We start from the raw sequence: 121,896 nt of genomic DNA, 5'->3' as shown, positions 1-121,896 counted from the left end.
ACCGTGAGTGTACATATTACACTGTATCCGAAACCCGGGAGGAAGGAGGGGCATGCTGTCGAAGAGCCCTTGCTGCCGAGGGGCATCACGGTGCAGAGGAGTTCGGGCAGCGCGGATGAGGGACGTCCGCCGGCGGCTGCCCGAGGCGGTGGTGCTGGATCGAGACGAATCTACTGGGACGGAGAGCCCACTGCCGTGATCCTGGGCCGAGGTGGGATGGCGGCCATTTCGGAGGGAGCGGAAGGGTCGTTGACGTTGGCCGGAATCCTGGGTCCAATAGCCATAAAGGTCAGGACCAGGAAACGGGGGACTCGCTGCCGGCTATCCTCCTCAAGCCAAGGCCATCGCCAACCGGCAGGAGGCAGAGGAGGATCGGGCCGTCTCCCCGACGTCTATTTGTTTTTTCCTCTCTCGCCTATCTCATTCCGGTCGCTCGGAGTGCTCCCGTCTCCGTTCTCTCATCTCGTCGGTGCATACCCCCAGGGGATAGTTCCGCCAAGGCTGCGCGACACCCCTGGCCCCGAGGAAGGGGGGGAGCAAGTGAAGTCTCGGGGTACCCCGGCCTGTGAGGGGCGATGGGGGTATGTAGCGAGTTAGGGGAGACGAGAGCTGGGATTCGAGGCCGGTGCGTGATTGATAACGAGCGTAAGCTGTACGCGCACTGGTCTCGTATCACGGAGGAGATTGTAGAGCATAAAAGGACGAGCGATCTGTCAGTGAGAAAGGACAGGGCCGCAAATTAGTGTGTATGTCTACGAACTTTATTACAGGCACATAATTCTGTTCTGGCCTGGGGCTCTTCATGTCATGTGTCTTGTCTGGGTCCTGCTCCCTCCCTTGTTTCTAAATCTCCTGTATTGAAAAGTTGCAGCTGCTGATGTGACCTGGGTCTGGGAGAAGTACCATGACCTTGGGACAATTTTCTGCAAGTCACAAGCCACCTCCGTGCTTCCGCATCACCCCTACGACTGCGCCATCGATCTCCTCCCAAGAACTTTAAAATATTATCATAAATATTCTAATAGCAGCTGTAATTTTGTAGTGAAGACGTGTCAAGTCACTGCGTCCTTCTTTATTCTATCATCAGGATTTGTCAGGTCTGGGCATGAACTGTGTCCTGCCCGCTTTTAATAACCTTGGAACAATAAGACAAGTCTGGCTGAGAGTAGAGTACTGTTCTGTATTCTTTGATGCAACAAATACATCAGTTGTAATTGAAAGTGTTACTTGTTCCGGTTGATCTAACTTGTGCAGCCAAAACCTTCGGAGTATTTATATTATGGTAGTGTAGTGTATGCAAGAATAAAAAGATTGGAGTTTTTGTAATAAGCCTGCAGGGCAAGCACCTAATAGTGCATTACAGTAATCTAGTCTTGATGTCATGAATGCATTAATTGACTTCTCTGCATCTGATGGTTACAGCATATGACGTAGCTTAGATATATTTTTAAGATGGAAAAAAGCAATTTTACAGGTGTTGGCGACATGGTTCTCAAATGACAGAGACAATGACAATTAAATAAAATGTCAAGATTCATTGCTGTCGATGAGGGTTTTATAGAACATTCGTCAATAGTTAAGCAGTATTCTTGGTTGTTACGTATAGCGGTTTTCAATCCAATAAGTAACACTTCTGTTTTACTGAGTTCTGTATTAATTTTTTTTACTCATCCAGTTTTTTTATATTGACTGCATTGACTGCATTCCCTTATTCTATGCAATTGCTACGTTTCATGAGGCTTCGAGGAAAAATTAAGTTGCGTATCATCAGCATAGCAGTGAAAGCTAACTCTGTGTCACTTTATTATATCTCCTAGAGGTAGCATGTATAATGCGAAGAGCATAGGCCCTAAGACTGAGCCCTGTGGTACACTGACTTGTGATTTGCGTGACACCTCATTGTTTATTGCTACATATCGGGTCAGCGCAACCTTTCTTGGTCTGGACGGACCATAAGAACCTGGAATAGTTCCATTCAGCCAAGAGGCTGAGCTCACTCCAAGCCCGTTATGCACTCTTTTCGGCCGGTTTAACTGCACCATCTTGTACCGGCCTGGGTCCAACAATATCAAGCCCAATGTGCTTTCTCATCTGTTCGTGGCACCTGGGGATGTGTCTTCAGCCGGAGCGATTTTCTCCACGGAGGTGGTGGTCATGGCTATTATTAGGACCTTGAGCAAAGAGTGGCGGAGGCTGTTCGAGAGGTGCAAGTGCCAATGAATTGTCCGACAGGCACGTTATTCGTGCCGGCTGCAATGTCTTAACGTCCTTCAGTGGGGTAATTTTTACAGATTGGTCGGCCATCCAAAGAGTTCTGCAGACAGATCGGGCCTCAGCAAGTTTGTTTTCAGGTTTCCAGACCAACAGGCAATGTGAGCGAGCCAACCAGGAACTCTGAGGGAGACTCCGCTGTCTGACATCCCACAATTCCAGCACCTGGAGCCAACAGAACTCATGGGTTTAGTACACCTACAATTCCCTCCCCGTCTCCCTTTCAATCTCCCCAATTCCATGTTTCCAGGGTTAAGCTATTGTCACATCCCATCTCAATCCTGCCAGCAGTCATAATTATATGATTTGGACAGGTATTTTGTAAAATTGCTAGGAGGTCATAAAGATGCAAATTAGCTGTTGAATGGATGAAGAATCTCTTCCCTGTTCAACTATGATTGGTTGATTCAAACTCAGGTGGACATGCCCTCTCATGAAGTTAAATATCGAGCTTTCTCTGAAAACGGAGCTTGGCCTTTATCTCTATACCTGCCCTGGTTTGTGTCGTCTCTTCGGAGACTGGCATTTCCCCCACTGGTGGGAAAGAAGTAGAGCCCTGCACGGGATGCTCAGACAGGCTTTTCTAATAAAGAAAAGACTCAACATTTTAAGCATATCACCATGTTAGTTTAAACGTTTATTATCACCACAACAGTAAAAGGGCATTTTTGTTATAAATGGAGGTGCTCTGCTGCTTGCCACGGTGAACAACGTGCTGAAAACAAACGAAAACGTGTAAAATCTAAACAATTTAAAATAGTAATAATAATAACAACGAAAAAAGTCTAATCCCAAACAGAAAGTGAGACAGCCTCCGAACACTGGTACAGCCACAAGAACAATCTCTTAAAGAACATTGTGTTGAAAAAGTATAGCATCCACAGTGGAAGGATTTAGTCCAGTTCACCTTTCTTCTACAACTGGTCCTGCTTCGCTGAATGAATGCTCGCTGCGTTACTTTTTAGATAACGTTGAAGTGTATAATATCATTAGTGCTAACAAAACTTGCAGCAAATGCATTATACGACTAATCAAGACTGTAAAATATTTATATTTAATGACGAATATTATAAAAATTTTCCTTTGAGCTAAACTAATTCCCTGCCTTTAATAATACATTTCATGGATGTGATCTTGATAGATCTGGTGGAGAATCATATTTGGTAAAGCTAAGCGCCTCACTATTTTAACAACAGCTAAAACCGCTACAATGGGTACCATGTCGGAGCTGTTTGGGGGAGCAGAAAGTAGCTGGCAAAACCGTTAATAGAATAAAATGTTAGAGAAGAAAATACAGATTTATTAATTAATGGAATATAGCTAAATATATAAATCACCATTAATCCTTTAAAAATCCCTCTACATGTAAACGGCAATGATGGTTCTTCAATTACATAATACAATCTTTCTCTTCCATTTCCTCTTGGTATAATAGGGGATGAGGGCTACTTCCATATTTGCAGCTAAAACATGACAATGCATCACAGCCATTGCCCAGGATGTACTTCATCATTTTTAAAGTTCCTCACACAGAAAACCAACTCCACCGGGAAGGTGGTGGGATGAGTTTGGAGTAATGCATTGACATTAGCAACATGCGCAACTAACGACATCACAATTTCAATGCATCCTTTCCTCACTGCCACTACAAAGGACTTGAAAATATCCAAGTTTGGGTCAGCGCCTGCCTCCAATAACATGCTAGCAGCCTCTAAGTTTCTGTTTACCACAGCAGAGTACAAAGCATTGTTACGCCGATCTTCATGCATCTTTGACCAATCATCTGACAGTGTTGCATTGACATCATATCCAGCCTCGATTAAAGTTTCTAGAACATCATCTCTATTCCGTTCTGCCTCAAACTGGAGGGGACTGATGCCGGAACATCTTACTTTGGTTCAGCTGGTTTAGGAGTTTAGCAGGGCAACAATGCTGAAGAAGAATTGTGGAAGATGCAAATCAATGTCTGGAAATTGTACTGTAGGTGAAAGATACAAAAAAGGAATAAACTATTATAGTTACAACCTTTCATGATCGTTCTTTGCTGCAATATGAAAAGGAAGTAATCCAGTCTTGTTGGCTCTGTTAACATCTACTCCATTTGACAGAAGGATCTTTTCAACTTCAACATGACTATTCGTAGAAGCCTCAAAAAATATCGTAGCACCATCATTTGCCTGGGTATTGATATTTCCTCCTATAGCATAGAACGGTTAACTACTGTGACATAATACAGTAAATGGATTTGTTACAGTTTTACCATAATAGCGATACTTACCTTCAGAAAGTAGGAAATAAAGCACCTTGACAGCACCACACTGAGCAGCCATAAAAAAAGGATCAATGCCATATATAATTTTTGCCCTTAGATTTGCCTCTCCTTGTGGCAACATCTTACAAATCTGTACATTTTGTACGTCATGTAATGGAGCTAAACCTTGAACAGAGGCTTTGTTTGGTAAAGCTGCAAATGTCAAAAGAACCCCCACCATTGCTTCATGTGCGTTATCACACTCTATAAAAAGCAGTCATATAGTTATTGAGAGGTACTGTATTAAGATTGCCACTAAATTCGCATTTACGTGACCACAATGTACAAAAAAACAGAAAAGTTTTTGTACAATTCTGCGCACAGACGACAACATTTTCCAAAATTATTTAAAAAGGCTAATAGAATGGTACTGTGAGTACCAGCCAGTAGGTGGTGATGTTACTCTGTAAAGAAACAATACACGCACAAACACATCTTTGTACAGAGTGAATACAAACTGGAAAACTTCAAGTATTGCTTAGCTTTTGTAAATAGTAAATGCACGGTCTGACTTTAAATAAAAGCACCTGTTAAATGAATAAATACAAATGTTAGATGGGAAAAACATTTTGGTCTGGATAGACGAACTCTGTATCTAAGTATTTTGGTTCCACAGACATGTCTGTAGACTGAAAATGCAATACGCATGTGTATAACGTCAGTTTTCACAAATTCTTACTTTGTAGTTAACATGGAATTGTTGTAGAACTTACACTTTTAAATCTGTTTGCAAAAGTAAGAATTTGAATGCTTCCATAACACTTTTGTGGTATAACTAATTAGCCAAAACCTATAAAAAGTTCCTTTTTTGTAGAAAGTGATGTTGTGTAAATAATTACCTTTGTTCAGTGGTGTCTCCCATTGGTTATTTGCAAGGTGTATAACGATTATTGATTGCATCTGGCCTGGCTGTGGAAGAAATGTCATACAGATCAAGATGTTTTTTGGGATTGATTCTCAAGCATTGAATGGATTTGCATTATAAAAAAAATTCACCTTTGAATAAAATCTTAAGACATTCAACATGGCCATAATTTGCACATTCACGAAGTGGAATCCAGCCTTTCTTATTGGGTTCATCAAGAATGTTAAGGTTTAAGTTGATGTCTCTTAAAGCCTTTTCATCACCTCTCATAATTGCTGAGAGAAAAGGGTCTTAATCACTGAAAGAACAAAACAGAATGATATTCTATCACTCAATTTACCCAAATATGACATATTTGGCCATTAGATGTTGTTGTTGCTCAATTTAACAAGGTATTTTCCAATTATAATAGATGTTAACAAGATGCGCCACTGCCATTACTATGCATGGGGAGGTAATGCAATGTTCAATATGGCCTTTCTAGCTAAGAAGGTCCTGCCTTCCACTAAAAAATGCCATTCATCAATCGATGACAAGACTTATGATTTTCTGGGGCGGGGCTCTACACAGAGCCTTGAGGAGCAAGGCACAATTATATTATTTAAATGTGATTTTTGCCAGCGATTTTAGACATTTCAGTGTCCACCATTGGAGTACACTCTTAAACATAAAGGTGCTTCAAAAGGTGCTTCAAAGGTTCTTCACTGTGGTGCTGTCACAAACTCCATGAAGACAGACGGATGAGGATCCAAATGCAGTTTATTAAAAAGGGGTAATCCAAAGACAAAATCAGGTGGTCAGTCCAAACACAGCAAACAAACCCAGGGAGCTCAGAGGTGGCCATCTTGCACGAGGCAGAGAGTTCGGAGGCAACCATCATTTTGTGAATGTGCTCTCAGTGTAGGAACTACAGGCTTACTACGCCCCAAGAATGGTTTAGGGGCAACCTCATCTTCAATCGGCCCAACAGTCTAAGGAGAACCACATGAAAAAAGAACATGGTCCAAACATTGAGCCAGGGACCATTACGGTTGAGTGTGCATTGGTATTGATCAGTAAGACTATAACAATAAAAAAGGGGGTTCTTTTAGTACATAGTCCTGTCTATATATATATATAGTCTATATAGAGAAATGGGCAATGTCGAAGAATTTCTGCACATGGTCCTCAAGGGAACTATTACCTTGATGGAGTTGGGCCAAACGTACTGCTGTTTCCATGGTGTGACGAAGTCTTCTGTCATGAAAAGGGGTAATCCAAAGACAAAACCAGGTAGTCTGTCCAAACTCAGCAAACAAATCCAAAAGACAAAGGCTAACAGAATAATCTAAAAAGACATCAAAGGCAAGACAACAGACAACAGACAACAGACAACAGACACTCTGGGAATTGCCGAATTGACACGATACCAGACTTTGCAATGACTGACTGAGACAACCGGGTATAAATAGGCAGACAAACAACAGTAAACAGGACACAGGTAATGGCAATATGGGATAATGAGTCTCAATGGTTATGGGTAATGTAGTGTGATATGGCAGTCCATGTGATGAGGGGAGTCCCCTCTTGTGGATTTGAGAGGGCAAAGCAGCTGGTGACTGTGACAGATGCCATAGAACCATTTTTTGTTCAACAAAGAACGATTCAGTCAAAGGTTCTTTAAAGAACCATATCTTCTTTAGCTTTTCATAATCTGAATAACCGAAACAGAAAGGTTCTTCAGATGTTAAAGGTTCTGTATGGAACCATTTAGACAAAAAGGTTCTTCTATGGCATCGTGAAGCACCATTATTTTTAAGAGTGGAGATATGACTATGGTCTTGCTGTGTTGCAAATATGGCCGCTGAGTGGCAAGACTTCTGTAATCAGACTTTGGTCTTTTCTGCCACTCACTTTACAGTCTCCACCGTGACCCGCAGGTGTCCATTGTGCCTTGTCCAGGCAATCAACTTGTCCTCATTTTTATTGAAGATATGATGTGAAATATCTCTATTGATGTTTAGACAAGGACTCTCACTGAAAGGAAAGCATTTAACAAAGTTTCCTGTAGTGTTCGAATGAGACCTAAAGGGGTCACATGACATGGTTAAAACAAATATTTTCCTTTGTTTTAGACGTAACGTAATGTGTATGCACGATTTAAGGTTCAAAAACACTGTTTTTCCTCTTACCTTGAAGGTTTGTATCTACTCATTGCCCCGCTTCTCTGAAACCCGCAGATATTTTACAAAGTTCATCGCTGTTAAAAGCAAGGTGTGCTATGATTGGCCAGTTAACCAATGCGTAGTGATTGGTTGAATACTGCAAGCATGTGACTGAAAAGTACGTAATCGCGCCGTAAGACCCCTTTAACAATTGTTATTTGAAGGATGTGGCAGTGACACCCGAGAAAAATCACCTGGGAGGTTTTGCGGCTGTCGCAGGGGGACTGTCTGGGTTGGATGGTGATCGTTGCGTAGCGAAAGGGGCAGTTGATTTTGTGTTGCCGTGTATTTATAGAATCTGCCATGGGGTTAAATATGGTCAGCTAGACTTCGTTCGATAGCTAACTGGAATAGCTGTTCATCAGACATGTCTGCATAGGCCCTGTAGTCATCCTTGCTTTCATCTCTCATCCTTGAAGTGGGTATTGGCATTTTGGCGTCTGCCATTTTGGACCTGCAGGGGTAAAATGTTCAAGAAATCCACAGACAAATAAAGATTCTATAATGACATACAGTATATGACATATATCTTTCTGGTAAATATGAAATAAGTGTACATATAGTATAAATGTAAGTAAAAGTTGAAGAGTTAAAGAAAAACTACAACAAAGTCATGTTAATTGAAATTGTTAATCAATTCATTGCATAATACATGTTTTAATTGCACTTCAAAATAGATTTGATTACATATGATATTATTATAAGATGTTTTGTAAGTCCTCATATAATTTTTAAGACTTTACTGCTATCATCTTTATTATAATCCATTTCGGGAAGGCGGCTTACATACCTTTCCAAAGATTATCAGTAGCAATTACGTCACAATGTGCATGAGTATGGATCTGTTCTTTTGGGAATCTCTCTCCATTCTGCATTTGACTGCTGTGGAGTGTCCTTATCAAGAGGCTGGTAGAGGTCTTGAATTCAGGTCATGGTGTAAACAAACCGATTATATTATTAATATCTTTGCTTGGCTTGCATCTACATTAGATCGTGTCTGGTTTAAAGATGGCTTGGTTCTTCTTGCATGTACTTACTTTACAGTGTTATATGTGCTTGGTTTACATAATGTTTGAGTGACCTTATTTTCAGGGGCAACTGAACTTGTGCCAGTTCTGGAAACTTCTCTGACTCTGTAAACATCTAACATGGAAGCCATATCTACTGACTCAAGTGTTTTTATCTCTAGCCCTGCAGCTGTCAAGGTTATAAAACAGTGCGGTTTAAATGTAAAGATTAGACTGTAGACATATTAACCAACAACATTTTGGATAATTTGGTCCAAATTTGTCCATGTGAATGGTGACATTCATGTTGTGAATAAAATGCTAACCATTTAACATCAAAATCACATTTGGGTCTATTCGCTTTTGTTTTTATGCTGGATAAAAGTGTACAGTCTACATAACTGATGCGATGAGAATGGTTGGGTTGCTATGGCCAACAAATAAGACTTACAAATGCAGGTCAAAGATGTTTATCTGTGATGGAAATCAGGAAAAAACATAATAATATCAATAATTGATTACAAATACATAGTATTTTTGTTTGAACTCCTATCAGGCCTGAACTGATGGTAAAATGTGACCGTTTAGACTTTCACAATTTACACATGACATGAATCACATATGGGTCTCAAATGCAAGAAAATACTATCAGTACATTGGCGCCCTCGTCTGGTTTAACTATTTTAAACGTCTTGTTTTTAAAGGCAAAGTTATAGAAACATTCTTAGTACAATGATACAGTAGGCCTACTCCACAATCATAAACAGGAATGAACTGTACAGCAGTAAATATCATGTAGCATATCATCCATTGTATAACAGTTAATGCATTATAGAATAATACTAAAATTACCACGCACCACAGTAAAAATGCATCAAGTTTAGGAACTACAGCTACACAGTAGTTCAGCGTAATATAAAATAAAAGGAATACATTATTACTGAAGTTCAACAAAAGATTTGTAAAGTACACCTGCAGTTTAACACCAAAATAAACTAGGCAGCAGTTACTATGAAACAACTGCAGCTGTTGGCAAGGTAACTGGCAGTTGTTATTGCACTGCAGCCTTAAGAGTAAGCTATACATTTGTGACTGTTTGTTTCAATATTTTTTTTAAATCAGGATGCAGTTATTGCCATTCATTAAGAATTTACTGAGCATTAAAAGCACAAATATACTGAATATGAACATACTGTATGCACAATGTACAGTGCATTTAGTAGGAAACACAAATCACGGATACATTGATCTTTGGATACAATATTGCCAGCACATCAGTGTATTAGCCTTCAAGACTGTTGCACAACGGGTTTTAATGCATTTAACTATATTCGAACAAACTTCTGGTCTTTGAAAACATTAGTTTCATGATTTACCTCGTTTAATGATATACCCTGGTTTCTGTGTTTCTAAAACACATTACAAACTACAATGAAGCTGACCGACTGGATGTTTCTTTTAATGACTCATGAAAACCATCCATACAACATTGCAAAAAGGCATTCACTATCAACACGATACGATTCATAATTAACCAACCGAACACCTTTCCAAAACTCCAAATACGCCTATTTTCTTCATTCTCAGTTGCGTATTAAAATGCCGTAACCGTACGCCCCGAAGTTTACACAATGAGCATAAAACAGAGTTTATTTTGAGCAGAAGGTTTCCCGGATTTAGCCATATTGAGAATGTCGTGCTCAAAGTAAACGTAATCGATTACAACACCACAGCCGAAAGCGATCGGTCGCTCGTGTTCTAGTTCTGTGCCGATCGCGATGACGAACTTCAACTCAACGCTCTGACGTCGCCGCCGCTCTGAACTGCTGTGGCATGCTGTCTCCATGGAAACCAGTTTAGTTGGTGCAGTGCGTTTGCGTGGTTTGTATATTCCTGCTTGCTAGCACAGACACACGGGGCTTTCAAATATAACAGACGTAGGCATGTGGAACGATCCGTTCGCCATTTGGCTTACATTTACGGGTGTTTGATTGAGATAAGCATTCACTTGGCAAAATGCACGGCTTTGTCGAGAGGTGTCTTTTCTACAGTCCATTTTTTTCAACTTTGTTGTCGCGTTATTAGCGAGCTAACGTCAACCAAGGCAGGTGAACAGGTATGTGCGGCCAGGTTAAATGGCAATGTAGCTCTTGATGCAAGCGAAATTGTACATAATGACCATCGGGAATATCTTGAAAGGGGATCTCTGCTTTATGTGAAAACATCCATATCTGGGTGGTTTGCCCCTCAACGTGAAAGCAAGGAAAGGATATTTTTGCACTCCACCATGCGCTGACCAAAAGCGCTCGACATCTACAGCTGCTCCAGGTGGAAACATACATCCAATCCGTATTTTCTTGGAAAGTTAACAGCACTTTCATCGCAGGATTCCCTCACTACGTGCTGCGTGGTTTGCAGCCGCCAGCACGCGCATCTTTCCCGAAGGCGCGTGTGTAAACCTCACGAACGATTGAATGTCCTACAATGCGAGGAAACTAGCGATACTTTTGCAACCGGTGGGACGCGTTTGTCGTGGGAGGACCGTCCTCTCTTCATCACATAAAGCATCAGTCATTCGCTGTCAAGGAACCGCAATAATGAAAGGACTTTGACTCTCGCGACGGAATTAAGAAAAAACTTAGTACAGATGTTTGTCAGGAAAATGACGCCGAGTCAGTCCAGTTTGTATGGAGAGATAGATGACCTGCAAGATCTTACTTTTATCGAAAGACCCATACGAAGGAGTCTGAAGGTATGTATTACAAATCGTATATTTGATCATTTAGTTGTTTTGTTTGTGAGACATATATGGCACAATATTTATAAGACGTATTATTTCGCATAATGTTTGCGCGGATGAATTGTGTGGGAAAACGCTATGAGAAGTCAAACAGCCTAAAACAGAAAATTATTTATGTGCTTTAATATTTTGTCTTGTGTTGCTCACACCACAACCACCGTTTATTCTATAATATAATTAAAGGATTTGTTATTTTTATGTTGAGAACTCTAATAGATTCCTTCGGGAAGAACTGGGATTACCCACTTCTGTCTGCTGTGCTGAGTGACGCAGTTTTTGTCAGCTGTCCGCATCACCGCCTCGCCTCCTCATTTTCGCGCCACACCACTGCGGAATAGAGGATTTCCACATACAACTATAACGTTTTTCACATTACTTACGATCAAATCTTCTCTTAGACTGGCAGCCGCATACATTCGCGTGTTTCGTTTTGTGCGTCTTAGCCCTGCGTGCGCAACCGTGCGCACCTGCCAACGGCGAAGTTAAGCAAAGATACTCTCTTCTCTTATGAGTCTTATCACGTATGCGGGGAATAAAGCAACGCCTTCAGAGGGGGCGGGTGTTTTCTATCCCTCATCTTATTTAATAGGGAGCTTCCAAAGAAAACCATCGCGGGTCTGAAAGCCTTAAAGTAATAGACTAGGCACCCACATGGCTCCCGTCCCCCACACTATCTCTTCCCACGCAGTCCCCGTTGCCTCGCATCCTGCCTCCCTTGCAGCCTCCTCACACGTTTGGCTGAGTCATCTGTAATGGAATCTCGCCCAATTTACTGACCATTCTTTATTTAAGACCCACTAATTTTGTAAAGTTAGTCTCCGTTTTCTATGGGCATGCTAAACATTGTATGCCAATGGATTTTATTCTGTTGAAGCACTATGTGCACTTGCAGTGTGCAGATGGTGATGCCGGTTTGTACCATCATCCCTCAAAGTCTCATTGTTTTCATCATTTGCAGACTGCAGAAGAGATTGATAAACTCACAGTGGATGAAGATCTGAATGACATTGAGCGAGCAGTCTACCTTCTCAGGTAAAATAACAGCTGATTTGTATTGAAAACAATGCCAGTACATACTACATGCACGAATCATAGAATACATTGTCCAGTTATTTGAATAGGAATTACCATTGTCTACATGTAAGTATGTGTTAGTTTAAATGGCAGTATGTTGTGAGCTCTGTCATGTTTTGCAACATGAATAAAGCTGTTTACCTGAATGTGTTTCCGGGGTAAGCTGACCGCACAACAACTTCTCAACGTCTACTAACTGGCACAGAACATCCAGCTCAGTGGGTCAGGGCAGGCTGTGTCGTCGCCGCTGTACTAGCCTAATGAATTATGTATTTTTAATGGCTTCTCATTGATATCTAGGCAGAGCTAACCAAGTCTTGAAGGACTTCAGGGAGTCACCATTCTCAGGTTTCCATGTAACTGTCATTCAGATGAAGGATTAACAGTGATACAGTCTTATCCGATCATTAAAGTTGAATGGATCTGGTTCTGATTACTGAGGAAACAGAGTTAAAATTTCATCAGATTCCCCCAGAATCTACATATGTTTGTCTAATCTTACAGTATCGTTAGTTTGTAGTTAGCTTGTAGTTTGTAGTTAGCTAGTTACTTTGTCTTAGAAACACTAAAAACCTGTGTGTTAAAACAGAATAATGCAAGATTAAAGGCAATTATTCCAATGGCTATAGGGTTTAACTTTATATGCACCTATTTGTGTTAAATGTATACTTAAAAGCTTGCTCCTGTTACTTTTATACATAAAAGCTTGCTCTTGTTCTACAGTCCAGTGGGAGCACCATTGTTTTTGACACATTTACGAAGTGAGCATTTGCCGTATAACATGCTATATGCTTTCGTGGTATGCTGAAACGAACGCACACATGGAAATCCATTGTTGTGATGCTTTTTTGACTCAAAACTTTGTAATATCTGATTTGTCCCTCTTTAACCTATAAAACTGTAAACCGCTCCTCGCATGTGCTAATTAAGTGTCAGAGTCAGTCTGTAGCCCGGCTCCCTCGGGTGCCAAACTAGTTCTGAGAACAATTTAATTGCCCCTTTTCACTGTCATTTGGCACATAACAGCAGGCTACCAGAGCATCTGTAAGATGATAGAAGAGAGTGTTTGTTTTGAAATAGATGACTGGTTAGTGGTGGGTCCTCCTGATGTGCAGACCGGGTCAGATTGTGATTATGCAAATATGATGTCATTCTCAGCATTTGCATATTGTGTTGTGTAAACCAAGAATAGGATGTTGAACTTATATTACAGTCACTGTCCACTGTGTCATTAAAGCAACTGTAGCTTGTTTTTGCATTTGAAGAGAACGTTGAATACACAAATTAGTGTCCAGTTGTGTGTTTTGTGAGAATTTAGAATATTTTGAAATGTTTATTGGTAGCGGTAGCTATGTTAGCCAAGATATTAGTATTGGTCTTATATGCTAGTTTATTATTTTTTAAAACATATTTTTAAGGGGAATTTGTAAACTGGGAAGTTTGGGAACTGTCGTCTTCAAAAAAACTAAACAAAAAAGACAGTCTCTTCAACTCCACTACTAATAATCACTCAGACATGAATAAGAAATCACGTTTATGGATGATGTAAAGTAGTGAAGATTTTTTTTTTTAGAAAATTGTATTTCATTATAAGGAATTATGTAATTCATAAAATTAATATAACTATTTAGTCAGATGATCTGAAAACGATATTTAAATATTCAGTAAGATTAAAATAATAAACAAAAACTAAAGTAAAACTAAAATAAAAATTAATATATCTTATATAGCAACGTTTAAAATAAAACAATAAATTATAGAATGACAAAAGCATATACCAAAATTGCTAAAACTTTAAATAAAATGAACACAAAAATTAAACATCTAAAAATAAAAGCTAATTTAAAATATGAATAAAACTAAAATCAAAACTATAATAACTTTGTTGAACAAAAAAATATTATGAGGAATTTAGGAAAGCTGGCGCACCTTTGACTACCATTTAAATTTTTCCTACTAGGGTGGAAAATGCTGCCCAAGAAATGTCAGTTGCTAACATTCTTCAAAATATCATTCTTTGTTTTCATCCGAACAAAGAATGTATTCAGGTTTGGAACAACTAGACGGTTATTCATGACAGAATGTTTGTTTTGGGGTGGAGTATCCCCTTAAGTTAGAAAATTAATTTGAACTTTTAGGTTATATAGACATTAGAGGTTGACCTGTTCAATGACAGAGATTTGTTCTATGCTGCTGTGCTGATGTTAGGCGCAACATTGAATGCGTCACTGCTCTGGCTGAGAATCATGCTAATGACGTTGCAGGGTTTAGAGAGATGTTTTTTGGACTTGTTTGTTAGAATGGGCTTTTTTGGGCATTGTGCACTCAGCTAACTGTAAACTGCAAACTGAGTTTGTTTACATTCTAAAGATTACCATTATCAGCCCTGCGGTGGAAAATGAAACCATTCACTGTACGTACCGGCTGGCCAAGATCGGCACGGAGTGGAACGATTAAGTAACGAGAATGATTCGGTGCCATGATGGAACGGCTCTCAATGATAAGATCCATCATTAAACTATCAACGATTTTCCATCAGCAGCATTGTGGTGTGAAGCTTGTGCACAAATTAAGAAATTGTGACACTTTGTAAAGATAGAGAGTGGGCTGTCTAGTCACAGACAGTTTGTAACAGCCTGTGCTCTTCACTTCCTCCTCAACATCAGTGGTCCGTTGGGGCTGGAATGATCAGAGAAGCTGCCAAATGAAAACTAATTGCTAAGTGGGCTTTGTTTAGCTTTCATTACAGTCCTGCTGGCTCAACTATCAACTGTCGACCCACTTCTTTTGGAGGGGGAGAAATCAAACAGTGTGTCACTATTTCTTGACTTGTGAGTTGCTTTTGTCTTTTCTTCGCTGTTTCAGTTTTGTGTTGGTACACTAGACTTGAGTGAGAACAGCGAAGCTCAGGGAGAGGAGATTGCTTGATAGGTTTGATGAAATTTGTCTCAGTCTTTTCCCTCTCTTATAGATTTGTAACAAAACTCTAATAAAAGTGTATCCAAAATGGGTCTTATATTTTAAACATTTTGTGCTGTGTAGCCTTGTGGAAGAGAAATTATAAATGAAATCTCTTTGATGAGATACAATGGGAAGAAGGGTTAGACCCGATGAAATCTTTTACGAAGTGCTTTTCAGATTTTTCATCTTAGAACTCGACCCAAGGTCTTTCACATGTGTCTCCTCTAGATGTTATAAAAGAGATTGTAATAAATTGTGCTTAAAAAATCAATGTACGCTATCAAACTTTAGAAATTGTATTTACAGTTAAAGGGTAGTTCATCCAAAACTGAAATTGTTTCATCGTTTACTCACCCTCATGTCATGCCAAACCTGATTTTCATTTTTCTGCAGAAAACTAAAAAATTATATTTTGAAGAAAGCTGGTTTCCAAACATTTGGCCCTCATTGACATACAGAATATCCACTGCGACATTTCTCAAAATATCTTCCTTTTTGTTTCACAGAAGAAAGAGTCATGGGGATAAATAAATGCTGAGAAAATGTTAATATTTGGTGATCTGTCCCTTTAAATTCAAACATTCGTCAGGTTCTTACAAAACCAAATGATCGAATTCAATCTTGTAGGTCCATTGTGTGTTAAAACGCATCTGTCTCTGTGTTTATTTGCCATAAAGATCCAAGACAAATTACATAAAACATTTCTGAGCACAGAGCGTCTCTTGAGCTATGAAAATGCAACCACTGAGCAATGACATGTTTCTCTGGGCTAAGCTCATAGCGTATCCCTCCCTCACCAGGGAAATCTCATTACAAATGCAAGTGTAGCTCTTTTTACTTTCTGACCACATTCCAGCTAAGACCTGGCTGCAGCGAACAGATGCTCGAGTCTGATGGGAGTTGGGTTGTGTTACCAAACCCTTCAGCACCTGGTCTTTAGCTGATTATGTATTTTCTCTCTGTAGATGCCAGCTGCTCTTCTCCCTGTCATTAAGTGCATAAACACAGGCATCACTAAGGTGCTGCATGTTATTAACCATATTCAAGAAGTGCACAAAGCATGACCACATTACTTTCTTCTAGACAAACTTGGCAGCAGGTGAGGCTGTTTCTTGGTTATTAAATAACCCTCTGCCAACAAAGGACACAGGAGGACAACTTATCGCTGAAAAAGTAATGAATACCTGTTTATAGTTCATTATTTAGTACAACAGCACATGACTGACAGACATGAGAGAGAAATAAGAAAGACTGAGACGTAAAAGGGATACTCCACCCAAAAATGTGATGAATTACTCCCCCCACAAGTTGCTCCAAAAAACTGTTTGCTTTCCTAAATTCTTAAAAATATATAATTTTGTGTTCAACAGAACAAAAAAATAATACAATGATTTTTCCCACTTTCTAATATTCTAATTCTAGACTATTTAAGCACCAGAAAAAGTAAAAAAATCTCCATTTGATAGCAATGACTGATACTACACGGATAAACTGTTTACCTTAAAGTCACATTAATGTATATGTCTTTGCAAAAAAGCGTCTGTTTAAATGTAAACGGCTATGACAAAAATTTGAACTATTTGGTAAGAAATTGCCTCTTTAAAGTTCTCTAAAGACTATTAGCCAACTTACAAAGAAGGCTTTTGTGATGTAAGTGTAGATAAGGACATGAGGTTGATACAGATGCTGAGGTGATGAAGGAAAACGTCAGTCTCTGAGAAACAAGATAATGCACCTGGAAGGCTAAATCATTAGTTTGATCATTCAGTGGTAAAACCATTACATTTACATTTCAATCATTTTTCTCAAACAAAGCAATGTACAAAAAGAGCTTTAGCATGTGAGACCAATGTAATCAACAGACAGCAAACATGCGATTCAGGACATCAGCTGCTTGGAAAGAAATGACCTAGTGCTGCAAATAGACGTAATACACAAACCTAGTGCACAAAACAATGCTGAGGCCAATTCAGTCTATAGTTCTTATTTGTATTCTTTAGACATAAAGTCTTATTCACTAAACATTTGCCATCCATGATATGCGGTCCCATATTTTTACCTGTATGACAGTTTACTAACTCACCCTCTTATATATATTTTCATATTATTCTTATTTTATATATTGTTCTGTCTCATTTTTAGTTCTGGTGAGGATATTCAGCGAGCCAGCGTCGTTATCAACCTGCCAATCCTGGTGCGTCAAAACCCAGCAGAGACCTTCCGCAGGGTGGTGCCAAAAGTCAGGGTATGCAGAACTATACTTCATTTATTTTGCTACTTGTTTGCCGAGATTATTTGATGACTTCCTAGTATGTGCTGTTTGTAAATTATCATACAGATAATACAGTTTCCGATTTTACCCCAACAGGAGGTTCTCCATGTAGCTGGCGGGGATATGCAGCTCGCTGCAGCAGGATCTTTCCTGACCATCCTCCAAGATGACATTGTCCTCATCCAGACACACACCCACTCAATCTTGCAGATAGTTCTTTTAAATCTCGACCACAGGGACACAGGTTGTCATTGTTTAATAAAGTCTACACATATTACAATGTGTAATTTGATTAAATATGGATTTCTAAAGTGCTTTCTGGCCTAGGGTACACTTAAAAAAATAAAGATGCTTTGTGATGCCATAGAAGAACCATTTTTGGCTGAATGGTTCCATAGAAAACTTTTAAGATCTTTTGAAAAATAGAAATGCAAAAATAACTTTAGATTGAGGCAACTTTTTTCTACGCCCGGTTACATTTGGTCTGAGTGCAGCATGAGTCCTAACAATTTGCAATGTTGTGATTGGAAGGCAGTACTGTATTTCTTGTGCCAAAGTGCAATGCACACTTCTGTCAAGGACACAATCAGCTAAAGCGCTTTGTCTCATTTTTAACAGTGGTCAGTAATGCTTGGTTGGAGACGTTGCTCTCAGCAATTGATGCTTTACCAAAGGAAACTATCAGGCAAGAGGTAGCAGCATCAGTTGCCGCATTGTACATGCCATAAAAATCTATTTTAGGTGTGAATTCAAATTCATTTTGCTGTGGTTGATCATTTGTGCAGATTCTGAGTCCTCTGTTATCAAAACATCAGCTGTCTCAGTCTGTCCCAGCACGTCTGGCCAGCTGTCGCATCCTTGGAAAGGTTGTTTGCAAGTTTGAGTCATTAATGTAAGTTTGTTGGCACATTATACACTCAGTGAAATGCGAATTTATATATCTCATCACAGATATATAAGCATTGCTTATGAAAAGATTGGTGTATTTAACAATTGATTATCCATGAAGTACTTTTCAGTGTTAAATATGATTGTCTGTAGTTTCTTTAGTTGTCCATCACGGCTTGTCTTTGCAGAGTGAAGAAAGACCTTCTGCCACTAGTCCGGTCACTGTGCCAGGACGTGGAGTACGAGGTGCGCGCCTGCATGTGTCGCCAGCTGGAGAACATCACCAGGGGAATTGGGTAAAAAGATGTGAATCAGAGAGATATTAAACATATCTGAATATCTAATACTGTTAATGCTTTTAGGGCTAAATTCCTGTATACAATGTTACATGGCACATTAAACATCTGGTACTACATCAACACCGACAGCACATAGATGCAAAGAAAAAATTTGTAGGCTGTACATCTGATATTTCAGCAGATTAACATTACATAAAATGTAATGTAATTGTTTTGTATGAGTTACACAAGTTGTTATTTTTCTTTCTTTTTAATAAAAGCTGAATATAGTGTAGTTTTATGCACTTGCACATTCCATTTGTCTTCCTTTGAAAGAAACAGTCTGCAGTTGAAGTCATATTACACTTATGTAACAGATAAAAGGAAGATTTCCCTCATGGTGACTTTAACTAGGCAGACATTTTATGCTCTTCTGCTATTGCAGAAATGTATAGCTTTTTCTATACATACAGTTCATTACTATACAAACATAATATGACAGATTGATGCTTAAATTAGAAATGTAAACACTTTGTATATTGCAAGAAGTTAAGGTTTGTACAAAACATCTCATAGACGAGGGTTAAGTGCAAGTGTTGTTTTTATCTGCTTATTTGCGATTTCTGCCCTAGGGTGGACCACACTAAGATTGAAGTTCTCCCTGAACTGGTTGAGCTGGCTCAAGATGAAGCTAGTACAGTGAGACTAGCAGCCTTCGACACCATCATCAACCTTTTAGAGATGTTTGACAGTGGTAAGAAATAAATGATTTAGTTTTATTATTAAACAAAATGTACAGAATTCATTTCATATGACTGAAGAAAACAGAGAAAGTACAGTGAAAGTCAAAGGAGTCAGAAATAGAAAGAAACACTTGCACTTCCTGTTGTTTTCTCCGTAACACCACTGTGTGCCACATCAAACACATGCTGTATACCTGTTCATATCAACAAAAAATGGTCTTATTCTCATATGTAACGCGTTTTTAATGTATGCTGGAATATCAGATTTAGATATTGGCAAGTTGCTATTTGTGAAAGGATGCATGCTTTGTTTTTAAAACTCACACTTTCTCTGTCAACTTCTCACCCTGCCTCCCTTTCTGTCACCATATTTGCATAGATGACAGGAGCTGTGTGATATTTCCCTTGGTAAAGGCATTCTGTGAAAAGTGTTTTAAAGGTGATGAAGCAGTGCTGGCTTCGTTGTCCTTTCAGTATGGAAAGCTTTGTCACGGCCTCTCGGGTCAGTGTGTGTTTTCTTTTTACACCTAAGACACATATTTCGATTTCAAAGAGTTTAATGCATTAATTTTGTGTTCTAAATGAAATTGTACAGCAGTGACACACTTTTAAATCAGTGAAATGCATGAACATACAGTATATGTTTTATATACAGTACACGTATAAGGTTTCTGTATAGGATTCTTATGTTTTGTTTGAACAGAGTCATTTACGGATGAGCAGCACCTCTGGTTTCTTGAGTTTTATAAAAAGCTGTGCTGTCTGGGTCTCCAGCATGAAAACGGTCATTGCGAGAGCCAGCCTTACCCACTGGAGCTCGAGAACAAATACGCCCTGGTGCGCAGGAACTGCGCATACAACTTTCCCGTGAGTTTAGCATTATGTTCAAAACACTTTATCTTTAAAGGTGAAATGTTTTTCGCCTGCTGCTGTTGGTAACAAACGATCTCTGACATATTACAATAATCTGGCAAAATTAGCCATAACATACTGTATGCTGCATTGTTAACAATTTGAACATTACATGATTATTTTGATTTTTTTTGGGGAAAGCTGTCTGTTTACTGTGAATAAGGGTACAGACACTATACACTTGACCTTTCCTTAAATTCCTTACTTAGAGCAATTGGAGCATGAGCGTCTAGAGAAATAACCTACAGTTTATTCATTCTTAATGAATGTTTTTCTTCTTGTATTGTTTGTCAAAGGGTTTAAGGACACTTGCTTTTCTAAAGGTTTCAATTTCCACAAGGCTTAACAGGATGCTTCTATCACTGTAAAGGCATTTTAGCGAAACAGTATTCTAAAGAAGACTAATCTATTTTTACCATCTGTCGGTGGAGGCAGCGACTTCTCGAATAGCTCAACAGCTCATTTAAAGAAATTAGACCTCTGACTGCTCCATCAACAACCACTCAAGCGCTCCTGGTTGTTTGTCTGGTTATTTAAAATGACAGTCACTCAGAATACTTTAGGTTCGTGCAATGAGGAGTTTGAGATGAAGGTGCTTGAAAGTCATGTGTTATTCTCACTTTGACTTAGATTAGATCCATACAGTTTGCATGTTTTCTGAACAACTGGGATCAACGTAAAAGTTTCATTTTTTACCAATGCATTATCAAATGATTGTGTGACCGGATGTTTTTGAATAAAGAAATTACTGTACGTCTATTTGATCAGCAGGCTGTGTTTGTCATGGAATATCATTGTATTTAATATACAACATGTATAATCTACAATGTTCATTTGATTAATTTATCTATATGTGTATATGCAGGCCGTCGTGTTATTTGCTGACCCAAACCACTTCCTGTCGGAATTATATCGTACCTTCTCAAGTCTCTGTCACGACCCTGAGATTTCAGTACGGAGGACGGCAGCTAGCGGTTTCCATGAGGTACTATCAAAAAACAAAATTATACGTTTTAGTAAATGGCTGTAAAGAATAGGTTTATCAAAATAAACAATAGAGAAATAAATTGACACTACATTACATTAAAAAACAACCTTGGAAATGAATTTGGGAGAATATACTTTCAAATTGGTTCTGGTGTCTTCCTCACAGCGAGAATATGTATAATTATTGTAATGTATACTATTTATTTTATTTGCATTTTGTAGTTTTAAATTAATTAATCATCTGACATGGTTTTGGACATCTGCCTTTTTGGTTTCTGCCTGAAAGCAACAGTATGTATAATTATTGTAATATATGCCATTCTAAAGATTTTTTTATTTGATCATTTTTATTTAATTTAATTTACTTATTAATTTTCATTTAAATTATTTAATAATTTTTTTTTAAATTAAAATTGATTTATTAATTATTATTATTACTATTATTGATCTGACATGACCAATAAGTTTTGTTGATAACTTGTTTTTGATCTCTGCAGCATGGATCTGGATAGCTCCGCCCACTGTTTAATCTCATTGGATCCCGTTCCTCATAACTGTACATTAAAATTCTAATAAATTCTAATTGACTCCTCATGCAGAGATTTTAAATTAAGTGAGGACAGACTTAATCGCTTGCGTTTGGATTCTTCATCACGCCTAGTTGCTGTATGACCATCTGGGAGTGAAGAAGCCTGTTTAGAAAGCAAATAACAATCTTTCTCTAATCCCTATGCATTAGGTGGTCAAATTGCTGGGCCCAAATGTACATTACGTACACAAAGAGCTAATCACTTTGCTGCAGGATGATTCATTAGAGGTGAGAGCTGAATTGAGTTTGAATTGTGTCTGCGTGTTTGTTTATAGAAAGAGCTTTCAGCTGTTTGTGAAAGCTTCAATCAGCACAGTCATTTCCTTGGCACACCGTGTTGTGTGAGACATAGTAACTTTCTTCACAGGAAGTTCCCGTCATTCTAGGGACATGATCTTCATTCTGTGTTCCTTCACTAAATGCTGAGTTTGCATGAAGAAATAGCCTTCCGATCATTCGATACCTCAATATGTAACCGTAATGTTTGGTTTTACATGGTAAAAGTGACATTTTGTGTGCTCGTGTATTATCATATCAGCGAAATAAAATACTTTGCCACTGGCATCTCACAAATAAAAAAAATACACATTTCACCTTTAACTCGATACCAATACCACATTGATCGTAAGTGCCAGACATGCCATGTCCATGTTTGTGTCTGTCGGGGTGTGCGTGCAAGTATGCAAGATTTTGCGGTGGATGCATGCGGCTGCGTGGGATGAATGAATACAACGCTCATCTAGCTGAGGCTGAGAGAGTGTGCTATTGTTTATTCTCTCATGATCCTCTGAGAGGTGTTAGTCACACATTGCATTAGAATTCACTATAATGCTATGCACAACTCCATGAACAGCATCAAACCAAATATTATAAACTATCTATAGTCAGGACCTCATGACAAAAGGACGTTGTCTTATTTTAGAAGACCCAGGCTTTATTTGGATGGTAGAAAAGTGTTTTAGGTTTTGATTTGATTCTGCAGGTACTGGATGCTCTCTTAAACAATCTTCAGGAGACTTTAGAACTGGCCACTTCCAGAGGGGAGGGGGCAGGACCTGAGAGCAAGGTACCAGACAGACTTTGCTTTATTTAGCTCATGTGAGAGAAAACAATTCCGTGGTGATATTAGAAGCATAACAATGAACTGAAAAAATGGGGGACATTATAACCTTTATCAAACAGCATCCACTCTTGCAGCAGGTGAACATTCCAGACTTGGTTGCTGCTCTGGTGGCAGCAGAACAGAAAGCAGCGTCTTCACTTCACTGGAGAGTTCATGAGAAGCTCCTGCAATGCTACTCGTGTTTGCCCCGTGTCGTGTCTGGAGACCAGATCTACTTCCGCTTCCTTCAGAGGATGTTCAGCATCATCACCAACAATGTACCCTGATTACACACACACATACACAACATATGTGACCCTGGCTGGGAAATCCAGGCTGAAGTCTCAGTAGCATCAACATTTAAATTTGACTGTGATTTCAATCTTCCACACGTTACTCAGTCAGTATTAAAGATATCAAGGTTATATTTTCACAGATTGTACTTTACATTATGTAGGATGGCTTTATTTTGAAAACTGTAAATGGCTAAATGATGGCAGGGTCACATATTTAATCTGTTCTTCTCTTTCTCAATTTCTAGAATGTTCTGCCAGTCCAGCGAGAAGCCGTCAGAACGTTATGTGTGTTTTTACGTTACAACCGCAAACAGGAACAGCGGCAAGAGATCATTAGCAAAATAAAACAAGGTAAAAGGCTGTATGTCCTTAGATTTTTGTGTGCGAGATTTTAGTAAAGTTGGTCAAGACTGTCTTCTCTTCTGAATTTAAGAGCTTGCCCAGGGGAGAAGCTATTGGAACAGGCTGCGCTATCTGGACCTGTGTGACATCACAATAGACCTCTTCTCCAAATCGTATTTTTGCAAACATTTACTCATTCCGGCGCTTGAGCTGGTCAGCGACCCTGTGGCCAATGTCAGGTAATAGTTTTACATCAGTTGTATCATTGTATCCCGTTTAAAGTGCAATGGTTAAAGGGATAGTTCACTCAAAAAACAATATGTACTCATTATTTTCTCATCTTTGTCATTTTTTACCTCTGTGACTCTCTTCTGAAGAACACAAAATATATTTTGAAGAACATTGGTTACCAAACAACATTGGAGCCATTGATTTCCATTGTATGGACAAAATAAATATTCAGACAAGCAATAGCTGGGTTTGTGTGCGACCCAACATTTTCTCATGTAGCATTAGATTTTTCTCAATTTCCACACTTTCTTCTCTTTCACGTTTGAAGTTTAATTTTCATTAAGAGTGGGATTTTGGTTCAGTGAGTTTTCAATGTGGGCGGCAACCCGGTGCGACGAGACAGAAATAGAAACAAAGCAGCTGTCAAAATGAAGTGTTGCTCGTTGTCACATCATGTGGAAAAGCTTTTATTACTTGACGTGCCGTGCCTGGATTCAAACATTGTTTGTCTTTAAGCAGCTATTCTTAAATCCAACATGAATCTTATTTTAGTATATTTATATTTTGTAAAACATTATAAACAGTGAGTGATTAGTAAAATGGTGTATGCCAAATTTATTGAAATCAATTTGAATCTCATAACCTGTGTCCCTGGCAGGTACAAGCTCTGTTATATGCTACCCAAACTGAGATCCACCATCAGACCAGCAGACAAACATCTGGTTCAGCAGCTGGAGTTTTGTGTACGGAAACTGTTGTGCCGTGAGAAGGACAAGGATGTAATGGTCATTTTGCGCAAAGTGAGACTCTCCATATACGTCTTCTATCAAGATTTAAAATATACTGTACAACAAAGTATTTCATTTCTCAGAAATGATTAAATCCTCAAACTGTTTTCTCAGACAGTTCTGGAGCTGGACAAAATGGACATTACAGAGCCGGTATCTGTCATTTACACACCTACTGTAAAGCTGAATACTGTGTAAAAACGTTTTGTTACACTGTTAATATTAAAAGAATGGTTCATATTTACAGTATCATAAAAGGCATGAAAGAGAGCTCTTGGATCAGAAGAAAGAGAAGGAGGAGACTCTTTTACTTGAAATGGTGGGAGATTAACCATTTATATTATTAACATTTTGCAACTTATAGTTTACTTATAATGTTATTTAAGGAATATTGTACCAAAAATGTAGCTAATTTAGTGTAAAATCTGGGTGATCTCAGGTACTCTGCACAACGGCCTAAATTTAGCGATTTCAGAATAAAAAATTAAAAGGAAAATGACTTGACCCTTAATAACATAATGGATGCTTTTCCTCATACTGTGTTTGTGTTGTGGTAACACAGGAACTGCTGGAACGACAACAGAGCGAAGCCAAACTAGCCGGAGAGAAACAGACTGATAAGAAACGTGAGGGAGGTTCATTCTCATTTAATCATAGGGTGTTTTTCTGTCTAACAAATGTTAATGTGTACATTTTGTTTGCTTTTTAATCTCATTGAGCAGAAAGAGATAGTAAGTCAGGCATGTCTGGAAGTAAAGGAATGTCAGGGTCCACTTTGGGAGCAACGCCATCCTCTTCTACTGGTAAGCATCTATTCCTAATGGAAATTAGTATTCATGATTTATGCCAAGTAATAAGAAAAGCCCCAAATAGAACATGTAATGAAAGGAACATGGTAGAAAATTAAATTTATGAGTTATACAATACTATCCATATATTACAACATAATTAAATAGGAAACATTAGTTGTTATCTGAAGGTTCACAAGAACCAAATTTCAGCGGCTTGAATGTTTTAGGTAAGGAGATGCGGAGAGCCAAACTGGCTCGAAGTCGTTCCCTCAGCGGCCATCCCTCAACACCCAAGATGACAAACTCGGACAAAACCTTGTACGTCACAGACTCATTTTATCGGCTTCAGTTGTTATATGTGTAATTGCTGTGACCATCTCAATTTTCTCTTTAGAAAAGGAAAAGATTCGGGTAGTTGCCCTGGATCAGGAAAGAGCGCTATGCTACCAATAAATGGTAACTAAATCATTTTTTAACTATATGGAGTCCTTATTTCAAACATTTCTCATGCACTTCTATTCTTTTATTTCTAGACGATAACCTTCGATCCCACCATTTTAATGTTGCTTCTTCAATCTCCTCTACCGCATCCACCTCATCCATGCCTGTATTGATCCGCAGCAACACAAGCAGTTCGGTGGACCACAGGAGTAATGGAAATAAAGAAACACAGTCCAGGAAACTCTCTGTGTACGTCTGTAATAGAGCACAACAGTGACTGCTCGCTTTTTCAGCTTCATGGTTCCTGAAGAATTTATCCTGTTTACTTGATAAGGATTTCCCAAAATTCAAAGTGGTGAACCAAAACCAACCAGCTCCAAATGTATTGTAATAATACAAATCTTGATATTAAGGAAAAAGGTTTAATCTTTTGTGACGCAATAAGCCATGCATCCTGGGAAGTATTGTAAATTATGCTTTCAAATCAGAAACAACCATACAGTATAAAGTACATTTCTTCACAAGGAAGTTTTGTTCTTTTTAAAATAAAATAAAATAGATTTGTGACTTTACATAAGCATATATACTATGCATTTATCATAAAAATGGCCTAATACAAAAAGGCATATAGAATCTCAGGTGTAATTGTAATTACGAAGTGGAAGGTGGGTGATTGTAACTTTCTTTTTGTTTTTCTGGTTCTCTCTGACAGACAACGGAAATCCAATTCTTTTGGAATGCAGTCTGGGAGAGAGTGATTACCACCTTGCCTTTTGACTTACAGCCCCTTTCTACAGGACTTAACATTCTACAGCAGCAGTTTCACCCCATACGATGTGTCCATTCCTCTCTCGTCTATACCAGAAACGTTTAAGATGGGCTGGGGATTCAAAATGGTCTGCATCGATCCATCTCTGCCTTATACACAAATAACCCTTGCATCATTTGTCATAAAATGAAAACGAGAGTTGAGGAGTAATTGAATGTATTTAATTTACTGCCTCATTATTTTATTTCTTGTATTATAGCATGCTTTGCAAATTCTCTGTTTTATATTTTTGAAGTGGTTTAGAGAAAAAGAAGCACTATGTATTTTTATGATCGACAAATAAACTCCTTGAGGAGTTTTGAAACTGTCCGTTCCATACCACCAATGAGATTGTGCCTGGTGCCGTCTAGTACCTGACTGATTTATGCCAATGTCTTAGTATCCAATGAATAAAATTTATGTTGAATATTACGGTTTTAATGAGTTGCAGTTGGAACACCCTGTTCACGTGCTAATAGTTACAAGAAGGCATAACATGAAACATAACATGTAAAATACTGTGTAGGTAAAACTCTATCAATAAACATCCTAAATTAACCACATAAGCAAACACTATAAATGTACATGTTTTTCCTAACACACACTTGAAAACTGAATAATTTTGCAAATGCAAACTGTATTACACTACACTACTATATTACATTAATAGTTTTTTTACTTGAAATTAGTTTGCAAGTTTACAATACAGTAAGTACATTGTGTAGATTAATGTAGGTTGGATATCCAAGCAAATGGTGAGGAATGGACGTAGGTCAGTGTTTCCCAACCACTCATATTCTAAACACAGGAATGTGTTCTTAAAGGCATAGTACCCGAAAATGAAAATTCTGCTATTTACTCACACATATGTAATTTCAAACCTGTATGACTTTCTTTTCTCCCTGGAACACAAATAAGTGAGAAAATCTGAAGAATGTACAAACTTTTTTCTATACAATAAAGTGAATGGTGCCTGACTGGCAATCACTGACGCTGCCAAACATTTCATTTTGTGCGTAACTGTAACATATACTGAATTTCACTGAGCTTTATTCATTTCATTGAATTGGCCATTATAACAATATTTCTATCAAAATAAATATAAAAACTGGGTGAAAAGACTCACCAAGTAGCTTCTTTTAAAGCAGCACTACCAAACACGTGAATTTGTTTACGAAGCTGATGGAAAAGTCGAATGCAGAAACGTCATTTGGAAACCAGGGGGCAGGGCTGTTTGTACAGACCCGAACACAGAACTGTGGTCGTAGCCTCGAGGCTGCTCAGATAGTAGTGGCAGTAGAGTTCATCCAGTTTAGAGTTGTTCTACCATTGACATTATTTTAAGGTTGAAAAACTACAAAGTGTTGCTTTAATGAAACAATTAAGCTTGTTGCTGATAATGGAGAAAAGCCTAACCGTAAATTTATTAATGTATTAAATCATGATTTTAGCTTGATATATTTTTTACAAGTAGGCTAACGCTCCTGTAGTTGGGAATCACTGACAGATAATTTTATGGGATTATATACGATTGCTTTCTGAATACTGTACATAATTAGTTCTTTGTTGGATCGACGACACGTCCCATGTAGAGAATACATTTTGTAGCTTCGTGGTAGACGATGAAAAGAAATGGTCGGTTGAAAGTGAGCCTGGGAGGAAGAGTTGTGAAGAAACTGTTGGAGGCATAGCCCGATGAGCCTCCGGTCTCATCCACATCAATGGCGACTTTCTGTAATACCTGGAAGCAGAAGGACAGTGGTTAATGCATGCTAACATTGACAGAGATTAGCTAATTGTTCAGAACCCTCTTATTATTATTTAATCCATTTCAGTTATATATCAGTTTGTATTTTAATGCCTTATACTCGTGCTCATTTCAGAAAACACTGTAGCAAACTGTCTCTTAAAACGACAACAACCCTATCCCATCGTTGGCATCAATGCATGCTCTTAATGACACTAGTTGAAATCCTGTTCTGTAATTACTTGTAGACATGAAATATGCATTAAGAGTGACATTTGAAGAAAAATAAGCATTCCTTCAGTTGTTCCTTCAACACCACAGAGGTGTCATAATCTCATTCATTCTCATTCTACGCTCTCATTATTAGTTTCCATGGCTTGTCTCCCCGTTTTAAGATAGTCTTATACCTCTGACAGTTTCAGGCCTGCTGTACTGCTGATTCCAGACAGATCTGCACTGCTCTCAAAGATCTCTTTAATGCCCAGAGTGGCTAAACTCATCTTGAGCGAGTTGGACTGCTGTAGTGAAAATCTGGGCAGCTGAACCTCCAATTTCCTGAAGGAAGAGAAAATAGACATTTAAAGTTGTCCCCTTTATACACCGTTTTAAAAGAGTAGAGCACTAGCAACAAAGTGACGGGTTCGATTTCCAGGCGATGCACATGTTGATGAAATCAATACCTTGAATGCACTTTGGATAATCTTCCAATTGTGTAAATGTAAACTAAATGTATGTTATTTGATGTCATGATGTTTCTTTTTGAGAACCAATGATGTTTGATGTATTCGGAAGGTTCCATATTGGATATGAGAGCTGAAGCAGAGAAGAAGATTACGAAAATAAGAGGAAAAATAATATACACTATGGATTTGGAACAGCAAGACTGAACTATCATTCCTTTTGTTGCTTGATTTTACAGTCTACGGTATATACTGTCTCAAGCGTGATATGGTAACTTAAGATGCTCAACACGATTTATATAGATTTTTAGTTATTATCCTCTGCATACCAAAAAATTTGAAAAACAGATGACAAGACTCACGTCTTTTTCAGCCTCGCGACCCATCCGCGAAATACGTGACCAGTTATGCTTTCTTCAATGTGGGAGTAATCAACATCTTCATCTGGGAGAAGGGCGAGCATGGCCATGCCGTCTTCACAAGGCAGTTTCAGAATGCCAACCTTCAGGGTGGGGTCGTAGGCCAGGTAATTTTTGTCTGAGCGAAACATCATGGGCACTTGCACAATGGTATACTTGTTGACATAGAAACGCTCTTCTTGGGTGTTGCTAGCGTTGAAAGGTTGCTGCCACTGGCCTGTTAAAGATCAAGAGGATATATCTCTGTATATTCACTGTTTGAAGCATGTAGTTTAGTGTTTTCTCTACCACGGGATAGTTCACCCAAAAGTACACATTCTGTCATCATTTATTCACCTACATTTTGTTTAAAACCTGTATTTGTACTTCATATCTTTGGAACATTAAAGAAAATATTTTATTATTTAAACAATTTAGGATTTGTGTCCCTACCACAGAAGTAAACGAGAGGTAATGTTGTTCGGTAACGTTTTTTAAAATACCTTCTTTGTGTTCTGTACAAGAAAGAAATGACACGATATTGACTAAATAACGAATCTTGATTTTTCAGGGCACTATCTCTTTAATTGTGAAATATTAATATAAAACCCAGTAAATGATGTTTCTTACCTGTGAAGTAAGCAGCACTCAATAACATTGCCATGGTTTGTGGATCCACACTCTCCACCATATCACTGATCTTACCCCCCATTCGGCCTCTTACATAATCATTGATGCTCCCTTTGGCCTCCCTCCCATTGGCATAATTCACATTTTGAACATTTGCATTATAAAACTGCTTAACCCTGGTGCTGAAGCCGGCGTCTGCCTCTATCTGCTGGCTAGTGAAGAGGCCGGTGGCCTGGATTTGAGCAGTGGTCTCTCTAAGCTGCTGAAGTAGGATTTCGCTATCTTGCTCCACTGAGGCCACACCTATTCCCTGTAGCAGCTCCCTGCGAGAGGTCCCCACGGCCCCTGCTGCTAGTGTGGCTAGAGCCAAAGTAGCCCCAAAGGTCGAAACCAATACATTGTCATCACTTGTACTGGAAACCGTGCTGTAAAGCCGGGTAGCAAAGTCTGCGTTCTTGGTGGCAAGCTCTTCAATGTCTGTAGTTTGGCCGAGAACACACACAGCAAGGAGGGATGAACTGATCAAGAGGAAGATGGTGCCCATCTTCAGTCTCTGTGCTTTAAAGAAAAATATAATAAAACTAGATAAGCAAATGTAACTAGACTGAAAAATCATAGAGACAAATTATTCGGAATGATTATACACATTGCAACATTAGATATTGGAAGAGGTTTGGAGAATAAGGCTGGGCACAAAATGCATACCAAAACGAAAAACACGAACAGCAAATGGCTGACCTAATATCAAATAATATATGAATGCAGCCCGTTGTCATACATAGGCCTACATACATATGATCTGTCCTCCATATCACATCTAAAATAGCAGTAGAAAATACACTGCGATGTCAAAGACTTCATTCACATGCGGTATGCAGAACAATGCTTGAGGGTTACATCATAAGTCATTCGCATACAGAGTGCGAACCATAGATGCAGCGATTGTTATTAAATATATTTGAAATCATACACATGCAGAATAGTGGAAACTGCGTCACAACTGCGTGCATTACATTAATTCATCTCTAGGATATTCTATTTGATCACATTTATAAGGAGATATTACGACTTACTTTGACGTCGCAGCGCAGTTTGGATATACGGATACGGCTCTGTTCAAATCCTTCAATGTAAATGAGACTATCTTACAAGAATTAAAACGTAAAAATCACTTCACATAACGGTCAACAACAAACCAGCGCACGAATATTACGCAACATCCGCCCTTGCGCATTGTTGACCATTTGCGTACGCAGTTTGCGTAGAACAATAAAACAAATGCGTATGCTGCATAATGTCTTCCATTTTAATCAGTTTCTTCAATTTAATTGTTTTTACAGTGCTTATTTTATTGTTTTGTTTTTAACAATATGTCAAAATATCGTTGTTTTGTAAAGGATACAAAAATACTGAACTACCACCCTGTACGAATTATTACCACCCAGTATTATAAACCATATTTATAAAACTGTTAATATGGTGTTAAGGAGAAACCACAAGATCACTCGAGTTATCAAATCACAATATTGTGTATTTGACAATTTACCCAAACTACACGCGACATTTCAGCTGGGCGACTGAGACGGCGTATGTAATATTAATGTTCAAAGCAAAATGACCATGCACGTATGTGAATGAGTTTGGGAAACGTCCAAAACACCCTCTGTCCAGTCTCACAGAAGCCGTACTCAGAGGGGGCGGAGCTTTGTGCACGTCACGCTCGCAGAGGGGTCCAAAAGGAAGCTGCATACAATGCAACAGGGGTTATGCGTTTCAGAGGTTCACATTTGTGTTTCGGGGGAAAATGCGATCATCCATGAGTCTGTTACAGTGGTCTAGTGTTTTTACAGACACATGCATACAGAGAGTCTAAGTTTAAAGGCAGTTTTGTTATGAAACACAAAGTTTTGTTGTGAAACACAAAGTTTTGCTGTGAAACACAAAGTTTTGTTACACAAATATGTTATATGAATGAATATGCATTAAATAGTAATATTAAGATGGAATCAATAGGCCTTTATGTGTCTATAAATTATAGTTACGTCTATTGTCACCTGGCAATATCCCAGCATTTAGCATGTATACTTTTACCATCAGATTATATGAACATTAAGATGTGTTTTAATCCAAGATGGATATTAATCGGTTGCTTGGTCCAGTGACGGATTAAAAGATAAATGGAGAGCAATCTCTTTAGTTCAGGGGATTTGGTTTTGAATGCTGCTTGTGCACAAATTGAGCTTACTTTGGCTCGCTTTGAAGGGCTCACCAAATATAACAGTTATACAGTCTAGACACTGAGGCACTTTAGTGTAATTGTATTATTTTTTATCCTAGGCACTCTCACACGTTTTATAAAAATATAACCACTTCTGAAATGTCATGACAAAATGCCTTTAATACATGCTGATAAACACAGCAGGAACTAAATCTGATGGCAAAACTCAAGTTACTTGTAAGACATCATTTTTCTTTGCATTTACTGGTCCTACAAGGCCTCAGAGCACCAGCCCAACACCCTTTTAAAGGCCTATTTGTTTTGGTCAGAAAATTAAAAACAAGAAAATGAGATTGCAATATACATTTCACAATTGTGACTCAAAATCCTTGAAAGTTCATCTAATTGGGACAAACATGTTTCTCATAATTTGATAAAAAATATTTGGTCTGTTTGTCATGTCAAATTATATAGCAAATATAGCATTAGAGTAGCGATTGAGAGAAAAAGTTTCAATTACAAGAATGGTCAATGTTAGGTAATGCATTTCAGCGATGACTATACTGTACATCAAAGCTGCAATAATGCAATCAGAAGACAGTACTCCTTGTAAGGGGTTTTAAGGCTCAGTTAAAGCTTTGTTACTTTTTCAAACACCCGAAACACTGAAACTTAAAGTGAACCAATTGAAAATTTAGATGCAACCAGTCACTAGAACATCTTTGAGTTCTGAGAGTTGAGCTCTGTAGTAGCCTGGGGCTTATAACATTTCTTATGTCTATTCATTGTGCCAGTAGTCACAGGCGCATAATTCAAGCCATGTTTGTTTGTATCGATATCAGTTACATTTGCAATGTTTTATTTTTCCTCTCCACTCAAGGCTTTTGGATATCAGAGGGCCCTCCATCACTGTCCAAAGACACATTAAATTGCCAAAGCAAGTTGTGAATGCTTTACTAGAGGTAAAACTACAGTAAATACAGTAAAGGCATTTTGTAGTTTGTAGTATGCCTTCTCGATAATGACACAGGCCTGTTGTTTGAACCCTTTTTACATAATCTTTAAATGTGCCATTGAGATATTACGGTGCACAGAATAATCTTCATTACAGGACAGAGGCACAGAAAAGTATGTCGTCCATTACCGTTCATGCTAAGTCCTCTTACTGTCGTGTCCATCCCAATTTAGTTGTAAGTCATTGGTCACAGGAACTGTATCCCTGAATTGCAAATTATATTTTACAGGATGAGACGAACTGATTGAGGTTGGATCTCAAGCTTATACAAATCCCCTCATGTTCATGTTTCCCATGCAGCATCCTAAAATGCTCTTTCATTTCTCTTACATTTACATTTATGCATTTGGCAGACACTTTTATCCAAATCCACATTAGCATAGTTTTTATGGCACAAGGGTTACATTGCCGTGCAGTAACTTTGCGATCACCTTTTCATCATATTTTTCGTTACAAAAAATTCCAGTTTACATTTGTTTCCTCTTTGTGTTCATCTGGTAAAGAGTAATGTTAGATGCAGTACAGAGCTTGATCTCCAAGGCTGCCATTATTGAATGGCTGGGTAAATATCCATGTTTTTAGTACCACCTCACTGCTCGCTGGTATTTAGCTGGCAAGCACGTTCTCGTGTGGTCGCTGACTTGTGCTTGGCACATCAATATTGGGGTCATCGTCCACTTGGTAGCACTTGCCCAAGTTCTTAATGATTTTGAAATTATAACGGGCTGTGTCTGCAAGGCTGTTCTCCAGAATCCAGCCATCAGACTCTGAGTCAGGGTCGCCTAACCTCAACACATTTTCCATGGCCGTCTGAAGATAACGTACTCCGGTCAACACAGACACCTGGTGGAAGAAGAAGAAATGTAAAAAGTACTTGAGTTAAGCTAGCTACGATAAACCAATGCACTTGAAAAGACTATGGTAAATGATGTTTTGAAAACTAAATGATAGATCTTTATGTTCCTCAATCAAACATTTACGTAATACATTTCATTACAAAATAAAATAGTAACCTCGAAAAGCCAGATGGTGAGAACAATTAAACCGATGGACTGCATTATGTCTGTGTAGTGATCCAGAAGGGCATGTCTGCAGCCCTTTCGATTCAGGTTCAATTCTTCCGTCTGGTAGTCATAGTTATAGTGCGCCGAGTTGTTGGTGATTAGATGTTGGATGCAGGGTCGAGGAGACTGTATGTTACAGCAGCTGAAGGGCACGCCATCGATCAGATATTTACCCTCCACATTACTCTGTAGTCGACTGAAGCAAAAATTATTTTTCAGAGACAGTGGGTGTAGGAAATGGATACAAAATAATTTGAGTAAAGAAATGACAGAATATGTGTAATATGTACTGTATGATGGTAAACATCAACAATTAAGTGATATCAGAACATATCATATGTGTTCAAAAATTACAAACGTTAATACACGACAAACAGAACAATGAGGTATCTACACCCTACTGAAAGAAACAATATAACCGGCCCAAAACAAAATCAAGGTTTTATTGGATTTAATGGTAATAATGGGAATTGTAGTGGTTTTAATGAAAACTCTAATGATGTCAACTGGTATGTGATGAATTCCATTGGTGGGATGTTATCTGGCAGATGGGAACCATTAAATCCCATTGGAATAATGTCCAGAATACACCACAATAAGGAATTTTGTTTAGGTTTTTTATGAAAATCATGTTTCATAATGGTATTTTAATGTAAACCATTAGCATTTCTGTGATGGTTTCTATTGGGTTTCTTTTTAGCAGGGCATTCAAATGCGTACTTGCTTTACTCCCACTTTTAAAACAACTTTCATTTTATTCATAATTTATCAAAATTAAACACTTGAGATAAAAGTGCATTATGGGTCGAATAATTGACTTACTCCACCACTTCACTATTCGTCATATCCAGGTAACGGTTACTGATCCACTGTATGTGAAACCAGTCCCGATAGCCTCCATTGCCACAGCATTGAAACTGCATCTGCAGCATGTCCATTGTGCGCTTAATGTAACAGCGGCCTGGCATGTCTGTGTCCTTATAGTACCGCATGGCATCACACAAGCCCTGAAACAACGACTCCTCAAGCTCATTGCGCATGCTATAGCACATGAGGGCCCCCACGAGGATGCAAAACGTGAAGAAAAATGTACAAATGATGTAAGGCAGCATCAGTAGTTTCCATCGCAGGAATTTGGTGGTGTCCAGGCAGTCGTAGCAGATCTTTCCCCCTAAAAAGTTAATCGTGCAGGCAGTCAGGCCGACAGAGATAAGCATGTTTGGCACTGAGTCGATCTCCTTTGACATCAGCTCGCGGCGCTTCTCGATTTCCACTTTTAGGAACAGGCCCAGACTAAAGAGAGTAACTCCTGTTAACACGGACACCCAGTTCAACACCCATAAAACCTGGGCCAATTTGTCTCTATTTGTCTTTGTGAATGTCACTTTTAAGACGGCCATTGTAAAATGGTGGGTGTGCTTTTAACTTCTCAGCAGTAAATGTTGAAATCCTGGTGTAAATTTTATTCTAGGGGGATAAATGATGGCAAATTGGAGAGGATGGTTAAAATGTTCCACAGAATAGGTAAGTGAACTGGGATAGAAGAACAATAGGGCTTCATAAGCTGCTTACATGAGGTATTTTTACACTCCTGGATGATGACCTTAGCTGGATAACAGTACCGGTACTGAAATCAAAACAGGGAAAAAATGCAAAGATACTTTACACTGTGTGGTAATATATATATAAACGTATGCAATAAATAATGCAAGATAATAACTTAAGAATTCTGTGAATTACAATGATAACAAAGCATTTAATAACATATTATTTGAAGTAGGCCTACCTATTCCATACACACTTCAAAATTGTAAGCATTAGTGTTCATGAAATTGGCCAAGATCATTATTCTCAGTACAATCTCAAATACCTGCTAGCTTTCTACATGTTCTGTCAAAATAAACCCCCCTCAAAAACACACAACCTACCTGTTCATTTCTCATGAATTCACAGATGGTCATATAATCCATAAACAGTAGTTGTAGGCGCTTCCTTGTTTCTTTTAGGCATGTTTCAGGTAAGAGACAAGACGTGAGAAGGTTTAAAGTGACTTCCGTTCAGCCTCGCTTTGACCTTCAACTAATCCATTTATCCTTTGGATTTAATGGAACACCTCCTTGGCTTGCCATCTGGGCAAATGCACGCGAATAACAGCGTTACCCCACCCACTTAAAAACAATAGCCCAATAAAAAAGGCTAAACATTAATTTTGTAGTAAAGTAAAATCCTTCAAACACAAGACTGCCTAAAATTCTTGCGTATGAGATGAGGGAGAAATACAGACTCAACTGGAGGAGCCTTACTTTATTCATTCATATTTGGCCAATACATATATAGCAAATAAACAAATACAAATAAAACAGTTTACCTATAGTTTATTTATTATCATTTAGTTTGGTAAAAACAGTACATGTTTACAGAAATGTGAATCGGGAAATAATTCAAATCTCAAATATGATCGGTTTTATGGAACATTAGACATTTTACGCATGGAAGAAAAGCAACACATATCTCTTGTAATCTATTATATAAATCTGAGCTATGTAATATACAGGACAAGTGGTAAAATTTTTAGTCCCCGTCTAATGATGCAGAGACAGGTTAGCATTCATCGACATGCGCAGTAGCAGCAGAATGCAGTCGCCGGGACGATGGCCGTCGATAATTTTCTGTTCGGTCAGTGCATCCTTTACTTTTTAGCGTTTCTGTTCGGTTTCATCTCGGTCGTGCCACTCTCCGAGAACGGGGAAGACTTCCAGGGAAGATGCCTGCTATTTACGGAGGGAATGTGGCAGAATGAGAACATGACGATGGGGAAGCAGCGCTTTGTTGTTGAGGAATGGGGACCAGAGTCATCCTGCCGCTTTATCACTTTCGTGGGCATCGTGTCGCTCATCCTCTCCGCTGTACAGGCGTGGCGGACGCTCTTCTCTCTTTGCAAAGGGCACGACGAGTAGGTGACCCCTTGTGCATTTACAGTAATCTATATTCGAGATTAAACCCTGCTGAAAAACAAAATAATTCTGAGATACCATTATGAATCATCAACTGTTCCTTTTCACCATTACAGAATTATTGTATGTGGTGTTTTGGGCCTTAATTCCATTAGGGTTTAATATTGTTCTATGATTCCTATTCACCATATCCCATCATCATATCTCAATACATCACCAGTAGACACCCACAGAAACCATTATACTGTTGTTTCCAAAAAATTATAACCATTAAACCCATTAGAATCTTTGTGATTGTTTCTCTGGGTTTTCTCAGTAGGGACCTGCATATTTACATTTTCTTAATTTTAATAATCAAAGCAAATCATTTTATGATAAACTATTTTATTCAATGGCTGTTTTTTCATCTTTTATAGCTCTCATTTCCATGCCTTCCTGAATTTGCTGCTGTCCCTACTTGTGGTATTTATGGTGTTTGTGGCAGGCACCATTACCAGTGTTGGCTTCAACTCATGGTGTGATGCTGTCACTGAAAACGGGGCCTTGCCAAGCAGGTAAGCTGTGACAGTATACATCAGAGCAAAAATCTTAATATTAATAAAGTTTAAAGATGGTTGCATTTCTCTTTGGCAGTTGTGAGGACCTGCAAGACACTAATTTAGAGCTTGGTGTTGATAACTCATCCTTTTATGACCAGTTTGCAATCGCACAGGTAAGACATTTTAGGGTCAAGCTAATATTTCTGAAGTCTCATGCTCAAAATATCAATTGTTAAGGATATTAGTGCAATTTTTCTGTTTCTCTCTTTCACAGTTTGGATTGTGGTCATCTTGGTTATGCTGGTTGGGTCTAACAGTGCTGGCCTTCATGAAGGTTTATCATAACCATAGGCAGCAGGAGCTGCTGGACAGTCTAGTTCAGGAGAAGGAGCTTCTGCTCGGTCATCCTTTACAGAGTTCTTATGTGTATAACAGGAATGTCATGATGTAAACCAACATCCCTCTCTCTCTCAATCCCTTAACAGTATATACCAGTCACACCGCTACTAGTTCCTGAGACCTGAAATAAACCTTCAAAATGTTTAATGTATAAAACCTATGCTCATTTTTTATTATGACGATTAATATTGGGTATGTGTTCTTGCAAGAGCTAAGATAAGATGAAAACGTGGTGCATGGTTTTATTTTGTTTTATAAATTATGAATAAACATACAAGTATACATTTTTTGAAGTAAGAAATTTGTTTTCATTCAACAGATACAGGATGATACCCTTATTATTAAAATATAAAATGTACATATGATACCAGATCACTTAGTTTTGGCAAAACATCTTACAACTGTACAACTGTGCTTCTCAACGACCAGCGGTTAAACGTTTTGTTATCTTTGTCGCCTCCGAGTGGCTGAAATTATTTTTTAAAGAATCGCTAAATATTCAACTAGATTTGATGCTTGTTTCCTTATTAACAACCAAGTAATTAAAAAAATGTTGTGCGTGGAATATAAACGTAAATCATTTCAAAGCAATATGTATACATTTGCTCGTTTCCATGGCTCTGTTTAAATGGTAATAAGGCTATATTTCTTGGCAAAATGTCTTAATTGAAATTGATTGGACTGTAAGACCACAAATGATAAAGAATATTACAAACTCTTGAGATTTTGCCTCTCTTCACTTACAATTGTAAACACTTACCTTTAGACTACCTCACTACTCTGAGATAATGTAATTTAAACTGGATATCAATCAAATGAAGACTGAAATAACTATAATGTGGTTTTAAGGCACAATCCTAAATCACACTCCCCAATGTTGTCTTTTGTAAAACCTATTGTTATTTACTTAGAATGCATTTCAAACTGTAGCTGTTGTTTGTGTGCTTCAGCCCAATAATGTTCCTTACATGGCTTTGTGATCACAAGAGTTATGTCTTAGTCACAATATGTTGTTTCGCTTTAGCAAGTAGAACAAGGGACAACGTGATCAAAAGTCAATTTACAGTCAAGCAGCCTATACAGTAAGTAAACCAGCCCTTTATGTACGGACATAAAATGTGAAGCTGGTTTCTTTCAGATCTATCACAGAGGCTAAAAATGTCACATAGCCTCTCTGAGAAGAAGAATGTGGAGGAGCCATTGTTCAGTTCAGTACAAACAGCATTCCATCCATCTCCCTCCCATTTCTCAAATGGCCTAGTGATGACTCCAGAGATTGATATGTTTTATGCTATTTCTTGGAAGCCCAATAAAACAGATCGTATCACAAATTTCATATTTTGGGTTTGTTTTTAAACATCAAAATACCCTCAATGTGTTCCTCACCTGTTACACAAGCAGAACCTTTAGGAGAACCTAGAGCCAACTTCCTTGAATTCCTCTTAATTGCTTCTCCGGTAACCCTCATCATAAGAGAAAGACGTTAAATTAATTTGTATGTAAAGTTAACAAATACAGAGTAACTCCAAAGAGTTAAAGAATACATCTTTTATGTGGAGTCTGACATCTTCTAGAAACTGGTTCCAGCTGTCTCACGACATGTAAACTACGATTTAAAGTTTAGGATCACGCGACTAAAATGTTTTCTTGATGTTACAAATCCTTTGATCTAGAGGTTTTGTGGACAAAATGTAATAGCTAAAACCGTTTCTTTAATTTCAAAACTAAAATTGTTTTTAATAAAAAAAAGATTATGACATGCATTAATTTAACTGAATGAAGTTAATAGAAAAATATTTCACGTATACACAATTAACGTTATTATTTGTGTTATTGCACAGTTTCGTTGAGTTTCATAACTTGGAAATGTGGGAAAAGATTAATTAAATGGCCCTAAACTGGTTATGTGTACTTCTGTGATAGAAGCAACATTTAGTCTTTGAACAAATGGGGTATTTTCCCATTGACATGCATTTCTGGTCAGTCTGGATATACCAGTACAATGTGATAGATTTGAAAGGGGCAACATTGTATTGATTATAGGATATAAAGTGTCTCGCAATACATGTAAGTTTAATACAGACTGTTCTGCAAATGCAATTTCCCCAGTGTGATCAGAACTAGATTTTCCCCACATGCAAGTTTAACTAAACATGGACACTGTGGACACTGTGGACACACACACACACACACACACAAAATCTCACTCAAGTTTATGATTTTGTGCTAAAACTTTAATCATATCATTGCCCAGGGAATGTATTTTTTAAAGCAGAGGAATGTCAGCAGTTGGGATAGTTTCTCTGTGACCGCAAAGAACAGGTCTGCCGTGTAGACAAAAGCATCCAATAAGATTTTTCCAGTCAGAGGATGGCATCTTTACAAGTGCATCCTGTAGAATAGCATTCATGCTTCTTTTTGAATTTTAAAATATGCATTTCTTAAATATATACAGCTAGTGACATCAGCTTTAGAGGCCACGTGAACAGGGCATGAATAGATGAGTCAAATAAAGTGACACAAATACTTTTGTCATTCATACTCTATAACCTGTAAAACACTATATATTTTCAACACGTCTTTCAAATGCTAACACACTGCTTTCAAAATGGTTAAAAACACATTCAAACAGAATGATGACACATTTTATGCATTTCTCCAGTAATTCTTTTAAAACTTTACATTAGTGTTGTGTATTTTATTTTAGAGTACATAAGCAGAAAAAAAGATTTATTCCTAAAAGTTGTAGACTTTACTGTACATGAATGTGATTGTGAAGACATTTTTCCTGAAGACTGCCAGCATTAGATTAGATATTCACAGTGTATTTTTCAAGATGCATTGCCAGAGAAGACATCAGTTGTTACTAGAGTTTTGAAAATGTGGCTTCAGTATTGAACAGTGCTTGTTGGCAGGTGAAAACAAAACTGTAAACTCCTACTATTCCTTTATGATGTCATTTGTTGATACAGAAAATAACATTACTGTGTGCTTCACCATCATGTTTAATGCTATTTACTATAATTAGTGTCATATTTAATGTGTTTCAAATAGAGAACAGACTTCATAAGCATTCTGCTTGCCTACATTCAATGACGGCAACAAAATAGGTTTCAAAGAATGAGGATAAAATAACAAGGATAAAACCGTTTTCTATGAAAATAATTATACAAACAGAAATCATTAGATTGCTAGTTGATAATGACTGAATATCATAATCATATGTCACAATAGCAGGTGTATTATTTGTAAAGTAAAAATAATTATATACTTTATTCAATTTGAAACCCATTTACATTTTTATCTCTCCTTGTTTGGTCAAATGTCTTTTTTAAATGTTAGCAATGCAAAAACCTGAGACCTGTTCAACCACATCATCAACAAATCTCTCTCTCTCTCTCTCTCTCTCTCTCTCTCTCTCACTCTCTCTCTCTCTCTCTCTCTCTCTCACTCTCTTACTCTTCATTGACATTTTATTGTGAATTACAGTATCACCTTCTAAAGCAATGCAACTGTCTGACTGTATTATTGCAAATGTGTCCTTTTTGTATCGTAAAAAGTTTACAACGTTGATCTGATTTGATTCACAATACAAGAGTAAATGAATAAAAATTTATAAAATATGAGACACTGAAATTTGTAAATCAATCATGTAAGTAAACTCACAACTGTTTTAATTTAAACCGGGGTTTCTCTTAAGAAAAGGTGTGTTCGTCCTCTTATAACCGGTCTAGCAAGTAGGTCTAGGGTGAACGAACTTCTTTAAAGAGCCCACGCATGCTAGGAACCTCTCTGACAGGTCCAACCGGCATGATCATCATTCCACTACCCGTGTGACACCCCGTCTTTTTTCTCTATATATAAGCGTGTATTAGAAGAACAGCATTCAGTAGTTGGTGTGGTTGGAAAGATCTCTCTAAGAAACGATTCTTTCGGGTTTTCAAGTGTGAATATTATTTTCTTTCAAGCGTATAACAGACGGCGAAGGATCTACGGCGTTCATCGCGTTTCTTCTCTTCGGTAACCTGTGGCTTCCCATTTGGTCGAGTGGTTCTCAACAGTTCAACAGTTCCTATCAAAATTGTGAAATGTTCAGGACCACTTGATCAGACGAAGGAAAATGTCAACAGGGTGTTATGTTAAAACCAGGTTTGTTGAATTCACAGAATGATGCTTTGTTTGCTTACAGTCTGCCTGTATATTCCTCTCTCTCTCTCTCTCTCTCTCTCTCTCTCTCTCGCTCTCTCTCTCTCTCTCTCTCTCTCTCTCTCTCTCTCTGTGTCTCTGTCACTCTCTCATTTTTATTATTACCCTGCTTTTATGTTTTGAATTGAATTAATGCCTTTTGTGTGAAAATAAAAATTGTTTTGACTTATTGGATATTCTGTGTTTTGTAAATGAAGGGGAGAACAATGTTTTAACTCTGAAGAAATATTGATTTTGTTTTTCAATTTAGATGAAACACAGAGGTTATAGCAGATAATTACATTTTTTATTTGATTTATTAAAATGAAATGTTTCTTACAAAAGTAGCCTATGCAAAAGTATTTTTTGGTGCAGAAAAAATAATCATAATTTCCTAGTATACGAACTTTTGGCCTATACAAGACCAGCGCTATCACATAAACCAACAACATGTTGGGTAAAGCTATGAAACACAGACGTTCAGAGAAGACCCCGAGTGTCTTAAAATGACAGCCTGGAATTCATGAATGATATTCTTAGGCTCATCCTCCGATTAATGAGAATTTGGCCCGATTACACTGGGTAGAAAACAGCTGAGGAGTTCCCTCAGGACGCGGTCTTTAGGATTCAGGGCAGGTCTAGTGTGACTCAAGGGACCACTGGGCATGTTGCAAATCACTTCAAAATGGATTGTAAATATCGGACGCACGATATTCTGCTAAATGCGATGTATTTCCCCACCAAAGACTCGTGTAGGCCAGGCAGACGCATATTTGCTTATTTTCACAAAGCAACACGTTTTTGTACTGCAAGTTTTTCAGTAGCTCTACTTTAACGCTCTCTGGTTAAGAATTTAAGTTTTGTGCGCATAAACCTGAAATATATTAAATAGGCCTTACAACGTTAATCCATGAATACATACAAGGTAAGTGATTGTATTCTCATATGGTAAAGTGGAGTATTTAAAAAAGTTTAAAAATAAATATAAAAGGATAAAACATTGACATAAACAAGAATATAACACGGAGGGAGAGAGAGAGAGAGAGAGAGAGAGAGAGAGAGAGAGGGGCGGAGGCAGCAGCACAGCCTTGAATTGATTGGTTTACGCTCAGTTTCGATTCAACCAGGTATGCTTGCGCTTCTGGGGTGAGCACACATGAACAGATGCAGTCAGATTGACGTAATTCTGCACTGACAATATTGACATTTTAGAAGGGACATGCGCTTTAGTAACAGCTTCATTTAGACTCCTGCCACATTGTTGCATAAAGCAGCATTGTTGGATATTAACTTTGAACTCCTAGATGAAAGAACGAAAAGGAAAAGATTTCACATGGCTTTACGTGATTCACCACAAGACTCAGGACATGTACAGCAGAGGAAACACTTGTGGAACTTGGTACTTTTCTTTTGGATACTGATGTTATATTTGGATTGACAAGTTATTATCTGAAGCGAAAACAAAAGGTAGTTCTTCATTTCTAATGTGCACTGCTGTTTTGTTTACTTTTGTTACATATAGTACAATTGACATAAAAGTGTGATGCGTACTGCACCTCCTAGGAGGAAAAAGAACACGTAGGCTACAAGTCATTTCAGCACCAAGAACAGCTCCGTCTAACAGACGCAATGTGTTTGTGTGACTGCTAGTATGTCTAGAAATAAGTATTAACTAGAACTGAATTCACATTTACTCAATGTAATAGAACACATGCCCTATGTGTAATGAAATGTCGGACGCAGCAGGATCCATTTGCAGCTTTATTTAGAACAATCAAACAGGCAAGGTAAATCGGGGACAGACAGAACAACGGAGATAATCCCAGAGCCGAAGTGAGTCACAGGCAGGGGTCGAGACAGGCAGCGAGCAATCGGTGGTCGGTAGAACAATCCGGGTCGAGGCAGGTAGCAGAAGAATCAGAAGTCGGTATAACAGTCCGAGTCGGGGCAGGTAGCAGAAGAATCAGAAGTCGGTGTACACAATCCAAGGTCGATAACAGAATAGCAAACTCAATGACTAAACCGCTCAGAAATTGTACGCCGGGGCAATGCAATACTTCGCGAAGAATTGAAGGTAAACGGGGTTTATATGGATGGATGTAGATTAGCTGCAGGTGTGTATGCAATCAGTCCCAGGTGAATGGCATGATGGGATGTTGAGTTCGAATCGGTTAATATACTGGTGAGTTTGTCCTACAGTGATGGAGAGGAGGTGGAGAGGAAGCCTGCTCTGTAACACTATGTATATTTCTATACCGGTTTACACAAGTAATTATTAATACTTAAGTATTAAACGATGTAAATACATGCAAGACGTATGCAAGAGTCAAGAAGGAATGAACATCAATCCTTTTTGGAAATATAAATAGGGAATACGGCCGCACGGTGGGGCTAGAGTATTGTTAAAGTCTGATTGCAGCATTGAAATTCCATGATGAGATGGGTAGATGCTCTCTCTCTCTCTCTCTCTCTCTCTCTCTCTCTCTCTCTCTCTCTCTCTCTCTCTCTCTCTCTCTCTCTCTCTCTCTCTCTCTCTCTCTCTCTCTCTCACACACACTATGGATTTCGGTATGGGAGTATACAACGCAGTACAATATAGGCTATTATATACATACGACACGGTATGCACAGTACAAACACAAGAAGTAGTACATATTATCATATTTTCATGAATCCATTTACACTTTTTCCCTTCAAAAACTTTGCACAACTTGAACAGAACAGAACATGACGGGAGTATAATCTGTGTTCATCTGAATCAAAGTCAGAGGATGAGCTTTCCAAACGGCCATTCCGCTCCGCCCATGGTGACTCAATGTGAATACCAGACTAACCTTGAAACATAACTTCATTCATTGATGCAAAGGTGGGACTGCGAAGCCGAAAACTTGCAGCACTTTTCTGACGACCTTTCCACCATGCCTAAAATATTTATAAACTGGGAAGACTACTTTTGCGATGGTTACATGGAGTTATGGTAGGCAAATCCACGAGTGTAAATGTTTAAGAGTCGTGAAATTAGTCGGATAAATCACACTGTTTGGTGCGAGTAGCTACGCAGGGACATTTAATACAAGAAACATGCGCTCTAATTATTGGATTCAAGGTGGTGCGCGCAGACAAGATGTCAGAAGGTTCACGGTGAGATATGACGTGACAGAAACAACAACGCATATTTTTGTGAAAGAATGTTATGCTTTTGTTAACGTTGTTGTTTTACTCTTATTTGAGTCATTTTGTTTAATGTTGATTTTTTGATTTTTGATATCTCTAGTTATGATAACAGTCTACATAAACTTAGAACAACACTTTTGCGCCTATCTCTAAATTTGAATGCTTTTTTATTTCTCTTTTTCTCTCAAATAAGACTGTTGAGATATCAGATTCAGCTCACAGTCCAGCAATTAATCCGAGGAAAAGACTCCATTCAGCAGAGGAAGTGCAATGCGGCAGCCGGCCAAACCCGGAGGGTGCCGGTGGCTCAGTGTCTGTAACGGAGTTAGGTCATTTCCAGAACAAGCATGGGCGAGAAAATCCGTGTCAGCGATGTCAAGTCATCGCGAACGATCTGAACAGGCAGGCGCTGGAGCTGGCCGAGCCAGGAACGCTGAAGGTTTGTGCCTTCAACTAAACCATTAAATAAATTATTCTCAGGGCCTGTTACACAATGAAGAGACTGACAGTGGTGTACTAGAAAAGTTTTGTAGTCTGTTATTATTAGACAGTTGTGATAATGTCCATCAGAATGCAACATTTAAGAAATTTGAGAGTGTGGAAAATGTGTTAACATAATGTGTTGTAACATGTGTTGTAACATAATTTGCTTTACAATAACTATATATCAGATCACATTTATATCCAACAGAATAGCCTGTGACCATTATTAATTGTGGTGCAGTGCAAGTTCACAACACCATTTGTCATTGAGGTTTTTGGACACATTACCACAGCACTGGGGTAAAATCTTAAAGGGACAATTCACCCAAAAACGAAAATTCTGTCATCATTTCATTTTAAACCTGTATGACTGTCTTTCTTCTGCAGGACACAAAGGAAAATCTTTTGAATAATGAGGGTAACCAAACAACCCATTTATTCTATTGTATAGACACAAAAACTAAAATAAGTCAATGGGTACCACCATTTTTCATTTACCAGCATTTGTCAAAAATATCTGTTTGTTTGTGTTCTGCAGAAAAACATCATACAGGTTTGAAAATACAAGAGAGTGGGTAAACTATGACTTTTACTCATATTCGCGAGTTAACGAGAGCACTTCATCTTCATCTTCTTCTTGGACCGGAGCACTTATTATACGCATGCGTATTAGGTTTGTGCGCCGATTCAACTGAGCCACTATGCACGGATTCTGGGCCTTGACACCATGGTTTCAATGAGGAGGCCTGGAAAGCTTTCGGATTTCACCTAAATATCTTTAATTGTGCCCCGAAGATGCCGGAAGTTCTCTTAACATGTTTAAAGTCATGTCACACAAAGTGAACTATCCCAATAAGAGCATCCTGTTTTTGTGTACCAGAAACTGATGACTGCAGAATAAACTTCACCGCCTCTTCAGCACATAATGGCTAAAAAAGATGACTGTGCTGCATTTGGACTCTTACCTGCATGTCTGCTTGACATGATTCTATATAATGGCCAAAACCAATACAATGCCCCTTTCCACCATGATATTTGTGATGTTAGGTTGAATTGCAAGTAAAACATACATTCCAATAACTCACGAGTGAAAGTGTCCAACCCAGCAGGATTTTATGGTCCTATTAATCGTGAGTGATGGTACACTGGCTATACTGTATTCAAGAGAGGAAATGCTGATATGAATGTAAGCAGTTATGCCTTATGTCATTGGTGATGAGCATTCTAATGATATTAGCTGATCTGTTACTGCATTAAGAGAATGTTGCAGCACACTTGTTTTACTTTATCAGCTGAGCTGTTCCTTAATAAGAGAAGAGGACATTATCAAGGCTATTAACTAATTAATGATATAAAGAGATTAAACATTGTCTGACTTAATTGAGTTCTGACCCTGTTTCCTCTCTTGTTGCTCCTATTTATACACATTGACGTCACAGTTGGAGAGTGTGAAAATAAGCTGTTTTGTTTCCATGTTTGTCTGACCAAGATTATTTACAACACTGCTTGGGGTTATTGTTCTTAAGAACAATGTGTGTAAAGGGAGGTGCAGAGACGGTAACATCTCAATGGGAAGCCAAAGTCTCCTTCTTTTACTACTTAATGAAAGTGTGATCCTGTTGGCTTGGTAATGCATTTCCTTGAATGGCTAGAAGCTGTGCATTCCTCCATGTTGACCGAGTATATTAAAGAGTTGGACGAGTCTATAATGTACTGTTTTTAAATAGTGTTTAACAATGACCCAAAGTGACCCAGCCAACAGGATGTGCATGACCATAAGGCAGAATGGTTTTGTTCAGCCTGATTACATGTAGACAACATGATTACTTTCTACTGCAAGTAGAATTTTGGTAATTGCTCTCCCTCTATCTCTGTGTGCTATTTATGTGTTGCTTTTCTATGGTGGGATAATCTTTAGCTATCAAAGATTTTCAAGGTTTGTTTTAGAGAAAGTCAAAGATTTCGCAAGTATGTTTTGGGAAACTTCTGCTTTTGAAGCTGGCTCGCAAAATTCAGGTTATCATCTCTGCCTCACACAATGCTTTCAATGCAGAAATACATGGGAAATTTGGCCAAATGTATTTAAAGACTATATGCATATTGGTGGACATCTACAATTTGGTCAGTTATTTTGCACATGTCGAAAAGGGGTGGTTCATCAGTGTTTCGTGCATTTTCTGACCTTTTTACAATGTTAAACGTGCTGGCTTCTCATTGACGCGGTCAACGTGTCAAAGAAAGAGTCGGATGTATGACGTAGTATTTCTGTACTTGATACATTCCCCCAGCGTTTCAGTAAGTTTTCGAACATGAAATTCCATTACGTAACAACTTTTCTTAGTCCTTTATTGGACAGTTCTCCTGGAAAGGCACCCCCCCGCGTCAACCAGTAAGAGCGGGAGAAAGAGCATGCGTACCCGTCAACCAGCTAGAGCTAGTTATACAGGGATAATGCGATGATGTATTGTATGCTTGTGCTTCAGTTCCGCCCCCCCCCTCGCACGGGTTCAGGAGGTCGACTGTTTTCGGAGATAATCGTATAAAACTGTATCTGATTTTATAAATGTGATCAAACTATTACTATTAGAAGATACAAAGTATGCAATACTTTTCAATAGGTACTCAAGATTAATTTGAGATTGGCAGAAACTGTGTGTGTTAGATCCGATTTAAAAATGTTGTGTAGTGGCCACCGCCAATGGAGTTGGCCCGAGTTCGATTCCCGTCTGTTCTCCACTGCACTATCCGTTAAAAAAGGTCAAGACTATCAAATAAAATATATCTAAAAGAAAAAAGATTCTATATCGCCATTATTTATGTATTATACTGTAGATTTATATCAACATTATTTATGTATTATACTGTAGATTTTAGTATAATGAAACAAGACTATGCATGCTAATGTGGTTTTATACAGTTATATAAAGCATGCACTGCAAAAAACGAGACCTTCACTAACCTTATCCAAAGTCTCTTTCTTCACCATGAGATTGAGGAATAACACAGGATGGACACAACACAAGCTTTTTTGCTTTCCTGAAAGCACAGAGGGGATAAATTGTTGTTTTCTTAGACTCCAATTACAAGTATCAAGATAAGATGAAATTTGGTGCAAGAGTAAAGCATTTTCTTATTTGCTGTTTTAGACAGAATTAAATTGCTTGTCAGCTCAGACAATCAAGCTTGGGTCCAGACAGACAGATTAAGCTGTGCGATATCCCCTTGAAGACTGAGTGTTTGACAATAACAAGATGAAGGAATCTTATTGGTCATGCTTTCAACACTAGAGACTGTTTGTGAGACCCAACCCTTAGAAAGGGTGTAAATTAAAAGTGTTGCAGCAGCCAAAAGCCATTTTGCTTTATCAATAGAAAACTAATGAAATGGCATTATGTATCAATAAAAAATCATTAGCATCACATCACTATGAATTCAATAATTTATTATTTTTGCAAACATTTGACCTTAAAAATATTCACTGATGAACAAAATATCAAACTCACAGAATAAAAAAGCGCTAAAATACTGCAACAGTTTAAAAGTAGCCTGTGGGAAAACTGCAGACTTGGCAACCCTGATATTTCTCATATTGAGTATATATATTGAGAATAAGTGGTTGTTTTTATAACTGGAAAACATAATTTGTGTCAACTAATGAAATAGGTCCCACTCATTTTTGTCAGCATTTTGCAGTCTTCCTTGCTTAATTTCACTGTGTGGTGACTTATATTTCAACCATTACATTGAGTAGCTCTTATGTTTTTCTCAGTCTAACATCATCGTCCACTTCAGTGATTTTGATTGACCGCAATCTTGAGGCATGTCAAGCCCATTTCTGAGTGCTGTCTTTTTACATATCCCCGAAAGTTCCAGAATAGAGATCTCGAGAACTCAGTGCTTTCAGCTTATTTAGCTTTTTAAGGCAACTTAGGAAAAACTCACCCAGAAAACATTTTCCTAGCTGTGAGTTTAGATGAAACAGTAAGTATCTGACTGCCCTCTGCGTTCAACATGACTGCATACATCCATGACAATATTTACTGAAGTCGTTGCGAAAGCTACACACCACCCAGAGCATTCTTGTTAAAAAGGATGATTACTACAATCACCCAGGGCCGTATACTGAATATCACCTCACCATAAATTCAACAGCAAGTCTATCTCAGAAAAGGCCCACACTGGTCTCACTGGAGGGGGTGAAGCAATCTCAAAGAAATAAACTGGAATGGAATGATGTGCTGGTCCATGTGATGAGAATTTAAACCTGTATGTGTCCCTGCTGCCTCAGCAGTCATCCTGCCAGGCATGACCATAGTTTATAGGTGAAGCAAGTGGGGTATTTTCCCAAGGGGATTATGGCTTCTTTTTTTCTTTACAGGCTTGTACTTATACCAAGGACCTCTTATTCCCTACGTTAGATTATTCGTCCAATCACTTTGTCCTTGGCTTGCTAGCAGATGACCTTTTGGCATCGCAAGTGAAGGTTTTGCTCTTTCTTTCCCTCAATATGAAGACCAAAAGACTAAGGCATTGGTTCATGTTTTATGTTCCTGGGGATCACAGTCTCTGCTGTCTATCTTCATGCTTACTATCTAAAACAAGAGTGACAGCCTTAAATACATCTCAGATCTCATAGATGTATCATCCCCATGCTTCACTTATGTCTATCAATGAAACCTATTTCCTTCGTGTCATTTTCTTTTTCCCATTTGTTGAGAACCTGGACATGGAAAGGTTCTGATTTACTTTTGTGAACTGGTAATCCTAGAACATTTGGACCAGATGACATGTTATCAACATGCTCTTCTCCTTCGCTCTATTCCCTTTCCATCTTGCGCTGATTATGTCATGCCCTGAGGGGTCACAATTTGTCCATCACAGATCAATCCATCAGAATGATGGGGTGGTGGTTGTCACGACAACCTTGGCATTCATTTCCAAATGCACAGTATCCATACATCCAATTTACAGTAAATTTCCTTTATTTAAACATCATATCACACATACATTAATCACATTAATGAAATACTGAAACCATACCTGGCCACCCTGGAGCCTTTGTATGCTTATCTGGCCACCGTGGAGTTCTCTCTCTGGTGAGTCCAAACTAATGAGAGTGACCTTTGGTTCTCTATGGAGTCACAGAGGCAGGGTGAGCAGTTCTGCATGTAAACAACAAGAGAACTAGGCTACTGCAGCTCAGAGTTGAGATCAATGCTGAATTTGCATTAATCATCCAGAGAGCTCATTCACGGCTAATGCATGATGACTGATGAATGTGTGAGTGGGAACACGTGTGAAGAGTGTGGTATAAAGTGCCATGGCTGTGGAGCAGAGCCAGAAGCTAATCAGAGTATTGCACCGTGCTCCAAGACCCTACAAATCACCACCTGAGTGGGAGAGACACCAAATTACAGTTTAATATTAAAGATTCACCCAAAAATTCCTGCCATTATATCTCACCCTCTGGTTTTCAGAAATTTCTTGCTTCCATTTAGCACAAAAGAGAAAATTTTGAATACTGTACCGTTTGGTCCTTCTGGTCCATTATTATAATAAAAGGGGACTCGAGCTTTAAAGCTTAAAAAAATGTAAAGGACACTATAAAAGTGGTCTAAATGATTAGTGTGCTATACTGCATACTAGTTTGTAGATAAATTATTCGTAGCTTAAAGTCGCAGGGAACCAGAAGTTGCGATCGTTTTAACTTTCGTGTACTGATGCATTTTTGAGTGAAAAGGAATTACAAATAGTGGGCGTGGCTTACATTTTTCACTGCAAATTGATTGGATGTATAAAACAGCTGTTGGCCTTTGAAATGAAACTGGCGTTCAGGAGGAGTTATGCTCCGCCTTAGCTGTCTAATTTACGTCATTTGAGACGGATAGTCATTTCAGGGCGGGAGTGCATTTTCAGATTTTAACTGAAGATTATGTACGTGAATTGTAAAAAGAGAATGACTCTCATTTATAAGCTTTTTATTATAAATGTGCAATATTTAATTCAAAATGAAGAATTTTTATATTTGATTTCACAGGGACTTTTAGAACCCATGGAATATAGTGCAAAAGTAATATGAACACTTTTATGATGCGTTTGCATCTTTTTTAATTGCATTACCTTTGTGCACTTGACAAATACTTAATGCGAAGTGTTTTAAAGTGAGTTACACATTTTATCAGTTATTGTGTTCAATAGCAAACTTAGCAAACCCCTGTGTCACATACAGCTTGTTTTCACGGATAAACAAATTTTTTCTCAATCCAATCCCTCATACAACATTAAGATGGGAGAGTGGAATTGATCAGAATCTGATCTCCCAGGTATTCGTAACTATTTTACATATTTAATTTGTACAATGTGAATTTGTACAAAAATTTGAATTTATACAATGTAAATACTGAAGTCCCTCCCCTAACCCCACCCCAATACCCAACAGTACTGGCGCAAAAGCGAATAAAATTAAATTGTACGAATTCATACGAAATAGCCACCTTATAAAATAGTTTTAATTTCCTTTGAGATTTCAAATTTGTATTGGAATACCTGAGTCGAGCCAAACTTTTCAAACACTTTTCAAAGCATGTAAGCATTAGTTCCTATTATTATAAGTGTACAGGAAAGCTTTAAATATTATTATTAAATTTAGTGTGACGTAAGGATAAGTAAAAGATTAAGTCGGGCGAACTATACCTTCAAAGATCCATAGCTGTCTTCCATCCCTTCACAGGTTTAAAAGATCAACTGCCCGGCACACCGGTCAAAAAGAGACAGGATGTCATGTCTGTGAAGGCGACATGAGTGATCATGAGATACAGAGACACAGAAATAGCAAAAGAGTCTGAAAAAGAGAAGGTCTGATGGTCAAAAAGAAACTAGAAATAATTACTGTTGGAGAAAACAGGAGCAAATACAAAAGAAGGAAAGTTGAGGGAAGAGATATTAGGGTTTGTCATTGCATCCCTCAAAGCCGGTCAATATCCTGAGGCAATAGAGGTTGAACGGAGCAGTGAGGGGGATCAGCTAGAGTATATGGGACAGATAAGCTGATAGAGGCGCACTGGAACAGATTGAATAACAGGTTAAGTGAGCTGTGAAACAGATCAATGCCGTGGTTTGGTAGCTGTAATTCACTTCTGTCCCTGAGCTTGCACCTCAATCAACTTCCAGAGCCTGGCACTGAGATAAGTGCATCATACAAGTCACACTGGAAGCCCAAGTCACAAAAAACTGTATCAGGCTTCTCTCTACTGACAGATATTGTAACCGGTCCGAGCTCAGACAATTGAAATTGTTTCACAGTTTATCACGTTGCGCTGTAACTATGCGCCACAGTTTTCCAAAGAGGCCCCACACTGCTTGTTAAAGCAGGAATATTTAAGATCACAACTACTTTACGACCCTCACCACGCTTGCTTTCAGTAACCACAGGAGCTGTAAAACTGTCGGCTCTGCCTGCCAGGACTGTAGAACGAAACTGCAGAGAAGCAGACACATAGTACGCAGTGTTATTTTGACTACCTTACTTCATTATTTCTATATTATTAACTTCCTTCTGATATATTCACTTCTGTCATTGGTCCCCGCTGTCACTTGCGAGCAGGTTGTCTTACTTTCAACTCCTTATCTCCTTTCTGCCACAGCCTGCCTGGCGGTCACACTTTTAGATAAGTTGTCATTAAGTGATGGCTTTAAGATTGGAAAGTGAGATGCTGATGTTTTGGAGAATGAAACGCCAGGCAGCTGCGTTCAGGAGATAGCTGGTTTCTAGCCTACTGTATACACCGAGAATTGAAGTTTCAGAGCAGAATTTCAGAAAGTCATCAAAAGGAAACGGTCTAATTTAGTAAAACATTTTCATAGGTTGTTTTCATAAGTGGAAAAGGTATGGATCTCAGATTTATATCGTAGATTTTGTTTGCTCACACCATTTTTTATAGGTTTAAACACACACCCACACAAATCTGTAAATAACAAATAAATTACTTGACAAGAAAGTTAACACTTAAGTCAGTGGCAAAAGTCCCCAATATGCGATTCAGTGAGCTCTCCAGTCTTGTATATTATATTGTTTTGATGTGTATTTTTACGTGATGTGTATTTTTAACCTTCATGTGTGAAAGCTACAAAGGGCATTGTAAATCACAAACATTTTAAAGTTATCTTATTAAAACGACTTTGCGGTCAGAAGTTTAATTGGATAAAAAGTAAAATAATAAAATCTGAAATAAAATAAATTGCTAATAGATTCTGGGTGTTGCACGTTGCAAAGACATTCTGTCAGGCTTCACAATGGAATCTCAGCACATAAAACAACATTTCGAGTGTAATACGGATGTGACCTGGTGTTATTAACAAAAGGGTTCTCCCAACTGTCGCATCTTTAATCTTCGGTCTCAGGACGTCCTGCAAGTACTTGAACAGGTCATTCTTAGGATTGGGGCATGTAGAGGTCAATGCTACTTCCTGTGGTCAAGCATTTCGATATTGGTGTTGTCCTTTTTTGAAATGCCAATTCACATGCAACAGAGGCTTTTCGTTTTTAATGCCTGGGCTAATACTGACATTTACATTCAGTGAATAAATAATAGAATATTTAACATTTATTATCTCACTGACATTTCCAAAAAGCTCTTTGCAACGCATCGGTTTAATTTTTCTTTGTACACACACACCAACATCCTTTTTTTAACATGCAGTACTTTGTTTTAGTTAGAGTTTAATTCACTGAGATAACAAGAATTATGTTCTGTGTAGGTGAGTCGAGCCGTAGAGAGGAAACTCAGCTGGGGGCCTGTTGAAAAACACAGACAATGTGTGAGAGATGTCCTGTCAAAACAGGAAATGACAGACACACACACGGACGGGTGGAGCGGTTTATTTGATTTCTGTTGACTGGAGGTCTGACATGGTCAACTTTGACCTTGGTTGCTCGAAAACAAGTTCATAGAAGCCGAAAACCTGCAGTGAGGTACCTAAAATTGGAACTTTTGATTGCTTTGTTGACATGGAATTTGATCCCCTACTATTATGGAATACTTTTACAGTAGGTCACCTGTCATCCCGGTTTTTGACTTGACCCAAAGCAGATATGGATTTTAAAGGCTTGATGTTCCAGACCAATATAATGTATCTGTCTGCTGAGGAAAATGAATTTCCATTTTCTACTAACTAACTTGTGTAAAAGTTTGCATTGCGTTTTTAATGTTCAACTTGTGATGCATTGCATTAGTTGGAACATAAAAGTAGCATTTTAGAAATTAAGTGCTCATTGTGTCATGATCGCTGTGGGTGAGACAAGGACAGAGGACTCGGGTGCAGACAGCAGGTAAGGGGTTAACAAGACTTATGATAAATACAAAACAAAACCCGCAAGAGGGTAACGTAACAAAACACAGGAAAATAATAACATGACAGGACTAAGACTAACTACACTTAAACAAGACTAAAATGTACATGGACTGGACTGGACTGGCACAATAACCAGCACAAGACAGAAGACACAAGGGCATTAAATAAGGGACCAAATCAAGAGGGCAACAGGTGTAGGGCATGAACTAATTAACAAGCAATAACGAGGAAACAAGAGGACAGGAACAGAGACAAGAACGGAGAGAGTGTATGGCAAGCCAAATCAACAATAATCGACTCTCTCCACATTAAACATGAGTTTCTGTCATGATCCTGCCACTATACTAAGAGGAACATGACATTATGCGGCAGAATCATGACACATTGCCAAACTACTTTGAAGCGTAATCCACCAGAGAGCATAATAAGATATTAACATTGAGCATATCATTAAAGCCCTCCTCAAAATATGAACAATATCTTAATCGTCGCACCATTGGAACATATATATTCTGTAGCTCATCTTCAGTGGAAGTGTTTGACCATTGAAATCTGAGGATGACCTTGGAAAAATATCCATCGAAGAGTGATGATATACGGATTGACAGTACACTAATTGAATTTCACAATCTTTGTGGCTACAGACATACAGTAATATCATTCTACAGCATGTGACAAATTGAACTACAGAGGACTGGTATGCATTCTGAGGATTGCATAATAAATATAAAAAATCTATAAATATAAATATAGCCAAATTGCTCAAGTACTATGCTGTGATTCATCTCAATATTAAACGGTTTGTTTACAAAACATATGTAATGAAATAACAGCTCTTTACATGTAAATTGCACAAACAAGGTTGGTGAAATTGTTTTGGGAGTCGCTTAATTCACAAAAGAGACATTTCTATAGATGGTCACTTGAATGTGTAATATAGAGCCACTTTCATGTAATCAAATGTTGTCATAATTTCTGCACTTACTCGTGATATTGGGAGCTTATCGGGTGAGATGTTATCATAATGGAGCATAATTGCTCTATTAAGTGTCATCATGACAATTTCTCCCTGCATCTCATTGTCAATTATGCGTGTGCCGTCAAACGCCATTATCCTTGGAATCATTGGTGCCACATGACCAACCAGAGAATGATGATGACTGACGGGGAAGGATACATTTTTTTGCATAAACCCTTTCAAAGACAAAATGATTGTACTCTGAAGACTTGACGAAAGGGCCTTTGATGAGATCAGAATTAGATTTCACGAGCATTTCTGGAACTTTAAGCACTATATAGCATCTGTATATATAGCATTGTAAACCAATCCTTTTAAGATTGACACTTGAATTGTGTGTACCATCTAATAAATATTAAGCCGTTCAGGAGACTGTGATATGTATGTACAGGCGATCAAAGTTAATTCACGCTTCAAGCAAGTTCTTAACTTCTTTTATTTGATTAGGTTAATTTGTTGGATTACACATAGTAGCAATTATACTATAAACATTTGCAATACTAAATTTCACTTACCAATAACACAATGTGTAGGATCCCTAGTTTGCACACCTACCTGGAGAGCAGTCGATCTTTTTTTTCTTACAATAAGTAAACCAGTTTGGACACCTAACTTTTGTATAAAGCAATTTCTTCTCACTTGGTTAGGTTACTTTGCAAAAGGAATTATAGTTTCTTATCAGATAGTATTTGTGACCCATGCATCATTTATTTTTAGTAGACACTTTTATTGAAGGATGGAACACGCTAGCTTAATTTCCAGTTGCACGTGGTAGTGGGTTATATGAGGAGAGAAAGCCACCTTTTAAACTTATAAACGATTAAGTTTGTAAAATGTGTGTTTTTATTTGTTTTACTGTCAGTGTCTGTGATTTTCTCACGGCAGAGGTTAACGAAATTTTGAGTGCCATTTTGTTCATCTTCATCTGTTCTTGTATTTAGTATCAAATACATCTGAAATATATAACATAAGGGATTGATAGCATTTCGAAATTAAGGCACATTTCTGCCTGTTTTTAGCTTTCGCCATCTAATAGAACACAGACTACCCACTGACCTCCAGCAAACAAAGCAGTCCGTCTGTTGCTTTTCTTATGAGGATAAATCTCAATTGTTTGTGTGAAGTGATTTACACCACTGCTTTGCCAAAAAGTAAAAGAGTGTCTCCAAGATCAGTCAGTTGTGGTTTGACTGCTGAACAGAAGCAGTGACAGTAACTTGAAGCAAAGCCCGGTTTTATCTGACAAATTTGCCTTCATTTGAATGGACTACTGAAGAAATAGGAGGTAATGTTTATTTTTTACCTTTTTATTGTTTAATTTGAGATGATATCAAAAGTTGTATATATTTTAAATAAAGCATGTTTTTTACATTAATTCTGACAGTATATTGGTTAAAGTATGTTACCTGACAAAAACTGTTTTAATAGCGTTATACAAATCCCATCAGTTCCACACTTTCAATTTTGATGGAGATGGTTTGGTCTACTTGTACATTGAGCTGGTAATGTAAAAGTCTATAGGCGTGTAAAGTGAACTGTCAGAGATGCATATGTAGTAATAGTTTAATTATAATATAAGTGTTTATTTTGTATAGTTTGTGCATGCGCTCACAAATTTTTTTTGAACTTTGTAACTTTCTTTGTCACTCTTGAGCTCTATGTTCTGTCCTCACTTTATTCCAAAAAGCCCTCATGATATTTCCTGCATAATCCCTGTCTTTCCATCTCACTTTTCCTGCTCCTGAGCTCTGTCTGTCCACTCTTTCCTCCATCGTCTGCAATTCACTAGCAATTTTCCCCTCTGTGAAGCATGGATGAAGCTTTAGAGAGAATGGCAGGTTCACCATTTACCTTAACTGTATTGTGATCGACAGTCTCTGTTATCCTGTCTGATATGTAACTATGCGTAATTACACTTTTCTTTGTTTAAACTGCTATCTATTATTTGGTTTGAATGGGCGTTTCTGTGGTCAATCACTGGTAAAACTATCTAGTGTTTTAGATGACTGAAATCAAAGTTTCTCTAGAGCTTCTTTCTGTTGCAGGTATATATCAGGTATATATTATATATCAGGTTTTTATGTTTTTATCCCCCCTCCCCAATTTGGCAACAAAAGAAAGTCACAGGTGGTTGATGGGTACAAGTCTGTCGAGAGGATATAGCTCCGAAATGCTGTCTTTCTGCCCTAAAGAAAGTGTGCCTGGTCACTCTCACCCCTCTGTCCTGTCTATCAGAATGCAGTGGCCAATCCCAACACACGTGGGGCGGGGCTCAGAGGGCACCAGCTCATAGAAAGGCATTGACTCGTGAATAAAACACTTCTAACCTCTACGTGTTCATCTAGGAGGGCACCAGAAGCCAACAGACACAATAAAGGAGGCAGACGGCAGCCTGTCTTTAAATCTCTGTACAAAGAAAGCAGCGCTGTGGTTGTGACGAGTACTTAACAAGTAGCGCTTGCGTCTGTTGAGTGGGTGTATGGGCTGATGCGCTCTTGTGTTTGTGCTCGCATTCTGGACGTCTGGTCATTTTGCATCCTGCAGCTGTCATTTTGCATTTTTATGATGCGCAGTGTTTAAACATACACACGGAACGGCTCGCGAAGACACATGTTGACTGAGCTCCTCCAAAGCTCTTAAAAGCACCTATTGTTGTGATAACTGATGTGTTTCACATTTCTAGAACTAACTTAGAATTTTGTCTTTTACTTCCATGCGGGAAAAAAATATTCTTTAAGGGATACTGTAGTTCACTCAAGAATAAAAATTATGTTATTAATCATTCTCCCTTATGTAGTTCCTCTATGAATCACAAAAGAAGATATTTTGAGAAATGTCTCGGTGGTTTTATGTCCGTACATTGGAAATCAATTGGTCTTCAACCAATATCTTCAATATCTTGACATGCCGGTGAGTATTTGAGTTAATTTGGAGCGGAACTTCTCTAATATATAAAAACATAATTTAACAGCTTTCCAGAGTAAGATTTGATTTCAGCTTCACTGTCAGACTAAAATATATGTAATCTAGCGTCATGCATTTAGGTAACTTTTATGAGCCTTATGCCCAGTAGCAGCTCTGACAGGCTGAAGGGGACACATGCATGTCGACTGAAGCAGATTGCAGGCATCTGGCATGTCTGTGTTGTACAGATTCCCCCACAGTGTGTACACCCTCAGTAGAAGTCCTCCAGCTCCAGACAAAAGCACTCAATCATGGTGTAGAGTTGTGCTGAGGTCAGGGCTTTGTACCTTGACCTCTGTTTCACTCCCGCAAACATACATACATGGTGTTGAAAATGGCAATAAGAGAAACAAAGCATGGTGTGTATCCATGGCTGAGAAAGCAGGGGAAGTGGAGTTTATTAAAAACTTTAAATCAAGTTTCACAAAGTATTATAATGAATGACGAGGGACTGTGTTGATTTTTATTGTTTTTAAGAACAGCAATTGGTGGGAATGACTGTTTAATGCCTAAGTTTATCATAAAGGATACTGTATGAAAAAAAATAGTTAATCACATTTGCTATTTGCTTGTTCCACTAATGTTTGACTTTTGTTTTTTCAGTTGTTTCTTCATTCAATGTTCGACACTTTTGTGTCTTCATTTGGAACATAAAAGCTTTTACTACCGTCATACTGTTACATTTCACTGACATTATTGTCATTAAAATTAATCTCTCCTTTTGCTTTTTTAATATGTAAGCTTGGAAGGTGCAATCTCTGTTATTGTAAAATCGAACAAAGTGTACATAAGACCTAAGAGACCAGTTTCATAATACTTTGTAATTAACATATTGCTTTTTTTCTCACAGGACCCAAGCTTTGCAGCCTTCCTACGCGACAAGCTCCAACCTCTGGAATGGCCTCCCAGGGGCTTTGGTGCCCAGATCATATGTGAAGTGTGTGGAACGTCCCTTCACCACCTCAGGCGCCTGGCACTCCATTCTGCTTTAGGGCTGGTATTAGAAGACATGCCTGACCTGCATCCTGGTCCCCTTTCTGGCTTGCTGCCACCACGTGCGGCATCCCACAGTGCCATCTTGTCCCATACTTCTTGGCAGTGGCCCACACAGGGTTCTCTACCTTCAAGCAGTCAACACCAAGGAGAGAAGCAGCAGGAAAAAGCCTGGAATCAAGACGGAGCATCTAGAGTGGGTGGAAAACGCACCTGTTTGGCCACTGTCACTCCTCTTCCTGTCCATCCACAGCACTACCTGGAGGGAGTATGGCGTGTGACAAGAGCTTCAGAGCATGTTCTCTCATTGGTAAGTGTAGCTTTTGGATGTCTTGTTCTAATGCTGTGAGATGTGATTTATAACTTAATGGCCCGGTGTGTAAAATTTAGCGGCATCTAGCGCTGAGGTTGCAAATTGCAACCAAAAGCTCACTCCACCCCTTCCTTTCGAAACACTACAGTGGCTGACACAGGACTAAGATGTTGTCACGTTTCCACTTTCTTGCCACCAAATGAGTTAACATATTTACGAAACTCGCTCTGCAGAGCAGAGTATTTAGAGCTATAATATGTTCACAGCAAGGCTCAGTTCATTTTGTCATGGAATGATTTTATGTTCATAATTTTTTCAATTGCTTACTTTTGTATATGGACAACTTAGTCTGAGATATTGTCTATAGGAGACAATAAGAAAAATCTGCAGAAACATATGCAGAAGTCTCTATTTGCTCTGCATTCAGCCTCAGTAGTGCCTAGGAGAAAAAAACAGTTGTGTGTTTTGTCTTGCAGAGGTTGCTATCAAGATGTGGGCAATGTCAACAGTTCCTGTAAAACGTTAGAGATTGCCTCTGGTGGTCTAGCCTTACATCAAATACAGTTTTAAAGATTTTAAGAACACTCGCAATGAAAATAGCCATGGCATAGTTAATAGCTGTCTTGGCGTTAAAAACAAACAAACAAACAAACTCTGGTGGTAAATAAATATCGATATTCGATACCACAGAGGAAGAAACTGCCATACCAAAATTTATTTTGTTTTATTTAAAGTTAAATTGAACAAGACTTGACCATAATATATATTATTACATTATTTATTAATTGTTCATTTACTTCTAATTTGACTAATACCTTTTATTTCAAATCAAAGTTACATTTGTCAGCATTAATGGACCAGAGTTTACATAAATAGTTGTATTTTCTTACTTACATTAAAAAGAGATTAATAAATACTTGAACAAATATATTGCGCATTCCTTGTTGTTATTGTTAGTTAATACATTTATATGATGAACACATTTTAATTTGGCTTTTATTCACATATAATAATTGAGAGACTTTACCTGCACTGGCATTATTTCAAACATCAACTTAACCGGAGCGAATGAAACGAGTGGATGAAATCATTGAAGACTGCACATAAAAACAGAAACGCGTGCATTAAACATGAGAACTCTGCCCTGGCCATCTTTTCTAACATGAACTGCCGCAAACGAATGAAGTCTGTGAGAGGAGGCGGGGCTCTGTTGTCACTGCGTTCACATCGCCAAAGAGAGAGAGAGAGTGGAAAAGCGCTGCTGGTATCTTTACGAACTTTGACGAGAGGCTGTAGTGTAGTGTGATGTCAATTTTTTTTATTATTATGTGCCCGGCTAATCGTTTTTTGTGTTCTAAATGGGAATTTTGTCAGTGCGTAGGAGCATTTCAGTTTATTGACGTCCTTAAGGCTAACTTATTTTTAATAAAAGAAAAAAAAAACGTTCATTTTGATTTCACAGGGGCTTTAAATATCCAAGTCTTTGGGATATTGGCCTACTAGTCATTTGGTTTACATCCTTTCCTTGAACAGAGTTTGTTATTTATTAGCTTTCATAAAGATGTCACTCATCACAGGGTTTATGTGCCTATATTTATATCATTATGGAGCACAAAACCAGTTCAGGGCTGAGGATAAAATATTAAGTGGTTGTTAAGACAGGACTCTAGGACCTTTCTCAGAGAGGATAAGATGTCAGTCAGATGTTAGTGTTCTGGCGTAAAGTGACTTAATCCAACAAAACGGTTAATGATTTTTCAGAAATATGTCAAAAATGGTTATCATGGACATCTTAATTGATTTTAATGTGGTTAAAAACTACAATTAATATAGTTTTCGTTTTTAGAAACAATATTTTATACTTAGTAATCATATAAAAACATGCAAAGACCAAGGTACTCTGAGATACTGTCAATTCAAATTTTTAATGTCATGCAAACACTTCCTACTTATTAAAGCTTGTGCAAAGTCTCCAGCATTATTCTCAATAATACAGAAACACATTTGGTTTGTTGGTATGCTGAGTGACTTGAACATTAGCCAGACATCATTACCAGGTTGATTAGATCCCGCACGTCTCGTATTGGCCTTCTCTGGGATACTTGACCTTCCTGGCAGGAGATTGAGCATTAAGTCATCTTGATACGGAATGCAATTTGATGGGCATTTGGATGGTTTGCTGTGACCTCATTGTCACAGATGAGCCATTTGTCACGGCCGATGCTTACAGAGATGATTAAGATTAAGAAACTTAAGAGGTGACTCAAAAACACGCTGCTTGTTTTGTGCACTTTGTAAAGGACGGACAATTGTCTGATGCAGGTTTGATGGAAGTTCATATTCTTCTGATCACATGGAATGTCAAGGTTACCATGGAAATGTGATCCTTAAAGTAACAGTGACCTTGTCGACATAGAGTTGGACCAGTTCAAGACACAAGGTTTAATTACAAGTTAGGCAAAAATATGTTAGATATCAGTAATCATAAGTTAATATTTACACAGATGTACATTATACATACTGTAGCATCTCATGCAGCTTTATAAATCATCTAGACCAGATGATTCCTGCTATCGAAAGGGGCAGAGTGCATCGAAGATATAAAACATTGGATGACTTGTAATTTCCTTATTTTAAATTAGAATAAAACTGAAATATTTGTTATCGAACCAAAGACACGTAAACCGAATATTTCGGATTATAACCTGCAAATTGAAGGCTACATTATTACTCCAACAAATACAGTAAAAGATCTAGGCGATATATTAGACAGCAACCTGTCATTTCGAAATCATTCTTTTTCGAACTTAGAAATGTTGCCAAATTAGGAAATATTATGTGTTGCTGACGCAGAGAAGCTTATTCATGCATTTTTGACCTCAAGACTTGACTACTGTAATGCGCTACTCAGTGGTTATCCTGCATGATCAATAAACAAACTACAGTTAGTTCAGAATGCAGCTGCCAGAGTTCAAACCAGGTCCAGAAAATACGATCACATAACCCCAATGTTATCAACCCTTCACTGGATACCCATTAAGTATCGTATTGACTTTAAAGTTTTATTAATCACTCATAAAGCCTTAAACGGTTTAGCCCCTACCTACCTAACAGAGCTTCTATCACACTACAACCCATCACGCTCTCTAAGATCTCCGGACTTTTGATAACACCTAGAATAACTAAATCCACCAAAGGGTGTCGATCTTTCTCATGCGTAGCACCTAAACTCTGGAATAGCCTTCCTGACACTATTCGAGGATCAGATACACTCGCCCAATTTAAATCTAGATTAAAAACACATTCAGCCAAGCATTCACTTAATGCAAAATATGCTAAATAAACCACCGGGAGACTGCATTTATTAGATATGATTTACAAGAATAATTTAACTTGTTCTATAAACACCATGTACTGTGCTGTGTTTTACCTTTTTTTGTTATTCAATTTTACTTATTTGCTCCTGTATAGCTGTTTTGGAACAAAAGCGCTATATAAATAAAATTGAATTGAATGGTGAGTAGCATAGCTTGCAAGTGCCCATAATCCCTTGTGGCTTCGTAATTAGTATAAAACAGCATGAGCTGAACATTCTTATTTATGCAATGAATTACTACTGGTCATTACAGATAATAATGTTTAAAACTGTGTTTAGTGATGTTTAATTGGCAATAGTTTAATTTATGTAGGAACTGATGTGGTAGTCCTATGCATTTATTAATTCCCATATTTAAGTAATTGAAGCACATATGTTCTGAAGTTCTGCATGTTTTTATATTTTCTAAAAAGATAATGTTTCAAAAATGTCCTGAAATAAAAACGCACTAAGAGGTAAGTTGGGTGAAATGTTTTAACACGTGTTTAATTTCTCTGTGTTTCATGGTAATCAAACCCATGACCTTAGCACCATGTAGCATAATCTATACAATCCTAGAAGAAAATTATCCTTTCTTCTCTGATGAAGTTGTGTGTTTATAGAATTGTTTGTATATAAGAACAAACAATCTGAAAGATGCTACTCGATGTTATAGAGTATTATTGTACAGAAAAGCTGATTGGCTCTGTCTTAGAAGAACCCAAAAGATGTTCTCTTCCCCCTCATCTAACAGGGTATGAAAAGCAAACAGCACTTCCAAACCACACAGAAACAAAAGGCTGTTGGTACCCATGATAGCATTTTCAGCCTGTAAGACAGAGGCGTTGCTCTGTGATTTTTAATGGAGCCAAAGCGTTTTGTCCTCATTTATTGATGAAGATATGTGTTTGCATGTTTTGTCTTGTATATTTCAGCAGTGGATGCATGGTGAACGTAGTAAATTTGTTAGATCATTCATAAAACAAAGCAAGACAAAATCCAGCTGTAGCTCAGCTCTGCCAGGATCCAGGGATGGAATTTAAAGTAATTCATTCATGTCATTCTGCCAGAGGCACACAGACCTTGTGTTTCTGTAGCGAAGGACAGACCTAGTCAGATTGTCCCCGGGCCTAAGTGCCACCCGCAGGCCACTAATGGGCCTCCTCTGGCAGCCTGGCTCTTTTAAAGCCTGGGGAATCCAGTTCAAGCTTTATTTGAATGTGCGGAGAGAGCCAAAAGTGCAAATTGTCAACAGATGGGACCACAATCTCACCTGGGGAGAAAAAATGGCACCTGACGTCCATCTGGGATGGTTGTCTGCACACACATAGGCAACACATGCTGTCCCGCTTTAACTTGGCAGTGGTCTGGTCCTCTGAAGGACATTAACAGGTCTCCTCAGATGCTTTCGAACACAGAAGCAGCAGGATGAATTTTATTGTTTCATTTCCTTTGCAGCCCTGTTCCACATCAGAGAATCCCTATTGCTTAAAACAAGCAGCTTTTTGTTTTTATTAGTAAACCTGACCTAAACCTTGGCCTTTCAAGTTAAGATGTGAATTAAGTGAACTGTAATTTTTCTGTAATTTAAAGATTCACTACAAATTTGTCTGACATGTCTCGCAACTGTAACCTTGGATTCGATCGACCCGTACTAGGTTTTGCGATGTGGGGATTCTATGAACGTTAATCCGGCACCAAAGCCGTGGACCGTTCATACCTCAATACGCTCACCAAACGTTCCAAATGAGTTTCCCCCTCTTGGTGAACCCCTGTTAATTGAGCTGATGCTCCACACGTAGTGGCTACCCCATTGGGTCTTCTCGTCTGACGTATTCCTCACTTCCCCATGGGGTCGTGCACCATTCTCCCATGAGTTCTCCCCATTTGGCGAGACTGTGTGTATAATACCTCTCTCGAGGTACCTGCACTGTCCAGTGTCCCTCACGGTGCCAGGCGACCATCTCGTATCTAGAGTAGAGCCCTCGCCCTTATTCAAGTTCTGCCTTACGTTTTTCACTGGGAGATCAGGATTCGCAGCAGTGCTCACCCGTCACTTGCCTAGGCTGGTCAGGGTCGCGCTGCTTGAGATTGTGATTCGGTGAAGTTCAGTGGCTTTTCGTATAGGACTGTCTTGCTTACGGATGTAACCCTCAGTTCCCTGATGGAGGGAACGAGACGTTGTGTTCTTTATGCCACAACGCTTCGCCCGCTGCAGCGACCCGGGTATCCTTCCCAGGTTCCGCAGCCCAAAAGGGAAATGAATGGGTAGGGGGCGGAGACTGGCATCCCATTCGCCAATTTCATTGGGCTTTTAAAAAGTACAATCTGAGTTGATAGGTTTTCAAGATCAAACCCCATCTGTCGGTTCGACACAATGTCTCGTTCCCTCCATCAGGGAACTGAGGTAACATCCATAACCAAGACGTTTTCCTCTCAAATGTCAAATAAAAGAATAGTGTCTATCTGTGGCCTAATGGTTAGAGCGTTGGGCTTCTGATCAGAAGGTTGCCGGTTCTAATCTCAGTGCCAGCAGGTCATGACTGAAGTGCCCTTGAGCAAGGCACCTTACCCCTGATTGCTCTGCAGTAATGTGCCACTGTATAAAACTACTTGTAAGTCGCTTTGGATAAAAGTGTCTGCCAAATGAATAAATGTAAAATGTAAATCTGCAGTAATTTGCAAAAAATGTAAACTGGAGAAGCAGGAAAATAAAATCAAAGATGCTCTGCATATTTTCAGAAAAGTCATATCTACCAATACAACAGTATGCATTTAGGAAAAGTTTTAAATATATTTTTTATGTGATAACCTTGATTTCTAGCACAGTTTTGCTGTTAGATGACTTTGTCACTCCTAAAGTTTGAATTTGTTAAAATGGCCCCAATACATCTAGAAATGCTGATTATATTAACATATATATAATATTATATATATTTTCCACGTCTGTATATATAATAAGCTTCAATGTAAAAATAAACAAATAGTTAACTTCATGTTAACTACACAAATAACGTACAATTTGGTCATATTTGATTTGGGATTTTTTGTTTGAGTGACCAGCAGATTGCTGTTGTCTGTAACACTTAATATATCCAGATAATTAATAGCATTTCAAATGGGCTGTTCTCTGCTGTCACCACTTGTGCTTGTGAATGCTCTATAAATGTCAAAGTTAAAGTCCAATGTGACCTCTTAGCTGTCAGTGAGCTCCATCTGCTGCTGGGTTTTATTGGAACACAGCTGTGCCCATCTAACACACTCCTGTGAGTTTGTTTGTGTGTGTGTGAGACAGAGAGCATGGGTGCACGTATGGTTGCCTGAAAAAACTAAATACTCGGTATTGTGATGTTGAAGGTCGCTATTTAATTTCTCTTAAATTTGATTTAATCTGAAATGGGTTTTTATGGCCATTGTAAAGCATCCAGCAATTTGTGTGATGGATGAACCTTTTCCCTACATACATGCTGTTTGCTTTACTCATAGAAAAGAAATCTTAATGATTTCTCAAGTGTTTCTCCAAATCTAGCTGCATTAAATCTGATTAGATAACAAACGTTTCTTGTTGTTGAGATTTTTTCACCCAGTAATTTAATAAATGGTCAGAAGACATATATAATTCATATCTCTCTGCCACAAAATGCTTGGTAGAATTTGTGTGTTTTTATTCTTCTAATGGATAATCTGGGATACCTTTTGCCTGAGCTATAAAAGAGCAACCTCTTGAGCCTCACATCCTCTGTCCAGGCCTGCGTAGATGCATGTTTTAATAATGCTGAAAACAGCCCGTCCATTCTGAGCTGAAAATTTGTTGTACAAATCTCTCCTCATTCTTCTGGGCTCTAATTGTGGACCCTGGCATGGGAGTATAATTATCACTGGAGTGAAGGGAAGTAGATTAGCAGCACACGCCGTGGTTGGTGTTAGAGCTGATCCTCCGCGGAGCAGAAGACCCTGCACGTGTGTGAATGAGATTCTTCACTGCTCGTTATTTCTACATCAGGCTGGCAGGAGATCACAGCTACTCCAATTTCACCAGATTCTGTTGTACCTACTCATGTCTTCACCTTTCCTTTATTTCTTCCTTCTGTCCTTCTGTGCCTAAGTGTGTGGGGAACATATGTGTGTGTGCCATTAGGGCTTGTAAAATTAAATTATATTTAAAACTTATATTAATGTAGAACTGTCATGAAACTGACAGGAAGAACCCAGGTGCAGACAGTCAATGTAGTAAAAATACTTTAATCAACAAAAAACCCACAATGGGAGCAAACACTAAATGAAAACACTCAAAACAAACACTTCCCACGAGGGTGCAAAACCAAAACAAAACAGCAAGAATGAACAGTCCAATAAACTCGAAGAAAGGAACAGAGAAATTTGAGACTGGGACATGACTATACACAACAAATCGGCACAGGACAGTGAACACAAAAGCCTTAAATGGAGAACACAAATGAGGGAAAATTACAAAGGGCAGGTAAGGGGCATGAAACACTGAGGGGAAGATAAGGGGAGATTACACTGGGTAGATGAGGGGAATGAAACACTAAGGGCGAGATTACGGGAAACAAGTGATCGGGACCAAGGCTCGATAGAACACGTGGCACAAAGTCACAACAAAGGCCATGTGTTTCCACACAGAACTCAACAAGCACAAAATACATGATACTGTCACGACCCTGTCCACAAAACTGTAAAACACCTGACAAAATGGAAGTTCCCATCATGCTTAGCATGCAACAGAATAAGGAGAGTAATTTCATTTTAAAGTGCTATTTTAAGTGTGTTACAATAAAATGAAAGACTTGATAGAAATGTATGTTAATTTGAACAGTAATGGCACTAATAAATAAGCTTGTTCAACTTATTTAAGTTTAGAATGTGACATGTGCTTGAATAATTTAGGTAATTGTACTTGATTTATTCATGGAATATTGCATAAAAAGACTTTGAAAGTACTTGTAAAAATATGTTGTGTTATATTGTTAAAAAAGTTTTCAAAGTAAATATTGCGTGCAAATTTTTAGCCTGTGGCTGATATGTTGACCCAGGCGCATCTTGTGCCTCTTTTTCAAAGGGTGCAGTATTGGCATTCCTGCCTGTCTTGGTAAATTTTTTCACAAATTAAAAAGAAGTGTTGTCTAGTTGTACAGTCTAGGGAATAGAATCCCGACCTATTATTATACTAGGCAGTAATCACTATGTATTTTCACTGTATGGAAAAAAGCAACTTTGACATTTTGATAATAACTGCTTTTTTAAGTCATGAGTTTCGAGTGAAATGAGCGTGGGTAGATGATGACAGCATTTTCACTTTAAAGTAAATTGCCTGCGAAAGGTGCGACTCAGTTGGAGTGGCCAAATTTAGACATGTGAATGCCCAAAATACTGTGACAACTACAATAATTGTGGAACTTATTTCTTTATTTTTTGAAGTTTCATTAAAAATCCAATAAATTTAATGGGGTTTGAATGTGGCAGGAAGCATATGGAAGATTTTTGTGTCACATTGTGTATGTACAGCTGAGATGTATTTATCTCACTCACTGCTCTCAAATGAGAGGGAGCAGATGTGTTTTATTGAAGCAACCTATTAAACCCTAAATATGAGGAGACTCACATGACAAAATCAGAACTATATAGAAAATGTGCTTTATTTGAGTATTGACCCTTGGCTGTACATAAAAAAAATTTCACAAACATTTTCTATCCCATCATTGAGTTAATTTGACATATTTTATTTTTAACTGTTGATATTGAACCTTTTTATTTATTACAGTAAATGAATTGTATACATTTGAGATATATAACTCTGCAGGACTGCAGGTTTTATTTATCAGCGCCCTTGAAAAATGGCCTTATGTTTGATAAACAGGCTGCTTTCCTGCTGCATGTGTCTTACTTACATAAGTAAACATTTGCTTAGTATCGCACTAGATTTTATTGGCTAACATCAGGCTATGCTTGTGGGATTGTGGAGCGTGTTTGTAATCCTGTTAGCCCAAGACTGAGTGCAATGAAAAAGCTGTATGACACACTCCTGGGCCACCTCTGTCACGGAGCGGGATGGACAGAACCCAAGCGCAGGCAGGAAACTGTTAACAAAAATATTTATTATTATACAAACACAAACAAAAACCCACAATGAGGAAAAAAAGGAAATACTATGACTACAAATAACAAATAAATACAATGTAGTTCTGATATACAAATAAATAAACTAAAGCAATAAATAAACTAGAGGAAACAGTAAACTTCAGGACCATGCAAACAGTTCAACATGAACTGGATGACGGTCCAGGGAGCTAGAAAACTCGTGACAGGAAGGTCCTGACATTACCCCCACCTCAAGGGCCACATGGCGTGCCAAGGGAGAAACCTCAGCGGGCCAAAACAAAAAGGCACAAAGACAAACACCATTAACAAAGCACAGAAACAAATTAGGTGAACATGAAGGAGGCAATTATGGGGTGCGGGTGGGTCAGTAAAAACAACAAACATGGGAGGGTGGTGGTGGAATGGGAGCCCAAACCTTGGGGACACTAGGTATGGGTGGGACAGGAGGAGGGGACTTGACGAGACCGACGGGGACTTGAAAAGACCAGAAAGGACAGGTGGGGACTTGGAAGAGCTAGGGAGAGGGGAGTGTCCTAGCGAAATAGGCTAAAAAACAGTTCTAAAACCCGGACTGGACCGAAACGGGTGCCGGATGGAAGGGACTGGACGTCAGCGGCTGGACTGGACTGGATGCCTGCTGCACCGGAATGGACATCTGTGGCTGGACCGCAGCAGTGGCCAGTGCCAGCGGATGAGGCAGTGACCCCCTCCTTCACCTCTTCTTCCAGGGCCGGGCCAATGGGCGCGTGGCCAGCTGCACAGATGCGGTAGGGTGCGTAGCAAGCTCTGGGTAGGCACCCCTCCTCGCCTCCAGATTTCTGGCGTAGTCCTGCAGGGGACGATGGCCCTGAACCGGAACTGGACTACCCCCACTCCGGGTTTGAGGCGCACGTCCACTGCATCATGTTGTCCTTCTGGCTGCTGGGTTCCTTACTGGTCGGTTTGTTCTGTCAAGTAGCGGGATGGACAGAACCCAAGCGCAGGCAGGAAACAGTTAACAAAAATATTTATTAAAATACAAATACAAACACAAACAAAAACCCACGATGGGGATTAACACTAAATACTATGACTAAATAAAACAAAAACACTTACCACAAGGGGGAACAAACTGAGCAAACAAATATACTTAAGCAAATAATAGAGGAAACAATAAAATTCAGGACCATGCAAACAATTTGACATGAACGGGATGACAGAAATTAATGACAACAAATCGAAAAGAGACAGAGAACAAAGGGGCATTAAGTAAAGGACAAAAGGGGGGGGGCTTATGGCTATATAAGCAGACACATCGCTGTAGGGTCCAAAGGTTACTTCGACTGAAGCAACAACAATATGCAGCTTTTAAACACGGCCAGGAACGCAGTACTCGTTCCTGTATCTCAGGGAAACAAGGTTACGGTAGTAACTGAGTACGTTCCCTATCGATACTTTACTCATACTGAATAACAGGACGCTATGTGGAGCCAGTATAATCCCCCCGTGCCACCAGTGGAACAAAAAACACCAGTTATTCCCGGGATAGGGTATGGAACAGGGAATCCCTGCGTCCCAACAATGTGCTCGGTGCCAGTGAGATTTGGAGAAACCGCACAAATATCCGCTACGGAGACACCGCTAGACCAACCCTAGGAAGAGGCGACACCTCTAGTAGAATGGACTCTAACTACTGTGGGACATTGAAGACCCACGGAAGAATATACCAGCGCGATAACCCCAACTATCCATTTAGACAATGTATGCTTCGAGGATGGATGGAGGAGTCACCAAAGCAAACAAAAAGCTGTTCCGACCGCCTGAAGGGGGCATAACGGTCAATGTAAATCTTTAGCGCTTAGACTGGACAGAGAAAATTCAGCTCCGGGTCCTGCTCGGAGGAGGGGAGCGCAGAGAGCATCACTACCTGTGCTCTGAATGGAGTAGAGAGCACCTTAGGTACATAGGCTTGCCTTGGTTTGTGGACTGCCTCGGAGTAGTTAGGCCCAAATTCAAGACAGGAGGGGCCAACAGAGAGCGCCTGTTGGTCACCAACACGCATTACCGATGCTAGGGTTAGGAGCAGAGCGGTTTATGTTAAGGAACGGAGGTCCACAGACTGCAGAGGCTTGAAGGAAGAACTCTTCAGAGCTCTCAGGACCGTGGGCAGATCCCATGTGGGAACGGTAAGGGGCGAGGAGGGCTTTGCCGCCGGAGCCCTTCAAAAAATGAACTGAGACAGGGTTCATTCTTGCCCACTCCTTGGCCCGCAAAGGGGGCATGTGAAGCTGAAATGGCTGCCACATAAACCTTGAGCGTGCAAGGGGAACAGTCCTTATCCAGCAACTCTTGTGAGAAGGACAGTATTAATAATATGTCACAGGATACTTGGTCTGTGCCACGGGGTGTAAACAAGGCGGAGAAGACAGACCATTTGTGGGTATAGAGCTGTCTAGCAGATGGAGCTCTAGTCTGTGATATCGTGTTCATGACACTCTCGGGGAAGACTGTAGGCTCCCATCGAGAGGCCAAAGGTGCAGAGCCCACAGCACTGGCTGGGGATGCCAGATCGTGTTGCCTGCCTAAGAGAGGAGGTCCCGCTGTATGAGACCGATCGAGGGAAAAGAAGGAGCCAGTGGGGCCAATTATGGGCCAAGGTGTCCCTGCCCTTCGAAAAATAGGTTGGGCAATGAGTATTGTCCTCTGAGGCAAAAGGGACGATCTCTGCATTTTTTCCCCGATTTGCTGAACCGACCTGGGGTGGAGCGTCCATCCTTTGAAGGTACATTGCTCCGAGATAATATATTTGCCCCTGGTTCAGTCTGCCCGTAACATGAGTTGCCCTAAGTGAGCGCAGATTGCTCTTGGCCCTTTACAAGAGGCGTAGTACCAGTGAAAAAAGGCATCTTGAGGAGAGGCCTCCCTGGAGATTTATGTATGATACCACCGACATGCTGTCCGATCGGACTAAGGCGATGCGGTACCATAAGACCGGCAGGAAGTAGCGAAGGGCCAGCCATACTGCCTGCATCTCCAGGCAGTTTATGTGCATGCTTTTTCCTGATTCGACCAGTGGCCAAATGTCGGCTCGCCATCGCACAGAGCCCCCCAATCTGTGTTGGAGGCATCTGTTGTGACCAGGGGCACACCCTGCTCCAGCCAAATGGAACGTTCCAAGGGGCTAGGGCGGGTACACAGACTTGGGCCACCCAAATACATAGGACGGCAAGCGTGTGGCGGAACTCTTGCTTCAGCCAGTACTGAAAGGTAATGCATCCGAAGGATGCCCAACTTCAGTTCTTGAGACGCGGAGGCCATGAGACCCAGCATTCTCTGAAACGCCTTGAGAGGGCGTGAAACTCCCGGTTTGAAAAAGGCTGTGAGCTGCCGAATAGCCAGAACATGGTCTGGCGCAATTCTGGCCTTAAAACGGGTCGAATAGAAAACTGTCCCCAGGAACGTAATACGTTGGTTGGGGGACAGTCCGCTCTTGGCAAGGTTCCAGATGGCTGAGGAGGAGGGACCTGTGGGACCTTAGCTCGTCCTCTTACTGTGCTAGAAGAAGCCAGTCGTCGAGGTAGTTCTGAATGTGTATTCCCATCTGCCTGAGAGGGGATAGAGCTGCGTCCTTGCAGGGAAGGGCCACGCATTGATATGCAACCCCCTCATAGGCGAATCTCAAGAATCGTCTTAGAAGGGGGTCTACCTGGATGTGGAATTACGCATCTTCTGGGCACATCTGCGAGAGGATCTGTTTCAGCGTAATCATTCTGAAAAGCCGTTTCATAAGGGCGCCATCTTTCTTGAGTACGAGGAAGTAGCGGCTGTAGAAGCCAGACTCGGTATGGTCTGGTGGAACCAGTTGTATGGCTCCTTTATCCAGTAAGTTCACTAACTCTGTGAGCAGAACATGTGAATTTGCGCTCTGCACTCGGGTAGAGATCACGAACTGGAGAGTGAACAGGAGTGAATATCCTCAAGATTTCATCTCCAGAACCCAGTCCGATACCCCGGGGATGGCCCGCCAGGCCTCTGCCCATGTGGCAAGGGGTTGAATGCAATGAGGAGGTATGCCACCTTTTGGGGAGAGTGGAAGAGGAAGTTTGCTCTTTTCCTGACAATCTTTGTGTTTTATAGAATTTTAGAAAAGACCCGGCATTCACAACATGGTACCAAAAAACATTTTAGCCGGCACCTGGATCTGAATGGGGTGACTGGGTGCACACAAGAGCCTTATTGAAGGAGGTCCAACCGTAGCGAGACCTGGTCCCTTCCTCTTTCTCACCTTTGTCTCAGGATGGAGCCTGTGGCACAGGGTGCAACATGATCTTAGGCCAGGGTCCCTGTCGTTGAGGGTGGGGAATTGACGTGTCTCAGCTCCCGTAGCCTTCTGAGCAGCAGCGAGACCAGGGGCTTTTACCAGCTGCTGAGTCCGAGCTGCCTTGGGGCGAGCTGCCACAGGTCTGGATCTGGGACTCTTGGGCAGGAAATGCTAAAGCTCCTCCACAGCCTTGGTGGGTACCCGAAAAAGCTCGGCGTCTACACCTGGCTTGGTTTCGCTGTGCACTGTAGACGGCAGAGGGGCGGGGTCAATGATGAGCCTGACAGCTCCTCCGTGTCTAAAGACATGCTGTCGTTACCCCGAATTTGCTTCCGCCAAAAGAGATCATATCACTGGTGCGGCCAAGGAAAGCTGGTCAGGCTGAGAGAAGTTGACCAGCGAGTCATCTCTCTCTGTGGATAAGGCGGGGCTCGCAGAGAGCGTGAGCCCGCTCTTATCTGAGCGCTTAGATCCTCTACCCTGCTGGTGTTTACTCGCAACTTGTTGCGAGGAAAATAAAGCAATCGGCGAGCGGAGAGACTTTTTGAGTGCGTGTTCGGCGTGAGAAACCCCCAGGGACGAGACGCACTCACCGTGGCTGTCAGCAGCGTGCAGGAACCCAGCACGAGTGACTGGTATGGCGCGGCATTTGAAACAACACCGCAGGAAATTTGCTCAAGCTTTGCTGCCATTGGTTTAAAGTTTTACTTTTCACAAACCAATGGCCGTGCAGTTTTCACTGCTCTATTGAAAAAAGCTTCAGTCATCGGAGAAAAAGGAGTTTTCCCCATAGCGTCCTGCTACGCAGTACGAGTGAAATATCTCAGGGAACCTATTAAGTATTAAAAATGGGATGAGCTCTTTGATATTTCCCACCCATACATTCCGTTTTGACAGGAAACATCAACACTGTTCATTGATGTCAGATTCCACCCACCTCATTCCCTTTCCCAGAAATCTCTATTGTGATTATTCCAGTTAAATCAAGCAATTAAATATGCACCGATTGTGATTGTGTTTCTTTACTGATCCTTTTTATACTCTTCTTCCACTCCATAATCTGTTAAATTTACCCTGACTATATACTTAAGGTAACATTTGCAACACCTTATTGTTCTAATAGCCTTTTATTTCCAACCAGGGTCATGCTGCAGAGAAGGAGAGTTTGGCAACTGAAGCCTCCAGGTCCAACCAGGCCAGTTCTGCATCTTCGGTTTCTTCATTGAGATATAAACCGTCCCACCAGGACCAACCAGCCATCCCCCCTGCACCCCAAACCAGTTCAGCCACCTCATTCCTTCTCAGGTAAACTTAAATCTCAATTAGGGACGTGCCCGGCATGGTGCACAGTCGTCAATCCATTGGATTTTTCTCTTAGGATCCTGATCCCATACCATAGTCTCCTAGCACCTGCTCAGCCTCTCACACCCAAGAACCTGGAATCCTCCATAGCCTCTGGCAGTCGCAGCAGTGCTTTCTCAGTGCCCGTGGAGACTGCCATGATGTTGAAGGCAGTTCAGCCTAATGTGTGGAAATGTCATCGATCAATACTCGGGCTAGCAGTCTGCCATTTGGATTCTGCAACAGAGGTCTGCGCTTGGCTGAACCAAACTCGTGTCCTCAGGGATAATGGTTAATCTTAATGTACCAGACAAATTGTTTGTGAAAGTCGTTTGTGAGAAGTGATGATTTAGTGTAACATTTAGATGGCAATGACACACTTTTATAGTTTTAGAGGAAAAAAGAATTGTCAGCAAAGGCCAGTTTATTTGTTATCATAATTCCTCAGATTTTATCTTTTTGCATCAATTTGTGGTGACCTTATTCAGCACAAAATAAGTAATGATATTTCTGCTTATACAAAGACAGGATAACATATGCCCATATTGAGAAAGTGTTGTGTAACAGACATTGTCGGGGCTGCTAATTTGTGATTAAGAGATAATGTAGAATTTGAGTTATTTCATAATTATTTGAAATCATACAAATATTTCGTAAATCTGTGTTATCCAAAACTGCTACTAAATAAATCCCCAAGAATGAATCACACCTTTTTAGTATGGTTCACCCAAAAATATATATTCTCTCATCATTTGTTTACCTGTATAAGACTCTTATTTGTGTCCAAACAATGGAAGTCAATGACAACCAATGGTGTTTGGTTTTTCAAAATAATTTTTGTGTTCTGGTACAGATAATAAGACCGAATGACATGAGAGTGAGTAAATTTTACATTTTCATTTTTGGGTGAACTGTCCTTTTAATGTTTTCCTCATGTTTTTCTTCTGATCCAGATCCTGTCGCAGGGGAGGACAAAAGCTAAACCATGCAAAAGACTGAATTTTATTTGCTTGTACTTATCCTTAGTTTGGTCACTATAAAAAACTAAAGAAGAACAGTCAATCGTGGAATAAACGCAGACAGGAATTTGCGTACATGAACGAATGTCTGAGAATAGAAGGAGATGCTTAGAGGTGCGAGACGCTAATTGCTGTGTGACATCGCATACAATTAGCCTATTCAGAAGAGCGCTTCTCATCTCAAGCTCCCCACCATCAGTACCAGACTCTGCAAATGACTGACAGACATCACCCTTGGGGTGTTTGCCTTGGCCATTACGTTCCCCTGAAAAGACGTAATGAAGACAGTGGGTTAGTCATGCGATTGATTTTAGACACCAATCGCTGTGTGACCTGTGCTTTTTTAGTGCATCATTAAGTATTATCACTACTCTTTTTCCATTCCAGTTCACTTGATTCCATTAAATTAGCATGCACATAAGTATGTCAGCAATGACACATCTGTCTTTTTGACGCCTAAACACATACAGCGATTGATGGATAAGTTGGGTCACAGGATAAAGTGGGATTTTTTAAAGCTCTGTACATTCACACATTTAAAGATGCAGAATAAATACATGTGCCATTATTTAAATGAGCCATGACTGCCTAAAAGATGTTTTGAATATTGCTAAGACTGCCTGTGGCAAGATATGCATATTCATGACAAAATCTTTCTATACTTCCCTCAATTATACGAGTCAAAGCAGCTCAGATGCCGGGCATAGTGTTTGTCCTCTCTCTGGCCTTGACAACCACCTGGAACACACACCTTGAACAGATCCTTAAGAAGCAAGTTGCCATGGTTTCACAGTTGTAAAATAAAAAAAACCGAAGTGGTGAAATAGTAATTGTAGGAAGTAAAATCAACATGGGCATTTAACAGGTATCCCTGTTGTTTTTTTACTCAAAATGTTTGTTTAGATAATGGCTCACCCAAAAATGAAAATGATGTCATAATTTACTCACCCTCTTTTCATTTCTCTGTATGACTTAATTTATTCTGCAGAACACAAATTATATTTTGAAGAATGTTGGTAAGTGAACAACCCATGTACCAGGATCTCACAGACCAGTAAGATTTCCCTTTACATATAACATCCAATAGTCCTATTACCCAAATATTGGGTTGTCTTAGACTTGTATCTGTGAAAATAAAGGTTTCAAGGCCATAACAGATCCCACTCAACCTTCAATGACCTTTAACCCCCCTGATCTCCCTGCAAGACATTTCAATGTTTAGAGGCAAGATGGTTGTTTTGACAGATTCCTTTCCATGTATCTGTTAGAAAGTGTCAGTTTGGTAAACAAGCCAGAGGCAGTGTAAGATCATGTGCAACCACACACACAGACTTACAAACACTATGTGTGTCAGGCACAGATTCTCTTTGAAAGTATCAGCTATATCATTGTTTTATATTTTACGATATAGCACAACATAGTAAAAAATTTGATTGGCACTCAGCTATACTGTCTATTCTTAATCACACATGTGATGCTGGATATTCACACTTATCTCCCGCAGCATTGTAACCTTTAGGATCAGATCTAGTACATATAGTAAACAAGTGACGTGTGACAGTGATATATGAGTGTGATGTGTCATATATGTGTGCCATGTACTGCGTGTGATATAATTCACATCAACCCCATAGGAACGCTGTTGGCTGGCACAATGCAGAATTTTGCAGAGGTGTGCAGAAAGCAAGTACACCGAGCAAGTGGGTTTTTACGACTGAAGGCCGCCTGTAATCGGGTCTCAAAGATTTACAGATGAAAGCAGAAAGGGTTCTTACGCCTGTAGTAGGGACCAGCTCACACTGGCTTTGATGTTGTTCTGTGGCTGAGGGGCTCTCTGTGCTTTTTTCAATGGGCATTCATCGACATGCTGAGTGCGTGTTATCTACCGGAGTCACGCGTCGCATTATTGTCCTGCGTACTACTGCGCTGGAATGCATAATCAGGGACTGGTGGAGCGGGCACCTGGTTAGGCCGAATGAAATTGCTTGTAATGAATGAAGGTTGCAGAGAGGGTTGGAAAGTGTCACACAATTGATGCGTTTTCTGCTTTTACCTGCTTTCAAAAAATGCTTTTAGGTTTGACAACACCCTCTCTCTCTTTGTGTGATAATATGCACTTTTTGTAAACATGTCGGATGGGGCAGTTCCCACATTGAGACTGTTTATCACGGTTAAGGAAAGTTATAACCCTGCAAAACTTCCCAGAAGCAAAAGGATTGTATGGAAATGCGTTCTGACTGTGGATTGAAACTTCAATACAAGATTCACAATGTAACAAGGTTGCCTGCAGCATAGCAATATAAATTCAAGGCTTTTGTAGTGTGAAGTGACAGTTTATACGACTAGTCTTCACACTCGGTTCTCTCTGTGTTTTGTTTATCACTTTGCGTTATGTTTAACTGACATTGAAAGGGAAAGTGGTTGCCATTGTTCATTGTTCCAAATGATTTCTGTCGCCACATAGACCAAACAAGTACGCGACAACTGCACTGAGATACATGTTTGAAACATGGATCTGTAAACAATATGTGAATTAAAATGTTTAGAATGAATACCATAACTACACAACCGTTGTGCATGGTGAAACCAAATGGGAAGTTTTCATTTACTGTATTTTACACTTACCTTATGATTTTTTAAATTAGGGCGGGTCGCAGTTCTGGCCATGTTGGCATCTGCCTAATTTGGGGAGCTTCTGTTAAATGAATTTGATGAATGACAGGTGAATTTGTGCCAAAATATTGTAACATATGACATTTAACATCAAAAACAAGACATAGACATCAAACATCATTATCAAACTTGAAAAATGTGGAGAAAAAGAAGCATCTAATTGAGTGTTATGTAATTAGCTATAATATTTGCATTTAGCATTGCTTTTACCTGTGACCCATTTTTGACTCACAACCCACCAGTTGAGATTCTGTGCAGAACAGAAAATCTGCAGTTCATCCTCTATCTGCTCTACTGAGAGATTAATGGGATCTCTTCTGTATGTATAATGCAGTTTCATTTTTAGGAATTCATCTTGACCTGAATCTTACACACTTTGAGATCAAAGCACATACTGTTTCTCATATTTCCCTCTACTGTCATATTTCTAATGAAGACATATTTTTCCAGCATGTCAGTGTGCCGGCTATGCGGCGTTCCTCAGGTTTAGTGTCCTGCTTGGCACACAGCCATGTCTCCAGTCTGGCTCGCTGTGCACAAGAATATTTAAACACTGACTGTGGACGCAGAGCCGAATAAGTAATTGTTCAAAAGTTTCATGAGAAAATACTCTCATTCTCATCAGTTTCTCCCTTTTTTTTGTCTCTCAGTCTATTTTGGTTTCTGACTCTATCTTTTCTCTCTACAATCACTTCTTCCCAACCTTGTTTCTTCAACCTTGTTCTTTCTGTCTCGACGCCAGAAGCTTGTGACATGAAGTCTGTTTAAAATGCTATTTACAGGGCAGAGAGTTTTTTCTCAGGTGCTTTGTGCAGCAAGAATGCTTGTCAAGGCTACATGCGCACAAACACTAACACATACGCGCGCACACACACAGATACAACTGTGTGCTCATATTTCTATGTGTTAACATGTACTGTAGGTGACGCATAGTAAAGGGTTTGGTGTGCTGAGATGGGCTGTGAGTGTGTGAAACTATGCCACTCATAAAACAGGTGAAGAATAGTGACTTCACCTAAATCTAACGTGAGAGAATTACAGGAAAGTATATCAAAATATATATTTGAATCTTAAGTGGAGTTTTAAAGTAATCTCTTAAAGGAAAAGTTCAGCCAATATTAAAAATATGTTATAAATGTATGCTGTTGTTTTTAATCTTTTTCATAAAAAGACAGTTTATAGTGACCGTGGGCTGTCAATTAAAAAAAAGGACAGAATAGTCTCAGGTACTACATTCCAGATATTCGGTAGACATATACTATAGACTTTTTAAACATTAAAGAAAAATAAAATGTAAACAGCAAACCATCATTATTCACTGTTTATCTCCACCGCAGCTCAGATCACAATATGTTTAGTGAAGGTTCTGTGGTTATGATGTCACCGTTTAAAACAAATTATGAGTGATGTCCTTTGACTTAAGATTTAATCAAATTGTTTAAATAGCTTATATCAAATAGCAAGTAATAGTTTTTTTCAGAGCCAGCTTTTACTTTGAACATTGCATAGAAGGCATAATCTGGGTCTGGAAAATGAACCCTCTTAATTTTCACTATGCAAACTGTAACCTCATGTTGAAGCAATCTGACCAGATGACCTGCTATTTCATGAAAATGTTGCACTACACCCGTTTGAGCTCTCAATACTGTCAACATTATCTTTTACCTATACACAGTCTGTGCCTGAGATTTTTATTCGTATCACATTTGATGATTTAATCATCTGATGTTTTTAGCACAATCTGTGTACAGTATATATTTTTTGACATATTCTTATCCATTTTTTAGCTTGCATGTTAAAAAAGGTTAAAAAAAGAATGAGTTCTAAAGCTTTTGACAAAATGCGTTGTTCAAATGATCCCAACAAGTCCAGTTTGGCCTCTGAAATAATTTTACATTGAAATCGATTCACTTTAATTATTCATTTAGTGTCTCTCCTCTCTCTCTCCTTTCATGCCCTCTTATTCTTGCTTTTGAGGTGTCCTCCTGCCTCATTTCACACCCTATGTCAATATAAATGAATCTAATAAAATCACTAGAGATTACCTGCTTTTCATTTTTAACTACCCCCTAATACACCCTTTTCAATAAGAGGTGAAAGGCATGAAAAAACATAGGTACAGTAGACAAAGCTTAAAATTCTTTCAAAAGACAGTTAAAACAATGGCAGACAGATATTGACAGAGCCCATCAATGTGTCTCCAAGCAGGATTATTTGATGTTTTCCAGTCAGCCAGTGTTCCTTTGAAAACCAAGGGGGGTTGTGCCTCTATCCAACTGTCTGGACCCCTCTTCTCTTCTATGTTGTATGAGGGGGGAGATCTGGGGTTCGATCAGTAGAGGTTGCTTTGTCCTTGAAGCAGCTGAGCCTCAATGCCCGCAACAATCGCTCAACCTGTTGTTGGATGCGATATTGAACATGAATGTTTGATTGGAATCAGCTTCTTTGTCGCAGTTCTCTGTCATTCCCCTCCTCCATGAGCAGAATCAGATTTTTCTGCCAGACACTAATAGCCGCTTACAATCTCAGACATGCTAGCATGCTGTTCAGAGAGCTGCCCCAGCATTGGTGATAATGGCCCCCTGGTACTACCTGACAAAGGCCCTCGGGTCCCTCTGGACAGGTCCCTGCACATAATGCACAAAACAAGAAGTCAATAATGACGGGAGCTCAAAGCATCTGGCATACAATATTTGGACAATGAGTTGCGCGAGCAGGAACACTGTCGCCCAGCAGGTCGCACAGGTGTCAGAAAGCTCTAGAAGGTGTTGAGTGATTTCATGGTGGTTTAGGTGCTCCGTTTTGATTTTGCAGCAATTATTGAGGCCTGGTGGCCTATAAGCGGATCTTTTTCTAGCCATGGGCTTTGTAACCTCTCAATAGTGTCTCATATATGAATCAGTAGCATCACGCTGTTTCCAGCTGAGGGAAATATAGTTCAAATGAAAGAAATCCGTGGGAGCCGTGGCTGAGGAGGAAGACTGTGTTTTCATAATTTAAGAGCTCAACTCGAATACAGTAGTTTCGCTGAGATAAAATGGATAGAAACAGCATAACAGATTTGACTTGTTCAGTTTACTGCTATTGTGAGGGTATACATAACAATGTACCAATAAACCGAGGGTAACGTTAGCTGTATAATAGTTAATTGTTATAGTTTAATAGTAATTTTAGCAAAATGTTGTGCATTTCTACTCTGCAAGACCTACAGACAAATAGGGGAATTTAGCAATTGCACTTACTGGTACTGAGTTTATTTGGATATATACCCAATTTTAATGCTGTTTATTAGGGATGTAACAATATCTCACTGTACGATAATAACTCCATGGTGAGTAAGTAAAGTCCACGGTGCTGTGTTATATCATGCAAACAACAGAATTATTCTGCTATTTTAAAGAATAGAGATGGATACATATACAGTGCATAACATATATTTCAGACCACCTATCTTTATTATGAGAATCTGTCAGCTGTCAAAATTCTGATAAAAAGTATTTTTGTCATTTATTAATCACTTTTTTTCTGAAAGTGTCAGCTCAAATGGGCTAGTTGCATGAAACCACCATATTACATTTCCTATTAGCGAGTCTGGGCAGGCTTATTTCCGGTCATACAGCACAGTATGTGAATATAAAGATGTTTGGCCAGCAAATATGAGCCTTTTTTTGGACAAAAAGAAGAAACTGATGTATCAGTGATATAACAGAAAATCTTCTGTACATTTCTGAGTACCTCATTAAGCCAACACAACCTAAAAAAAGTCTGATGGTGTTTTATGCCAGTCTCTGTGCAACTTCCCGCGTTTCTCCCCATATAACAATCCTCTTTAAGCAAAACAACAATAAGCTCATATTCACTGCTCATACTGCTAGTAAACTAGTTTTATGTCTTCGTTTTAAGTCATCGTTACAAGTTCTATGATGAAAGTCAGACGGATAGAGTACTCCGCGTTGTGGGCAAGAGTGAGACTCATTGTCTGACAGCACCAGCTTCATTTACAGGCGAGGGATCAATCGCTCCCGGTGTGGAGAGAGTGTAGCGGTTTCACATCGAAAAAGGAAATAAGCGCTTTTTGTGCTTTTCTTGGTCCCCTAACTGTCAAAACAAAATGATCTCTGTGGAAATGTACAATACACACGCTGGTTTATGTGTATTGAATGTGTATTGTGAATTGTGTATATAGATTTTGGTTGGCCACATGAGCATAGACTATAGAATAAGCGAGGAGAGAATAAGTATTTTTTTTAGTAATATTGAGTTGTGTTGGCCTAACAAGGTACTCAAAAATAGTTTTTCTGTGATATATCAGTATCTTATTTTATATAATAAAACGCCCATATTTGATGACCACAAATCCTACTTTTTCCAAACAGTGTTATACGACAGGAAAATAAGCCTGCCCACACACGCTGATCGGAAATCTAATATGGCGGCTTCGTGCAACTAGCCCATTTAAGCCGGCACAGTCAGCTTCTCTCAGAAGTGTAACAATTAACCATTGAATCTTCTTTTTTACTGAGCACTTCAAATGAATAACTGTAACATGCTTCTTTGCCTTATTTGTAAAACATTAAATTCGAAAATTCATGATTACAACAATAATTTTGTTTTAGCTTTAGAAATACTACTGTGACTAAAGAGCCTTAACCATTAAAGAAACATATTGTAAGATTTTGGTAATCACCTTCGTATATAGTTCAGGGCTTTGTTAAGTACTGTATATTAGCCAAATGCATGTTTCAAAGTGAATTCTTTCTTCTCCAGAAAGGTCAACATTGTTTTGGATAAAACTGAACAAACCTCATTCTTCTCTTTTAGAAACACCTCACTGCTTAACATCTGTCAGGTCATCTCTGATTTTGTAGTCGTCGGAGCTGGACAGAATAGATAGTTTATCTGCTTCGATGGATTACCTATTTTCCTGATGCTGACTGATTCAAAGACACCATCGAATAGAGAATAAGAAAAATACAGAGAGAATAATAGGGTTCATGTCAAAAGCAGCAAGCTGATTATAGAGGCTGGAGACAAATTGTTCCTAAGTAACCTAAAGCTGTCTCTGCTAATGACTATAAGGTTGAAAGGATGACTCTCGCTATTTGACATGTATTGACAGTGCTCCTGTGGGCAACGTACCCTTTGTTTAAAGCCATTTTTCACGTCACCTTTGTTGCTTTGATAAAAATATGGTACATTAAAGCAAAAATAAAGGATATTTTTTTGGAAACACCAGACTCATCCATCTGTAAACACACAAAACTCTCTGAGCCTATTGCATTGTCAGCTTGACCAATGGTCGTATTACCTATTACAGCGAGAATTGTGATTCAGAGCAGGTGTGGACAAAGCCATCAGACTGACTCGACCAACACTACTGCAAAGCTATATGTCATACTTTCTGATAGAACAGAGCATCCCTCTTCTTTCAACGTTCCTCACACCCCAATTAATCATTCAAACCAAACACACATAAATATTACACGTAAATTGGCACTCTCTGTTATTTCCTAAACAACAAGTCCATGTCTAAATGGTTGATAGTTAACGGCGTTGTCAGTCAAAGCAGTGGAGGTCTCCTGCTTTGCTCAAGGGCTAATGTCCTCATTAACATCTTGCAGCTCACCTGTTCCTTCAGCTCAAGTCTTTGTTTCTTTTATCTCGGTCTATTGATTTATCCATCAGTGCTGCCATCCATCCCTCTGTAGTAATCCCTCCATGCATCTAAAGGACCCTTATTTGTATTCTGCTAATCACGCACCCCCACCCTCCTTAATTTGTCAGGCTATTCTCACACCGTCCCATATTATCCGTAGGTTCATTTTAGCACCTGTCTCTTATTGTTATATGCTGATAGGAAATAAATCGTAAATGTACACGGATAGGCAGGAAGGCAGTCATTATGTGCAAAATACAGTGTTTCCTTGTTTCTTTTCCACACGCACACACACACACTAACCGAGTCTCTTTGAAGTCCGGCAGAATGAAAAAATGGGGCTCCTATGCACTCATGAAGTATTCATGTCATGTGATGCTGGTGTGTGAAAGTGCATGCTTTGCACGTTACTGAAGTGTGTTCACGTGATTGAAAGAGTGTGTGTGCAGAGACAAGCAAGTGCAGCATGATGCCGATCAGTGGCGCTTTGCACAGCAGCTGTGTACTGACACTGTGTCTGGGCGGGGTATGCAAAGGGGGCCGGGCTGAGGAGAGAGAGCGAGTGCAGCCAAGCGAGAGAGAGAAGGTGAGAGCGACTCGCCAGATTGAGAGAGAGACGTGGCTGAGGAGAGAGAGGGGGGACCGTTGGACTTCTGCCAGGGTTTCCCAGCAACAGCAGAAGCAGGAATCGACTCTTTTTTCCTCCTCCCAGGGGATTTGCCTTTTCCACAGCCTTCTTTCTGGAGATCTGACATCCCTCTGCTAGTGGCAGAGGAATACGAAAGAACAGGGAAAGCGGAACAGCGTAGTGGAGAGGAAAGACGTGCCCCGCCCTGCCTCAATTGAGAGGTGAAGTGTGGGATATCTTGGAAGATTAGCGGAAAGAAATGATGGAGAGATTCAAAGTGGGGATGAAAAGTTGATTGGAGGAATACCATCCAGTTCAAGTGTCCGACAGGTAATTGAAGAGGCTTTTTAAACTGCATGTCAACTTCTTTTCAGATCTGTGGAAACATAGAGGACCTTAAAATGCTTTGGTGCAGGAGAGGAGCTACGTACACGGGCATGCCAAAGAAAACTTTTAGGGGATGTCATCCGTCCTTCTGACATCTGCTTCTCGTCCTGCTGCGTCTCATCTCCTCGCACCTGTTTACACTTCCGCTTGGAATTTGTAATTTCCATGAAATGGACTCCTGATGACAGTGACAGTAATCACATCATCCCGACCTCCAGAAGACACCTCTAGCCCCCCATCAACCCACCCTCCACACCCGCCCCGCCTCGCTCTCGTGTTGGACACTCGTGTATGTGTTGGAACCTGTAGTGTGCGTTACTGGTATTTGGAATGAACAAGTTAAAAAGACACTTTTCTCACTCCTTTGCTGGTATGATCTCTTAACTGAGATAATGGATTGGAGAGACCTGTAAGTATTCAATGGGTTATATGTGTACCTTATATATTTAGTTTTCTCTTGATCATCACATGCTTCTTTGTGAATGCCTCATTCACACCTCTCTAACCATCATTAAGTGCTTTAGATTGTATTATGTAGAAACCTCGGTGACCACATTGCCTCAGGTTTGCACTAAGAATGCATTGCTGTATGTTATGCACAAGTTGCAACCCCTAAAGCCTCACCTGCAGTAAGACTAGAAGCTCCTCCGCAATATCAAATCCAGAGGGAGTTCTGCTCTCTGCAGGGAAGTGAAGGGAGATTTAACAGGTGGGTGCTTCTTGGTAAAGCCCAGCCTAGCGTGTCGGAGCTCGCTCTACCATGCTTTTCACCCAGTCTGGTCACCCGTTCATACCCCGGCTGATATATCAATATTATGCGTGTGGGGCTGTGTTGTGTATTATAAAGATCTTGTAAAGCATTTGTCGGGCTGCCAGATGCAGTGAATGCCGCTCACTGCCCTGTGTGGGTGTGGGTCTTCTCTTTATATGTTAGAAGCCGTGCAGTGCATGTGTGTGTATAGGTTTACCTCAGAATTTTGAAAATGTCTTATGTTAAATGCTTATATGGCGAAGCATGAAAAACCGTAACAGGAAAAAAGGCTCATATTCAGTTCCAAATCATGTTTTGACATACTTTGAATGTGCTAATGCCTATTATGTGAGTCTCATGCCAAACGGCTGCTAAAAGAAACATCTGTTGTGACTGACGTGTCTTCTGAAGAATAATGATGAACGTCATCTAAGATGCCTGAAAGTTTTTTCTTCTTCAGAATTGAATGTGGTGATACATGTGGAATGCTGATTGCATGCAAAAATGGCTTTTAAGAAATGTTTCTGTCAGATTTTGACCATTTGGCCGCCATTGGCAGTTAAGGCAATAACGTCATTTTAAATCTTGTTTACATCTATGAATATTACAGGTTGGGAGAGTAGAAACTGACCTGCTAACTTAATGCTGTTTCCAACTTACACATTCTCATGATATTTTTAATGACATCAAGGATTTAATTATGTGTATGTGTGAGTGTGTGTGTGTGTGTGTTTGTGTGCTTGCGTGCATGTTTGCACATACATCCGCTCACACCGTTGAATGCATAGCACATACACATTTCCCGTGGGGGTATCCCCTTATGTCCTTCATGGTGACTGTAATTACAGTGTTCGCTGTGATTCTTCACCCCTGAAGAGGCTGTGCTGAAGGAGTTGGATGGGTGGGGGGTGATGAGAGAGAGAGTGAGTGAAAAGAGGCGAGGAAAAGTGAGACATTTAATGAGCTCAAACTTTTCTCCAGAAGTCCTTCGCCCTCATGCTTACAGGCATGAAGACAAAAATGTGAAGTGAAAAACAAACTGCTTTCTAGGATTCTGCATCTGCATCACACACATACATTTATCTAGCTGCACCAAATGGACAATAGTATTTGTATGTGGATTACCAGACATACACCCTTATTGTTGAACATTGTTGAACAAATCTATTAGACCTAGTGTAGTTTCTTCTATAGCATCCGCTCCTCTGGAAAGGTTTCCAGTGGATGTAGTTGGAATAGTAGTTGTAACTGCTCTTATTTAGATCTGTGAGGATAGTCTCTGACATTTTTTTCTTAGAAATGTTGTATAGGTAGATCATAAATACACACACATACAGATTGTATTTAATCTTTTTATTCTGCTTATAGTTTCTCTTACCCTTTGTGCATGTCACTCTCTTATTTACTTTTGTCACATTTACATGTTTCTCTCTTTATTGATAACAGTGCTCTTTTTTTGTATTTATTGTCTCTTTTGGGTACGTCTTGGTCACTTACAGATACATCTGGACTACTATTTGTCATCATCTAATGTTTGTTTCTCCTTTTATGACAGGAACAAGACTTATCGTTCTGGTCTGAGATTTATTTGATCATTTTGGATTGCACCAAATGTAGTTAATTGTTACATTGAAGTGATACATTACAAGTGTTCTTAAGCACTGTAATGTCATTGAATCATTCATTCAAAACGTGTTGATGTCATTTTTTTTAAGGAATACAAATAGAGAAATGTAAGAGAAAAACTTAATTTTTACTTGTTCACATAGCATTTTTTTGTTGCTTATTTCACAGGGCTGCCCAGAAGCTGAATCTCTCCAAACGGAAGAAGCCTCAACCTCTGCCACCCTCTCCACCTGACCCAGAAGAGCCATTCTTCTACACCGATGGCTTCAGTGCTGCCCTGCAGCTTTCGCCCCCACCTGTACCCCCATGTCTCCTTAGGGCAGGGTCAAAAGTCAAGGACAGCCCTGGGATGGGAAAGGTAAAGCTTTTGGGTTACTCAATGCCTCTGCCAAAGGGATGTTTTTAGGTCTATATCGGTTCTACCCAGCCTTTGGAGGTTTTAATTTTGCCGACTGATCCACCAGCCATAATTTATTTGAAATGACAAAGAGCCAAAAAAAAGGTTACTTTGAACACTCTCCTTATCTCCCATTGGTCAAGAAACAGAGAGCTTCACCCAACACTCATGCAATAGATTAAGATTGTGTTGCCGTGCTAGGTTGGTCTGGTCTTTAAGAGTCCTTACAGGTTCAGATTAGATCGAAATATCTCATAGAATTAAGAACATACCTTGAGAGAAACAACATAGATCGCAAATACTTACACATGGTACAACATTTTGTGAGGATCGGTTAAAAGCCGAAAAATATGTTTTGTTTTGTTCTGTACAGTACATGTAATGTAATATATTGCATGTATCAGATTTATCTGTATTAATGAAATGACATCATGTGAACCTCTGCCTGTCCTTCGCTCAAGAATGAAGTGGGTTTATCAATTTGGCTTGTTCTCGGGTTACCGTCAAAGCAGACTGTGTGTGACAGCATGGGTTGGCCCAGTTGTCTTGATTCCCAGGCTGTTTGGAATTCTAAGAAGCTCCTTCGGAATGCCAGACAACATTTCTTCATCTAAGTGACTAGCAGGTTGTGGGAGTGGGAAAAGCAGTGTATGAAAACAGAAGGGTCAGGAAATGACATCACAGGGCACTTTGATGAAAGGCATATTTCTCTCCTAGAATAGGTCTATTTGTTTGTACTGACAATCCGTGTGTGGAATTGCAAGAGGGCATCAGTTTCTTATGATAGCCCAAAGGCTTGGCAGGCTATTTCTGCGTAGGGGTAAAATCTTGATAGCAGTCATGCTCTGCAAAAATGTCAGTTTTTGTCTGGGCTATTTTGAGACTATTGAGTTTATGAGCATTACTTTTTGTCTGGACTTTTGGCATACCGAGTGGGTGGATGATGGGTCCGAATTCTTTTTGTGTTTTCCAAGTATGTAAGCGACTATCATCATATCACTAAAAGGCATTTTGTTGTGTACCATCTGGGATTGTAAGCCAAGAAAGTTAGTATTAGTTAGATTTTTAGATACATAATCATTTTAAGATAAGTTGCTCAATACTATCGGAACTACAGCTATCAGGTTGCACACCAACAGCCTCAGTTATCCATGCTGGTTGTATATTAGAGTTAAGTAACAATTTTTCTTTTAGTGTAAAATATGTGCTTGTAAAACATTTTTTAATTTGGCCCTAAAACAGAACTTAAGATTCGCTTCTTACCGATGGAAATAATGTATTTACGAAACGTGCTCTGTAGAGCAGTTTGTCTGTTTAGGGCTACTGTAGAAACAACATGGCAAATGTTGTATGTATATATAAATAGCTCATTCTAAGGTAACAAAAATAGGTCTCTATATACCTCTGAAGACATAGTTATCTATATTATATTGCATGTCTGTTAATAGATCCTTCAAAAACACACAGCACCTTTAAATATCTGGGACTAGAGGAGTTACTTCATGATCACTTTGTGAAGAATTATTTTACACATTTTGCCAAATGACTTAATCACAGTTTTGAGATGAGGTCATGCCCTTTGACTGTCTTTCCGAGATGGAGGAGGTACATCTGTACAGATAGACGAAGATGTCTGCTCATTGCTGTCATGCTATAAACCAATGTTTTCAAAATGGGAAACATCATCAGCATCTCAGCTCATTGCCTCCAATTTGGGATACAAACCCATTCCTCTCCATAGACCCCCTAGAGGTCAGAAAGCCACTGAAGATCAGACTGACCCAAGTGTGACCCTCTGCCAGCACAGGTGATGCATTCTAAATAAATTCAAAGAGATTTCACTCCTTAGCCTTTAGGTTAGTGCTACGTCTTTGAGGGAAAGTATGCTGGATATGCTGGGATATGAATCACTATTAATAGTGAGATCACCCCGTCTCCAGGGGCATTAAGTACTAATTGTGCTTCATTACTATACCTAAATATTATTTCTGTTAATTCATACAGTACCTTACTTGAATCCCATTTCAACGGAACGTTGTACTTTTACTTAATTTCACTCATTCGCTTTAATTCTAACATTTATATTTTGGAAAATTCATATTTTAGTAGTTATTAAGATTTACATTTACATTTAGTCATTTAGCAGACCCTTTTTTATCCAAAGTGACTTACATACAATGGAAGCAATTGGAACAACATAAGGACAACTAAAAGCATAAGAGCAGTAAAACTGGTTTCATTTAGCCTACCACAATATACAAATATTAATAATAATAACATATATTTTTGTTTGTTTTTTGATAGAAAGAGGAGAAAAGAGACATTTATCCACTTTTTTAAACAGCCAGAAAAATCTATTTACTTATAAATGTTGTTTTCCGCAGCTACATCTTATCAGTCACCTAAACACATGACAAAAGGCATTAGAAATGCATTAGAACCTAATATAATTTTACATTTTCTCCACACTCGATTGGGGCGCGACACGACAAACCTATTAGAACAACCCGTGTGTCGTGTTGTGCCGGTCGCGTCTGGTGTAGAGACAGTGTTAGTGATCTGGGTATAAGGACTCTTACATCTAGGCATAAACAATCTGCTTTTGTGTAATTTAGTATTTAACAATTTCACAAAACACCAAAAGTCTAAATTTCGACATCTGCTGTGTCCGAATATCTTACATATGCAATGAACTCGCTGTAAATTGTGGATAATATAAGCCGTTAAGTGTCCATGGATTCACACTTAGAATTTTCACCGGAAAAAGTAGAGATTTAAACCATTAAATATAAAAACAAGATGCTTTAGCTTTTTGTATAATTATTCCTTACTTACACAGTTTGTCTCTGCCTCACTCCTCCAATGGGGATCTCAACATTCGGCATCCCCTTATTGCATCGTAATGAACATTGCGGTGAATAGATATATAAATAAAGCATTTTCCTTCCCTTAATTGTACACCTAATTGTGTTGATACATTACACTTGTACAAACACAGCAATTGAAAATGTGCTAAACAGACATTAAAAGTTTCTTAAATTCACACTGAAGGAAGACAGTTGGAAGTTTTTAATGAGTTTTATCAAGAAAGAGACAGAAAGGGAAGCAATAGCTAATGATTCCCACTGTGTTGAAGTGTGTTACCTACTGATTTGAGGCACTTGGGAAGGAGGCGGATATGAATACTCTCATTTGCTTTTTAGGAGTAAAATGTCAGAGTGCTTTGAGGAACTTTCATGCTCTGGAGGCTTAATTGAGTTCTCACTTACGCTTAATATCGATTTTGCTAAAATTCCTTAGGAGATATGAGACAACTGTTGTCATACAATAAGATTATAGAGCTAGATATGTATTTAAAGTAGCTATGGGCTTCAAGAAATAAGTCTTATGTACCTTGACAAATCAAAGCACAGTTTTAGACCTTTATCTGACAGGTGGTCACAGGAGACACATTTACGATGCATACAACACAGTAAGGTTATACAACATGTGTATCGACTGAATATCCTATGATCGGAACACTTGGGCTGTTTGTTAAAACAGTGCCGTAGACAAAACTAGATAAAAACTTTGGTGAGCTTAAAATTGCCAAAAACCTCTATTCTGCACATAATAGTATCTGAAGTACAAGAAAATGTACACTAAGAAATGATCTGCTATATTAATGTAAATAGTACAGAAAGTCTGATCCTTATTGTTGGCAATTGCATTATTTTTTCTCAGTGGGGGACTGTAAACATTTGGGGCTGTTTGTTGCTGTCTACTATCAAAGTGTCCCTAGTGGTGTGGCTATAAAACAAGGCGTTAAACACAGGCAGTTGGAGTTCCTTATTGCCCTATTGAGAGGGAGCAGTAATGAACTGCTCTGCCTCAGTCATGTGAAACGAGTTGCAATCATTCTGTTCATTGTTCTTTGTAAATGTAAAGCTTCTTGTTTGTAACCCTCTTGTCTGGGATATAGCATGCATACGTGAATACTTGATGTAAATGTATATAACTGATCTTACAGAAAGACATATTTGTGAAAGTCCACGTCCAAAGGTCACATCTGTGTACTAAATAATGCAGTATGCAGTCCTGTAAATATTAGTATAGGAATGACAAAAAAACACCTACATCCAGGGAGAAAGAATCAGTCACTGTTGCTTGGATGTTTCTTGGATCAGTTTCCAACCTGCACACGACAAATTTGGGAAATCCCCCAACCTAGACATGTTTTTCCCAGTGTTGATACAGAAGGCATTTGAGAATCTTATCATCCATCTTGTACTGATTTGCATGCTTTCCAAATATGCTGACTGTATGAGGAGAATCCTTGGGAATTTCTTCAACTCCGATTGTGGCTAAATCCTCACAATCTGTCCTCCAATAATTCATGTAATTCTTTGTTCCGCAGGTGAAAGTAATGGTGCGGATATGCCCTGCCAAAGGATCTCGGGACACCTCAGAATCCATGTCCTTTCTGAAGGTAGACGCCCATAAGAAGCAGCTGACCTTCTGTGAGCCGCCCGCCAGCGCACGCTCCACTGCTGCCACGGCGCCAAAGATGTTTAGCTTTGATGCTGTCTTCATGCAGGATGCTTCACAGGTACAGTCAGTGTATATAGGTGGTAATATTTTCTGGCAGTTTTTAAGACAATAGAAAAAACTAAATTTGAATGCTTTTTATTGGTTTAATATTTGCAAAAACCCGGCGAGGAGCATAAAGGTTGACTAATAATGAGGATTTATGGCAAAATAATTCATAATAAATGGAGATACAAGGTTTTAGAAGAACAGCAGCGATATAAAATGTAAGTGTTGTGTTACTCTATCATTTTGGAAGAAGAAGTAACAACGATTCACTTTCAAGTTCCTTTCTGTACCTCATTTGGGTACAAATCTGCATACAACTGATGGCAGGACATCCATTTTGAGATCAAAGACATGCATAAGGACTCAGTACAGTTTCACTTGGTGTGTTGGGGAGATAAAAGGTTGGTGATTTGTGTTAATCCGAGTCGACACCGTCTGAAGAAATCTCAGTGGGAAAGATAAGAGGCTTTTTTCCTCAGCTTGCTCCTGAACTCATTGGGAGCTTTGGGAGACTTTGGGTTTCCTGTCCCAGAAACATCAGATCTGATGATCAATGACTACCCCACATTGTTCAAAGTAACAAGGCTTCGAGGAAGTGCACGTCATGGGTAGTTTTAACAAACCCTGTCAGGGTTTTCCAAAAGCTGCCAAGTTCACATGCTCGCATAATTCCAGGTTTTGAAATCTTGAAGTTTTGCTGTATTGGGTATCAGGAGAGTTGGAATATAATAGTATGGCAATATATATGATAAATGGGAATTTCGAGACATTCCGATCCACCTTACTAAGAAAATGGACTTCGCTACACTGTTTCAGCAGAATCTGAAAATGTTTCAAAGAGCATCTTGTGTGATTCAATGGTTACAGGAAAATCAGACCTTTTTTATTTGATTTGGAATTATCGATTTATTGATCTACATATCTGTTTGTCAGGCTGTATTTTTTTACATACAACTTTCAGTCTGTTCAGTTTACAGTTTGCTTTGTGTGCTCATGTATCTTCCTCTTCCCAGGCAGAGGTGTGCTCAGGGACAGTTGCAGAGGTTATCCAGTCTGTGGTCAATGGAGCAGATGGCTGCATCTTCTGCTTTGGGCAAGCCAACCTGGGTTGGTAAACAACTTTATTTCTCAATGTAAAAATAAACAGCCTGAATGATTCCACTGTTTTACAACAAGCTTTCTCATTATTAAATAACTTTGCAATTCCCTGTGTAATGTTACACATAATTGTTAAGAATAAATTTCGTAAAGAATTACTTTATTCACAGGCAAAGGCAAATTATGCCGAATACGCTCATGTTTCGCCTACACTTGAAAATCTGTAACCATGAGGCCTGCATGAGAAACACAGACAGGTCATATGGGTCTGAGCAGCAGCAGTGATTTGTTGAACACAAAGTGCCCTCGTTTTTCACTTCATGTTTGAAAAGCGCTCTCTCTCTCTCCCCTCGTCTCGTGTTATTCAGCCCCTAACTGTGTGAGACTGTGTGCCTCCCACCGCGCTGTTTCAGTCTCCCATAGTTAGCGTGGCTGCTCATTTTCTCTGCCTGAGCTCGCTATATTCTCTAGTGACTAATGTCCTTGAGGGCTAATTTTATTACCTCAGTGGCTGTTTACATACAGAGTGCTATTATTAAGGCAAATGTTATTATAGGTATACACTTATAACATAAAAGTCAGGTAATCAGTTGACAGAGTGTAATTTTTATTAAGTGTCCAGGGTTGACAAATGCCGCTCACTTATTTCCTTTGCCTTTTAGGCCAACAGTATATAAGAACATGTAATGATAAATAAAACACCACACAGTTAAGATTTTTGGATTTATTATGTTAAAGGTTTGAGGGGTATGCTACTTTTTGGATATAAGCTGAAATCTAGAGTAATAAATAGTGTTGGAAAAAATTGTAATAGGATAAGTATGGCACAGTGTTTTCATCTCTTGATCAAACTGGATTGTGGGATTGTGCTTTCATCATTTAGTTATTGATTTGCTCATTTTTTATGTTGCTGTACAAGTTTAATTATTTTTTATTTACGTTACAGGCAAAACCTTTACTATGATTGGTAGAGACTCTACGCAGAGTTTGGGCGTGGCCCCGTGTGCCATCTCTTGGCTTTTCAAACTCATCGAGGAAAGAAAAGAGAAGGCCGGTACACGATTCTCTGTCAGAGTGTCTGCTGTGGAAATCTGTGGCAGAGAGGAGGTGTTGAGGGACCTGTTGGCTGAATTCTCCGCTGGGACGTCCCAGGACAGCCAGGGTGCAGGAGTTTCCCTACGAGAGGACCCGGTCTGTGGATCCCAGGTGCGGTAGATCTTATAAACTGTTGGCTTTTGTTTAGGTAAAATCCACATGAACGTGCACTCTTCTTACTCTCTTCTTCTTACTCTACGTGTACAGCTGCAGAATCAAAGTGAATTGCGGGCGTACTCTGCAGAACGGGCGGCGTTTCTACTGGACACGGCTTTAGCAGCACGCAGCACGAACAGATCTGACTGTAGGGAAGATGACCGGCGAAATTCTCACATGCTCTTCACCCTGCACGTTTCTCAGTATCGGATGGAGAAAAGCAGCAAAACTGGAAGTATGATTGCTTGTCTTCTTTTTCTCTGCCATCCAATGCGGACTAGTCCAGACATTACTCTCCTTTAGTTTCAGAGCAATTTACGGCCACCACACAAATGTTGTTGTGCCTTCTTTATCCATGTCCAATAATACATTCTTTAGTAGACAGTTACAGAATATCTGCTTTTTTCATTATCATGCTCTCCTTGTTCCCTCAGTGTAGTTCTGCTGATAACTGCTGTACGCTAACAAGAAAGGGTTGCTGCAGGCTGGGTTCTGGCCATTGGTATCAGTCAGAATATATTTTAATATGTAATGAGACTGGAGTCTCCTCTGCAGAACTGTTTAGAGAGCTCAGCATGAAATTAGAACCTTTTTTTGCATTCTGACTTGCTGACGTGAGGTAATGGTGTCCATCTCAGTGTGAAATAAGTGCATCATATCTCTCCTATAATGATATTGGAGGACTTTTGGTCTAGTTATTTACGTGGAACTGTAGTAGTCTAACTGTACCTACTTATATTGCATGCTGTTTGATGGAGTACTGGGAAGTATAATATTACCTACCAGACTGTATCCAACTGCTGTCTAATAAGGTCACCTACAACAAAATGTGTATGTGACCTTAACAACCTGAAAGTGCACGGTATATTTTTTCAATGTTACATGTATACAGTAGATCTAATTTAAACAAGCACAGTCTTTACTAAAAGCTGCACCTGTATTGTATGTATTATCTTAAAGATCCTAAATCTTATATACAGATAATGTGAATTAAGTTCTGTTTGTAACTTTCTCTGTAGTGTCTGGGGGCCGGAGTCGTCTTCACCTTCTGGACTTGGGCAGTTGTGAGTCTGATCTGAGTCAAACGCGAGATGGAGGGAGAGGCCATTGTCTGTCATTGGGAGCCCTCGGAAATGTAATCTTGGCCTTGGCCAATGGAGCTAAACATGTGCCGTACAGGTATGTCCTTTGAAGTTCAATAAGCCATTCTGTCTCAATTACTGCCAACTAGTCACGTAAATACAGTGATCAGTGATCAACATTCTTTTTTTTACTTTAAACGTATCTACAAAAAATGAAATGCCCTCCAACAAAAAATAACACTATAAACAAGGTCACTTGAAAGTAAGCATCAAAACGCGAGATTTATTATAGTCTAAGCCCTTTTTTTGCTCAAGTTTGAATCATAAATCTGTTTTAAGGCAACCTCTCAAAGATCTTTGTGAGAAAGATTTAAAACATTTTAAGCATAGCTTCCTTTTTCGGCTAACAAGAGCATTTTTTGATGTATAATTCAGAGACAGCAAGCTTACCATGCTACTGATGGAATCTCTGGGCAACATCAACTGCAGAACCACCATGATCGCCCACATCTCTGACTCGCCAGCCAATTATGCTGGATCTCTCACCACTGTGCAGCTTGCTTCCCGTATTCATCGCATGAGGAAGAAGAAATCTAAGGTATGTGGCTCCATTAAAACAAATACATTGATCATACTTATCATATCAAATCTGCTTATAGGTGCGCTTATATACGTCAACATAAAAGTGCCATTTTCATGGACTTTTAAAAAAACATAAAAACTAAGATTTCCAATGACGCTGGAAGCTATGACCCCATATATCCACATTTTCTTTGTGGATGTCTTTACATTCAGGGAGAGATCATGGTTTTATAAGGTTTCATAGCCATTGGAATACAGTTATTTGTCAGAAACATATGCAAACGAATTCTCAATGACCTGTGTCATTTCATCAATGCATTTGTACCAGAGGGAGAACAGTATGACACCTTCCCCATTACTGATGCAATTTAACCATAATTAAGCCTCTTTTACAGGATACATTAATATTTCATAGATTAAAAATCCTTTACCTGCATAACTTAAAAGCCAATGCATTTTATTGACAACTATTTCACTGTCTACTTCGGTGTGCACTTTTAACCTTTGTTGATATTGACATGCAGTTTGTAATGAGGGAATGCATCTCAATCGATTGCACATTGTGAGAGCTAAATGTTGCATTGGTATATTGATGTCAGTGTTGTATGTTACTCCATGCAGTATGCATCTAGCTCCTCTGGAGGGGAGAGCTCCTGTGAAGAAGGACAGATCAGACGAAGACCCTTCCACCCTCGGACAATAGCTCTCGACCCGGATCATCCCACGCTGTTGTCCAGTGACCCAGATTACTCCTCCAGCAGCGAGCATTCATGCGATACAGTGATCTATGTGGGGCCTGGCGGGGCCCATATCTCTGACCCTGAACTTAGCGACAATGAAGGACCCCCTGCATTTGTTCCCATCATTCCCTCTCTGAACAAGAAGCGTGTAAAAGAGGGACCCAAGTCTGATGGAGACCATCTTAAATGCAACACCTTTGCGGAGTTACAAGAACGGCTTGATTGTATTGATGGCAGTGAGACCTCATATGTTTGCACCAGTGAGTGTAAAGGCCAACCTGCTGCATTTACAAGCGGAGTAGACAAAGTGTCAGAAGGGAACTATGTAACCACCAGAACAGCGAAGTCCTCTATTCAAAAACCTGGACACAAGCAACCTGTGACATGTGATGCCAACAAGACTTTTAAACAAGAACCCGAACCTGTTGTAAGAGAGAAGGTTCACTTTAGTGAAGATGCTTTATCAAAATCCTCCATGCAAAACATTTCGAGGCCAAATACTGAATGTGTCTTAGCCACACGCACACCTCCAGTGGGTATGAGCCAGCAAGCCCTAAGACAAGGAGAACAAAGTCGATCCCCAGTTCTTGACAGAGCTCATCACTCAAGTAGAAGTCCTATAGAGATAAGACACTCACGTTATGCTCTCAGGAACAGGTGCTATGATAGAGATGTTTTAAGGACTACGGTCACACTGCAGCAACCGGTAGAGCTTAATGGGGAGGACGAGCTGGTGTTTACTGTTGTTGAGGAGCTGCCTGTTGGTCTGGTTCCAGACAATGGGCGACCTTCTAGTATCATCAGCTTTAATAGCGACTGCTCTTTGCAGGCCATGGCTTCTGCCTCACGACCTGTTAGCATTATCAGCAGCATTAACGATGAGTTTGATGCCTATACATCTCAAATGAGCAGGTCCCAGCTGAACCAAGCTACTGGTTCAAAGTCCCAAGAATTTACAGCTGGGCACACCACTACACAATCTTCCATGAGCTCACTGAACACACTTCTTCCTGAAAGAGGAGCAAAAGGTTTACACAGGGGACAAGAAAGTGGCTCTTTGATGGATTTACCTGGCGTATGTATTTCCCTGCAAAGAACAAATAGTTCAATGGGTGACAGTGGAATTTGTTTTTCAGAACTGGACTTTGATTCTGACAAATTGTCTAAGTGCCCTCAAACTCCTGACAGTACCAAAGCATCCCTTAGTGGTCCAAAGTCAATAAGATCTAATCGACCCATGAATTCACAGAATCCATATATTTCTCATTCTACACTACCTAGAAAGAACTTACAAATATCACCCTCTAGCAGTAGCTATGGACATGAGCTTCATCGCCAAGAAACTACAACAGATGAACAACGAAGCCACCACACCAGTGGAATACATTTGACCAGAAATGCTGATGTAAGCTCTGCTAGCAAACCTCCCAAAAATTTTGCAAGTGGAACTCCATCTAGAAAGACAAGTGGGAATAGCAACAGTGTACCTCGGCCACCCAAAATGCATGTGGCATCCACATCTCAAAGGGTTGTAGATGGCTGTGAAAAATCCAGTAAGCTGAGTAAGATGCCTCTGCTCAAACGGGGTGCCACCACTCTTGGCATGGTCTCAGTGCCCCAGAGTTCTTCTGAGATGAAACTGGGTAACGTTGCCTCACAAACAAGTGGCAGCTTGAAATTCTCATCTCTAGGAAAGAGAGTTAATGGACAGAAAGGTAGTATGCTTCCTAAATCTGGAAGCATTTCACCCCCTGCTCCACCTGTCCGAAAGTCTAGCCTGGACCAGAGAACACGAGTTTTGTTGTCTCCTAGTGCCTTAAAGTCTCTGGGTAACTATGGAATAAAACCATCATCCTCCAAAGCGTCTGTTTCCGAGGAGGAGTTTGAGCTTCGAGGTAGGGGGGGATCCTTTAGCTTTAAGTCATCCAGCCTGAGGACAGCTTCTAATCTCCGATCACATAGTGGTAAAGGAGACCACGGAAGACATTTTGGTAGTCTCATATCTCTTGAAAGGTGTGACAGTTTGACCTCAATGGGTTCAAAACCAGGAACCTCAAGAGAGAACAGCAATGTCAGTATTAGCAGCCCTGGAAAATCTGGTAAATCTATGCCAACTGCCAATTCCCCTCCATCCACCATTGGAATTTCTAAACTTGGACAAATAAAAGCAAGTATAACTCCTAAGGCAAATGTTGGGAATGGGAACAAAGCAAAGACCTTGTCAAATAATGGTTCAAAGTCTCTTAGCTCCTCAACCAAGTTTCTTGCTGCCTCAACTACACGAAACCCCAGTCTACCTCCAACTGGAAAACCCCCTACCCGCTCAGTCACAGGCTCAAATGGTAAACCAGGGAGGGGAACTATTATGGGCACAAAGCAGGCAGTTCGTGCAGCCAACAGTCGGGTGAGCGAATTAGCCGTTGGAAGCTCCAAGAAACACCTCAGGGGTTCTGACCCAGCAGATGGCAACAATGATAGTAGATCATCCTCCAGTGAGACACCACCGACTGCTCCTCTGCCCTCACCATACAGCAAGATCACTGCCCCTCGGCGCCCACAGCGCTACAGTAGCGGCCATGGCAGTGACAACAGCAGTGTGTTAAGTGGGGAGCTACCCCCGGCCATGGGACGCACAGCACTTTTTTATCACAGTGGAGGCAGCAGTGGCTATGAAAGCATGATGAGGGACAGTGAAACCACAGGCAGTGCATCATCTGCCCATGATTCCATGAGTGAGAGTGGAGTGTCCAGCCGAACAAAGGCCTCAAAATCCCCCAAAAAGAGATCCAATGGTAGGTTTTGCTGTGACGCCACTCATTGCGTTATTCCTTCACTGATGATACATTCTAGAGATTATTCCAATCGTAGATAATGGGAGATATACTTGCTTTTGCAAAAACACCATGTAATATAAATTAGAAACGGTTAGAATAAAAAAGTGGTCTACTAGTGGCTGTTTGTGTACCTTTATGTGGATGATTTATGTTGCCATTATCTAGACATGTCATTCCAAGCATCACAGATGTTGCTTAAAGTTGGTTAGTGCTTAGTATTTCAGTGTTTATTTGAAATCTTTAATAATGTATGCATGTATAAACAGAGTAAACTGTAAAATATACTTATACTAAAGCATTCCCTCTTGCTGGTGTAGTTATTTAGTCTATTCAGATTTATGCACCCCAGGTAATTAAATATATTTGGTGCTGGCACAAATAATTCTGTCTCGCTCCTAATGCATATGTAATCAGCCTATGCTGTAGCTACAGCTTCCCAGAAATCACTTTAAATGCTGGAACCACTGTCAGGCCTCATACATATTTAAAACGCATGCAAACAAACTCCGCTGTTTGCCTTCGGCCCACATGAAGAGCATTGCCATGTGTGACCCCTCCAGGCCTGCAGCGACGCCGTCTGATTCCTGCTCCCCTGCCAGACACCTCTTCCCTGGGTAGGAAGGTTGGTGCAGCAGGCCAGTGGGTGGATCTACCCCCGCTGGGGGGTACTATGAAGGAGCCCTTTGAGATCAAAGTGTATGAGATAGACGATGTGGAACGCCTTCAGAGACGCAAAGAAGGGATAGCAGAGGTAAGAAATGTTGCCACAGAGTGTTTGGAATGTGCATGCTGGCCAGTATACACCTAGCTGCTTGTTTAGACCAGTTTGCAAGATGTAAACAGTATTGGTCCAGAAGCACTTCCTGTTTCCTGTTTGTTACTGTTACAAGAAAGCAAAACCGACAGAAGTTATCATGTTAGATTAAATAATATACTGTATATGAAATAAAAAAATGGAAACAGGAAGTGCTTCAGGAAGTGGTCTATACTGCAGAATTTGTATGCTGTTCATGGTTTTGTCGTTGCTACATTATATCCCGACTCAAATAAGGCTGATTCTGATTTGACACAGATACTGAATGTCTCGAGTGACAATGACAATAGGTAAGTAAATAAATGTGTTTAGGTAGTTTGTGAGTCAGGCAATGCTAACACAGTCGAAAATAAAACATTTTAATGCATAACTCGAGCATAGTAGATGTAGATTATGTGATTTATTTTATTCTTCATAAATCAATCCCTATGTCATTATATCTGCAAGCCCAGATGAAAATGTTATTGGTGGAGAGGTTGCTTTTTCAATGCTCTGGAGACTTAAGAAATCTCAGTTAGATTGAATTTATGTATCAAGTAAGGTAACTGGGGACTTTTTTAAGAGAGTTATGCAAAATGTATAAATTTAATGTCTATAATGCTGTCTAGAACAAACAACTGAGATATTAAACACATCTTTATTTAAAGAGAATTTTTACTCTTTCTTCCCATAGTGGGAGCCCTAAATTCATTATACGCCTGCTGCATGCACACCAAACCCCGAAGTGGAGTAAATGGGCAGAAAATCTCATTTAAAAATTAGCTTCTCATTTAGACTATAATGAAAAGGCATAATTTCTCTGACATCATGTGGCGTGTAATTGTCAGGAATAAAGCCTATCTCTAAAACAATTACTTAACTTGGCTAATTGACTTTAGATTGGACCGATAGCTTTAGTCGGACAGGGATGAGTGGCGATGTAGGACAGTGAGAAGTGGAAAAAGATTACAGCAGAAAAGCAAGGGAGAAGAGTGAGGAGGGGTCAGAGGACCCTGTGATGAATGAGGTGTGTCTTCACAATCTGGGGCCCGCCTGATCAGTCTTTATGGCCTTTTCCACACAGTGCATCTATGGGTCATTAACTGCTTCCCTGTGAGTTTCCAACCCTGATCACACAGTCAATTGTGTGGAGAAGACAGGTGGAAAAGACATTAACTCAGTCGAATGGTGCTTTGATTTATTTTCAATTAAGAAAATATGATCTCCGTTTGCGTGTTTGAGTCTGGCAGTTTGCTCACGAAGAATTAGGCCGTTCACCCTCTTGTTTTTCATTTTCTGTATATATGTGTGACTTGGAGGTTTTATAACTGCTAGGGTATATTACATATATTGAAGCAGAGACATACATTGTGGAATTACTTTGTATTTGCTGAGGGCATAGCGTATTGACAGCTTGAATGAGTTTTTCATCATCTTCAGGAATCAACAATGATAATAGTTGATAGCCCCCGGGGCCAGTGAGAGAGTTTAAGCCTGGTTGACGAATAGTTACTTAACCAACAAGATTGCTTTAATATTATTACATCTTGCATTTATTATTTATGCTTATGTAAACAATTTGCATATCTAATATCTAAAATGTTCTTTGTTGCTGCTGGGTATTGTTTTTACAGATTCTGCTAATATCCTGAAGGCATATCATTTAGCTGGCTAACATTGAGATTTTCTGGAAATTACAAGTACTTGTAACCAAACAGTTCTTGGGCACCATTGACTTTTTCCTACTATGATGGCCAAGAACTGTTTGGTTACAAGCATTCTTTCAAATATCTTTCTCTGTGTTCATCAGAACAAAGAAATGTATACAGATTTGAAACAACTTGAGGGGGAGTAAAGGATGACTGAAGACAAAGATTTAAACCATAAACATAACTTTTAAAGTAGAGTCATATTAACATTAACTTTATCTAAAGATATCTAATGCTCACCTGTCAATGATGGACCACACTTGATAGGGAAAGATTATCCTGTAATTCTACTTTTCGGTAATCTGAACCTCACCTCCCTTTTTAATCACTTGAGCAAACATACATCAATGATATTAGACACCAAAGTATTTAACCTGGATGCTACCTTTTTTTTCTTCTTGGTCCTAATTACTCTGTCCTCAGAAACCAGGGATCTAAATCCTCAGTACAGATCAGCAAGCATTGAATCAATTGGTCTAAATCCCTCGAACTGTAAACCTGTCACTGAGAATGACCACAGGTGCTCTGGACAGTACACAATTCACTGTACACGGTTAACTCATCACAGTGCTTCTTTCCTACAATTGCAGGGTCTGCAGTACTTTAACGCCCGTCTTAGGATGCTGGAGAAGAGACAGCATCAGATCAGGGAGTTACGGGCCAAGCACGAGAAGCTGAAAAAGGAGCTGGAGGATGCCAAGAGCCGTCTCATGCTGGACCCTAACAAGTGGGCTGGAGAATGTAAGTTCACAAGTGAATTACTTTCAAACTTACTTTCATCAAGTGTAAATTCGATGTTATATTTACATTACATATTTATTTATACAATTTGTCATTTTTGTATTTCAGCCCTTGTACAGTAGACATACAGACAAATACAAGGGTTTATACTAGACATTTCACATGCTTTTATCCAATGCACTTTCTTTAGTGTGATGCTTTACCATGCATCAAAGACCAGAACAATCATTTTTACCATACGTCTTGCACAGCGTAGGCTTCTCTGTAATATAAACTAATGGCTCCTTTTACAACTTCAATTGAAGCATTTTAACTTTGTGCTTACTGTGTTGCTGAGGTAATGGAAACTTGCAGTCAAAATGGGCTACTTTAAACAACGGAGGAAGTCTAAACAATGTATTGTTGTACTGAATGACATTGGCTTTCCCGAATATTCTCCATAACCCTAAACTGTGAAAGATTTGTCGGGGTGTTTGAAGTTGTAATCCTCTTGTACCATTCAAGTGATGTCAACTAAGCCTCTGTTGGCTTCTTCAAGTCCTCTAAGCTGCAGTAAGAGGCAGAACTGAGGACATTGGCTTTACAATGTTTAACCTTCTGGTTAACAATGACCCGAAGAGACTCTACAGCACAATATTCAGTGTGCGATTTAGTTTTTTATTTCAGAATATCCCTTCAGTGTCAAGCAGTGCAAGAAATTAGCGAACAAATAATGCAGAATAAAGTAAATAATAAAATTAGTATTGTTTGATTTGCTGAGATTTGGAGAACAGTGCTTGGAGCAGTACATCTCTGCTGAATCTCTTACTGTATGTTTTATTTTTTATTTGCCCCTTGGTTGCAGAAAACACCAATTTATTTTGAAAAGTAGCTGTCTCTGCTTTGATCGAAAAATTGCTTTTGTGAAATCTATGTGGGAGAGAAATGTAGGCATATCAAAATGTAAAATAACATTGTAGAGAAAATGGAAGATGCGTAGGAGAAAGGGACTATGAAGTGTGTCTAAGAAGCGCCTGGGCTCGTGAATCAATAAGGTATTATTTTTCTTTTCTGCAATCACTACCTGCCCACTGGCCAGATGTTTACCATTCATCTGTGACTGCTGTCTAGGGGTAAAGCAATGATTGGGCTTGTCATGCTGTATAAATCAGGACCCTCTTCAGAGCCTAGTAAAATGAACCTGGTGTTTGTAAGACCTCCTCCTAAAGCAACCATCACCTTCATGTTAGGTGATAAATGAGAACAATTGTTTGGCTATCAATGTAGGGGTGAGGGTTCAACATCAGGAGGTGGCATCCAGCCCTGAGTCACATTTTTATTAACAAGTGGTTTCATTTGAGTGTTTATATTACCTTGTAAAATTCTTTGTAACTATTTTGTTCTGTTTTACAGTTAATATTGCTGCTGTCCTTCTGAAACTCCCTATTTGGCCATAGAATTCTTTGTTTGTCACTGGGTTTTGCAAATATCTAACCAAAAAACGTATTAAAGAGTGCTTTCCACTTTGATAACACATTATTTAATCATTTAAAAAAAATTGAAAATAGTTATTTGTATTTATGTTTAATAGTTGATGTGGACCCAGATCTGGACAAGGAGTCCCAGGACTACCTGGAGGCTCTTGCACAGGCCACAGGAGAGTTGGAGTTTTGTGTCAACCTATGCAAATCTCGTTTGATGATGGAGACCTGCTTCGACATCGCTGTGCCAATGATTCCAGGACAGACCGTTCAACAGGAGATGGAGGTCTGAGAGGTGTGGGTTATTATGACCGATGGGGCTGTCCAACAGGACAAGCTTATTTGAAAGAACAATACGATTTTTTTAAATGTTCAAATGTTTAATGTCTTGATGTCTTGTTCGATGGCAAGAACATGTGTTGCGAGTTAGAGATTGGCCAGTAGGCCGGGTCAAAAACTCACAGAAATCCTGATAAAAGGGAGAAAATATGTGTTAAATGTAACAGGAAGTGCCTTAAACCAATGAATCCCAAGATGTATCTTTGTTTTCCAATTGGTGCTAGTATTAAGACCAACTTTCCCAAATACACTCGGTTATCATATTTCCTTTGCATTACAATGCAAAATACTTTGTTTCTCAGTGTATAGTGTATTTATATCAGCTAAAAGTGTGTAAAAATATAGTTTTAAGTATTAAACGGAAAAAATTAAGGAAAAAATGTTAAACCTCTCGACATCTCAGACTATTGCCTTTTAAAATCGCTAAATAACAAGAACTGTTTGACTTCAAAAGATGTTGTTCAACATCACACTTAAACTTGGATCTTTCCTTTCTCAAACCAAGCATGCCCTTGGTCGATTTGTTGTTAAACTGTTGTCTATCTTGTTTAGTTACAGTCGTTCCTCTGCACAATGACAGGTCTTTAGAAAGGCCCCTGGATGCAGATCAATGTTGACTTGTGCAGCTGGTGGCAGATCATAAAGCTTCAAACACTTCTCAGGACATCTGACTGAAGTGTGTCTGTACCAGTGAGTTTCAGTGTGTGCGTGCGTGTCTATCTAAATGTATTTTGTATGTGGATGCACGTGTCTGTTCTTTTTGATCATGCAATGTCCAGTGTCCAGCATTAAGATGGTTTCTTTTAATGTGGGAAGACAAATCCACTACACTGTATCTACCTGAACGCCAAAAGATTATGCCTTCAAAAACGTTCAGATGTACAAGCGGCTATCACCTGTTAACAGCTACACAACACAGGACATTCTCCTACAATGTCCAGAGATTTATCTTTGTATGATGTTTGATGATTTTGGTCATGTTAATCCTTAAAGTGTATTTTTTAAGAGAAACGTGAAACAAAAAAGAAAGAAAGCGAAGAGTCGTTTTGTATTTGATTGCTTTTCTTTATTAAAAAAAGAAGCATTAAAAAGACTCAGGCTTTTTTTCATGTTGCTGCATGAGATTTTAATTTGTTTTTTGTAAAATTAATTTGTTCTTTGTAAAATTAATTTCATTTTCTCTTTGTTTCATATCCCGGTCTGTGATTTCTACGAATAATTTGCATTTAACAGATTTGCCAAGCATTTTTGACTTTCACAATTTTCTGATTGTTTCTGCTTTGTATTGTACAGTTTTTTAATCCTTTTTAAAAACCATGTAAAGATTTTTGAGTTTGCATTAACATGAGTTTATGAATAAAAACAATGTTTCCTCTTTATAATTCATAGTTGAAATTGTATTTTATTTCTCTTCTCTTGTCTTTATTACTTTTCATAGATTATAATCATGAATTTAGGGCTTAAATTTAAATTACAGTAAATAGATGTCAAACCATTGACAAATGAAGAATTTAATATCACATTTCTGCCTGATCATTTATCTGTTTGAGGGCAGAAAACATTACAGTGTACTGACAGCTTGACATTAAAGTAATGTTTATGTGGAATTGTTACAGTATGCAGGAGGGGCGGTTAAGAGATGCTTCTCCACAGATGGCTTGAGCCGAAACAAATTTGAGAGTTTCATCCCAGCACAGAATGATCTGTCTGGTTTTTAGGTCTATAAATTATGCTATTCCAGAATCATTTAGGCTCTTGAGTACCGTGAGTACATAGAAAACCACCAGTCAATAGGCCTTTTCCTTCAGAGAGATTTAAACGGGCCAACAGGCCAACTTTATGAGTGATTCCATTAGTGGGCTATTCCACCTGGTCACTCTCTCTCTCTTTCTCTCTCATTTAGTTATAAAGACATTTAATTATAATGACATGTTATAATGTGTTGCTAAATGGCCATGTCTAATTCTGCACACACTGAACATTACAGATATTGCTAATAAATCTTGCAGAATTTTGTAAGCCGTCATTGACAAATTCTACACGTAACCCACCCACTTACACAGTAATCATTGCTTGTGTTTTTTCTTAATTCCATTTAACATTTATTCTCCACACATCTTTATTAAAATTAGAGTCGAAAATATGAAATCAATTTGGCAGATTGAGCTCTGAGCATGGCAATCATTTACCTTCTTGTTTTGCAAAACATGTTGTCAATTCATATTTATGATAAATGAGAAGATATCAATAATATACTTGTTATTAGTAAAAAAAAGTTGTGCTAATAAAATATGCATGATCATTTCCATACTGTATGTAAACTCTTTGTTCCCTGTTCACCCTTTATTTAATAACATTATTTCATAATCATTCTCTCTCACGGTCTTGTGTTCATAACATGCATGGTGGGGGAGGACTGGTTCAAAAGGAGACAGTCCAACCCTCAGGCTGTGAATGTGATTGAGTTCTCTCTCATCCTGTGAATATGTGCAACCAAAATTGTCCAAATGGGGGAGGAGTCCAATTTCCGTTCCCTACTTGCATTCACACACCGAATAAATAAATGTGAAAACGGTTTGAAATGCATGACAGAATACATGAATAATCTTGTCAAAAATGTACACTACAGCAATATTCTTTTTGCACAGAATATAAGTATGTGTAATAAATAAACAAAAACATTTAGTATGTTATGAAATCATATGGAACATTTCGTTAACGTTATTTGTTTTACAGGAAATTAAAAACAGCTTGTCAGTATCCATTTGACAAACTGTCATGATCCTGCCTCTCCTTGTCTTGGTTTTCGAGTCTTGTGGCAGGATCATGTCAGTCCCATGTGTTTTGTGTGGAGAAAGAGCATTGTTTTGGTTTGAGAAGCCATGCTCTCTCTCCGGTGTCACGTCCTTTAGCCCCGCCCCCTTGTTTCCCTGTTAGCAGTCCATTAGTGTTAGTCTTGTCTCCAGCCCTGGTCCATCTTTCCCTTAGTGTTTCAGTCCCCTCACCTGCCTCGTGCAATCCTCCTGTTAGCTTTCCCTTAGTGTTTCATCCTTGTCACCTGTGGCCACTCTCCCTGTGTCATCAGTCCTCGTCAGTGTTTCCCTTTATCAAGTCCCAGTTTCCCTCTGTCTCTTGTCGATTCATTGCCAATATTTGTTATCGTCATCCCTGTTGGAGTCACTTTATTGGATTACATGTTTATTGGATTACCCTGTTTCCTGGACTCTAGTTTGTGGACTTCTAGTTTATTTCTTATTCTTATTACCCTGTTGTTTTGTTCCCCTTGTGGGAGGTTTTGGTTTACATTCTTGTCTTGTTTTAGTTAACGTTTTCCCCATCGAGGGTCTTTGTTTTAATAAAGTTTTCTTGTTTCTCAAACCGCTGCCTGCGCTTGGGTTCTGTCCACACACCGTAACAGAATGAATCGACCACAGAGAACCCAGCAGGCAGCCAGGGACCGTGAGCAGTCCTCTGCCAGCCAGGACCACCAGCATTGGTGGCAGTTGACTGCTGACTTAATTCAGCGGGGCGATGGTCCTTTCCAGCCTCAGGGAGATAGATCCCTTAGTGAGTATGCTCAAGCGTCTGTGGCAAGACGGGGTTTTCTGCCAGAGACGCTCATGAATGCCTACTTCCTGGCGGGCCTCGTTAAGCCTCCACCGTTGGAGGAACGGGAGAGGCTGATCCGGGGGTCCTTTCAGCAACTGGTCAGCAGTCTTGCCTCCAGCTGCCCCTCGGCTGCACGCTCTCTCCTGCCTTCGATCCCAGAGAGTCGTTCCCTGAGGATTGGGGTTTTGGGCATCACCACAAACTCTGCTCCACCACCAGCTAGCCTCCGTGGTAGGCGTGGACGGCGGGAGTCGTGGGACTCCCCGTCCGACTCATCCAGCATGGAGATAGTGGGGTCCCCCACCGCTACTCTGCAGCCGGCCACACGTCCTGTGAGCCGGTCAAAGAGGAAGAAGCAGAGGAGAGCTGCACCATCCTGCCCTGCCCAGCACCCGGTATCCAGCCCTGCCCAGGCGTCAAGTCCGGTGGTCCCGTCAAGTCCGGTGGTCCCGTCAAGTCCGGTGGTCCCGTCAAGTCCGGTGGTCCCGTCAAGTCCGGTGGTCCCGTCAAGTCCGGTGGTCCCGTCAAGTCCGGTGGTCCCGTCAAGTCCGGTGGTCCCGTCGGTCCCACCTGCACCCAGTCCAGTGTCAAGTCCTGCCCAGCCGGCCTTCCAGCCGGCGTCAAGTCCTGCCCAGCCGGCCTTCCAGCCGGCGTCAAGTCCTGCCCAGCCGGCCTTCCAGCCGGCGTCAAGTCCTGCCCAGCCGGCCTTCCAGCCGGCGTCAAGTCCTGCCCAGCCGGCCTTCCAGCCGGCGTCAAGTCCTGCCCAGCCGGCCCTCCAACCTACAAACCAGTCAGCCTTGCCCCAGCCGTTCCCTACTACGGCCGTCCTGTCATGCCCTACCCCTTCTAGTTCCTCCCACTCCAAGAGAGGTATCCCTTCCATGCCCAGACCTTCCTACCCCACCCCTCCGCCCAGCTCTAGGAAGCAGGGTCCTGTCCCTCCTAAGTCCCCACCCAGTTATAGTGTTCCCAAGTTTGTCCCACCTATTCCGCCTCCCCCCTTCCCATTGATGTTTATTTTATTGTCCAACCCCAATCCCTTTCTAGTCATGTCAGCCCTGCCCCTAGTGTGTTCTGTTCTGTGTTTATGGTGTCTGTCCTCCTGTCTGTCAGTCTTGTCATGTTTAGTGTGATCTTGAAGAACTCCTGGAGGAGTTCTTTAAGGCGGGCGCTCTGTCATGATCCTGCCTCTCCTTGTCTTGGTTTTCGAGTCTTGTGGCAGGATCATGTCAGTCCCATGTGTTTTGTGTGGAGAAAGAGCATTGTTTTGGTTTGAGAAGCCATGCTCTCTCTCCGGTGTCACGTCCTTTAGCCCCGCCCCCTTGTTTCCCTGTTAGCAGTCCATTAGTGTTAGTCTTGTCTCCAGCCCTGGTCCATCTTTCCCTTAGTGTTTCAGTCCCCTCACCTGCCTCGTGCAATCCTCCTGTTAGCTTTCCCTTAGTGTTTCATCCTTGTCACCTGTGGCCACTCTCCCTGTGTCATCAGTCCTCGTCAGTGTTTCCCTTTATCAAGTCCCAGTTTCCCTCTGTCTCTTGTCGATTCATTGCCAATATTTGTTATCGTCATCCCTGTTGGAGTCACTTTATTGGATTACATGTTTATTGGATTACCCTGTTTCCTGGACTCTAGTTTGTGGACTTCTAGTTTATTTCTTATTCTTATTACCCTGTTGTTTTGTTCCCCTTGTGGGAGGTTTTGGTTTACATTCTTGTCTTGTTTTAGTTAACGTTTTCCCCATCGAGGGTCTTTGTTTTAATAAAGTTTTCTTGTTTCTCAAACCGCTGCCTGCGCTTGGGTTCTGTCCACACACCGTAACACAAACACGTAGCCTCTATTTCTCTATATTAACCTATTTTCGTGTAAAGGTGTGAGGTTAATAGTGCTTATATTTGCCTGACTGCTTTTGCAATAACTATCCTGTTGATGTAGAAGGTACATGCTTCTATCTATTGCTCTACAAGAACACATGAACCTTCCATATGATAATGGAGGTTATCCGTGAATTCTTGATTGGAGGACCGAAGCGCTGAAGCAAGCAATGGGAAGTCATTTGCTTTGAACAAGACTCATTTCCTGCAGTGACAGTCCAGACTCTGTGTACGCGTTGGTGAACGCAGCGGAGACTGCGCTGTGATTGGCAGACGCCGGTGACGGGGTGAGATATCTTTTTTACTGGCATGTTGAAGCCTAAAGGTGAAAAATGACGGGGTTAATTGCTCCTTGTTTGAAGAGCCAATGTGCCGCATGTCACGCCTACTACATTAATCCCATCAGAGGCAACATGTGCCCATCACATGCATGGCAACCGTTGCTGTCTCTCTCCATTTGCCAGCACAATGGCCTTGTTTATCTTGCAGCAATAGTGTGATTTAAAATTGTTTTACTTTTAGACTGATTTGGATGTTTTCCCTTTTTGTTTATGCATTCAATAAACAGTCATTTTGGCTGTCAGCTACAGTAGGCTAAGAAAAACGTGTTACTTTTATACAAAAACTGTCAGATTCAGAGCATCTTGCTATAAAGCAATGTTGTACAAACAAGCAGAATCAGAAAGGTGGAGGAGGACGTGGAATTTTGGCTATTTACGCATCTGCATAATCTACTGTATATAATAAAAATGGAGGAGATTATAAGGGTAATTCCATGCTAATTTCAACCTTGAATGAACCTAGAAGTTTTGAAGTACTTTGTTTGTGTGTTTTTAAAAGCATATCACTTTTAATTGTCTTCTAAGTGAATTGTAACATCTTTAACGATCCATATATGCTTCATAAATGGGCACATGAAAATTAAAATAAAGTAACTGTTTTTCTGTACGTGCTATGAAGAGCCATTTCTTCTGCATTTGTTTGGTATTATTGCATATTATATTTTACAGAAAGCCTGCAAAGAATGTTGTCTCTCAAAAACGTGTACACATCCATAACACATTAACTTTTGCATAAACTGTTGTCTGGACTCTATCATCAGGGATTTGGTCAAATATAAAAAGGTGGTTCAGTATTTTGGTGTGAAATACATTCTCTGAGAATTTATTTTTCAAGTTTTGACTGAAAATGTCACAGCCATAAAATGTCCTGTATATTTTGCTATGCCTTTCTAGTTGAGATGAAACCGAGTGTATTGATTAATTTGAGAGTAAATTAGCCTATGTTCAGAAGACGGCCTGGAGCAATCTATTTTGCTCTCCTCCTTCGAAAGGAATATTTGCACAGATTTCCTTCATCTTAATTAAACTCTGTGATCTGACCATTGCCAGAGAAACTGTTTGTGTCAATTAGCCGTCTGCTGCTTCATTTAGGTCTAATAAGTTACGAAGAAGGCAAATCTGTCTGCACAGTGCTGGTGTTCCCTTAACGCTCCACAGATCAAGCTATCGGCTATTTTGTAAGATGATTAAAGCTCCTCCTGTAATTTTTCTTTTAGTAAAAAGTCTAAATCTGAAGCACTTTCTCAGAACCAGTTGTTTTTCTCTGACAATCAGATAGAGTCTGTGCTGTCTGCATCTTAACAAGGCATAATGCAAGCGCTTTGCACTGACGAGAGAGACACACGCATAATAAAACACAGCAGACCCACCGACAAGCCCAACCTGACACCACTTATTCTTATCTCCTGTCGGTTTTGCTAATCTACATCCAATTCCCTTGTCGGCGGATCCCTGACCTTTTTGTGTGCTTTGGGGGCGTGTCGGATGCTGTATTTGTGCCGTTTCCATGGTGATCTGTGGAGAAGTCTCTTTCTATGAATATGGATGTCGTTTGGGTCAGCCTGTGTCATTAATGTGTAGGGTAGGCGTGTCGCAGTCGTAAACATGGAACTCTGATAAGCACCAGTTTGATTAGATCGCTCTGGTCAATTAAAGGGCAAACGTATGATGTTCAGGGGCATCTAGCGGTGAGGTTGTGAATTGCAACCAACGGCCCACTCCTTTCTTTCGAAGCACTACAGTGGCTGACACAGGACTAAGATGTCGTCTTGCTTTCGCTTCTTTGCCGGAGGACATAACGTATTCATTGATAAGGTCTTTATACCCCTCTGAAGACATAGTTATGTATATTGCATTTCTGTCAATAGATTCTCCGAAAAATTACACAAAGCAGAAAAAAAATCTTTGTAACACTAACACCAAAAGGCAACTTGTTTTGGATGTAAACAGTATAGTCTATTTATTCCTGCTTTATGTGGGATTGCTTGAGAATATTGCTGTAATTAAGCTTGGCTGTAAATATTATTTGATTTGCATTTGAACGAGCCGGTAGCCAATTAAGTTTTCTTTACTTAACTGGAGGTGCACCGATCGCCTTCATGATGCCTGTCATAAAGTATGATATTAATTATGTTAAGCATTTGCATTTTCCATCTTCATTTCTTTTAAGCCTAGCAATTGGTATTTTAGCTTGACTTATTAAAAATAGACGTTGTTAAATCTCTTCATTTTGTAAGTGCCAATACGTAATAAATAATAAATGTGTGCATGCATTGATTTTCTTAATTCTTTCTTCGTAAGATGAGGGTAGGCTTTTTGCTGTTTTGCCGTTTTAAATCAGTGAACATTCTCACATTGAGCCTTTTTTTGTTCCAGTCCATTTACCATGATAATGTCTTTGGTATTGGAATGGAAAAAGCTGCTATCATGTTGAGGCCCACTGGGGTCTTGAGGAAATAAACATGCTTGGACAGACACAGAGGGAGAAATCCCTCAAAGGACTCCTGGGATCCTGAAGGTGGAAGAATGTGGCTTCATCCAAGAAAACAAGGTCAAATCCAAATGTTGAATTTTTGTCTTTTCCATCGTATTTATGCAAATGTTTCCCTCTTTATATTTGATGTGCATCTATTTTTTATTCTATTCACTCCAACCAAAGTCAACCACTGCCAATTTATAACATTATAACATAAGAGCAGATCATTGTTCATAATGAAAACAAAAGAAATGTTTGAAATAATATATATTTTATTAAAACGTAATATGGAGAATGTAGTTTCATGCACTTTTGCATCATTGGTTATTAACTGTTGTTTGTAAAAAGAACGTTTTTATGAGTTAAATACATTTAACGTGTGGATTATATATGAAAAAATACAGCAGTAACTGCTTTGAAATATCAAGGTCCAATCTCAATGCCCGGGGTCAATTGTGTAGACAGACTTTTGCCTTAAACATCAAATAGACCCCTGGATCTAAAGAGCAGGGCCTGCCATCGTACTGGAGTCTAAAGCATCACAGCCAGGCATGACTTTGAAAGTTGACTTTTATGCTTTAAGATGCTGTCCTATGTCTTCTCCATTCCAAAGTTTGAATGTACTTTCTTAGCAAGAGGTCTTTGGAGAAAGCCTTAAAGCCTTTAGAAAACATTACAGAAAGCTTTGTTTCCGTTTGAAGTCTTTGAAAGAATGTTATATTTATAAGACATGGAAATGGGGGCTAAACTGTGTGATGTGTTTAAAGAATCATGTGGCAAATGTGATTCACTTTCCGTGGCAAAGATAATAATATAAATAAAATGCATTTCAAACGTTACAAAACAGTACACTCCCAAACTGGTCAAGGATCATTGTGGTCCCAAGCTTGCTGGACACCTTGTTGGTCTGAAGATGAGAACCTGTATCATCAACAGTGTTTAATAAAACACTCACAGCAACTGTAATATCTGGGAAATTACTGGATTGACAGCAGTCTAGCTACCTTCAGGCACAGCAAAAATCAATAAAGGCTTGCTGTTCTGAATCACAAGAAGCTATTTTTTTATTGCAAACTGTACACTGTTGTTGAATTAGAGAGGGCGTGAGACAAAATGGCAGGAGGGCTAGTGTATGTATGATCAGATGACAGCTTTAAGAATCAGCTGAGGGTTCTTATACTGTAGCTGTGCATGTGTGGAGTGTCCCCTTCACGCTTGGTCTGTCTCGACACTGTATTGATTTTGTGACTCTTCTTTAGTCATTACTATCTGTGGTAAATGCCTCACTGGGTGTGTACAGCAAAAATCTCTGATATGTGATATATATGAATTCACTTTGCCGAACAATTAAGCTTATGAAACTATAACGGTGTGGTTACCAATCTTCTTGACATTCCGTCTTTAAATCAAATTTTTTCATCTTCATTTTGTCAGTCCAGGCTACTGAACCATAACAATGTGGAAATTAATATGGACATATAACTGCTCTACACAAATTGGCATTGATTCAGATCCAGCACCGTCCAAAATAAAGACTTGCCAAGCACCAATTTAGGGTAGAAATTGGCTTTGGCAAATGTAATAAATCAAGTTACATGCCAGTTGGCCAGACATTTATTATTGACCCTTACTGTTGCAAGCAACCAAATTTATTGAAACTATCGAAGGTACGAATCAAAAACACAATATCAGCTGAACATATCACATTAATTTCCAACAACTTTTTCCTCCTTGAAAAATTTGTTGTGTTTACTTTGCAGTGATTTTTTGCATGAAGCAATAAAAATTATTCTGCGGTCAGACTACACTTTGAGCATGCACAATTGTTTCGGATGATGCTAAAAAAAAATGGGTGGGAGCAATTCCTCCATCTTTTACAGTTCTGTACCGAGAGGTCAAGCTGTGATATTTTGATATTCTATTGGTCTCACTCACCAAACTTGAACTTTGCTATGCAACTAAATGCAAAATACCTTTGGACTGGCTTGCGCTTCCAGTCTGACTCATTCGCATGGATAAGAATGGAATTCAATGGAACGAAAAGTCGAGTTTGACCCCAGCTTTCATTAACAAATCACTGTGCTGTTTGTTACAAATATGCAGTGGAAATCTTAATAGTCAAAATCCTGTCTTTTAAATGAAAGGTAATGCAAAATAAAATTTCGTGGCATAAAAATAATTGCCGTAATCTTTGGGCCCTGCCTCTGCCTATTTTGTCTCTGTTTTGCCTCAGAAGATGGTTTAGGAGGTTTGACTGAGAAGATAAGGCAACCATTACCCACCACATTGCACTGAGGCATTTGCATTCAAGACACAGCCATCCCTCCGTGTGTCCTGATGTCGAGCTGAAATAGATTCCCCCTGTCTCCATTTCCCTGCACCTCAATTACCCACTGTGAGGGGTGAATGAAGCCGATGAAAAGAAAGAAGAAAAAAATGTAGCATTTTCATACACACTCGGTGTATGATTCAGCCGCTGCCTTGAGCTCGGATCAATCCTGGCTGCTCTCCACATCTCTCAGACAGCATGTTCTCACACAGGCCTGGCCTGTCAATTGCCAGGACAGCTTTAGCAAGTCTTGCATGTGCTGTCCAACTGTAGCATGAACAAACTGTTTGAAGAGCAAAGGAGAAATCTTCATGAAACAGTAGGGGATTTCACAGAATGAAACCAAGTTGGTTAAAAGAGCAATCGCCTTAAGTCTGGCTTCGGTCAAACAGAAGTAAAATGAGATTGTTAATGCTGATTTAGAGTTTAATAGGGTTACATTTACACGTTGTGGCTATCCATTTTCTATTACTAAACTAAATCTTTAATTTATTAAATTTTTCAGGAATGCCTTTACACAAAGAAAATATTTTCCTGTATGGGACATTCTACAGAAATGGTTTTTGCCTAATTTATTTTATATTTGTATAGCTTTGTATACATTTACACTGCAATTATTTTGTGCTTTTCACAAGAAAACGTCAACACTGATAACAAAAATCGATAGTAAATTTGCAATCAAGTTGGTGAAGTTTAGATTTTAAAGATATCAAGGTTAATGATTCATTTATTAACTGTCATTATATTCACTCATATATATTAAATAATACATCGTTACTATATTACAATATTACAATATATTGAGTTATACATAAAGAAGTGCTGCTTTTCATGTGTTGAAAAATATATGCACTTGTATTTTTAAATATATTTCCTTTTCCAGTCTTTTTCCATATATTTTTGTTTCATAACAGTAAGCTTGACCTTGATACCTGTCCAGAAATATATTCACATCACTCACTCATCCAAAACTAACATACAGAATCACTGAGTTAAATATAAAATGCATTAATAATTGCTGTCTGTTAACTATAATAATAATTTACATCTTGATTGGACTAGTTTAATAAATACCGCTGTGTTAGTTGAGATTACTGTCACTATGGATCCATTTATTATTCACTGTTATTGTAAGAAAAGAGTCAAGCAATTATTCAATCAATTTATTCATCCAGTAATTGAACCACTAATATGTTGTACTGGATGAATTCAGAGCTCACACTTACATTAGTTTCTCAGACTTACATTGCAGGCAAATTCACTTGAATACAATCTGTCAGATTTCATAAAGAAATGTGAGTTAAACTCATGCACAGAAAATACTTTATATTCAGGAGGATCTCTTACCGGTGATATAGTTATACATTGTAACATGATTTAATTTATTGCGTTTTAGCTCACAGGCCTTTTGTTGGATCAGATCAGCCGATGTCACATCCATAACTGCAGCACTTTCTCATTGCTGTGGTACAGGACGGTACAATGCTGAGTGTGTGAAGACGCAACGAGCTCACACTGTCTCAATCGTTTCCCTTCACGCCCTGTCAGTTCGGATGAGGCGGAGACGCTTTTGATGCAGTTTAGGAGAGCTTAAATTATGTATGACACATAGAAATGTATATGCCCGAGAGTATGGGGATTGATCTTACTTTTCTTGCATCTGTGCATTAGAACATGTGCAACTGAGTTTGAGATGTATTTGCAATGCTGAAATATTCTTTACACGATATATTGAAAACAAGGAGAAAATATAAACAAGGTGTCTGGTTTAGTGTATTACAATGGTTTACAATGTAAATAGTGAATAATTTTGTAATTTGTACCTAAAACATGTGGTAGATACACTCTCGGAAAAAAAGGTACACAAGGGTACAAAAAATGTTCCTTGAAGAACAGTTTTGTACCTCTTCAATAAATGTACCCTTAATGGTACAAGTAAGACCTGTGATGATACTGTTTGGTACCTTTCAAGGTACAATTGATATTAAGGTACATATTTGTTCTCACATCAAGGGTACAGTAACCTTTATTGATATATAACTCATTTTTATTACACATGCAAATAGCATATGAAATAGAAATTTTGTCTAAATTAAATCATGAGTAATCCCCTCATAAAAATATGATAATACATTTGGTTTTACTCAATTGACTTTAAAGTTCGTCATAATATCAGTTTGAATACAGAATATTGACACGATTATTTATTGAGTATTTAGGATTTATTTTGATACATAAAAAATATTTCTGACTGTTTTAAATAAATGTTTTTATAATATATGAGAATATATATTCGCATATATCCACAATTAGTATCTCACGCATTATTGGTTGCTATGTTAATTATTAGGCATAGCAACAACAAGCCGATTGGCCGAAGTTAACTGCCACACAGTGTTCTAGAATTTTCAGTCAGAGCGGAGAGCGGGAAGCAGGTTGCGTGCCAGTGTTTCTGGGTGAGGCTTTTATTAGTTCAAAATAACAGAGTTTGGATTTGGATTAGTATTATCAAACTTTAATTCGAAAAATTTTGAAGATGTGTTTTTAGTTTTAGGGTTATATTTAGTTCTCAAGTCTAAATGTCAGTCACCCGGTTAAATTCGGGCATTCACGAAACGTTAGGCCTACTTATACCCAATGCTGTTATATATTCTTTACACCTTTTAATAATTCCTGGACATTTAATAACTTTAAAATTAGGTTATCGCGGGTTCATACACCGCAGAGTATTGAATTTAACCATTACTTTCGCTAATTTTTGGGATTGCAAGTGATACGAGATTGGCCGAAGTCTGCCGCCATTACGGAATATTCCGCCAACCTCAAGCATCTCCGGCATGGCTTTGGCGTCTTTGTCATCAGAGGAACTTCTGTCAAAATTAACAGAGGCTAGGCTTGAATTGTCAGAAGAAGAGAAGAGCAAATTCAAAGGTGAGCTTGATAGTTTATGTTAACGTTAGGTAGCTGCACGTTTTAAGTACGGCAACACACACTGTTGATTGAGTAGTTTTACATGAACGTTTTCCTGCCCGGCTATATTGTATTTACATGTAGCAGCAATGCGATCTGTCAGTCATACTTTTCCTCTTCCTGTACTGGATATTTTTTCTGCGATTAAATGACAATAAAAATGTTGGCTAACTAGCATCTTCTTGTAGACTAACATGTATTCGACCATTAGACCTTACAGGACCAGTACAAGAAGACCCAACCAGATGCTGCAATAGTGGATGAAAAAATGAAACAAACATTTGCTTGGAGGAGGAGGGAAATAGTGAATGGCACTCCTGTTGCTGATATTTTTCAAAAATATCCCTTCCTCAGGACTCCTTCAGTTGTAAGTATAACTTGCCTAAACTTCAGACCTGTAGTTAATTTACATTGTTTCGAAAAGGGGACACTTATTTCAGTGTTGTCATTCTTCTGGGTTCAACTAACTTTCACAAGGCAACGGTGGAAAGAATACCAAAATGTGTTTATGTATATCACATGTGAGTAAAACTGTCCTCTTATTGGTCAGAGTTGATCTTTTTTTCAGTATGTTCCTATATACTATTAATCAAGATAGATTGTCAAATTTGGGCTTATGATGAATTTATTTGTACATTAGCTCTCATAATGCAAAGCTATGCGCTTGCTCTCAACAACAGCAAAGACAAACACACAAACAGAATTAAATATTTGTTATCTGCATTTTAGCTATTTCAGGAATTGGGCCGAATGCATGACGTATCTGATTTAACCCGGCGCTTCCAGGTCTCCTTCAGCAAAATTGTGCACAGTGTGTTGAGGTTAGCTAAGGGGAAATCTTCTATAGAAGCACAGTACATGGATGCCAGAGGAGAGGCTGTAGCAGAGAATATTTGTGGTATGCATGATTTCGGTCTAGGCTTTGCTTGTTTTAAAATTTCTATTTTCGTACTGTTCAACATTAGACCTATTAAATTTATTTTTAGATATGGATTTCCGTGCTGCTCTGGTTTTACTTCCAGTGATATTCAGGGAGAAAGTGGACAATTATGTCACCATTGGAGTTGTACAGGTATTGCGTGTTTCCTATGCATTCACAAAAAATGTACTCTATCCCCTCTCACACTGTAAAATCTGTAAATTTATGAAAGATTGCAAGAATTACTTAACTGGTAATTACAATAATGTGCTGTTCACACATGCGACAGGGTTCCATCTCTTTACTGGTTAGATGCCATTCACACATCCTTACTAAAATACCAGCTAACTCAGTGGCGGTTTCCCAGACACGGATTTGTTTAAATCAGAAGTTTAATTATGAAATTTAAGTGATTTTAACAAACACGTCACACTAAAAACATTACTTGAGTGCCTTTTGAGACAACACAATGGTACTGGTGTATTTTATGATATGTCTGTGCAAGTTGTTATCAGTTTGAACAGCTCTAAGACTTTTTTAGTCTAGGACTAGTCTTAATCCCTGTCAGGGAAACCAGCCCTTTAATTCAACTTAATTATTATTTTGACTCTTTTATAGTCGTTTGGGAAATAATTTTTCTCCGGACTTTTCTAAAACTGATTTTCTTCTTTTTGTTCAGGATGAACCAGCTACTCCATATCTCACTGTACAGATTTTGGGAACATCTGACTGGAAACAGGTCTTCAGTGAGAAGAGAATCTTCAGCACTGTGAAAATGGAGGGATCTGAAATTTGCCAAGCAGTTGGAGTCGAGGATGGAGTTCTTTCAGATTTTTGTGCG

At 39.3% G+C, this 121,896-nt stretch overlaps 6 protein-coding genes, 1 long non-coding RNA gene and 1 pseudogene across 12 annotated transcripts; 4 read left to right on the top strand and 4 right to left on the bottom strand.

The window, feature by feature from the left end:
* Positions 1–3,346: 3,346 nt before the first annotated feature.
* On the bottom strand, positions 3,347–4,303 carry LOC306904586 (ankyrin repeat and SOCS box protein 2-like; annotated as a pseudogene). Its single transcript has 2 exons — positions 4,297–4,303; positions 3,347–4,162 (listed from the first exon to the last, which is right to left on the bottom strand). The product of its transcript is annotated as an ankyrin repeat and SOCS box protein 2-like (transcript).
* Positions 4,304–6,268: 1,965 nt separating this feature from the next.
* LOC306905041 lies at positions 6,269–8,542 on the bottom strand. The gene is made up of 3 exons (XR_013787689.1): positions 8,442–8,542; positions 6,631–8,105; positions 6,269–6,418 (listed from the first exon to the last, which is right to left on the bottom strand). It is a non-coding gene; the product is annotated as an uncharacterized lncRNA (long non-coding RNA).
* Positions 8,543–10,520: 1,978 nt separating this feature from the next.
* ppp4r4 (protein phosphatase 4, regulatory subunit 4) lies at positions 10,521–27,951 on the top strand. 2 transcript variants are annotated; one of them, XM_079475101.1, is made up of 25 exons: positions 10,521–11,410; positions 12,417–12,490; positions 17,636–17,738; positions 17,862–18,009; positions 18,384–18,457; positions 18,551–18,657; positions 18,842–18,949; positions 19,564–19,685; positions 20,054–20,176; positions 20,378–20,541; positions 21,452–21,571; positions 22,313–22,390; positions 23,145–23,228; positions 23,360–23,542; positions 23,806–23,911; positions 23,994–24,141; positions 24,792–24,933; positions 25,036–25,074; positions 25,169–25,240; positions 25,484–25,547; positions 25,644–25,724; positions 25,940–26,030; positions 26,107–26,168; positions 26,246–26,402; positions 26,866–27,951. In XM_079475101.1, exons 1-25 carry the CDS (start codon positions 11,306–11,308, stop codon positions 26,909–26,911), a joined length of 2,601 nt encoding a protein of 866 aa, XP_079331227.1. In that variant the 5' UTR covers positions 10,521–11,305; the 3' UTR covers positions 26,912–27,951. The 2 variants fall into 2 exon arrangements, with proteins under 2 accessions (XP_079331227.1, XP_079331226.1); XM_079475100.1 differs by having other exon boundaries at positions 25,151–25,240; positions 26,866–27,392.
* Positions 26,559–31,668, bottom strand: serpina10a (serpin peptidase inhibitor, clade A (alpha-1 antiproteinase, antitrypsin), member 10a). Its single transcript, XM_079475107.1, has 5 exons — positions 31,490–31,668; positions 30,417–30,974; positions 29,751–30,024; positions 29,116–29,263; positions 26,559–28,702 (listed from the first exon to the last, which is right to left on the bottom strand). Exons 2-5 carry the CDS (start codon positions 30,958–30,960, stop codon positions 28,517–28,519), a joined length of 1,152 nt encoding a protein of 383 aa, XP_079331233.1. The 5' UTR covers positions 30,961–30,974; positions 31,490–31,668; the 3' UTR covers positions 26,559–28,516.
* A 1,122-nt stretch (positions 31,669–32,790) lies between these two features.
* On the bottom strand, positions 32,791–36,790 carry prph2lb (peripherin 2-like b). 3 transcript variants are annotated; one of them, XM_079475497.1, is made up of 5 exons: positions 36,642–36,790; positions 36,286–36,340; positions 35,536–36,006; positions 34,663–34,909; positions 32,792–34,492 (listed from the first exon to the last, which is right to left on the bottom strand). In XM_079475497.1, exons 3-5 carry the CDS (start codon positions 35,958–35,960, stop codon positions 34,256–34,258), a joined length of 909 nt encoding a protein of 302 aa, XP_079331623.1. In that variant the 5' UTR covers positions 35,961–36,006; positions 36,286–36,340; positions 36,642–36,790; the 3' UTR covers positions 32,792–34,255. The 3 variants fall into 3 exon arrangements, with proteins under 3 accessions (XP_079331621.1, XP_079331623.1, XP_079331622.1); XM_079475496.1 differs by having other exon boundaries at positions 35,536–36,180; positions 36,642–36,778; XM_079475495.1 differs by having other exon boundaries at positions 32,791–34,492; positions 35,536–36,340.
* A 496-nt stretch (positions 36,791–37,286) lies between these two features.
* On the top strand, positions 37,287–39,933 carry tmem179aa (transmembrane protein 179a-A). The gene is made up of 4 exons (XM_079474950.1): positions 37,287–37,666; positions 38,084–38,221; positions 38,301–38,379; positions 38,481–39,933. Exons 1-4 carry the CDS (start codon positions 37,365–37,367, stop codon positions 38,655–38,657), a joined length of 696 nt encoding a protein of 231 aa, XP_079331076.1. The 5' UTR covers positions 37,287–37,364; the 3' UTR covers positions 38,658–39,933.
* Positions 39,934–43,933: 4,000 nt separating this feature from the next.
* Positions 43,934–62,006, top strand: LOC306905170 (kinesin-like protein KIF26A). Of its 2 annotated transcripts, none has more exons than XR_013787704.1 (4): positions 43,934–44,257; positions 46,158–46,403; positions 60,631–61,083; positions 61,563–62,006. XR_013787704.1 is itself a non-coding variant. In XM_079475603.1 (4 exons), exons 1-4 carry the CDS (start codon positions 45,872–45,874, stop codon positions 61,602–61,604), a joined length of 801 nt encoding a protein of 266 aa, XP_079331729.1. In that variant the 5' UTR covers positions 44,656–45,871; the 3' UTR covers positions 61,605–62,006. The 2 variants fall into 2 exon arrangements, 1 of the variants encoding a protein (XP_079331729.1); XM_079475603.1 differs by lacking the exon at positions 43,934–44,257 and adding an exon at positions 44,656–45,931.
* Positions 62,007–74,045: 12,039 nt separating this feature from the next.
* Positions 74,046–107,923, top strand: kif26aa (kinesin family member 26Aa; the record flags this gene model as incomplete). Its single annotated transcript, XM_079474573.1, has 16 exons — positions 74,046–74,066; positions 74,238–74,422; positions 74,918–75,236; positions 76,003–76,166; positions 76,240–76,389; positions 89,111–89,300; positions 93,736–93,927; positions 94,928–95,021; positions 95,959–96,218; positions 96,315–96,498; positions 97,283–97,442; positions 97,781–97,943; positions 98,549–101,459; positions 102,062–102,252; positions 104,594–104,744; positions 106,315–107,923. The coding sequence occupies 16 exons, from the start codon at positions 74,046–74,048 to the stop codon at positions 106,494–106,496; spliced, it is 5,517 nt and encodes a 1,838-aa protein (XP_079330699.1). The 3' UTR covers positions 106,497–107,923.
* Between the last annotated feature and the right edge of the window lie 13,973 nt (positions 107,924–121,896).

This window comes from Barbatula barbatula (genome assembly GCF_947034865.1).
Source record: "Barbatula barbatula genome assembly, chromosome: 15".
NCBI classification, from domain to species: domain Eukaryota; kingdom Metazoa; phylum Chordata; class Actinopteri; order Cypriniformes; family Nemacheilidae; genus Barbatula; species Barbatula barbatula.
This window is presented reverse-complemented; position numbering and strand designations above follow the sequence as displayed.

Excerpts from the sequence above, each read along its gene's own strand:
- ppp4r4 (XM_079475100.1), top strand. The coding sequence starts at position 11,306 with ATGTTTGTCAGGAAAATGACGCCGAGTCAGTCCAGTTTGTATGGAGAG. Across the intron at positions 18,950-19,563 it reads AACATCACCAGGGGAATTGG|GGTGGACCACACTAAGATTG; the intron begins GTAAAAAGATGT and ends TTTCTGCCCTAG. Across the intron at positions 22,391-23,144 it reads TGCAGGATGATTCATTAGAG|GTACTGGATGCTCTCTTAAA; the intron begins GTGAGAGCTGAA and ends TTGATTCTGCAG.
- serpina10a (XM_079475107.1), bottom strand. The coding sequence starts at position 30,960 with ATGGGCACCATCTTCCTCTTGATCAGTTCATCCCTCCTTGCTGTGTGT. Across the intron at positions 30,025-30,416 it reads GAGTGCTGCTTACTTCACAG|GCCAGTGGCAGCAACCTTTC; the intron begins GTAAGAAACATC and ends GATCTTTAACAG. Across the intron at positions 29,264-29,750 it reads GTCGCGAGGCTGAAAAAGAC|GAAATTGGAGGTTCAGCTGC; the intron begins GTGAGTCTTGTC and ends CTCTTCCTTCAG.
- prph2lb (XM_079475495.1), bottom strand. The coding sequence starts at position 36,113 with ATGGCCGTCTTAAAAGTGACATTCACAAAGACAAATAGAGACAAATTG. Across the intron at positions 34,910-35,535 it reads ACGAATAGTGAAGTGGTGGA|TCGACTACAGAGTAATGTGG; the intron begins GTAAGTCAATTA and ends TTTTTGCTTCAG. Across the intron at positions 34,493-34,662 it reads TCACCATCTGGCTTTTCGAG|GTGTCTGTGTTGACCGGAGT; the intron begins GTTACTATTTTA and ends TTCTTCCACCAG.
- tmem179aa (XM_079474950.1), top strand. The coding sequence starts at position 37,365 with ATGGCCGTCGATAATTTTCTGTTCGGTCAGTGCATCCTTTACTTTTTA. Across the intron at positions 38,222-38,300 it reads AACGGGGCCTTGCCAAGCAG|TTGTGAGGACCTGCAAGACA; the intron begins GTAAGCTGTGAC and ends TCTCTTTGGCAG. Across the intron at positions 38,380-38,480 it reads ACCAGTTTGCAATCGCACAG|TTTGGATTGTGGTCATCTTG; the intron begins GTAAGACATTTT and ends TCTCTTTCACAG.
- LOC306905170 (XM_079475603.1), top strand. The coding sequence starts at position 45,872 with ATGCGCTCTAATTATTGGATTCAAGGTGGTGCGCGCAGACAAGATGTC. Across the intron at positions 45,932-46,157 it reads AAGATGTCAGAAGGTTCACG|ACTGTTGAGATATCAGATTC; the intron begins GTGAGATATGAC and ends CTCTCAAATAAG. Across the intron at positions 61,084-61,562 it reads CAGAGCATGTTCTCTCATTG|AGGTTGCTATCAAGATGTGG; the intron begins GTAAGTGTAGCT and ends TTTGTCTTGCAG.